Source organism: Artemia sp. Qi Xiang Cuo, chromosome 10 (assembly GCF_049724085.1).
Source record: "Artemia sp. Qi Xiang Cuo chromosome 10, ASM4972408v1, whole genome shotgun sequence".
Lineage (NCBI taxonomy): Eukaryota > Metazoa > Arthropoda > Branchiopoda > Anostraca > Artemiidae > Artemia > Artemia sp. Qi Xiang Cuo.
In genome coordinates this window covers 41296405-41426170 of record NC_142803.1, presented here as the reverse complement: position 1 = coordinate 41426170, position 129766 = coordinate 41296405, and the positions used below count along the sequence as shown (strand labels likewise).

The 129766-nt window shown below is 35.7% G+C and overlaps 2 protein-coding genes across 2 annotated transcripts in view; both read left to right on the top strand.

Annotated features, from left to right (window-relative positions):
• The window catches only part of LOC148947773 (uncharacterized), a 307493-nt gene extending 304000 nt beyond the window's left edge, over positions 1-3493 (top strand). The window contains exon 8 of the mRNA XM_089096004.1: positions 3164-3493. Coding sequence (XP_088952130.1) covers positions 3164-3493 — 330 coding nt within the window. The remainder of the gene's footprint in view (positions 1-3163) is intronic.
• A 70352-nt stretch (positions 3494-73845) lies between these two features.
• emb (exportin-1 emb) lies at positions 73846-129415 on the top strand. Its single transcript, XM_089095429.1, has 4 exons — positions 73846-73911; positions 107966-110786; positions 116739-116988; positions 127641-129415. Exons 2-4 carry the CDS (start codon positions 107975-107977, stop codon positions 127819-127821), a joined length of 3243 nt encoding a protein of 1080 aa, XP_088951555.1. The 5' UTR covers positions 73846-73911; positions 107966-107974; the 3' UTR covers positions 127822-129415.
• Positions 129416-129766: the final 351 nt, after the last annotated feature.

The following is a 129766-nucleotide window of genomic DNA, read 5'->3' as shown; positions in this document are numbered from 1 at the left end:
AATGCTTAAATTGGAATATGCAAAGCAAGCTTAAAAAGAAAAAAAAAAAAAATTTGCTATGGAAGTATAAGTGAGACTCAAAACGAACAGAAATTAAATAAGTAACCAATGCAAACAAACATACAATAGATACTAATGTAAATGAATAAATAAATCTTAAAACGAGCGATACTTAAATTGAATATGCAAATCCAGCTTGAAAAGAACAAAAATCTCTACAAAGAAGAATTTGGGTTTGGCTCCTTCTTTCACTCTAAAAGTTCAAAACCTACTGCGTCATTGGTGCTGTACTGAAAACTATATGTGTCTTGAACAGTTTTGAAAAGTACAAATAAAATCAAAATAAAATCACTAAATAAAATCACTGTAATTGTATTGAAACGAAAACGAGCTTGAAATGAAAAAAATCACTAGAAACAAGAGTTTGGGTACGGTATCGCCTCGTTCTCTCACTGTAAAAGTCTAAAACCTACTGCGTCATGGCGCTTTACTGAAAACGAATTGTATTCTAAACATTTTCTTTTGTAGTTAATATTGAAAATAAACATTAAAATTACAGTAAAATTTTGAAATGCTGAGCTTTCAGCAATTAATATCATTATGCATCAAATATTCAGTTTAGTTTATTAGTTCTTTTTAAAATTGTTCAAGACCCCTAAAATTGTCCCCTACGTTAACTGTAAAAACCTAAAGACTACTGCGTCATTGGCGCTTCACTGAAAACAAATTGTATTCCAAATATTTTCTTGTCCAGTTTTAACAGCATTGAAAATAAAAATAAAATTACAGTGCAATAAAATCTTGAACTGATGGATCTTTAAACAATTTATATCATTATATATCAAATATTCATTTGCTTTTGTTTATACTTTCCAAGACTGTTCAAGACGCATAAGGTTTCAGTAAAGCGTCATGACGCAGTAGGTTTTAGACTTTTACAGTGAGAGAAGGAGGCGGGGTATTAGTTGCCTTCCAATCACTTTCGACTAATAAAAAGGGCACTAGCCATTTAAATTTCCAATTGAATCAGTCCTTTTTTGAAGTTTCTACGACAATGCTTTCTATAAGAATCTTATTCGCTCCCAGGGCATAACTTACAACCCTTGCTCTGAGGGCTGTGAGCGGGGGTTGTCATCCTCAAACACCTAACTTCCAGAATTTTCAACTAAGTTGAGCAAAAGGGCTATCTCAAAATTTTGATTGGATGTGTATGGGGAAAAGGTATGCGTGAAAGGGGGGTTAGTTGCCCTCCAATAACTTTCGACTATTAAAAAGGGCACTGGCCCCTTGAATTTTCAATCGAATGAGCCCTTTTTGAAGTTTCTACAATAAAGCTTTCGATAAAATCCTTATATGCCTCCAGGGCATAACTTACAACTCTTGCCCTGAGGGCTGTAGGGGGAGTGTCCTCCTCAAAAACATAATTTTCATCTAGAAATCAACTACGTAGAACAAAATGGCTATCTCAAAATTTTGATTAGAAGTGTTTGGAGAAATGGTGTGCGTAAAAGGGATGTTAGTTGCCTTCTAATCCCGTTTCATACTGTAAACACCTCTTTTGGATATAGTCTGGATATAATCTCATTATACAGTAAGGCATAATTGTGATTCCCTACGGACTTATCATAATCAACATTTTTGACCTTGAACTTTTGAACTTGGATTATTTATTATTTAGTTTTTTGATTTCCCTACGGACTTGTATTGAAAATAGTTTCAGAATCGGAACTTGAATTATTTGACAGCCAATTATTTTGGGAGGATATTGACTTTGGACTCATTAACTTGTTGTATTGACAGTAAAATTCAATAGGAATATGACACGAACCAGAGCTTCTTATATTTGCCCATGATGTGAGAGACCGTGTGGGAAAGGTGTGACGATTCAGTGCTCGAAATGCCTTCTGTGGTTTCATCCCCCCTGTGCTGGAACCACACCTCAAAATTGTCCCGATAGTTGTGAGAGTTGCCTTTCAAAGACAATTTAATCCTATAATTTGAAAAAAAGACTCACAGCATGGAAGAAAAAAAATGAATATCAAGCCCGATCCCTGTCGATAAAACAGACCGAAATTGATGCTCTATTCATGAAAGCAAAAACGTTATAGATAAGAATAAACAACCAAATCAACGAGAAAATTCTCGTGTAAATAAAGTGTACAAGTATTTCAAAGGAGGTTCCTGCAACAAAAAAAAGAATTTTAAATATCTACATGTATGCCAAAAATACAGACTGAAAAAGTGCAAAGCAACAAATTGGAATATCGATCATGTCGATCTTTGCCCTATGATGGTTTGTGCCAACATGTTATGCAGTTGTGCTCATAGTCTTAGTAATTTAAAATGTCGCATTAATCGTTCAGTGCCTTTTAAGTATTTTGACAGTTTGCCTCGTTTCAATCGTTTTAACTGTGATCCAGTACCCGATTATAGTATGCCAAGCCTTAGCCAGATTGTTTATGGGAGCAAAGCTTCAAGCAACAATCTTAGACCCAAGCCGGTGTAAAAAAAATCTTGTCGAGACGAGGGAGCCAACAGCTGAGCCAAAGAAATCCGCCTTTTCGGTTCCGCTCCACGCAATCGTGCCCACGACAACCTTTTTCAATACCGACATTGCGTTACTGGATTCCTTCTTTGCGGTCACCACGGGTCAGACGGGCTTAACATATCTCTCCGGTTCCTCTTGGAGCTTTCTCCCTTCCTCCCTCCCCACCTACCATCCCCCAATCCCTAGATCTATCCTTCCTAAAATTTCAGCCTCCCGCGTTTCGACTATAAGCCACGCCGTCCCACTTAGTAACAGGTTTTCGCCATTAGGATAAATTGATCTTGCAGAATCGTTAGAACACCAGGAAACTGTCTGCACAAGGACTAAGGTGAAAACAAAGATAAAAGAATACTCTTCTAACGTTTTTGCTCTGCCTAGTTTTTTGTATAGTAAAGCGGAAAGTTTAAATACGGATAAGATTATTGAGCTGGAGAATCTAGCTCAAGTAACTGGAGCCTCAATAATAGTACTAACGGAGGTTCATAGGCAAAATCCGGATCTACTCAGTGTATCCGGTTATAATAAAATGATAAAGTTACGCCCAGATGACCACTGGCTTGAAAAAAGGGAGGAGGTCTTGCAATTTATATTAATAAGAAAATTCCTGCTTTTCAGATAGAGGTACCTGTGCTTGATGATTATGATGAGATTCTTTGGGTATTTGCAAAGCCCAAACGCCTGCCCTCCCATTATAATGGTATAGCTGTTTGTGTTTTTTATTATTCGCCAGGACAAGATGTCAGTGTCAGTTCTCAAAAAACTTTCCGGGAAAAGCTTCAATTAAGTGCTGACTACGTACAGGGTAAATACCCCACGGGTGGTATGTTCCTGCTAGATGACACTAACGAACTACGACTTGAGTCTTTGCATGCAGGATTAGGTCTAAAACAGGTAGTTAATTGCCCAACAACAAAACTTGATACGGTTCTGGACCGCATAGCTTAACATGTCTCAATTCTACAGGAAACCCTCTCAAGGCCCCCCAATAGGAGGAAGCTACCACTTCACCCTTGAGCTACACCCCATAAGCAAGTCTGGGTCACGTACACTACAGAAACAACTACAAGTCGGCCAATCACGAACAGCGGATTGTTTGGTTTCAGTAATTGGCTCACGACTGAAAAATGGGACGGTATAATTTCTACGGCTAATGCTGATGAAATGGCCACTACTTTTCAAGAAAAACTTCTCGGCAAGTACCATTTCTATTTTCCTGAAAAAGTTAACAAACATTTTTCAGCAGATCGTCCATACGTTACAAAAGAAATCAAAGCACTAAGCAGGAAAATGAGACAACTTTTCAGGAAACAAAAAACATAAAGAAGCTACTAACCTGAAGAATAAAGTCAGAGGAATGACCCGCCAGGCAGCGGCACTGTCCTACCAAAAGGAAGTATATCATTTATTTGACTCTGCGCCTGGACAGTGGTACAAAAGGATAAAGCAAATGACAGGTAAAACGCAAAGCGGATTGGATTTTGGCTATGATGAGCTGGACAAAGAAACTGCAGATCGCCTAAACACTCACCTGGGAGCGATTGTTCAGTCACTTCCACCACTAAACTCAGAGAATTTTCTGCATGCATCTCCAGATCTTATGGATATCAAAATCATCACAGAATCTCAAGTTCGCCTCAAATTGATGAAACTGAAGAGGACAAGTATTACACCACTCGATATTCCTGTTGACCTCATTAAGGCTTTTCCTGAATTTTTGAGTGCTCCGTTAACTTTAATATTAAAAAAGATTACAATATCTGGCCAGTATCCGCGAAATTGGAAAAGTAGATTCATAACCCCTATCTCCAAAACAGGAGTCCCCTGTGATTTTACTGCTGTACGATGATGTCGATTTTTAGCAAGATTTATGAATGTTTCACTGCTGGTTGGCTGAAAACTGCATAAAATTGACCCTCAGCAATTCGGTAATATTCCCAAGAGTTCAACAAGCCACTACTTAGTTAGTTTGCTTGATAAGATTTTAAACCATCTATATGAACCAGAACGCTGGGTCAACCTCATCGCGATTGACCTAAAGAAAGCATTTAACCTGAACTGCCATAGAAACCTTATCCACAAGCTATTGACAAATTTTAATGGTGATGTATATTTGATAAGAATAGTTGCAAATTTTCTTTCAGGTAGAAGTAAAAAAAGTAAGCATAAAACAGCCTATTCTGATCCCCAGCCAATTTACTGTGGATTTCCCCAGGAAACAATTTCAGGCCCTCACTTTTTTTGGCTATGGTTAATGAGTTGACAAATGATGAGTTGGATCGCTTTAAATGCTTTGATGATCTGTCCGTACTGGAGCTGGGTGAAAAGAGTGTTTCAAGTGAGGCAGAAAGAATAAAGGTGAGTTTATCACGCCAAGCTGAGGAGGGCAAAATGATCGTCAATCGTGAAGAATCGCCCTGAGGGACACTTCATCCCTTGCCTTACAGAATGTTTCAGGCATCTTGGAAATCAAACTCTTGGGAATATATCTCACACATTATCTGAAGTGCGAAAAACAGACACAGGAGATTATCAAACGGGCAAACCTGGGTATCCTTTCCTTAAAACTCCTTGCTTGTCATGGTGTTCCAACCCCCCACCTATTGCATATATTTCTTACATTTGTCAGACCACTGGTGGAATATACATGTCTCGTTTGGCATTACGGCCTGACTTCAGACCAGAGGGACCGCCTGGAAAGGACCCAGCACCGAGCTCTTCTGGTAGTGTCAAAATCTTCCAAGGTCACTTATTGCACCCTTTTGAAACAGTTTTCACTTATAACACGCCGTGATGAATTGTGTTTTAAATTTGGTGTCGGTATTTTGGAAAATCCACGGCTTCTTGAAATCTTCTCCCCTGAGCATCTCCCTTCGCGCCAAAGGCTCCCGCGAAATTTAGCTCAACCGGTACCAAAAAGTCAACTGGTACCAGCACGGCATATGCGGTACGCAAGTAGTTTTGTTCCCTCGTTGGTCAAGATTTTTAATTCTGCATCCACTCATCAATAATTGTATATTTTTATTTTCTTTAGTTCATTATTCTTTTTATTCGCTTGACTCTGTTTCACTCTGTTTAGTTTGAATCTGTGATATTTCGAATCAATGAGTTATTTTGCATGACAATGGCTATGGCTGTGATTTTCACATGTTTTATGTGTTTAGTGTCTTATTATGACAAAAACTGCCGCTGATCAGCATGACTATTTTTATGGCGTTTGAAAATAAAATCGTTATTTATTTATTTATTTGTTTATTTTTGACCCTTAAAAAGGGCACTAGAACTCTCGATTTCCAATTGAATGAGCCCCCTTTGAAGTTGATTCGATGATCCCTTCCATATGAAGTGCCTCTGGGAAAATAATAACAATAAATAATAATAATAAAACATCGGAAATTCTGCTCCATTTGCGCTTTCAATTTACACTTCCTAATGCTATAAGTTTCCCTAAAACTAAACGTATCTCTCTCCGAGCACAAAACAAGAGAAGTTACAAAGTTTTTCTCTGATTAATTAAAAAAAACTTTCTGAAAAATAAGTTTTTCAAAGAAAAGTAAAGGCTCAAGCTCAGCAGATACAAATAGCTGTTAAAATTCAAACGCAAAACGATCAGAAATCATAGGCAGCGCAATAGCGCTGCCCAAGTAAAGAAGGATGTGGGCACAATGTAGTATTATTATTTTGTTTTTTTCATTTTCTTTTTCCATACCAGGGCCCTTCGTATCGAAGGAGTTGTCTTAGAAACTTTGAAAAGGGCTCTTTGATTGGAAATTGGAGTGGATACATAATTTGCACTTTACTGAAAAAAATACAAATGAATGTGCATTGTCAGTTTAATATACATATACTGATATTTAGTAATCAAAATGTTAATATTATTTGATTTATTACAATTATAAAAGTAAAAAAAATTGTATTTTTTTCAGTGAAGTGCAAATTATGTTCTGCCCTTAGGAATGTATAGGAGTTTTGTGCCCAATTCTTGTTAATTCCAGCTCGTTTTGAGATTGACTCGGTTATTTATTGTCAATTTTGCTCGTTTTGGGTTTCATTTATTTATAGATGCTGATTTATGGGAGTTTCACGCTTGGTAGCTTATTTGATTATATTTGTGCTTATTTTTTGTTTAATAGAGTTCTTTACTTTTCTCTGAAAAAATTATTTTGTGGATTTTTTTTTTTATTAATCAAACAGTTCGTGGTAGCGAACGAACTGTAAGTAAGGAGCGACCCGGCTCAATGGTAACCGAACCTCTAGAAAACGGGTTTTTGATGCCAATAGATACAACAATAGAATCAGATTTCAATGTTGATTTCAAATATATAACTTTCGTCAAGTTTAGTGCTACCCATCAAAAGTTACGCGCCTGAAAAAATTTGGCTTATTTTCGAAAAAACGGAGAAAGACCCCCTAAAAGTTATAGAACCTTAATGAAAATCACACCATCATATTCAGCGTATCAGAGAACCCTACTGTAGAGGTTTCAAGCTCCTATCTACAAAAACGTGGAATTTTGCATTTTTTGCCAGAAGAAAGATCACGGATGCTTGTTTATTTGTTTTTTTGTTTTATTTTCCCCCAGGGGTGATCGTATCGACCCCGTGGTCCTAGAATATCGTAGAAGGGCTCATTGGAACGGAAATTAAAAGTTCTAGTGCCCTTTTTAAGTGACCAAAAAAAATGGAGGGCAACTAGGCCCCCTCCCACACTTATTTTTTTCCCAAAGCCACCCGATCAAAATTTTGAGGTAGCCATTTTGTTCAGCATGGTCGAAAATATGATAAATATGTCTTTTCGGATGACTTAATCTCCCGAAGTCCCCACGGGGAGGGCTAAAAGTTATGAACTTTACCCAATGTTAACATATAGTATTGGTTATTGGGAAGTATACAGAAGTTTTCAGGAGGTTTTTTTCTGATAGTGGGGGGGGGGGGGTCGGGGGTTATGTTGGAGAATCTGTCCGTGAAGGAAGTTTTCATGGGGGAAGGGAAATTGCCATGAAGGGGGCGCCGGACTTGCCAGCATTATTTATTGGTTATTTGGAAGTATACAGACATTTTCAGGAAGGATTTTTTTCTGGAGGAGGGGGCTAGAGGAGGAATTACTCTGGAGAATCTTTTCGTGGAAGATGTTTCTTTGGGGTAAGGGACATTTCTATGAAGGGGGCGCCGGATTTCCAAGCATCGATTCAGAAATTAAATATAAAAAAAACAAGTTTTTCAACTGAAAGTAAGAAGCAACATTAGAACTTAAAACGAACAGAAATTATAACGTTTTTGAGGGGGTTCTCCCCCAAGTCAATAACTCGCTCTTTACGCTACAGTTTTTTTTAGTGCTTTCGAAAGAGCTATCTTTTCTAATTAAACGGCCTTTGTGATTCAGGGGTTTGTGAATCAAATTTTTTTTAAACTTTTAACGTAAAGAGCGTGGTATTGACTAAGGGGAGAACCCCCTCATATACGTAATAACATAAACGTAATAAAAAAAAACCAAGCAATACGGCTCAATAGTAATCGAAACTTTTAAAAACGGAATTTTGATGTCAATAAATTTATCAAAAGAATGTGTTTATAATGCTGATTCTAAATATATAAATTTTATTAAGTTTAGTATTACTCATCAAAGGCTACGAGCCTGAGAAAATTTACCCGATTTTGTAAAGAGGGGGGAAACATCCCCTACAAGTGAAAGAATTTTAATGAAATTCACACCGTCAGATTCAGCGTATCAGTAAACCCTATTACATAGGTATCAAGCTCATATCTGCAAAAATCTGCAACTTTGTATTTTTTGCCAGAAGAAAAATATACGAATATAGAAGTTAGTTACGTAAGTTAATTTGTAAATTACGTCATAACGAAATTTAGAGATATCCATTTAGAAAAAGAAAAGTAAAATTTTTATGCAAATTTTGTTTACTTATTCAATGACGGCTAGCAAAAATAAAAGCTGCATTAACTAAGAAACTTTCAGAAATTAAATAAAAAAAAACAAGTTTTTTTAAACTGAAAGTAAAGCGTGAAATTAACACTTAAAATATCTATAAATTATTCCGTATATGAATAGGACTGCCCCTCCTCAACGCCTCGCTATTTACGCTAAAGTTTGACTCTGTCTCACAACTTTATTTTTTAAAATAATAAAAAACTTTAGCGTAAAGAGCGAAGCGTTGAGGAGGGGACAGCCCCTTTCATATACGGAATAATTGCTGTTCGTTTTAAGTTTTAATGTCGCTCCTTTCATTCAGTTTAAAAAACTTGTTTTTTTTTATTTAATTACCAATAAAAACGTTCGTAAATAAAATTAAACAAGTTTCGAGAAAGCCATTTAACCAAATAAAAGTAAAATTAATATGCAAATTTTGTTTTGATTATTTATGCACGGTGAGCCAATATCAAAACCTACATTAATTCAAAAACGTTCAAAAATTAAATAAAAAAAACAAGTTTTTTTTAACTGAAAGTAGGGAACGACGTTAAAACTTAAAACCAACAGAAATTATTCTGTATATGGAATGGGCTGTCCCCTCCTCAACGCCTCGCTGTTTACGCTAAAGTTTGACTTTCTCACAACTCTATTTTTTTAAACAATAAAAAACTTTAGTGTAAAGAGCGAGGTGTTGAGGAGGGGACTTTTTCTTTCATATACGGAATGATTTCTGTTCGTTTTAAGTTTTAACGTCGTTCCTTACTTTCAGTTAAAAAAAACTAGTTTTTTTTTTATTTAATATGGTCTATAGCCCAAGATGTTATATTGTGGGTTACTTTGTCCCTTTATTGGGTTGATTTTATATAAAAAATCCCTGGAGTATTGCGTTTTACTGGATTATCAACATTCCGAACTAGAATATCAAGTATTTCATTTTTTAGACAATGCGGCTTCGACTCCCAATTTGGCTTATGGGTCGCTTCACCTGCTCTCTTATTCAACGAAGTCGATTTATTTTCGTCTTGGAATTCAGTGTTTGATACATATCATTTTCTCACAACTGATCCTTGGAAAAAGTAATTATGACCATCCGATGGCCTATACGCCGCTTGTGATAAAACATCACGCTTCGGAATTCCCCAGCGAGCTTTTTTTTAACCTTTTATAGTTTGTCTAAACTATTGGCGATCTCTCTGTTCATCTGCTTCCCTACGGTCCCTTTTTTTCTATCTGCTTCCGAGCGGACTTATATTTCCTGTACAAGCTTTTCTAAGGTAGATTTCAGTTCACTACGGCATGAGTGGGAGCTACCCCTTTAGAGCTAGTTGGTCTGTGAGTGTCCAGAATTTGGAAATTTTCATGAGTATAATTTTCTCTTCGATAATATGATCAAAGTCTCAACTGAATACGAATATAAGCACGGTCTTCGTCAGTAACATCCCTTGATCAACTAAACAATCGTGGTAATTTTAGAAATTGCCACACAGCAAAATTGACGATGCATATAATTGTAGGCTTTGACAACATGGTAATATGTGGTTGTAACGTAGAAATTGTATGGGAAAAAGTACCATTTAGTTCTCCATTCAGCACTCTTTTTCAAGTATGAGAGTTACTACCATCACAGATTCCTCTGACAAAGCTAAATTGCTTATTCAAAATACATTGTTTTTCCTATACAAGTCTATGTTTTCATATACTTTTATCTTTTCGTCCTTGCTTTTTGAAGTAATGTCTTGCCTTAGAAGTAATGCTACATGCAGAAAAACTATTAAGTATTAAATAAAAATCTGTGTATTTGAAAAACACAAAAAAATCGTATTTTTCAAATAAAAATCCTTGTTTTCATGTGCTTTAGTCTTTTCAGCTTGCATTTGAAAATTCCAGCTTTCACCTTATTAAGTATTGCTACAAGCCGAAAAATTATGAAGTATAAAATAAAATTTCTGCATTTAAAAAATGCATAGAATTGTGTTTTTCAAACAAAAATCCTCATTCTAATATGCTTTTGTGATTATTTCCTGGCATTTAAAACTTCTATCTAATACCTTATTGTTGGAACCCTTGGTCCCAGTTTTGCCAGATAAATGTCCCTCCCAGATTCATTTCTTTGGGCCCCTTCATTATTTTCCTTCTTTAAGTAATAAATGTTAATTTTCCTATTATTTTTCGACGCCATTTTGGGTCTTCTTAACTGCGTACGTGTTTAATTGACCACGAGGGAAAACGTGCGCAGTTAGGGAGATTGGCCAGTATATTAGGATCCCTGGGATTGGTTGGAATAGATTCCTTTGCCACCCCTAGTAACCCCACCGCGTGCTGCGGTTAGCGGGCTGGGAGAATTTGTCTTTTTCAGTTCAGTTCTTTTTATACAGCGTGATTGTTAATACAGTAAGCCTTTTCTATGTACTATTTTAACTTTTCAGCTTAGGTCGAAACTAAAGGGTTAATTAAAAAATCTTATCGGTAAACTTTGGCTTTAAATGTGGCCATAGACCATCCGATCACGTTAGTATAAAGGAACCGTTGGGGTACGAGCGGGAATCTCACTAACATTTGGGCCGACAAGGGGTTCTCCCCTTCGAGTAAGTGGCATAGCAACTCTTTGCGCCATCTTTGCCTTTAATAAGTGGTGACCCCGCACTTACACCCCAATAAGTGGTGCCAGCGGTAGCTAGCACTACGAACATTGGCGGCAGCGGCATAAGTAAACACGAACATTGGCGGCAGCGGCATAAGTAAACACGAACATTGGTGGCAGCAAGAACAGGAATTATTAACAGCGTTGATAATAAAAGAATTCCGGGCTTTCGAAGAGACGATTAATTTGGCCTAGACAGTAGCCTATTGTGGTGACATATAAAAAGACAAAATTACGCATTTAATTAATAAAATTATGAAAGTCTATAATGGGCTGTGTGCCTTGTTAGACAAATATAAAAAGAATAACGTGAAATTAATGAATTGAGTTCACAGTAGGGAAATTTTCGTATTGAAAAGTATTGCGGGGTTTAAGGACAGATAAGAAAACGTTGAAAGTTGGGTTATTATTTGAGTGCATTGGCAGACTTAGATATAATCTCCAGTGACGAAGCTTATAAGAATATTGAGGACGGCAAATTAGGAGAATTTGTCAGTTTGAGCGCATATTGGGCAAGGAAGGTGGGAGGCACCTGTCCTATTGAATAATCTGCCCAGGAGGAGATTATATTTGAAATACGAGTATCCAGGAGGGATACGTGATTTGTTTTACAGGGTAGTTCCCCTGTTTGAGTTTAGTCCAGCTAATTCACTAGTGGAATATTCGCGCGGTTTTTCTGATTATTTTCTCGTCCAACCCCTGTTCATTCGTTTTTCGGAGATATAATTCACTCGCGTAAAACTTCTTTTTGTGAAAGAAGTTGTTATTCCCTAATGAAGTCTAGACATTCCGGTTAGTGGAAAAATTGTTCAATCTCATTACACGGAGCTGATAATTCACAATAGTAATTGCGTACCATTATTTTTGCGTGACAGTTTTTGAATTTAGCAAGATTGACTAATTGAATAAGAGATAATATAATCAAAGAGAAGTAGACGTGGTAAAATGAGGGGGTACGAAAAAAACTTAAGAAGCATATATGAAAAAACAAAACAAACTAACCCCTCAGAGGCTGTGCCAAATGAAGGGGATTTACAAATAAAAGAAAATACAGATAGAGATAGGACAGATATAGAACAAATGACTTCAGAAAAGGAATTGAAAAGAAATAATGACAAATGGAATTTTGAAATAATGTTGGACAGAGATAAGATGAACTCAAGACCGAGAAGGGAGAGTGAAGCCGATAGAATAAAAAGAAAGAGAGATAGAAAAGAAAGGGAGAAAGATATGAGACACCGTATATTAAATTTGGAGCAAGAGAGAGAGAAAATCATGGAGAAAGAGAGGATAGCCAGAGAGGTAGCAGAAAGAAAGCACCTAGAGTATATGAAAAAATTACAGGATGAGATAGATCAAATTGAAAAAGATGGGCAAGCCAAAGAAATACTTCATCAGGCCCGTATGGACAAAATTGAAAAAGATAGGCAAGCCAATGAAATACTTCATCAGGCCCGTATGGACAAAATTGAAAAAGATAAACGAGAAAGAGAGAAAGATAGACAAGAAAGAGAGAAAGATAGACAAGAAAGAGAGGGTAGACATAGAACGAAAGGAAGAGGCTGATAGAATAGCCAGAGAACGAAAGGTAGAGGCTGACAGAATAGCCAGAGAACGAAAAAAGGAAAATGATAAAATAGCTAGAAAGAAAGAAGAAACACATCACCAAGAGTTTAAAAGAACCATGACAGATCTAATTCCAGAAAGTGAGATTTTATCATAACTAACTTCTAGGCTGTCAGATACCCATAATAATGTGTCTAAGAATCAATTGGGAGAAAACGAAAATTACCAAATATTAAACACTTTTACGAGAAAATATAATGCTTCGCTAACTACGGGAGGGAAACCAGAAAACAGCAATTCATGGTTCGCTCAGATTTTTACTTCATTTTCCTGAACCCTTATCGTTTTCACAGGCCTGTGTATTTTCGGCCTTAGATTATTTGAAATTATGCCAAGGGGCAATTTACTTTTTTATCGATATTTGGGTTTGTTTACAAAGATGGACATTAAGAGGCTAGTGCAGCCAACTTTTCACAATTGCTGGCATCATCGAAAGTGCCAGAAAATGATTCTCTGCTCCTCATAAATGTAAAATCGTGAGAGCGAAAAAATTTGTTGTTTTTGATTTGTGCTGTGCACAATGACTTCCTACGAATCTTGGGGACTTGGATTTTCAAAACCGAATGCGCATGTTAGACGATCTAGACCATGGTGGTCCTACAATGGAGACGTGTCGAGGACGACGGATCCAGAGCCAAGCAGAGGAAGCACAGGCATTGGTAGAAGAGAAGATACAAGTCTAATGATTTTGAGTTTAGTGTTATGATATTGTGTTTGAATTTCCAGCCAATCCAATGGGGATGTGGGCCATTTATCTTAGGGGGGAGGTGTTGGAACCCTTGGTCTCAGTTTTGTCAGATAAATGTCCCTAACAGATTCATTTCTTTGGGCCCCTTCATTATTTTCCTTCTTTAAGTAATAAATGTTAATTTTCCTATTATTTTTCGACGCCATTTTGGCTCCTCTTAACTGCGTACGTGTTTAATTGACCACGAGGGAAAAAGTGCGCAGTTAGGGAGATTGGCCAGTATATTAGGAGCCCTGGGATTGGTTGGAAAGATTCCTTTACCACCCCTAGTAACCCCACCGCGTGCTGCGGTTAGCGGGCTGGGAGAATTTGTCTTTTTCAGTTCAGTTCTTTTTATACAGCGTGATTGTTAATACAGTAAGCCTTTTCTATGTACTCTTTTAACTTTTCAGCTTAGGTCGAATATAAAAGAGTTAATTAGAAATCTTATCGGTAAACTTTGGCTTTAAATGTGTCCATAGACCATCCGACCACGTTAGTATAAAGGAACCGTTGCGGTAAGAGTGGGAATCTCACTAACATTTGGGCCGACAAGGGGTTCTCCCCTTCGAGTAAGTGGCATAGCAACCTTTTGCGCCATTTTTGCCTTTAATAAGTGGTGACCCCGCACATACACCCCAATAAGTGGTTCCAGCGGTAATTAGCACTACGAACATTATTAAATGTTGCTACAAGCTGAAAGAACTATCAAGTATCAGATAAAAATTTGTATATATAAAATTCAAATATTTAGCTTTACATGTATTAAGGCCTTTTCCCTGACAAACTAGATTGCAGAATTATAATGTAGATTTAAAGATGCCATTGCCCTGACATCCTTACCTTAGACCTTAGTTGCACTCATGCCGCCAGGGGCACCTAGAGCATTAGGGAAGAGCCTCCAGTCATCCCATTTGTGTATTGCAGCTACTGCACCCTCCCACTTGGGTTTGAGAAAAGTGTTAAGGCTTAATAAATTAGTCTGGGACTTGTAATGCAGTCTGATGTAGTAAAATTGATATTTATTCATTATTTATTAGAACTGTCAGCTTTTATAATCTTGGAATCACGCCAAAAATAGTTCCTTGGGATTTTTTTCTTGTTAGCGAAGAGCCATGCCGGATTATCGGGTATTAAGCTTAGCTCGGACAGAAGATGGTACGAGCTGTCATGACAAAAAGACCGAGTGGTGTTACTATTTGGGTTCCGGCTGGTAAATCTTCTGTTTTCTTCTGCAACAGGTTCTACAAAAAAAAATGAAAGTCTCTATTGAATACCTATCTAATAGAATACAAACAACGCGTTTATACCATTGCATAAATAGCTCAAAATTTATTTTGAACACAATTTTGCCGACTGAAGAATTTTGTTTCCAAATCTGATCCGAACAAAATTGAACCTAATACTCGAACAAACGAAGAAATTCTACATCGAGCGACGAAAACAGCGAATACCAAAGTGACCTTAGTTTCGACTCCAACTCCTGCCAAACCTTGGCTTTAATCGAACATGGAAGCGATAACATTGCCATCAGATCATGGAAGTGACATTGCTGACAGCATTGACAGCGGATTATGGAAGGTAGCTTTGCCTATAGTAAAGGCCATACGGCTCCAAGGTTTTATTATTATTAATTTGAAAAAACATAGTTTTCCCGAGGGAAGTAAAGAGCGAAGCTGAAAGTTAAAACGGACAAAAATTATTACTTCACAGTCTATTTAATACATATCAATAAAACTAGTACAAATAAACCAACTAAATATGTTTCACTATGCTTTTAGGATTATACAAAACTAGGACTTTACTGAAAATACAAAAGTCAAGTATAAAAAAACAGAATTATTGATTTAAGAGTCAAAATGAGTATGCAACCTGACAACACTAAACGAATCTATAAAGCTTTTCATACTGTTACACCAGTTGTAACATCATTAACTTTCAGTATACACTTAAATTATCTTAAAAATATAGGCGAAAAACTAAATATTTATTTAATAACCGCGAAGTAATTGAATAGCATGCAGAAATATTGAATTGATTAATCAAGCAGTATTTTGGTCTCGCCAGCTATCATACCAATAGCGGGTAACTTACAGTCTAAAATTGTAAGAAATATGCTTTAGTATTACTTGAAATGAAGATCCAATAAGACATAATATGTACTCTGGAAATCAGATTATTTCTCTCTAAACAACAGTGAATTTCTAGCTATGATACAAATTCTAAAGCTAGCCTATAGTCCTAATACAGTCAAGATGGCTTTACTACGAAGTTGTGTACAAACTAATCATGAAATATTCTTTTCAGAACAAAAACGAAAGCCAGTCATTGATCTGAGTCATTATGCAGAAGTGATAGCAAATTAAACATAAAAAAAAGAAAATCCTAAAATAGATTTGTTGCTTTCTCTAAAAAGGGATTAATCCTCAAAGGGATTGATAATATTTTATTCTGTAAAAAGTGTCCTTAATTGGTTTGTTTTTACTGTACCAAAACTCCTATATTATTTTGTGTTTTCAGTAAAGCACTAGTTTTAGAATCCTAAAAGCATAGGGAAACATAATTAGTTGGTTTAGTTGTACTAGTTTTATTGATATGTATTAAATAGGCTGTGAAGTAATAATTTTTGTACGTTTTAAGTTTCAACTTTGCTCTTCACTTCCCTTGGGAAAGCTTTGTTTTTTTAAAATTAATCTTTGTTCGCTTTTGTTTAAAATTTATTGTAGAAACAACGCTGCCATAATCTTTTTTATGTATACGGAATAATGTATGTTTGTTTTAAGTTTTAATGTCACTTCTTAGTTTCAGTTGAAAACTTATTTTTAATATAATTTCTGATTATCACCTATCTTGGAGAGATAAGACACCTCTAGAAAGTACTGCAAACAACCTTGAAAGCTAAGAAAAGCTTTCAGTCCTTAACATAAAGCTCATTATCCATACTTCACAAAACAGTACATGTTTTTTAGGAACGTTTGTTATTCGATGAGCAAAAAGCTGTTTTTACTCGGCCGACATCGCCTGAAAAAGCCATAATGAAGACAGGGCCTTATAAATCACCTACTGAGTAGCAGAAACTATTTAAGGACTTATTTAAAAACTTATTCTTATGCCTAATCGCTTTTTATCAATTTGACTTGATAGCACATTCCCACAAAGTGCACTTTCGGTTGTTTCCCCCAATTTTTTTAAATGAAACAAGTGCCTTTTCCAATGAAATGACTAAAGAAATCTGTTTTTCAAAACATAGGCAAGAGCAAGTACTAAGAGGGCAAGGACGTTCCTTCCCCTCTATTACTGCCATTAGAACTAGCACACAGGTTTTATCGCAGAGTGAAGTTTGAAGGTTCAATTCAGAACTGTTGATCAATCGAGCTTAATTTTGGTAGATTTTTAGTTGAAAGTTTCATTTTTAGTTTATTTTGTTTTGGCAATAATATTTTACTTTTAAGATGAGTAGACGATTTTTGGAACTTACTAAAAGGGGCCGGAGGGGGAGTATATGTGAGGGGTTCTTATAAAACTCCAGTTAAATGCTTTGGACCATAATTATTGCAATGGTACCGTTATATGCTCTCAAACTCTTCCAATTAAGAAGTGGTACCGAAAGTGTCGTTTTTAGTGCTATATGGCACTTTTGGATGGTAAAACTGATAAAAACGACGTAGATAGGAGTAATAGATTTAAAATCAGCCTTCCCGGGATATGCCTTAAAAAATGAGTGCGTCACGATTTCAAAAATAGTGGATCATCTGAAAAGTAATAATAACAAGGGACAAACCGTGATCGAAAAAAAAAATCCAAGCCGGAATCGAATGCATGATAATCTAATTTGAAGTCCATCGCTGTACTGGCAGAACCACGCCTCTAATAATGTAATTTAACATATTGGTGTTTGTAGGACTTTAATTGCGTAGCTCATTAAGGGAGACTGGAGGTGGAATTTGCGGGAGGTGTTCTTGCAAACCTCCAGTTAAGGGTTTTGGACCATAATTATTACAAAGATACCGTTTTATGCTTCCAAGATTTTCCACTTAAGAAGCTGTACCAAAAACGTTGTTTTCAGTGCTATATCTCACTTACGAATGGTAGAATTGATAAAAAGCACGAAGATATGAGCAAAAGTTTTCAAATGAGCCATTAGACATCACTCTAAAAACCTCTGGTAGCCCACTAGCCCTAGCTTTTCCACTTGAGACATTGCACCAAAAGTGCCGTTTCTAGTAGTATTTGAAACTTGCAGATGGTGGAATTTATAGGAAAAACGTAAATATGAGCAATATTTTTTATATGAGCTATGAAAAATCTATCCAAGATGTTCTGGTAGCCCGTTAGCCCCATCCCTCGAGAAATGGCATACATAAGTGCCTTTTTTTTCGTGCTATGACACTTGCACACGGCGGAATTTATATAAACCATATAGATATAAGAAATAGCTTTTGATTGAACTCTTAAGCATCTCTCTATGTTGCTCCAGTAACCCGCTAGGCCTGGAAAAAAGAACAAAAAACGACTGTTTTAAATTTTTCAACTTTTAGTTACTATGCGCTGTGATTCGCTCTTTACTAGGTTGCAGCTAATGCTTCAACCATGACAAAGAGGTCATTGCAAATTCTTCTCAGAAACTAGTTAACATTAAAATCTGTGAAATCTAATAGATGGTAGAATTTTAAAATTTTTTTAAAAACCTAGTAAATATAAGCAATAGCTTTTAATTGATACATTAAACATCTTTCTACGACGGGGTGGTAGCCTGCTAATGATTCAGTAGCTTATTGATGAGCAGACGATTTATGAACCTTACTAAGAGGGCTGGGAGGGGAGTGTACGGGAGGGGTTCTTGTGAACCTCCAGTTAAAGGCTCTGGAACGTAACTATTACAATAATAGCTGTTTCGAACTTCAGAGCTTTTCTACTTCAGAAGTGACAAAAAAGTGTTGTTTTCAGTGCTATATCGAATTTACGAATGGTAAAATTTAAAAAAAAAAAAAATAATAACAAAAAACACGTATATAAGAGCAATAGCTTTCAAATGAGTCATTAAACATCACTCTTATAAGTTCTGCTAGCCCCAAAGCCCCAGCTTTTCCACTTGAGACACGACACCAAAAGCCTCCTTTTTAGTGCCATTTGAAACTTGCTGATAGTGGAATTTATATGAAAGACGTAGATATGAGCAATATATTTTATATGAATTATAAAAGATCTGTCTACGATGTTTTGGTAGCGTGCTAGTGCCGGCCCTTGAGAAATGGCACAAAAAGTTCCATTTTAGTGCCATATGGCACTTGCAGATGGCGGAATTTATAAAAAGCACGTAGATATGAGAAATGGCTTTTGAATGAGTCATTAAGCATCTCTCAATGGTGTTCTGGTAGCCCACTAGGCCTGTTGAAAAAAAAAAGAAAAAAAAAGGAAGACAGATGAGTGCTACCGATGCAAAAAAGTGATTTTCCTTGTTGTTCAGGGAAGGGGACTGTAATTTCCCTTTACAAGGTTTTCGACCATGCTGATTCCAATGGTACATTTTTATTTTGATCTACCGCCATTTTCGAGGGGATTGAGGCTTTTTTCGAAATCACCACAAATTACTTTTCGCAATAAACTTTTACTTTTAAAACGAACCAAAATAATAGTTAACATTCCTAACTCAGTGTCGGATAGCAATTTCTTTTTCACTAGGCAGTTCTTTTCACATCTCGTTTTCTAACTTTGGTTACTTTGGGCTGTGGTTCGCTCTTTACTAGGTTTCAGCTACCGCTGCAACCATGATACCTTGCCAGGACATGCTTTTAAAAATGATCCTAGAAAATGACTGATAAAAAACGGATACCGATACCTATAATCCCGACACGATACATGCGATACCAATGCGCCCGATACTGATACGCGTGATATCGATACGCCCGATACCACCTACAGCCCTTCCTCAGGGACTATGGAGGGCCATATCATCATTAAAACCATATATATTGGACCTTTGACCTATGTTAAACAAAATGGCTATCTCAAAATTTTCATAAGACTATTTTGGGGGAGGGAGGCCATTAGGGAGGGGGGCTATTTGTCCTCCTATTTTTTTGGTCACTTAAAAAAGGGACTAGCAAATTTAATTTCCTTTCGAATGAGCCATTAAACATCTCTCTATGGTGTTCTAGTTATTCGGCAAACCGAGTGAAAAAAAAGAAAAAAAAGGAGACACATGAGTGCTACCCATGCAAAAAAGTCATTTTCCTTGATGTTCAAGGAGGGGGGACTGTAATTATCCTTCATAAGGTTTTGGACTATGCTGATTCCAATGGTGGACTTTTTTTTCAATCTGACGCTATTTTCAAGGGGTTTCAGGCTCTTTTTCGAAATCACCGTAAATTTCTTTTATTACTATGCGCTGTGGTTCGCTCTTTACTAGGTTTGAAGCTGCCACTGCAACCATGTTTTTTTCCCAGAGGCACCTCATATGGAAGGGATGCTCGTAAAAACTTCAGAGAGGGCTCATTTGATTGGACATTAGAAGTTCTAGTTCACTTTTTTATAGTCAAAAGAGATCGGAGGGCAATTAGCTCCCCCCCCGCCCTCACGCCCTTTTCCGCCAATTGCATCAGATAAAAAAATTTTAGAAAGCCAATTTGTTAAAAATAATCCAAAGGTCAGATAACAAAACCTCGATGTCAACACAACCCCCCAGGGCCTGGGGGTAGGTGCTGTAAATCATGCCCTGGGGACATATAAGGTTGTTATGGAAGAGATGCTAGTATAAACTTCAAAGAGGGCTCTTTTGATTGGAAATTGAAAGTTGTAATTCACTTTTTAAGTGTCAAAAGTGATCAGAGGGCAGCTACCCTCTCCCACGCCATTTTCCCCCAAATCCATCAGATAAGAATTTTGAGATTGCCATTTTGTTAAAAATAGTTCAAAAGTCCGATAACAAAATTTCCTGTGTCAGCATAACCCCCCAGGGCCCGGGGGCAGGTTTTGTAAGTTATACCCTGGGGGTATATATGGTTCTTATGGAAGGGATGCTCGTATAAACCTCAGAGAGGGCTCATTTGTTTGGAAAGTGAAAGTTCTAGTTCACTTTTTAGGAGTCATAATAGATCGAAGGGCAACTAGCCCCCCTCCCTCCCCTCACGCCCTTTTTTCCGGAATAAATCAGGTACAAATTTTGAGATAGCTATTTTGTTAAAAATAGTTAAAAGGTCAGATCACGAAAACTCTGGTGTCGATACAGCTCCCCAAGGGCCGGGGTAAGTCGTTGTAAGTTGTGCCCTGGGGGCATATATGGCTCTTACGAAAGGGATGTTCGTAAGTTTTCGTCATAGAAGTTCATAGAAAGGAGACAAGATAAACGTTTCTCCAGCCCCTGAAAAATCGCACCAACTAGTAGAGGGACGTGCTTTGGAGCCGTACTGCCCTTCATATAAATGACCTCGCTTCCCAGCTCTATATGGGCTGGCAAGACTGATTCTAGGTAGCAGTTTTTTTCCCCTGTAGGATATCTAATACTTTCGTGAGTTGAGCGGTAATCTTCATATATTTACTCGGAAGATCCATATCTGCGTTACTTAATCTAGAAAGTTTGGGTCCATCACATGCTTTTGGTACCTTTTCGGTTTCTTGAATCTCAAGAATCCATTTGACAGTGTCGGTGGTCAAGTTCCAACGTTTTGTACTTGTCGATTTGTTTTTCTGTCACTTCCTTAAATTTATTAAATTAAGAAAATATTTCTTTCAACTGAATTTTCAACTGAAAGAAGAAATTTCTTTCAACTGAAAGAAAGGAGCAACATTAAAACTTAAAAAAACAGAAACTGTTACGTTTATAAAGAGGATAGCCTCCTCCTCCTAAACACCTGACACTTTCCGTAATTTTTTTAGTACTTTTGAAAAAGCTTCTTATTGTTCTATTTAAACGACTCTTGTGTTTCAAGAGTAGCTCTTAAAGAATTGGGGCAAAATCCAAACTTTAGCGTAAAGAGCGAGGTGTTGAGGAGGGGGAAATCCACTTCATACGCGTAATAATCACTGTTCCTTTTAAGTTTTAATGTTGCTCCTTACTTTCAGTTGAAAAAACTTGTTTTTTTTCCTTAACAACTCTACGTGTAACATTGAGACGGAAAAGAGAAAGCATGATTTTTAAGAAATATTTTGTATAGGAATTCTGGCAAATTCCCCAAGTGTGTAACTTCCCGTGACAAGTTCACCCCCTGGAAACCTCCCTCGCCATAAATTCCTCCGCGAAAAAAAGACCCCCCCCCCTTGAAAATGTATATATACTTCAGAATAACAAATACTATGTGTTACAAATGGCCAAAATTTTACAACTTAAAGATCTTTCCCCTGGGGCTGTAGGGTGGTCATATTATATCCAAAGGCATAGGCCTTTCAACTATGATTGGGCCTTTATTGGGTCTTTCAACTATGATGAGCAAAATAGCTATCTCAAAATTTTGATCAGACGTTTTTGGGAAAAGGGGGCGGGCGAGGGGGCCAGGTTGCCCTCCAGTCTTTCTATTCACTTATACAGGGTACTGAAAATTTTTAGTTTTATTCAAATGAGCCCTCTCACGATATTCTAAGACCACTGGGTCGATACGATCACCAAGGTGAAAGGTATGAAAAATTTTGGAGTTTATGTGAGTTATATAATTTAGCTAGTAGCTGGCGATAAAAACGAAGTTTTTTTGGATACTATGCCACCGTAGGCGCTGGAAGTCCGGCGCTGGAAATGGCGAATGAGAAGCTTTTTAGTTGCTTTAAGGGAGTTACCGATTGGGAGGCCAAGATAATTCATTTCAAATTTAAGAGACACATCTCTTATTGCTTATGATCGGGTACGATCAGGTATGGTCGAGTACCCGATACTTCGATCGGGGTATTTAAAACTAAGAAAGTGTATTGATAATAATATTCATGGATGTAATTAATTTGTAACATTGTTGCTTTTCTACTCTAGTGCTATCATTTCTTTTTTTCTTTCTACTTCTCTTTCTCATTTCTATTTCTCTTTCTACTTCTTATACTGCTTATGCTTTTCCTGCTGCATTTCCTGCTTATGCCTCTCTTCTTGTTGTGATCGATGATTGGATTTCTCAGAATAAAAAAAAGAGGGGGGGGGAAGAAACATGGATTTTTTTGTACGTGAGGGCTACCCGTTTTCGGCGATATAAGTCATCATCAGCACACATCATAATGAAACACTACAAACACCGGAAAACTCCTATTATTATTTTCCTCCATTGTCATTATTTAGTCTAATTGATGAAAATAAAAAACATCGGTGATCTCGACGAAGAATGATTTTCCATTCTTAACTGAACAGTCCCTACTAAAAACCGCATTTCCCAATCTGCCAGGATGCGATATCGAGTCAACTACTGATCCCGTGATAGAGAGGGTGAATGCCTCGTCCTGCTCATATGCAGGACTCCTGCTCCAAGAATATCTTAATGAAATACTTCCTGCAATTTCTACTAATGATAAGTTTATTCTTTTCTGCCATAATTTTCAAGGAATTAAACAAAAATGTGATGATATTCTTACATTTAATACTGAAAAGAAAAATCCTTTTAGTTAGGTTGGTTTAACTGAAACTTGGCTGTCCTCACGATGACATGTCGCCATACTGTTTGCCCAGTTTTGAAGCCATACATCTTCCACGGTGCGTAACAAAGTGCTCCGGTGGCAATACATTATTTGTAAATGACTCTATCTCTTACAAGCGGCGCGATGACTTGGAATCAATTTTTAATGGTGTGGTCGAACGTAGTCGATCTGTCTACTCAATAGTCATTGAAATCCTTGGAAAGTCATCTCCAGTAGATTTCGTATGCCTTTTTTATAAGCCACCGCCATTTCCAAGTGACATTTTCTGTTCGCGAGTTGAGCAGCTTATGTCGGAGATTAATGAATGTGATCGAGGTAAAAATACTTGTCTTATGGGTGACTTTAACATCAACTTGCTGACGACTGACGGTGACGCCAACTCGCGTTCGTTCCTTGATACAACCGTATTATCTGGTATTTTCTCCACTGTATTCTTTCCCACGCGGTATTGCACAACTAGAAATACTGCAACACTGATTGACAATATATTCCTTTCCTTTAACCCTCACACATCTTTTAGCTCGCATATTGTAACATCTGGTGTTTCTGATCACTACCCAGTCATCACAATGGTCCCGACAAGGGCAGGCCGGTACACTAAGTCAGCGTTTAATCGTGTTTTCACGTATCGAAGTTTCTCCTAAAAAACATGGATTACTTCACTGAAACCCGGAAAACGAATAATCGGTCTGCTGTAACTCATGCGTCTTTGGCAGATATGGCAGCAAATGCGCTCACGAGCTGGCTTAAACAGTTGACAGAACAGTGTTTTCCTCTACGGACAAGTCAGATCAAAAGTGTTCCCAAAACTCCTTGGATGACGAAAGGTCTCGTTCAGTCTACCGAACACAGAAATAGACTGTACCTGAAAGCTTGTACATCTACAGCTCCTGAAGCGAGAGAGACATACAAAAGGTACAGAAATACATTAAACGGATTAGTACGTAATGCAAAAAGACGGTATTATGTGGAGAGAATAAATGAGTGTAAGAGTAACTTGAGAAAAGTATGGGAGGTTGTTAATGAAATAATATGTCAAAAAAGGAAGAAGGTGGATATACCTAAAGAAATAATAATATCTGTGCGTGGTAAGACAGTAGCAAGTGAATCTCGTGCTGATGCTTTTAATCAATTTTACGTTAATCAGACATCTCTACATGCTTCTGGCCAATCTCCTGAACAAACCCACAGTAGAACAATATCATGTCTTTTTCTAGCACCATGTACGAAAGAGGAATTACTAGTGCTTATCAGTAATTTGCATAATGGCAAAATCCAAGACACCTTTGGGCTGTGCAACTATATCTTTAAGAAGGCATCTGCAGGTCTTGTAGCTCCACTTACACACTTGGTCAACCTTTCACTAGCAACCGGAGTTTATCCTAATGTGTTTAAAACTGCCCAAGTCCTTCCTCTCTACAAAAAGGAGACAAGAGTCTTGTCTCTAATTATCGACCCATATCAGTTCTACCGGTTATATCAAAAGTCCTCGAGCGAGTGGCTTATAACAGAGTGTACAGATTCCTCGATGACAAGCAGCTACTCTCTCCCCATCAATACGAGTTTCGGTGTTATCACTCAACTTCGAAAACGTACTAGGGATTGGTACTAGGGATTAGTACTAGGGGGTTTTAAAAGGTACTAGGGTGCTGGAGAAAAGGTACTAGGGATTTTTCTGGATATCACTAAAGCTTTCAACACGATATGCCATTCAATTATCCTCACAAAATTACATTCATTTGGAATATAAGGTGTTGCTCACGAGAGGTTTTCATCGTACCTGACTGATCGTAAGCAGCGTGTAATTGTGGATGGTAGTGTGTCGCCAGAATTACCGGTAAAATCTGGCGTACCTCAGGGGTCGGTACCTGGACCGCTCTTGTTTAATTTGTATATCAATGACCTGACAACATGTCTTACTACAAATGCACACCAAGTACTATTCGCTGATGACTCTAATTTCTTGATTGCTACTGAATCATCCGAATCTGCTGCAAAAAAAGCCCAAAAAACTCTTGACGAAATATCCGACTGGTGTTTTCGTAACAAAATGCAGGTAAATGCTACAAAAATCTGTTTCATAGTCTTCCCATTTATTCCTTCAAATTCCTCATTGTCTGATGCTGTCCGACTGTCATTCAATGGAAACCTCTTCCCTCAGACCACAGTCACAAAGCTCGTTGGCGTATTTGTAGATTCCTCTCTTTCGTTCAAACATAACATATCCCAGCTGTCTTCAACAGTCTCACGGAAAACATCAATGTTACATAGACCTAGCGTGCTTCTACGTGCTGACATGATGGAAATGCTTTATAATTCTTTTGTCTTCCCCTGCTTGAACTACTGCTGTTCTGTCTGGGGCAATACATTCAAATATCTTCCAAAATCATTAAAAAGATCACAAAACCGTACAGTCAAAGCCATGTATTGCCTCCCCAGACTATACCCCTTAACAGACCTATACAGAGACACTGACGTTTCCTCTCATTTTGTTTGTGTATTGTTGGAAAACTATGATTTGGTATTTTTAATTATGCTGGTTCATGATTTTACATGTATGAAACTCTGTTGTTTCTTGCTTCCGGTGCTAGGTTTCTTCTCGTGTCGTGTGTGTGTGTTTTTGGAAACTTATGATTTGGTATTTTTATTTATGATGGTTCAAGATTTTATTTGAATGAAAGTCTACTGTTTCTTGCTTCCAGTGCTGATTAGATGTGTTTTGGGAAAAGGTGGGCGTGAGAGGCGGGTTAGTTGCCCTCTAGCAATGCTGGTTCATGATTTTACTTGTGTGAATGTCTGTTGTTTCTTGCTTCCTTTGCTAGGTTTCTTCTCATGTCGTGTGTTTGCTGTTGGACACTTTGTATTTAGTTTTTTTAGTTACGCCGTCTAATTGTTTTACTTATTTGAATTTATTGTGTTTCTCGCCTTCTTTGATAAGTTTCTTCTCATGTCGTGTGTGTGTTGCTTATGATTTGGTTAATTATGCTAGATAATGATTTTACTTGTGTGAAAGTCTGTTATTTCTTGCTTCCTGTGCTAGGTTTCTTCTCATGTCGTGTGTGAGTTTTTTGAAACTTATGATTTGGTATTTTTATTTATGATGGTTCAAGATTTTATTTGTGTGAAAGTCTACTTTTTCTTGCTTCCTTTGCTTTGTTTCTTCTCATGTCATGTATGTGTTGTTGGAAACTTATGATTTGGTATTTTTACTTATGCTGGCTCATGATTTTGCTTGTGTGAAAGTCTGTTGTTTCTTGTTTCCTTTACTATATTTCTTCTCATGTCGTGTGTGTGTTGTTGGAAACTTATGATTTGGTATTTTTACTTTTGCTGGTTCATGATTTTACTTGTGTGAATGTCTGTTGTTTCTTGCTTTCTTTGCTAGGTTTCTTCTCATGTAGTGTGTGTGTTGTTGGAAACTTATGATTTAGTATTTTTACTTATGCTGGTTCGTGATTTTACTTGTTTGAAAGGCTGTTGTTTCTTGCTTCCTTTGCTATATTTCTTCTCATGTCGTGTGTGTGTTGTTGAAAACTTATGATTTGGTATTTTTACTTATGCTGGTTCATGATTTTAATTGAGTGAAAGTCTGCTGTTTCTTGCTTTCTATGCTAGGTTTCTTTTCATGTCGTCTGTGTTCTGTTGGAAACTCATGTTTTGGTATTTTTAAATATGCTGGTTCATGATTTTACTAGTGTGAAAGTCTTCGTTTCTTGCTTCCTGTGATATGTTTCTTCTCATGTCGTGTGTGTGTTGTTTGGAAACTTATGAAGTGGTATTTTTACTTGTGTTGGTTCACGATTTTACTTGTGTGAAAGTCTGTTGTTTCTTGCTTTTTTTGCTGTTGTTTCTTGCTTACTTTGCTTGGTTTCTAGGTTTCTTCTTATGTCTTCTGTGTGTTGTTGGAAACTTTTGATTTGCTATTTTAAAATATGCTGGTTCATGATTTTACTTGTGTGAAAGTCTGCTAATTCTTGCTTCCTGTGCTAAGTTTCTTCTCATGTCGTGTGTGTATTGTTGGAAACTTATGATTTGATATTTTTACTTATGCTGGTTCATGATTTTACTTGTTTGAAATTCTGTTGTTTCTTGCTTACATTACTAGGTTTCTTCTCGTGTCATGTGTGTGTTGTCAAAAACTTAAGATTTGGTATTTTTACTTGTGATGGTTCATGATTTTACTTGTGTGAATGTCTGCTATTTCTTGCTTCTTTTGCTAGGTTTCTTCTCATGTCGTCTGTGTGTTGTTTGGATACTTATGATGTGGTCTCATGTCGTGTGTGTGTTGTTGGAAAAATATGATTTGTTATTTTTACTTATACTGACATTTGATTTTTCATTTGTGAAACTCTGTCGTTTCTTGCTTCCTGTGCTAGGTTTTTTCTCATGTTGTGTGTGTGTTTTTGGAAACTTATGATTTGGTATTTTTATATATTCCGGTTCAAGATTTTATTCGGGTGAAAGTCTGCTGTTCATTGCTTTCTGTGCTAGGTTTCTTCTCATGTCGTCTGTGTGTTGTTGGAAACTTATGATTTGGTATTTTTAAATTTGCTGGTTCAAGATTTTACTTGTGTGAAAGTCTCCGTCTCTTCCTTCCTTTGCTATGTTACTTTTCATTTAGAGTTTACGTTGTTTTGAAACCGGGGACTTGGTATATTTATTTTTGCTGTTTCTTGATGATTGTTGTGTGAAAGTTTTCTATTTCTTTCGTTCTTTACTAGGTTTCCTTTCTTGTCGTCTATTTCTTGTTGGAAACTTATGATTTGGTATTTTTGCATATGCTGGTTCATGATTTTACTTGAGTGAAATTTTGTTTTTTCTTGCCTCCTTTGCTAGGTTTCTTCTCATGTCGTATGTGTGTTGTTGGAAACTTATGATTTGGTATTTTTAATTATGCTGGTTCATGATTTTACTTGTGTGAATGTCTGTTGTTTCTTACTCCCTTTGCTAGGTTTCTTCTTATGTCGTGTGTGTGTCTTTGGAAACTTATGATTTTGTATTTTTATTTATCCTGGTTCAAGATTTTATTTGTGTGAAAATCTGCTGTTTCTTGTTTCCTGCGCTAGGTTTCTTCTCATGTCGTCTGTGTGTTGTTGGAAACTTATGTTTTGGTATTTTTAAATATACTAGTTCATGATTTTACTTGTGTGAAAGTCTTCGTTTCTTGTTTTCTGTGCTAGGTTTCTTCTCATGTCGTGTGTTTGTTGTTGGAAACTCATGATTTGATATTTTAACTTATGCTGGTTTATGATTTTATTTTATCTTAATCTCTCAATCTCTCAATCTCTCTTAATTTTTTTCAATCCCTCTCAATCTTTTTCGCCAAAATAATCTCCTAAAATGTCTCAATCTGTTTCGTCCAAATAATCCCCTAAATGTAATTTCTGAATGTTCCTTTGTTTTGACATCCCTGTACTGTCACATTTAAAATTACCAGGAAACATCTCCCGTGTTAAATATATTCAATCTCTACTAATCTCCTTGTATCTCGTTTGAATTTCTGAAAATCATCTAAAGTTTCCTAGTTACACTATTAAGGCTTCGAAAGAATATTAATTCCAGAATTTATCGCTAAGCCTAAAGAAAATGAAGCCTTATTAAAATGTAATTTCTATCTCTTTAGAGTCCTGCATAATTCCCAGAAATATGGATTCCTCACAGTATTCAATACACTTAGAAACATCTCTGATTTGTCTAGAAAAAGTATGTGGTTTTTTACTCGTTGGAATCTAGCCCTCTGATTGGCTGAATCTGGTACTCGTTTCGCATGCACTCCCCTCCCTACTGTTACATGGGAGGATCTTTCCATGGAGGAAGTTTTAATGGGGTAAGGGACATCGCTATGAAGGGGGCACTGGATTTCCCAGCATTATTTTAAAAAAAAAGGATCAGAAATTGAATTAAAAAAAATAATTTTTTCAACTGAAAGTAAGGAGCAACATCAAAACTTGAAATAAATAAAATAATTATTATGTATATGACTCGGTTCGCCCCCTAGTCATTACCTCGCTCTTTACGCTAAAGTTTTTTTTCTACTTTCATCAGAACTATTTATTCTAGTTAACGGTCTTTGTGATTAAAGGGTAATTCTTAAAAAATTGGAACAAAATTTAAACTTTAGCGTAAAGAGCAAGGTATTGACTAAGGGGCAAATCCCCTAATATACATAATTAAAAAAATACGAATATAGAAGTTCGTTACGTAAGTTAATTCGTAAGTTACATCAGTACAAAATTTCGAAAAAGCCATTTAGCCAAAAAAAAATTTAATTAACATGCAAAATTTGTTTTAACTTTTCATGTACGGCGAGCCAAAATCAAAGCTGCATTAATTCAAAACTTTCAGAAATTAAATAAAAAAAATTGTTTTAACTGAAAGTAAGGAGCGACATTGAAAACGAACACAAACTTAAAACGAACAAAAATTATTCCGTATATAAAAGAGGCTGTCCCCTCTTCGACGCCTCGCTCTCTATGCTAAAGTTTGACTCCGTCTCACAACTCTATTTATTACAACAATAAAAAAACTTTAGCGTAAAGAGCGAGGCGTTGAGGAGGGGACAGCCCCTTACATATACGGAATAATTTCTGTTCGCTCTAAGTTTTAATGTAGCTCCTGACTTTCAGTTAAAAAAAACTTGTTTTTTTTATTTAATAGCACACATGGCCCACATGAGAAAATAAACGCAAGTATTTATAAATTCAAATTTGTAACTACGGGGAAGCCGATTGCTAAGCTAAAAGAATACAGAAAAGCTTAAAATAATGCCATTCTTTAGAAATAATGGATAAAAACAAGACATAAAATATGAAAGTCACTGATTATATCACCTTAGTAAGACAATGGAAACTAATTATGCATTGAATGTCAACCACTTTTGCAGAAAATCACCAAATAAAATGAAAATCACAAAAAAAATAACAGATTCAAGAAAATCACCAGGAGGATGAAAAATCACCAGATCTGGTGATAAATCACCAGTGGTAGCAATCCTGTACAGGAGGAGACCGCTTGAGACTGTGCGTCGATAACACAGTTGTTAAACGCAATTGGGGATGTAAGGGCGCCTTGCTTTACTCCGCTACGAACAGGTATGGTCAACTTTGTAATTGTTCCATCAGGCAGATTACCAATGACAGTTAAATGATTATACATACCATACAAAGCACGAATAATACAGGTACTGACCCCACGTTTATACAAATCAGTGAGGATATGCGCGTGAATTATCGAATCAAAAGCACGACTGACATCATGCTTCCCTAGAACAAGCGGCTCTCTAGATTTATCAGCATCAATCAAAACTGACGACAGTACTGTTAGTGCATGAGCGCACCCTATTCCTTTCTAGAACCCAAATTGGTGTGGGGGCATATGGCATTTATCAACCAACTCAGGCATTATCAACTTCTAAAAAATATTACAAAAAGTTGTAGCTACCATTTAGCACTCATTTAGGGGTTTATTCTTTTTAGTGACAGGAGTAAGACGGCCAGTTGAAAAAGAGGCAGGAACTATTCCTTTTGTAAACTCCATTTGGAAAAGTAGGGCAAGGTGGGAAAAAAGAGAAGGGGTTCCATATAATTGGTATTTGGCGAAACGTGATCTGTCTGTCCCTCTTCAAAAAGGTTTCTTAATTTTACGAATTATATTATAAACATCCAAAACTGATACAGTAAACATAGATTTGTCCTCTATCGAAAGTATCTTTTTGAGTGTGACTTTGGAGGGATTTTCTGTTAGTGGGTCTGGTTCTGAAAACTCTCTGGAGAAATGTTGTTTCCATAGTTCGGGAGGGATATTTAATGACTGGTTGAGCTTTTGTTTTTGTTTATGTGTTAAATTTTTCAACAAAAGTCGTGGGTTATTAAAAATCTTTTCAGAAAAATTGGAAGGAATAGTAGCTCTATTTTTCTCTAGCTCTTTTGAAAAACGGCGTTTGGTAGATAAAAGGATCTGGTTTACAACACCAGTTCTGGGATGGCCGCAACCTATCCAGATACTTTGCCAAAATTTGGCCCTATTACAAGCCTCAACAAGTAAAGAATTAGGGGACCAGTCCTTCACTTGAGATCCAACTCGTGCTTTAGTGCGAGGGACAAACTGCTTTTCTGCTTGTAGTAAAGCGTGTGAAATAAGTGACGCAAATATATTTAATTTAATACGAGTTTTATTAATTGAAGACGGAACCGAATTCTGGAGGAAGCTCAAACGGTGTTTTTATCTTTGCGAGCATATTATCAATACAATGGGGGTACTGGGGTATATTGATATTATTCCATTCTACCGCTGTACGCCACTTAGAATCTTCTATTACCCTTGCACGGTTAAATGGAGCCATAATACTAAAAGACAACGGCAAATGGTCAGATACTACAAACTCATTAAGTACACTTATACTTACTGCAGACTGGCAATACTATCGGAAACAAGCACGTTATCAAGGTTTGACACTGATCCTGAGGGATGTATACATGTGAAATCAGCAGATATTGGTAAGAGAGCACTGGAATCAGGCTAAGAAGCAGAGCCGTACGCAGATTATCACTTTTCAATGGGTCAGAATTAAAGTCCCCCAACAGAACCCAATGGAGATGCAAGGCTCTGATTTTACTCAAACATTTACCAAATTTTCTGGATGCTAGAGCAAAATTCGTTTCGTAATTTTCATCTCTATAGTCTGTCCGCATGTATACATTTACAATGACAGTATCACCAACTTTAACTGCAAGGAAATGGTCAGATTTTGCAAACAGTTCGGAGTTAGTATGTCTATCTATTATTGTAGCAAGTCCACCGAGGGGCGGCCTCATTTTCTTGGCCTTTTTGCGGCTACAAAGTGAGTAGTAACCTATATTGCTATATGAACCCTACAACCAACCCTACAAGCCTGAGGCATGGATGCGTGTGCTGTTTCACACCTACACATATTACCAGGGTGCAGTCACCTATTGATTCTACGAGTGATTGCATAATATGACTACTGGTATACGCCTTGGCAGACAGGTTTCTGACTCGGAAACCTACAAGCCTGAGGCATGAATATACAGTGCAGTTTAACCTGTAAATTGAGTTACCACGGTCATTCAACTATTATCATGACTGGTATATGCCTTAGCAGACAGGTTTCTGACTCGACAGTCAAGCCGCTCAGATTTCAGTCATAATTCAACTATTATCACAACCGGTATATGCCTTAGCAGACAGGTTTCTGGGCCAACACCCGTTTTCTGGGCCAATCAGAGAGAGGTGATACAGAAGGTATTCCATATACGGTAACTTGATTAGTAATCGGATTCAAATAAGGAGTGATTTTCACTATCGAGATTGTGTAACGCAACCAGACTGGTTTCTGAGGCAACACCTATTTTCTGGATAATTGCCTTTAGTCAAGACTGGTTTGCTTAGGAATGCGTCGCTGCTAATTAAAGAATTGGATACTACACTCAGAATTGTTTAAGTTGAAAGTTATAACATTTGCGTAAACTAACTCAATTTGCTTAGGAATGCATTACTGGTAATTAAAGAATGGGATGGTACACTGAGAATTGTTTAAGAACATTTACGTAAACTAACTTAATTTATGAAAAAAAAGGTATTCAATTGGCATAAACCTACGGAAATGATTAACGATGACAAAATGACATTTTGACTTGACCTAGCTTCACTTCTCGGATGTGTTCTGTATAATAAACAAGTACCATTTCAACAGTGTTGTCAATATAAAATATGCTCGAACATTGTAGTATACTAAAAAGTCGATACTAATAGAGATATAATGCCAAGAAAGGAATTTTAATTAAGAAATTCAGAACAATCCTTAGAAATCCTTAGAAATCAAGTAGTGAGGTGATTATAGGTTTGAAGCATCATGGATCGCAATCATCAATAACCATAACCACCAAGGACCTGAACCTCGAAAGGTCCCATACCCCCAACCTCCAAGGGGCCCCTCCCCCCAACATTTTGGACCCCTCCCCTCATTCTTTTATACTTTTTTTGAAGTTTTTTTCTACCTTTTTTTATCATTTTTTTTAAACATGGTATTTTTTCAACTTTTTTTTACGTCTCTAAGAATGACATGAAACATACTTAAAACATAAAAAATTCACATTTAATACTTTCGAAACTCAAAATGAGAATGATATAGATATGTTGGTCATGACTTTTACTATTAGAAAAATAATGTTTGTAGTAGCACTATTTTTTGAACTTTTTTTCATTTTTTTTAACATGGCATTTTTTTCATGTTTTTTTTACATCTCTTAGAATGACATGAAACATAATTAAAACATAAAAACTTCACATTTAATATTTTCGAAACTCAAAATGAGAATGCTATAGATATGTTAGTCATGACTTTTAATATTAGAAAAATAATGTTTGTAGTAGCACTTTTTTTTTTAATTGAAATTTTTTTTGGACTTCGAAATTATTCAATTTTTTTTATATATCTTAAAATGACAGTAAGTATGCTTACGGTTCTACCAATCGTACTCTATGATTGTTCAGAGACATAATGCGGCTTTCCCACTGGTACTCTATGGCCGGTTATCGACACTTCCCAGATTATTGCATGTATTATATCGGTATTTTTTAGATAGTGGAACGATAAACACATATCTCATATCTCTAAAAAGTGAAGATGAAGCATTTTGAGAAAATGTGTTCACATGATAGTGTTATTGTATAACTGAATGCTGACAAGGAGAAGTATTTAAACTACGAAATCAGTACAAGTGGTAGCACTATCGAAAATGTAGGCGTGCATTGTCATGACAGTAAGGAATTAAATTTTGGAGTACCAAAACAATTCAACTCTTATGATGGTGGATATGCGAGATCGAGATCTCCGGAGATGATTGCACTTAAAGAGAATGCCAACATAAAAATAAAAGTTGATAAAGAGGGCCATCTTCTTGCTAGTGCTTGTGGTAACATTTTACCCAGTGTTAAACCATATCGTCAGCTTTTGAGTATTAGCATTCAAATGAAAGCAAAGAGGAAAAGAAAGGCCTAATCTTCTACTAATATCATAAACCATATCTTGTCTACGTGCCGAAACTGTTACATGTGTAAAAATAATGTTGTCATAGACAGTGAGATTGCCGGAAAAATAAAAAGGGCATTTGTGGAAAATATCACTAAGGAATATAAAGATGAATCGATGAAAAACAAAGTGGCAGCAAACGTTACTACCATTGATCAAACAGTCAATTAACCAATAATACCAAAGACGAAACGCATATTGAACCTGTCGGTGACGCACCAGTAAAAATTGTGTATGACGCAAAATTGAATGATGATTATTCTACTGATTACGTGCTAAGAGAAGACAATAGCTACACCATCAAGAGAGAACATGGTGAACTATTTTATGGAACAGATTCAAAGTGTCCAAAGTTGATCATTGATATTAATAATGTATCATAATACATTTTTTGTATCAATATTCTACATAACATTATTTCATTAAAAATATATTATACATTAAATTGTTATGTGTTCATTATTTTTAGAGTATGCTAGCATATCAAACGTTTAGAATGTCTATTAAAACATCAGAGATATAATAAAAGGAATTTGCATACATCATATGTCGGATAGACAGGTTAACATAGAGAAAATATAAGTATAAGATTGAATAAATTCTCTATCAACATCTATTGTCAGATACATGGGATAACATTGACAAAATCTAAGTATCAGAGTGAATACATTCTTTCTATCAGCATCTTTATCGAATACAACGGATAAAATTTCGAAAATCTAAGCATCAGAATAAACAAATTCTTTATCAATATCATTTGACAGTGTCAGAATAAATAAATTCTTTATCATTGTCTTTTGTCAGATATTATTGATAAAATTGAGAAAATCTAAGCATCAGAGTGAATAAATTCTTTATCAATATCTTTTGACAGATACGTTTGATAACATTGACCAACAGATACGTTTGATAACACTAACCAAATCTAAGTATCATAGTTAATAAATTCTATATCAACTTCTTTTGTCGGATACATCAGATAACATTCACAAAATCTAAGTACCAGAGTGAATAAATTCTTTATCAACATGCTTTGTCAGATTTATTGTACCTTCCCACTTCATATCGTAATACACGTATTATTGAGAAGTTTGGTGCTACCGACATTATCCAGACTAAAGACATTATCCAGTTCTACCGACATTATCGACTAGTTATAGATGGCAGCACACCCACCCAGACACACACTCATAGTGAGAGAGACATGCAAAAAGTTAGATTAATTTGGGTTCACTTAGAGTTGTGTGTACCACTCTAAGTGAACCCAAATTAACCTAACTTTTTGCATGTCTCTCTCACTCTGAGTGTGTATCTGGGTGGGTGGGCTGCCATCTATAACTAGTTAAACCTAAATTCAAGGCAACTTGTGTCTGATTAAGTGTGCTGACATCTATAACAAAATGAAATATGCTTGCGGCTGTACCAATCGTACTCTATGCGTCACGATAAGTGAACCTAAATGAACCTAACTTTTTGCATGTTTCTCTCACTAGGCCCCTGAGGCGAATTCAAGAAAGAGTTTGTTACTTACTTACTTACAATTTTTTTTCATAGTTTCTTGAATGAAATTTCTGTATTGTGTATTCAAGAGGTGAATTCAAAAAGAGTTTGTTACTTACTTACAATTCTTTTCATAATTTTATAAATGAAATTTCTGGTAATGCGTATCCAAGAGGTGAATTCAAGAATAAGTTTGTTACTTACTTACAATTTTTTCACGATTTCATGATTGAAGTTTCTGTATTGTGTATCCAAGATGTGAATTCAAGAAAGAGTTTGTTACCTACTTACAATTTTTTCATAGTTTCTTGAATGAGATGTCTGTATTGTGTATCCAAGAGGTGAATTCAAGAAAGAGTTTATAACTTATTTATTTTTTTTCATAATTTCTTGAATGAAATGTCTGTAATGTGTATCCAAGAGGTGAATTCAAGAAGGAGTTTGTTACTTACTTACAATGTTTTCATAATTTCTTTAACAAAATTTCTGTATTGTGTATCCAAGAGGCGAATTCAGGAAAGACTTTGTCACTTACTTACAATTTTTTCATAATTTCTTGAACAAAATTTCTGTATTGTGTATCCATGAGGCGAATTCAAGAAAGAGTTTGTTACTTACTTACTTACAATTTTTTCATAATTTCTTGAATGAAATTTCCGTGTTGTATATCCAAGAGGTGCATTCAAAAAAGAGTTTGATACTTACTTACAATTTTTTTATAATTTCTTGAATGAAATGTCTGTATTGTGTATCCATGAGGAGAAATCAAGAAAGAGTTTATTACTTACTTACAATTTTTTTCATAATTTCTTGAGTGAAATTGCTGTATTGTCTGTCCAGGAAGCGAATTCAAGAAAGAGTTTGTTAACAATTTTTTTCATAATTTCCTGAATTAAATTTCTGTATTGTGAAATTAAACGGCGAATTCAAGAAAGAGTTTGTTACTTACTTAGAATTTTGTCATAATTTCTTGAATGAAATGTCTGTATTGTGTATCCAGGAGGTGAATTCAAGAAAGAATTTGTTACTTACTTAAAATTTTATCATAATTTCTTGAATGAAATTTCTGCATTGTGTATCCAAGAGGTGAATTCGAGAAAGAGATTGTTACTTACTAACCATTTTTTCATAATTTCTTGAATGAAATTTCCGCATTGTGTATCCAAGAGGTGAAAACAATAAAGAGTTTGTAACTTACTTGCGATTTTTTCATAAGTTTTTGGATGAAATTTCTGCATTGTGTATCCAAGAGGTGACTTCAAGAAAGAGTTTGTTACTTACTTACAATTTTTTTTATATATAATTTCTTGAATGAAATTTCCGTATTGTGTATCCAAGAGGTGAAAGCAATAAAGAGTTTATTACTTACATACAATTTTTTCAAGATTTCTTGAAAGAAATTTCCATATTGTGTATCCAAGAGGTGAATTCAATAAATAGATAGTTACCTACTTACAATTTGTTCATAATTTAATGAATGAATAGAACTATTCTAAAGAATAAAGACGGGTTAAACTTAAAGGTATATATAACATATTAAAAGATTTTTTGAAAAAAAACATATTTACATAAAAATAGTACTTAAAGTTCACTATTAAACATCCAGAAATGAGGATCCCATGATATAGAATAGTTTTTACCGTGTCTTGTACACTTATCGCGATCAGGGTCACACTTTTGAAATAAAACTTTACGTAGAGTGCTGCAACCCCGAAAAAGCTGCAAGTTTCACTGACTTCCTCCTGAACATTTCTCAGTTCCTAACCACTTTTATTAAGTGGTGTAATGACTCTATCGTAGAATCCCTGTTTGTTTATACGACGTAATGTAGTACTCCACAAGCTTTTATCATGCTCGAACATATTATAGTTCACTTTCCAATGATAACAGCCAATTTTTTCGAGTTCCATAGACAATAACAAAAATGCGCATTCAAATATAACACCACAAGATGATTTTTTCAAACCAATAAATTCTGTGTCATATAGTCCTATCATCTTGGAAGCTATTATATTAGTATTTAAGTAGAGAAGTACTTCATGAACCTTTTATACCTTTGCTCAAGGTTGAATGGAGCTATGGCAAGAGGGATGAGTCCTAAACCATCTGAATTCATTTTGGGGAGGAGTCATAAAACCCGTAAAATCCATTGCGGGGATGAGTCACAGAACTCTCGGTATTTATTGCATGCAAATGAAGCCTGGAAATTAAATTTTTTTCATAATTTCTTGAATGAAATTTCTGTAATGTGTATCCAAGAGGTGAATTCAAGAAAGAGTTTTGTTACTTACTTACAATTTTTTCATAATGACATATCCGACAACGGATGATGATGATAAAGAATTTATTCATTCTAGATTTTGTCAATGTTATGTGACGTATCCGACAAATGATATCGATAAAGAATGTTAATAAAGAATTTATTCAATTTGATACTTAAATTATGTCAGCTTTATCAAACGTATCTGTCAAAATACATTGATAAAGAATTTATTCACTCTGATACTTAGATTTTTTCAATTTTTTCAAGTATATCTGACAAAGCATGTTAATAAAGAATTTATTCACTCTGGTACTTAGATTTTGTGAATGTTATCTGATGTTTGCGACAAAAAGAGTTGATATAGAATTTATTCACTATGATACTTAGATTTGGTTAGTGTTATCAAACGTATCTCTTGGTCAGTGTTATCAAACGTATCTGTCAAAAGACATTGATAAAGAATTTATTCATTCTCATGCTTAGATTTTCTCAATTTTATCAATCATATCTGACAAAAGACAATGATAAAGAATTCATTCACTCTGACACTAACAAACGTATCTATCAAATGATATTTATAAAGAATTTATTTATTCTGATGCTTAGATTTTATCAATTTTATCCGTTGTATCCAACAAAGATGCTGATAGAAAAAATGTATTCACTCTGATACTTATATTTTTTCAATGTTATCCCATGTATCTAACAATAGATGTTGATAGAGAATTTATTCATTCTTATACTTAGATTTTCTCTCTGTTAACCTATCTATCCGTCATATGATGTATGCAAATTCTTTTTCTTATGTCTCAGATTTTTTAATAGACATTCTAAACGTTTGATATGCTATCATACTCTAAAAATAATGAACACATAACAATGTATTGCATAATATATTTTTAATGAAATATTGTCATGTAGGATATTGATACCAAAAATATAATATGATACATTATTAATATCAATGATCAACTTTGGACATTTTGAATCTGATCCATAGCTATTGTCTTCTCTTAGCTCGTAATCAGTAGAATAATCATTATTCCATTTTGCGTCACAATTTTTACTGGTGTGTCATCGACAGGTTCAATATGCGTTTCGTCTTTGGTATTATTTGGTTCATTGACTGTTTGATCAATGGTAGTAACGTGTGCTTGAACTTTGTTTTTCCTCGATTCATCGTTATATTCCTTAGTGATATTTTCCACCAATGCCCTTTTTATTTTTCCGGCAATCTCACTGTCTATTACAACATTATTTTTACACATGTAACAGTTTCGGCACGTAGACAAGATATGGTTTTTGATATTAGTAGAAGATTAGGCCTTTCTTTTCCTCTTTGTTTTCATTTGAATGCTAATACCCGAAAGCTGACTATATGGTTTAACACTGGGTAACATGTTACCACAAGCACTAGCAAGAAGATGACCCTCTTCATCAACTTTTATTTTTATGTTGGCATTCTCTTTGAGTGCAATCATCTCCGAAGATCTCAATCTCGCATATTCACCATCATAAGAGTTGAATTTTTTTGGTATTCCAAGGAAATTTAATTCCTTACTGTCATGACAATGCACGTATACGTTTCCGATAGTGCTACCACTTGTACTTATTTCGAAGTTTAAATACTTCTCCTTGTCAGCATTCAATGCTACAATAACAATATCATGTGAACATACTTTCTTAAAATGCTTCATCTTCACTTTTTAGAGATATGAGATATGTGTTTATCATTCCACTATGTAAAAAATACTAATTTCATACATGCAATAAACTAGGTTGTGTCGATAACCGGTCATAGAGTACCATTGGGAAAGCCAACTCGTGTCTGTGAGCAAGCATAGAGTAGGATTGGTAGAGCCGCAAGTATATTTCATGTCATTTTTAGATACGTAAAAAAAGTTAAATAATTTCAAAGTCCAAAAAATTCAATCCAAGAAAAAAAAGTGCTACCACAAACATTATTTTTCTAATAGTAAAAGTCATGACAAATATATCTATACCATTCTCATTTTGGGTTTCGAAAATATTAAATGTGAACTTTTATGCTTTAAGTATGTTTCAGGTCATTCTAAGAGATGTAAAAAAAGTTGAAAAAAAATACAATGTTAAAAAGAAAAGTTCAAAAAAAGTGCTACTACAAACATTATTTTTCTAATAGTAAAAGTCCTGACTAACATATATATCATTCTCAATTTGAGTTTCGAAAATATTAAATGTGAATTTCTTATGTTTTAAGTATGTTTCATGTCATTCTAAGAGATGTAAAAAAAGTTGAAAAAAGTACCATTTTTAAAAAAAATTATAAAAAAGGTTAAAAAAAAACTTCAAAAAAAGTACAAAAAATGGGGGGAGGGGTCCAGAAAGTTGGGGGGAGGGACCCCTTGGAGGTTGGGGGTATGGAACCTTGGGAGGTTCAGGTCCTTGGTGGTTAGGGTAATTGATGATTGCGATCCATGATGCTTCAAACCTATAATCGCCTTACTACTTGATTTCTAAGGATTTCTAAGGATTGCTCTGAATTTTCTTATTAAAATTCCTTTCTTGGCATTTACATCTCTATTAGTATCAACTTTTTAGTATACTACAATGTTAGAGCATATTTTATATTGACAACACTGTTCAAATGGTACTTGTGTATTATACAGAACACATACGAGAAGTGAAGCTAGGTCAAGTCACAATGTCATCTTGTCATCGTTAATCATTTCCATAGATTTATGCCAATTACCTTTATGCAGAATACCTTTTTTTCACAATTTCTGTTAGTTTACGCGAATGTTCTGAAACATTTCTGAGTGTACCATCCCATTCTTTAATTACCAGTAATGCATTCCTAAGCAAATTAAGTTAGTTTATGCAAATGTTATAACTTTCAACTGAAACAATTCTGAGTGTAGCATCCCCTTCTTTAATTAGCAGCGACGCATTCCTAAGCAAATCAGTCTTGACTAAAGGCAATTATCCAGAAAATAGGTGTTGCCTCAGAAACCAGTCTGGTTGCATTACACAATCTCGATAATGAAAATCACTCATTATATTTGAATCCGATTACTGATCAAGTTACCGTATGTGGAATACCCTCTGTATCACCTCTCTCTGATTGGCCCAGAAAATGGGCGTTGGCCCAGAAACCTGTCTGCTAAGGCATATACCGTTCGTGATAATAGTTGAATTATGACTGAAATCTTAGCGACTTGACTTTCGAGTCAGAAGCCTGTCTTCGAAGGCATATGTAAGTTATTATAGTAGTTGAATGACCGTGGTAAGTCAATGTACAGGTTATACAGCGCTGTATATTCATGCCTCAGGCTTGTAGGTTTCCGAGTCAGAAACCTGTCTGCCAAGGCGTATACCAGTAGTCATATTATGCAATCACTCGTAGAATCAATAGGTGACTGCACCCTGGTAATGTGTGTAGGTCTGAAACTGCACACGTATCCCTGCCTCAGGCTTGTAGAGTTGGTTGTAGGGTTCATATTACAATATAGGTTACTACTAAAGTGGAGCATATGTGATGGCACTATGTCGAGTAGTTTCATATTGTCAGCAGAGAGAAAATGTTCCTGTATACATGAGATTTCTTTGGTAAGGCAAAGTTGTTCCACCACGGAGATTTTTGCACTGAGACAACCATTTACGTTCCATGACACGACGCTCTTTTTAATATAGGGCTCAACCATTTCAAACAGATTGGCTTTTTGGCTTCAAAGTCTTGTTCAGGGCAGTTAGCATGGTAGCACGTGTGTTTGGTGCTTTGACAATTGAAACAGCAGATCGGGTTCTGGCACGGGCTTTCTTTCGTCGCATCGTGGTAATTTTGGGCGCAATGGCCACATTTCTTGGTATTTTTGCATTGTGTCGACATATGGCTTATTTCGTGACAATAAAAACAACGTCTTCATGGTTTTATTTTGTTTATCAAATATCAAAGAAGCTAATGAGGCACTAACTGTTCCTGAAATATTGTCATCACTGGTCTATTTTTGTTCTGATTTACCTAAAAGAATATTCTCTTTATCGGATTCTATATTGGCTTTAGGAATTACACTTTTAGCATCACAAGGAATGTATATTTTGTGAAGGCTGGGAAAATTACTGCCATCCCTAATCGTGTTTACTATTTGTGTTAAAGCCAGGCTATGTTCCTCATTTATCTTGTTCAGGTCAAAATATGTGAAATGGTGTTTCGTCTCTTCTGCTCCTTACAGAGGGGTTTTTCAGGAAAACTTTCGGTTCAGAAAGGTAGTAATTTAAGAAACTTGAATCCCTAACTGGTCTTAATAGTCTAGGAAAATTACTGTCATCCGTAATCGTCTTTACTATCATAGGAAGCGCGATAGCACTGCCTAAGTAAAGAACGATGTGGGCACAATGTGTTTTTGGTTTCTCCATACCCGGGCACTTCGTATCTAAGGAATCTTCGTAGAAGCTTCGAAAGGACTCATTCAATTGGAAATTGGAGTGGCTAGTGCCCTTTTTAATAGTCGAAAGTGATTGGAGGGCAACTAGCCCCCCCCCCACGCCCATCATTTCCCCAAACACATTCGATCATTTTTGATTGAATGATCAATTTTCAATTTTCAAAATCATTCAATTTTGAGATAGCCATTTTGTTCAGCGTAGTTGATTTCCCGATAGAAAATATGTTTTTTAGGAGGACACTCCCTCACTACCCTCAGGGCAAGGGTTTTAAGTTATGCCCTGGGGGCATATCAAGTTTTTATAGAAGGCGTTGTCGTAGAAACTTCAAAACAGGCTTATTCGATTCGAAATTCAAAGGGCTAGTGCCCTTTTTAATAGTCAAAAGTGATTAGAGGGCAACTACCCCCCCCACGTCCTTCATTCCCCCAAATACATCCAATCAAAATTTTGAGATAGCCATTTTGTTCAGCGTAGTTGATTTCCAGATAAAAAATTTGTTCTTGAGGAGGACACTTCCCCACAAACCTCAGGGCAAGGGTTTCAAGTTATGCCCAGGGGGGGTATAAGGTTTTTATAGAAGGCGTTGTCGTAAAAACTTCAAAACAGGCTCATTTGATTGGAAATTCAAAGGGCCAGTGCCCTTTTTAATAGTCGAAAGTGATTGGAGGGCAACTAGCCCACCCCCCCACGCCCATCATTCCCCCAAACACATCTACTCCAAATTTTGAGTTAGCCCTGTTGTTCAGCATCGTTGTTTTCCATATAGAATATATATGTTTAAGGAGGACACTCCCCCACAACCCTCAGGGCCAGGGTTTTAAGTTACGGCTTGAGGGCATATAAGGTGTTTATAGAAGGTGTTGTCGTAAAAACTTCAAAACAGGCTCATTCGATTGGAAATTCAAAGGGCTAGTACCCTTTTTAATAGTCGAAAGTAATTAGAGGGCAACTAGCCCCCCCCCACGCCCATGATTTACCCAAACAAATCCAATCAAAATTTTTAGATAGCCATTTTGTTCACCGTAGTTTTAAATTTTTGAAATTAGGTCTTTGAGGATGACAACCACCTCACAGCCCTCAGGACAAGGGTTGTAAGTTATGCCCTGGGGGTATATAAGTTTTGTTTATAGTAAGTGTTGTCGTAGAAACTTCAAAAAGGGCTCATTTGATTAGAAATTGAAATAACTATTGCCCTTTTTAATAGTCAAAAGTAATTGGAAGGCAACTAACACCCCTTCCACGCCCACCATTCCCCCAAACACATCCAATCATAATTTTGAGATAGCCATTATGTTCCACGCAGTTAAATTTCAGGGAAATATACCTTTGAGCAGGACACTCCCCCCACAGCCTTCAGAGCAAGGGTTATAAGTTATGCCTTGGGGGCATATAAGTTTTTATTGAAATCTTTGTCGTAGAAACTTGAAAAAGGGCTCATTCGATTGGAAATTCAAAGGTCTAGTGCCCTTTTTAATAGTCGAAAGTGATTTGAGGGCAACTAGCCCCCCTCTCTCGCCCATGTTTTCCCCAAACACATCCCATCAAAATTTGTAGATAGCCATTTTATTCAGTGTTTTGGATTTCCAGATAGAAATTATGTTTTTGAGGAGGACACTCCCCCACAGCCCTCAGGGCAAGGGTTTTAAGTTATTCCCTGGGGCATATAAGGCTTTTACTGAACGCGTCGTCGTAGAAACGTCAAAAATGACTCAATCGATTGGAAATTGAAATGGATAGTGCCCTTTTTAATAGTCAACTCAAACTCAAACTTATAACTCAAAACGAACAGAAATTAACATAAGTTGGGCTCAAAACCCCTATGCCTTCCCAAGGCCAGAACACAATTTCCACTTTACTGAAAAAAATACAACTGAATGTGCATTGTCAGTTTAATATACATTTACTGATATTTAGTAATCAAAATGTTAATATTATTTGATCTATTACGGATATAAGAGTAAAAACATTTAAATTTTTTCAGTAAAGTGCAAATCTTGCTCTGGCCTTGGGAAGACATGGGGATTTTGAGCCCTACTCATGTTAATTTCTGCTCGTTTCGAGTTTGACTCGGTTATTTATTGTAATTTCAGTTCGTTTTGGGTTTCATTTATTTATCGATGCTGATTTATAGAAGTTTCACGCTTCGTAGATTATTTGATTTTATTTTTGCTCAATTTTTGTTTAATGGAGTTCTTTACTTTTCTTTGAAAAACTTATTTTGCGGAAAACAGTTTTTTTAATTAATATGTGTTAAAGCCAGGCTATGTTCTTCATTTATATTGTACAGGTCAAAATACGTGAAATGGTGTTTCGTCACTTCTGCTCCTTACAGAGTGGTTTTTACAGATTTGAATCCCTAACTGGTCCTAATAGTCTAGGGATTTCAAGGGAACGACTAAAAAGAATCTTCGGCATCAAACGCTAGAGATGTTGAAAATAAAAATTAGTATTATAACTTCAAACTGAAAAGCCTACAGAGCCTGTACGCAGAGTTCATATGCTAAGTCTAATTTACCTTCAGTACAAGAAGAAGTTGGATATTTACTGAATGGCTCCATTGAGTGCATGGTTCGGCAGTTTTACCAAGTAGCTGTAACTTTTCCTTCCTCAACTATCTTAATTTTTAAATAATTTACACCGAGAATTGTTGGAACTGAAATTCCCGTCATGTTGTTTTACCGCAATTCAAACTTGCTTGTATTTCTCAGAAGTAGAATGTATGAAAACCTTACTGAAGCGGCCTGGAATGACGTGCCATATATTGGTCTAATTTCAGCACAAAATATACATAGAAACAACAAATAAACATGCATCTGTGATCTTAATTCTCAAAAAAGAGCAAAATTCCACATTTTTTAATATAGGAGCTTCAAAACCTCTAAAGCAGGGTTGTCTCATATGCTGAATTTAATAGTGTGGTTTTCATTAAGATCAGTTGAATCTTCGGGTTTTTTCTCCCCTTTTCGGAAATCGGGCAAATTTTGGCAGACTCATAGCTCTTTAAGAGCAATGCTAAATTATCGAAAATTATAAATTTGGAATCAGCATAAAAAGTCAATTCTTTTGATGCATTGTCATAAAAATTGTTAGAATTTACTTTTCTTTAAAACACTTTTTTTTCGGAAACCTGTTTTTCAATTAAATTTGGTTCGTTTTTTATTGCCAAAATTTCGAATTTTTTCAAATTTTTCAAAATATTTCAAAAAATTTTCAAAATATTTCAAAACAATTTTTATTCCAAAATAAACTGACAATCTTGGCAAGAACTAATAAAATTAAACTGAATATTTGATATAAAATGATATTAATTACTGAATGCTCATCAGCTCAAGATTTTATTTCACGCAGGACTAGATTTGAACCTTTGACGCTTCTAGGCCCAATTGTTTTTGTCGGTCCATTTTTGCAAGATTTTCGGGGAAATACCTAAAACTTCAGGGATAGTGAAAGCTGCATCATGTAAATACCACGTTAACTTATTGGCCATTTTATGACCAAACACCGTAATGGTTATAACTAGAGCGTCATACCTACAAAATTGCAGCAGTCTGTAGCGTTTTCCTTTCTTACATAAATTTACCTAGGTTAGGATATCATCTATCCCTGTTTCTACCGACCTGGGCGTTACATTTCCTAATAAAGACACCATACTTCTACCTCGAAACCTGTCTATTTCCCCCTGTAACTGTAAGTAAAATTCATTTAAGTCACTAGTATCTCCGTCAGTCAATTCTACGGGGGCATGTACTACTATAACTGATACCCGAACTTTTTAGTCATATATTGAGCGATTAGTATTCTATTTTTAGTACCTGCCCAACCTAAACAAGACTTAGCAGCTTCATTATTCATCATGAGCCCTTCTCCATGTTTATGTACCCCATCATCCCTTCCTGAGTAAATAAATTTCATATCACCTAATTTCATGCTTCCTACCCCTGGGATATCAGTTTCTGAAATTCCTTGTAAGTCCAATTCGAATCGTCTGAATTCTTCAGTCAAAATGCTGATAGGATAGTTATTTTTACGTCGTAACATTCGAAGCTTCAATTTTCATATTCTTTAAATCATTGAAAGCGTACACTGATAGAGACTCTAATTGCATCAACTCCAGAGTTGTATTAATACTCTGGCAGTTGGCGATGTTTAATAACATCCTCAATTTTATTTTGTACTATAAAAACAGCTTTACTAGAGTTCATACAATGGGCTTGTTATAATATTAGTTTCTGTAATGATGACGAGAAATGAACTGGTCTTAAATTACAAGGGAACACACATTAGCGTCCTCAAATAATCAAAACGTAATTCTTTTCATTACACATCATACAAAAGAAAAAAAAAATTGGGTTTTTCCTTGTTGCAATTTAGTAACAGTCTTCAATACACCTTCCTCTAGACACCAACCTCCTTGCTTCTCTCTAGCCATCCAAAATTTAGATCGGTCCTCACAAGTCGTTTCTAAAATATTCCAGATATGCCATTTTGATAGAATGGATTCATAGTTTCTTTCGATTTCCTCTACCCCTCCCACAAAGTCAAATTTGGAGGTCCTCTCCAGGGTCTTAATTTGCTATTGGGGGGCATCTGCCCCTCCAAAACCTCGTTTTGGCTCCCTCTCCCCTTCAGTTTAGTTTCTTCAAAAATATTGTCAAAACTAAGATAAGCCTGCACAATTCAAGCATCTACAGAAGAGAGTTAGTTTTCTTTAGTATATTTTTGTCTTTACGGTACTATATGGCTCATTTTTCAGTTTTCACTATCATTTTCACTTGATTTGGAAAAATTTGCTCCGACTTTACCCCCTCCCCTCCCCCAGGATTTTGACGAAATTTTGCTACTGGTCCTCTTAGTCCTCCAGTCCGTTTTGAAAAATTAGCTCAACTCCCAAAACTTTTCTGAGAAAATGCAGATGCACTATTTTGATAACTAAGGATCATACGGTCTCTTCCAGTCTGCATCTCAATCAATCGGATTAGAGAGTAAAAGCTTAAGACCCTTGCCCTCTAACCCCTTTCCCAGTCAAGGTTTGTGGTCCAATTATCCTTTCCCCAATGTTCACTGAAATCATGAACCTGACAACTCCAAGCCATTTGAGAAATAATAACGACACACTATTTTGATAGTATCGCATCACATAGTGTCCTTTTGTTGACCTCTCTACTAAGACATAAATAAATTTTCTCTCTCATATGGGTATGTAGAGAAAAATGCTTAGGTGAATCACTCATAAACTGTTTCAGTCTAACTCCTACTGCCCCTTCCCCCAAGTCAGAACTTGAACTCTATCTGCCTCCCAGCCTTAATATCTCTAAAATTTTAATATGACATCCCAAGCAATTCGAGAGGTGACGCAAAATACTCTGTTTGTATAGCCTTGTACCACGCAGCGTTCTTTGACTTACCTCTATACTAGGATGTTACTAAATTTGAACTCTCATTGGAGTGCATAATGTGAACCGTTCAGGTGGATCGTAGAAACAATATTTTTACCCATTCATCCCCGCTAATACAAGATTTGAAGTTCCAGGCTTCTTTCCTTCCTTCTCGGACACTGTCTGGAAGTTTGAACTCTGATCCCTGAGTCATTCCCAAGATATTGCAGGTTTAGTGTTTCAATAGCCTGGATGCATAACCTAAAATTCCTTTTTATTTAGCTCTACCCTCTCTCCCCATTGATAGTTCCTGCTTGCCTCCTCCAACACTCCCTATAAGTTCCAACTTGATAACCAAAGCTGTTCATGAGATACTGAAAATTTCCATTTTCATAACCAGGCATCACATAGTGTCTTTTGACTTTGCTTGCTACTTAACTATGCGTAGATTAGTCCATGTAAGCCTGCACCATAAGTCAATAAGAACTTAGATTGCAAAAAAATAAAAGCTATTTATTTAAACCTAGCAGGGACAAATATTGTTTACCCATTCCCCTTCCAATGCAAAATTTTACGTACCCTTGCCCATCGCCCTCCTTTCCTTTCCTCAATAGTACCTAAAAGTCTTGACGTCCCCAAGCTGTTCCTGAGATATTGTAGATAATTTGAAAACTTGGGTTCAAATTGCGTTTTTTGACTTGCTCTAATGCTCATGGATCAATAACGCTCTAAAACATGTATCCTCTTAGATGATCAGACAGCCAAGACCAAGATGGTAATTAAATAATTTAAAGCAATTGACCTGGGACTTTGGCTGTTATGCGGACACCTGAGGCATAGTAATTAGACCTTTCTACATTTCAAAATAAATGACTATTTCCAGAGTTTGATCCAGTATAATGGAGGCTGCAAGATAGGGGGTGGCAGAAAAGGGCAGTCGAGAAAGGTTGGTTGACCTCAAATCACTATCAGCCCTTCAAAGGGCATTAGAAATTCTAATTTTTAATCTAATGAGCTGTCTACCAAATTTTTACGACCACGCTTTGTTTAAGAAGTGTACAAGGAGAAAAATTTTTCTGATTATTTGTCAGGCCTTGTTTTGGGGGGATTCAATATTTTTTATTTTTTCTATTGGAATCCCCTTAGCCCAAGGACTTAAGGACATTAAGTTTTGAATCAACCAAAAAAAAAAAATCTCAGCTCATTTTGGATCCTATGTTTCTTGGGTGGGGAGAGGGCTTTGCCTTTGTACATTATCTGTTACATCAAATTACTCTCAGCCAAAGGACTTCCAGCTTTAAGTTTCAAACTGATCAAGGACTAGATTGTTTTTGGTCCATTTCTAAGGCGTCTATCCCCCTCCCAGAACAAAATTTTTATCTTTAAATCTCCCCTTTTCCATGGTAAAACCTATGCATAAACAAAGGGTAATTTGAAATATTTACGCCCTTGCCCTAGCGGCTGTGCGAGTTATTCCATCCCCAGAGGCATACTTATTCAACCCCTTCAACTATTTAGTGGCTATTTCACTGTTTTGGTCGGACACATATGGGTTACTAGTAGGCCGGGTAGCATATATGGTATAGCAGGGGTACTGAAAACCCTCAGGTCACTTTTGACTCTTAATAAGGGTTCTAAAACTGTCAATATCTTTTCGAAAGAGCCTCTTCCGAAGTTTATATGATCACCCTTTGCATGTAAATTTGCCGCGGAGAAGAACAAACAGATAAGTAAGAAATTGAAAGCATTTGGCTCTTGATCTAGGCAGTGTTAGAGCGCTGCCTCCAATAAGCTGTAATTCACCCGGAAATTAGACTATTTATATTGTCTTGCTCTTTGCCTAGTTATTTTTGCAATAAAGTTAAACTAGCATTTATTCAGTGAACACCTAGCTTGAAAAGGGATATTTTATAGTCTCTGAACCATAAAGAACTGGTTTCTTCAACTAAACGGATTAAAACACAGGTGAAATTTGTTACGCAATTGACTTTTCTTGAGTAAGCATACTGTGAGCGAATTGATCTGTGTTCACCTTTGGTGCCAAACTAATTGGTATTTAAATAGACTGATATTAGTGGATTATATAGAATATTTTGGATATATATCATAGAATCTTTGGAGCATTATTTCAACTAAATTTTTCATTAAGGTTCTTAACTTGGATAAAGATAAGTTGCTTTTACTTTTGTCCTCTCCTTATTAGGAAATGCCTGCATTTAAAGAGTTTGATATCGCGTTAGCTATCTTCAAAAATTATCCTCATTGGCCAGTAAAGATATTTAAAGTGTCCAAGGACAGCAAAGGTAAGCCATCATATTTGGTATTTTGCTATGGGACACATGATGAATACAGACTTGTTGAAGCCAACCTGTCAGAATATAATCCAAGCGTTAGCCGAACTTCAACAAAACATACTGCAGGTGTAAAGGCTGCATTTGAGGAACTGAAAAATTCGCCCGATATTTATAAATCCCTTTTCAAGGCATATAATGAATTAACAATTAAGGAATCTAATACAGGAGAATGTGCTTCGTTTATGGATAAAGTCACTTCTACGGAACTTGACCTGGAAAAAACTAAGCGAGAGTTAATGCAAAATATAACTAAGAAGGTTAATGAAAGGTTTTCGGATGCTGATTCTTTCCGCCAGTCATCCCACGACATTATCTGTCAAATATATGACGCTATTACTCTTGATTATCAACCAAAATTTGGAAAAACTGAACAATCACTGAAAACTCTTTGCAACCAAAAAATAAATCAAGAAGAGAAAGTCATGAACATTCAGATGAAACGAGATTCATTTGAACAAGAAGTGCTGCTTCATTCGCAAAATTTGCACGGTGTTGAGCAGCAGTCCGGTACTTACTTCAAATCAACAATCCAGCAAGCTTTCGTAACCAAAATGAACCTGACTGAAATTAATGTTACCCAAATTATGAATATCTACTGATTCAAAATATCTCCTGCTATAACCGATGCCTCCCTAAACGACAAACTCCCTCCTGTTTTAGTTAAATTTGTGAATAGTGATATAGCGAAGAAAGTCTTCAAAGCAAAAGCCAGGTTAGCTTCAAGTGGAATTTTCCTATCGGAAGCATTGACAAAGAGGCGACGTGAGATACTATATGCCGCTAAGGACAAATTTGGACATAGAGAATGTTTGGACTGATCGTGGGCAAATTTTGGCAAGGCCTAACAGTGAAAGTGTCACTAGAAAAATTCATACTCTAGCCGAGTGTGTTTAAAAAAAAGTTTTTTTTTTAAATGTTTAGTATCTTGCGGTATTGCAGTATGGGTGTGATTGTTGTGATTTTATTTATTTATTTATTTTTTGCTTTTATTTATAGCCTCTTAGTTATTTTTTTATTTATTTTATTTTGTTTGTGTTGCGGTGCAGGTTTGATACATAGTCTCCTTAAATTATATAAATTTTTGTAGTTACTTTGGGGATTATATATAAATTTTTATATAAATATATAAATATATATAATTATATAAATTTTTGTACAGGCTCTGGGGATTTTTACTTCCTTGATGGGCGTTTACTTCTGTTACAAAGAAACCCCTTAGATGTTTCGAGTATTATTAATAATTCTATTGGTCAAATTAAAAGAAATTCAAAGTGGGCTACTAGACGAGATGATCATTTTTCGGTCCTTCAACTCAATACTCAGGGTCTTTGCTCATCGATTGATCAGTTGAGGCAGATAGTTTTTGATGGGCGACCCGATGTTATCGGATTATGTGAGACCTTTCTTAATTCTAGCAATCAAATGCTTATGGATGTACATAGCTACAGAAGGGAGCAACTAAATCGCAGAGGGATGACAAATGGGGGTCTAGAAATTAAGGTATATGATACTTTTTCCTTGTGCTGTTTGAAGCGATCTGTCAAGGATTGCTAAGTAGACATCTTAACTTTAGTCTATTGAAATTAAATTAAAAAATAAGATTTTGATAATTGGTAATATTTATAGATCTCCCAGTGGATTTGTCCCTTCTTTTCTTCAGGTCCTTGATGAGGTCTTGGATTTAATAGGCAGACGTCCATGTGAACTTGTAATAATAGGAGACTTTAACTTAAATCTAATTGACATGGCTTCCTCTACTACGATGGGTTTTCTCTCAAATATGCTCACTGCTGGGGTTCTACCAACAACCTGTATTCCAACACGTGTAACTGATACGTCAGCGTCTTTAATTGATAACATGTTTTCGTCTCTTAATTTGGTTCGGAATTTTGTTGTAGTGAGTGATATTTCAGACCATTTTCCTGTATTTTACAGTTTTATTCTTGAAAAAACATTGAATAGGGACACTCCAGCATCTGCTTCAGCTTCTTTTAGGTTTGGTTTGAATGAATTGACCCGCCTTAGATCCCATTTAGCTGAGAAGACATGGAGTATTTTTGGTGACTATAATGATTTTTGTTCAAAGTTTGACTACTTTTATGAGTCAGTGAAGGAGTCTATTTTTGACGTATGTGCTCTGTTCTCCTCTACTTCAAGGTCAAAAAGATCTATTCCTCTTAACCAATGGATGACCCCTGGTCTTCTAAAGAGTTGGAGAAGAAAAAATAATCTCTGGAAAGCTTTTAAGTCAGCAAAGCCATCTTTGAATGCTGCACGTCTTCAGCAGTTCAAACTCAACAGGAATGTTTTCAATTCTTTATGCCGGAAGGCTAAATTCCTTTGTTAGTCCAATAAATTATGAAATTGTGGAGAAGATATCCGAAAAGACTTGCAAGTGATCAAATCTATCCTCAGACGGTTTTCTCCGGCTACTTCGATCCCTTCGAGGCTTTTTGTTGGCGATGTGGAAGTTGAGGGTATTCTATCTGTTCAAGAAGCATTTACATCATATTTTGCCAATATTGGGAAAACCACTGCTTCTTCAGTCAGGTCTTTACAGTCACAACCAGATTATAAACCTATCTTGGTCCGCCTTGTCTCAAATCGATGGCGTTATATCTGGCTTCTGATGTTGAAGTAGCCAGGATTGTAAATAGCTTTAAGGGTTCTTCGTCGTCTGGCCCTGACTGTATTCCAACTATGGTAGTTAAGTTCCTTCTTCCTTTAATTATTTCTCCATTGACGAAGCTTATATGTCTTTCTTTTGTAAATCGGATTTTCCCCAGATCTCTTAGGCAAACTAGAGCAATGTTGTTATATAAAGGTGGACCAAGAAGTTACCCAGCCAATTATCGTCCTATATCTTTGCTGTCTGTTTTTAGCACAATTTTTGAAAAGACCATGCTTTCCCGTCTACTTGCTTTTCTAGAGGCTAAAAGATTTTTTCATAATTTTCAGTTTGGCTTCCGTGCTAAACATTCTACGGAGCATGCGTGTGCAACTCTTTTAAATTTTCTCCACACCGCGCTTGACTCTGGTTTGATTTCTGCAGCTATATTCCTAGATGTCCGTAAGGCTTTTGACTCTTTAACTCATGAGATTCTGCTGTATAAGCTATCACACAATGGTTTAAGCGGACAGGCTCATGCTTGGTTTGATTCCTATTTTTCAGGTAGAACTATCTCCGTAGATTTACTTTCCCACTTTTCGTCTGAAGTTGAGTTTGGTGTTCCTCAAGGTTCTGTTACTGGACCGTTTCTTTTTTTGGTTTTTGTTAATGACCTTATAGTTGTGGTTATGAATAAAAAACCTACAGTTTGCTGTCGCCTATGTCATCCTGAATCTTTCAATGCTAAAAAAAATCCATCGTTTTCGCAGGATGTGGACACTCTCGTTGCTTTCGCGTATGACAGTACCATTGGTACTGTAGTAGGAACTGAGTCTGAGATACTTTCCAAATTAGTTGACCTTTTTGAGAGAGTCGTTCTTTGGTTTGATGCAAATTGCCTTGCACTAAATGTTGCTAAGTCAAGTTTTTTAATTTTTCCCCGTATTTCTCTGGCGTGCCCTGAGTTATCTAATATCCAGCTTTCAAGGGGCTCTCTTAGTAGACCTAAGGAACGATATGTCCGATTTCTCGGTATTCTTCTCGATGAAAACCTTTCATTCAAGCATCATATTGGACTAATTAATATGACGATCTCAAGGAGTCTTGGAATTTTGAGGAAGCTAAAACCCATTTTTCCCGGATCTGTTTTAAAAATTTTGTTCCATTGTTTAGTTCAGTCCTACGTCTCTTATTGCGCTACAATATGGATGTCAACTTTCTCTTCTTTTTTGAAACCGCTTTCTAAGTTATATGATAGGGCAAGAAGGTTTATACAGGAAACAAATTGTTCTACAACTAACCCAACTAGCCTATTACTTGATTTGCAGTCTCTCTACACTCTTTCGTGCGCGTCTTTCACTTTTCATCAAATTCATGGTGACGTTCCCACAACCCTTTAAACTACTCCTTCTTTCGTCACTGATTGGTCTTCGCATCATCTTCGCAATTCAAGGAATATTAATATTCTATTTACTCCATCGGTGAGGTCTGACTTTAGTCCATTAACTGCTTGTCATATCGTTTGGAATAGCCTACCTGAGTCAGCTCAAGAATGTCACTCGGTTGGTACTTTCAAAAGAATCTTAAGAAATTTTTTAATGTCTTGATTTTTCATGTTTAGATATATTTCTGTTAATTTTATTATTACTATTTGGGGGGGGGGGTGACACTAGCCGAGGTTGGAAACATTTGTTGTGAGGGGTACTGAGTTTGTCTAATATTTTTTGTGGTTTGGTTTCAAATATATATTTAGAATTTGGTTTAATTTATTGGATTGTCCTACATTTTTTTTGGGGAGGGGGGTCTCATAAAATCACTTTTTGTTTGGGTTTTTTAATTATTGTTTTTTTCTCTTCTTTGTTTTGTGTGTGTGTGTGTGTGTTGCGTCTTTGAAAGGGTGAAATGAAATGCATTATATTGAAAATACTTCTTTTTTTTTAGTATTTATGCCATTTCTGTTTTTCCCCTGTTTTTATCCTGGCCATAGAACCTTACGAGGGGTTCTATATTGATGTGTTTTTGTCGTAAATTTATTGGTTGAATAAAATGATTGATTGATTGATCATAGGGTGATCCACGCGGAACAAATTGATTGCTTGTTAGTTCCCTGTTTAGTTTTGGATTTTTGGATTTTTTTTTTTTGCTTCTTTATTTTTATGTCGATCATTGTATTTTATTATTTTTTTTTATTTATTGATTTTTTTTTTCTTTCTTGTGTTGAGTCTCTTAAAGGTGTGAATGTATGATGTTTAAAATGTTTTTGTTTTTTATGTATTTGTTTCATTTTTGTTTCTCCCCTGTTTTTTTCCTGGCCAATGAGCCTTACGGGGGATTTATATTGGAGTGAATTTTGTTGAGTTTATTGATTGAATAAATTGATTGATTGATTGATTAAATTGATTAAATTGATCCAAAGAGTTACTGAATTACAAAAATTCAATCTTACGTAATTATACTAGGCTATTATGCTTGAACATACCACTTAATGAAAGATTTAGGTAAGATATATCATTTTTTTTAATAAAAATAGTCCTAGTTCAAAAAGTATTAATATCTTAAATCTGAAAATACCTTATTATATTATGTAATATATATAATATTATGTAATATATATAATACTATATTATTTAATATATATAATATATATAATAATCCTTATTACAAAATGCTTGACTATTATGTCAAGCATTTTGAAAATTTTACGATTGACAATGTTATCTATGTTACGCTTTAATTATCAAAAAAGGGCCTAATGTCAAAATTCCTAATTCAGAAAGTCCAGATAGAAAACCTATTAATTCTAGCTTTATTACGTCACATTTAAATGAATTATCATGCTACTTACATCTTTTATTGTTTGGTGTAGTATTTTGTACCAGCTCGACGGTTAATCTTAAATCACCCCAAGGACACTAATGCAAAGGGCTTGTCCGGAGATCTTTTAGTTGTTTTCAAGCAAAATATGTGAGCAGCCAACCTTAAAGGATGTTTTGGATTTTATTCTAGAATCCTACGTGGAAAGACAATTTGGTACTGGTGCGTCATATGGACACTTCTAAAAAGTCAAATTTGGTTAATGCTAATGAAATAAAGTAAAATAGAATGAATGTATAATAGTTTATAAACAAATTTGGGCAATATATTTGCACATTAGGGGGGGGGGGGTAAAGTAAAGCATATATTAAATACATAACCAAATCTACCCTAGGTACCTTTTCCCCCCTTAAACCCCAAAAACAATTGTTTAAATATTGTGATTCATTGAGAAACCACGGCTTTGCAGTCATTTATGTATAGCGGTCTCTTGAGAATAACCTGTTTGACGGCTTTTTCGTGACTGGTTTCCTTGTACAATATATAAAAGTGTCCATATAACGCACCAGTACCGAAAATTCATTTGCTTTGTGGGCTATCCTAACAGTGCTATTATTCGTGGCACCAGAAGAGATGTTCTAAAGGTTGACGCAAAAGTATGGTGTCAATATCCACTGAGCACGAGCTGGCTCAAGACATTGGTCTTAATACTTTGGTTGCAACATTTGCCGAACATTAAGCCAGGAAACAAAATTTAAACTCTTTGTTTCAAAGAGCGGACCCCTTGATGGACTTCATGCGATGTCCATAAATGTGAGCAGGCCTTACAAAGAAAATCAGAGGAAAATTCAGCTTCGTCGGATTACAAAACTTTGGAAATTGATACAATAATGACCCTTGTTCGTCTTTGCAACAAGTTCTCCCCGTATTTTAAATTCCGAAAAAAAAAAATTCTCTTTCAAATCATGGGTTTATCCATGGGTACTGTTTGTCTCCTTATTTGGCAAATTTTTACATGGATTTCATAGAACAGTCTGCTTTGAATAGTTTCCACTTACAACACTCTCTGGTTTCGTTTCGTTGATAATATCCTTTCTGTTTGGGAACATGGACAAGACTCTCTAAGAGATTTTTTGGCACATTTGAACTCTTTTGATTTGAATTTCCAGTTCACAATGGAACTCGAAGATTCTAGTAAGCTGCCATTCTTGGATGTTTTGATTATAAAAACTACTCCTAGCCTTGAATTTTCTATACATAGAAAGCCCATCACCCTCCTTCTATGAAAAGAGGGATAATAATCTCTTTAGTCGACAGAGTTTTAAAAATTGGTTCCCGTGATCATATAAACTCTGAATTAAACTATGTCAAGGATATTATTTTCTGCGATGGTTACCCAGTCAAACTTATTGAAAATATCATAGATACACGATTAAAAAAGATAAAACAACAAAAGTGGGAGCTCGTCCCCTTGATTCAGTTACCCCGGCAATTGAGAAAAAAACTTTCATCGCTTTACCATACATCCCGAAACTTGGCGATAAACTTAAAAAAAAAATTTAAAAAAACATAATCTCTCTGAATCTTTCAAAACCGAACAAAAAATTAAACACTTTTTCAACTCAGGAAAGGATAAAACTGATCCTGTACTGGGTAGTGGTGTCTACAGAATCCCGTGTTCATGTGGGAAATTTTACATCGGTAGGACCCATCAACAACTAGGTGAACGTTTGCATGAGCACAAAATTTCAATAGATAAGTCCCTGATATTAAAAAACAACAATGATAACTTTGATTCGGCATTGGCTTCACATATTTTCGTAAATCCGACCCATCTGGTTCGTTTTGACGAGGCAACCTTAATATCAACTATAAATGGCGTACCACAAACTTTTAAAGAGGTAATTGAGATAAAAAAAATACATGAACCAAAATTTAGCAATAAATAGAGATACTGGAGATATTTCATTAAGCCAAATTTACGACAGTTTAATTTTGAAGGACTCAATCAATATTTTCACCCGGTATAACTTAAAAGAGCCTATTTGCATATCTAATGAAAACCGAAAATGTAGACCAGCTAAAACTATTGCAAGGCAAAAGATTCTTGCTCAATCATCTTGGTAAATTCTTTTTCATTGATTCCTGCCTGGTTTTTATTTAGTGTCTGTTCTGTCTTTGTCGGGTAATCTTTAAAAGGTTAGATTTTCCTTTTTTTTCTTTTTCTTTTTTGTTTAGCACTGAGGACGACTCGGCGGAGGTCCTTGTCGAAATATTTGCTTATTTCTTCTTCTTCATGGTTTTCAACTGGCTGACAAAATCCTCGTATTTTCATTTTTTTATTTTATTTTTCATTTTGTTATTTTCTTTCCTCTCTGAGTTTCATTTTTGTAATACACAAGTATCGATTGAGGAGTGCAGCCAATATAAAATATTCTTTGCTATGGGAGTATCCTTAAAGTTGAAACTAATAAAGTCGTAGGTACTGAGAAAATAATTTTAATATAGAAATCCAGAACAATCCTTAGAAATGCTTAGAAATAAACTAGTGAGGTGGTTATGGATTTGAACCACCAAGGACCCCAGCCATCAAGGACCCCAAGCACCAAGGACCCCAACCTCCATGGGCCCCAATACCCCCTTGCCCAATTTTTCGCTTTCAAATATGGGCTAAAAACGGATCAGTCATATGTTAGGACGGCGCACATCTAACGTAATGACAGTACACACATCACTGTCACATTATAATTTTTAGACATTTAATTTTTCGTCGAAATGTTCAAGGCATTTTTTCTATCTTTTAACTTAATGACGGCATACTTTTTATGTAAGGTCAGAACACTTTGCGTAGTTACGGCGCACATGCTGTGTAATGACAGCGCGCAAATTACTGTCACATCATATTTCTTTGACATTTTATTTTTTGCCGAAACGCTAAATGCGTTTCTTTTTCTTTCAAAGCGTTACTTTTTTATTCTTGCACTGTCCCATAGTGCTTTTTTAGACATTAAATTTTTCGTCAGAACGTTCAACACATTTATTCTTTCTTTTAGAGTGCAGCCAATATAAATATTGTTTAGTATTGTTCAGATATGATTATTCAATTTATGTTTCCATTCAACGACATTTTCTAGGCTCTCTTGAAAATGTTTAAAATTGCCGCAAATTTACTTCCACAGAAAACATCTATTAATAAGACCGTAACTAACGGATTTTTGCATATCCTACAATGTTATTCGTAACACTGATATACAGCAAAAAGTAGTTCACGGATAAACATGCTACTAACTGCTCATAGCAATATGACGACTTATCGTGTATATTAATTAGGTTGACACTCTAAGCTACTTCATAAAAACTCGTCTGTTTTCAATTGAATCTCCGCGACATGTAAACCTTCTTTGTTAAAATGACCCTTAAATATACTATCATGTTGAAACCGCTTGATTATTGAGTAAGATCTCCCAATAAAAAAAAGTAAAGAAAAAGGGAGTTATGTATTATTTTCGGAAGACTGTAACATAAGTCTACGTTTAAAACGGAAAGAAGATTGGAGTTTTAGAATCTGACCGTATTTTCACTTTGTTTTAATATTCAGTAAACTAGAAATTTATGCTCTGGCATAGACCTTTTGATCCCTACTCGTGTTAATTTCTGCTTGTTTTGAGTCTGACTCAATTATTTATTGTAGCTTCTGTTCGTTTTGGATTACATTTATTTATCAATGCTGATTTTTGGTAGTTTATGCTGTTATGTGGATGTTTATGGTAGTTTATGTGAATTTTTGGTTTAATGGAGTTCTTTGCTTTCTTTGAAAAACTGGGATTTCGTTTTAGGACACAGACCTTCTAGAGTTTTAGATTTTGACTGTATTTTCACATTGTTTTAATATTCATTAAACCACAAATTAATTCTCTGACCTTGGGAAGGCATAGAGCTTTTGAGCCCTATTTTTTTTTAATTTCCGCTTGTTTCGAGTTTTACTCAGTTATTTATTCTAATTTCTGTTCGTTTTGGGATTCCATTTATTTATCGATGTTGACTTGTGTTATTTTTACTCCAGATAGATTATTTAATTTTTGATCAGTTTGGTTTAATGGGACAACAACTCTGTGACAACAACTATAATTGTTACATTTTGATTTCTTAAATTCTTTCAACATTGGAAAGTGGTGAGGTGGTGAGCATTATTAATTTTCCATTGTGGTTCAAATAATAACAATTTCTTCTGAAATGCTCTGATCTGATTAAATGTATCGACTATCAGGTTATGTTTTCCTTGCAATGATATATTTAATTCATTGAGTTTGTTGACAGTATTCACTAAAAAGTATGAATCCAATAACCACTCATCATTTCTTACTTCTCTCACAGACCTTAGTTTGTCATTCATAAACAAATCAATTTCTTCTCGTAAATGGTAAAATTGCTGTAAACATCTTCCACGACTTAACGATCTGACTCGATTAAAGTACACATCGTCACTATATTCTGAATCTAATTCTTTCCGAAAAGTCTTAAATTGTCGATGCGCAAGCCCATGTGATTGAATGTAATTCGCTGTTTTTATAACCCTACTTGCATTACATGATAATTCGATAATATTTGGGCTATATAACATTATAAAATAATACTTGGGCTATATACGGTACGTCGATAGACAACATTGTTAAGAGTGAAACATCGAATCTGTGATGTTCCAAGATGTGCGCGCATCATGAGGGTGCAGAATATAACAGTATGATGAATCTTGCGGGCCACAAAAATGTTTACGGCGGGCCGCGGCTTGGCCACCCCTGATCTATAGCATCACCTTATCGTCTTTAAATTAGCCCTTGGCTTGATGCCTTTCAGTAACATTTTCAACAATGTATAGTTGATTAAAGGTGAACTGATCTTAAATGCTTCGATTTTTGGAAGGTGGTTTTGGAAGGAGAAGAGATATTGACCAGATTTGCACTCTTAGATTAGCATTTAAGACGTGTCTGAATCCCTTTATTCCTCAATTTATTGGTTCTGACCTGGCATTTGAACAAGCTGGTAGAAAAGCTGTAGTCAAAGTATCATCCTTGCACGATTTGCCAGATAAATAAATTAAAGTGATGAATGATGTGAACAAGAATAACATATATGCACTTAAAAAAGGAAGAGATACTTGTATTTTATTCGATGTGGAATAAGAAAAAAAAGAAGGATTTTTCCTGGTGAAGTTCGCCTTGAGGAGCAAGGTGAACACTATAGAAAACATTGTATTAAAAGGGGGGGTAAATATTTCTAATACTTGGGTTATCAAGATGATTTGACTGCCCGAGATAAAATTGCTAGTGACCTGAATGAGTTTTTGGAAGTTCCAAAATATCAGGGTACAAGAATAGTTGTAAAAAAAGATATTAAGAAGACTCCGTCACTTGACGACACAGTGTTTGGACTGAATTTTTGTTAATGGGGTTATTCTTTTTCTTTTGGTCTGTTTTGTTGGGCTGTTTTGGGCTGGAAAGCCTCTTTCTAGCTACTTTATCTTATATGGGTTGCCTCCCCGCTGTAGCATTATATGTGTAGGCATGAATATATAATGAGTAGTAGGTAATAGGCTTGAGATTGTCTGTGCAGTATTTCGAGTCTTGTTGATAGAAAATTATCTCTCGGTGCGGAAAACTGTGTTGTGACCAAGATGGGCACGGTCTTGCACACAGTTACTATTCAACTGGTGGTTCCAGGGACTTCTTGCTGTCCGGTTCTAAACTGACTTAAGCGCTTCATCTAGACTTGAGAATCTGGGCTAATCCCTGTAATGCATTGGTTCTGGGACTATTGATTTCCCTGTGGCCAAAATAATTTCAACGATTTAATGAGTATAGAAATTGTAATTTGGAATGTTGTAACGTTAGATAATAACTATTGTATCGACATTTGGATTAAAAAATTCGGACGCTTTGAACTGGACTTATAAGGAGTTTCAGAAACTCATATCACATGGGTAGGAAAAATTGAATCAGGTGATACAGAATTTATTTGATCAGAAAGCTAGGGTTGGAAACATGAACAGAGAGTAGGGGTCATGATGAGTAAGGAAGCTTCTAAGTCTATTTTGGGTAGGGAGGGTATTAGAAATGCTAGTCATAGATTTTCAGAGGCAACGCTATAAAGTTGCCTATAGTAAAGGCCATACGGCTCCAATGTTTTTTTGTTGTTTTTTCCAGAGGCACTTCATATGAAAGGGGTCGTGGTAGAAACTTCAAAGAGGCTCATTCAATTGGAAATCGAGAGTTATATTGTCGTTTTTAATAGTCGAAAGTGATTGGAGGGCAATAAGCCCCCCCCCCACGCCCATCATTCCCCAAACACATCCAATCAAATTTTTTAGATAGCTATTTTGTTCAACGTAGTTGATTTCCAGAAAGAAAATATGTTTTTGAGGAGGATTCTCCCCCACAATCCTTAAGGCAAGGGTTTTAAGTTATGCAAGGGGGGTACATAAGAATGATGTTGGTACAATGTATTATTTATTATTTTTTTTCCTTTAGAGCAGGACACTTCGTATCGAAGAAGTTGTCGTAGAAACTTCGAAAAGGGCTCATTCAACTGGAAATTAGAGTGGCTTATGCCCTTTTTAATAATCGAAAGTGATTGGAAGGAAACTAACACCCCTTCCACGCCCACTATTTCCCCAAACACATCCAATCAAAATTTTGAGATAGCCATTTTGTTCAGCGTAGTTGGTTTCCAGATAGAAATTATGTTTTTGATGAGGACACTCCCCCTCAACCTTCATGGCAAAGGGCTGTTAGTTATGCCCTTGGGCATATAAGGTTTTTATAGAAGGCGTTGTCGTAAAAACTTCAAAAAAACGCATTCGATTTGAAATTCAAAGGGCTAGTGCCCTTTTTAATAGTCTAAAGTGATTGGAGGGCAACTAACCCCACTCTCACGCCCACCTTTCCCCCTAAACGCATCCAATCAAAATTTCTAGATAGCCATTTTATTCACGGTAGTTTTAAATTCTGGAAATTAGGTCTTTGAGGATAACATCCCCCCCCCCACAGCTCTCAGGGCAAGGGTTGTAAGTTATACCCTGGGGGGAATATAAGGTTTTGTACAGACAGCGTTGGAGTAGAAACTTCAGAAAGGGCTAATTCGATTGGAAATTTAAATGGCTAGTTCGCTTTTTAATAGTCGAATGGGATTCTAAGGCAACTGATACCCCTTCCACGTCCACCATTTCCCCAAACACATCCAATCAAAATTTTGAAATAGCCATTTTGTTTAGGGTACTTGAAAGTTCTGGAAATTATATGTTTGAGCAGGACACTCCCCCCAGTCTTCAGGGGCAAGGGTTATAAGTTATGCCCTGGGGGCACATGGAAGGAATGTTCGTATAAACTTCAGAGAGGGCTCATTTGATTGGAAATTGAAAGTTCTGGTTCACTTTTTAAGCGTTTAAAGATATTGGAGGGTAACCAGCTTCCCCCCCCCCCAAAAAAAGAAAAACTTTTTTCCCAAATGCATCCAATAAAAATTTTAAGATAGCTATTTTGCTAAAAAGAGTTCAAAGATCATATAACAAAGATTCCGGTGTCAACACAACCCCCAAGGGCCTGAGGGCAGGCGTTGTAAGTTATGCCCTGGGGGTAGATATGGTTCTTATGGAAGGTATGCTTGTATAAACTTCAAAGAGGGCTCATTTGATAGGAAATTGAAAATTCTAGTTCCTTTTTAAGAGTAAAAAGAGATTGGAGGGTACCTAGCCCCCCCACCCCTCCACGGTAAGAATTTTGAGATATATTTTTTTTTATAAAATGGTTAAAAAACCATATAACGAAAACTCCGGGGTCGACATAGCCCCCACAGGGGGCTGAAATTCAAAGTTCTAGTTCATTTTTTAGAGTCAAAAGAGATGTGTGTGTAAGTGTGTGCACACACACACACACACACACACACACACACACACACACACACAGCGCGCGCGCACGCGCACACACACACACACACACACACACACACACACACACGCGCGCGCGCACGCACACACACACACACACGATCTTACAATTAAGCTTCTGGCCCCACAAATTGTATTATTGGAGGGCAGCTAGCCCCCACCCCGCACGCCTCTTTTTCCCCAAATGCATCCAATAGAAATTTTGAGATAGCCATTGAGTGAAAAATTGCTCAAAAGTCAGATAACAAAAACTCAGGTGTCGTCACAACCCCTCAGGGCCCGGGGGCAGGCGTTGTAAGTTATGCCCTGGGGCCATATATTGTTCGTATGAAAAGGATGCTCGTATAAACTTCAGAGAGGGCTCATTTGATTGGAAATTGAAAGTTAAAGCTCACTTTTTAATTGTCAAAAGAGATCCAAGGGCAGCTAGTCCCCCCCCCACGCCTTTTTTTTCTAAAACCATCGGATGAAAATTTTGAGATAGACATTTTGTTAAAAATAGTTCAAAGGTCAGGTAAGAAAATTCCTGTGTCAACACAATCCCCCAGAGCACAGAGGAAGGCGTTCTAAGTTATGCTCTAAGGGCATGTATGGTTCTTATGAAAGAGGTGCTCGTATAAACTTCATAGAGGGCTCATTTGATTGGAAATTGAAAGTTCTAATTCACTTTTTAAAATTCAAGAGAGTTCAGGGCAACAAGCCCCCCCCCCCACGCTCTTTTTCCCCAAACCCATCCGCTACAAATTTTGAGATAACCAGTTTTTTGGAAATTGTTAAAAAATTAGATAACAAATACTCCACCCAGGCCCCGGGGGATATGCGTTGTAAGTGTTGTCCTGCGGGCGTATATGGTTCTTATGAAAGGGATGCTTGTATAAACTTCAGAGGAGGCTCATTTGATTGGAAATTGAAATTTCTAGTTCAATTTTTAAGATTCAAAAGATATCCGAGGGCAACTAGCCACCCCCCCCTTCCACACCATTTTTTTCCCAAGCCCATCCGATAAAATTTTTGTAATAGCCCTTTCATTAAAAATAATTCAAAGGTCAGATAAGAAAAATTCCTGTGCTTCGACGGAACCCGCCAGGGCCCGGAGGCAGGCGTTCTGAGTAATGCTCTATGGGCATATATAGTTCTTATAGAAGGGATGCTCGTATAAACTTCGGAGAGGGCTCATTTGATTGGAAATTGGAAGCTCTTGTTCACTTTTTAAGAGTCAAAAGAGATCGAAGAGCAACAAGCCCCTGCCCCTCCTCCACGCCCAAAATGCATCAGATAAAAATTTTGAAATAGGCATTTTGTTAAAAATAGTTCTAAGTTCTGTTAACAAAAAACTCCGGTGTCGACACAGCTCCCCAGGGCCCGGGGGTAGGTGTTGTAAATTATGCCCGGGGGGCATTTATGGTTGCTTTGGAAGGGATGCTCGAATTAACTTCATAGAGGGCTCATTTGATTGGAAATTGAAAGTTGTAATTCAATTTTTCAAAAGAGTCAAAAGTGATTTTAGAGCAGCTAGCCTCCCCCCACATTCCATTTATTTTTTTCCCAGTGACACTTCATATAGCATTTTTTTTAAGTAAGTACCGTTTTGCGATTCCGTTACCGCAGCGCTACGGTCGGCGTTCTGCGCATGCGCGCTGGTTACCTACATCTCTTGTCTACGTACTGACGCCATCACAGTCTGATTCTTCATTGTGCAGCCTACGTTGTTTACTAAGTGTTTAAGATGCCTCCTATAATCGTGAGTCCCGCCGATTGTGAAGTATAAGCTGTTATACCGATTTTTAGTGCTAATGGCGTAAAACCGATCGATATTCATCGTGAGATCTGTGAAGTTTACGGACAAAACATTATGAGTGATGGAATGGTAAGCAAATTGGTGAGAGCATTTAAAGATGGCCGCACAAATGTGCATGATGAAAAACGGATTGGGCGTCCTTCGGTCTTTATGAAGATTTGGTGCAGAAAGTGGAAGAAAAGGTGAGAGAAAACAGACGCTTTACAATTTCATCAATGTGCGACTGGTTTCCTCAGTATTCTCGTAGTGTTTTGTATTGCATTGTGACTGAGAACTTGAATTACCGGAAATTGTGTTCATGTTGGGTTCCAAAAAAGTTGACGGATTTGCACAAAACCCAACGCTTAGGCAGTGCATTGACTTTCCTTGAGGGGTACCATAATGAAGGTGCAGATTTTTTAGACCAAATTGTTACTGGTGACGAAACATGGGTGGCCTACATCACACCAGAATCAAAACAACAATCCATGGATTGGCGTCATTCATCCTCACCCAAAAAAATGAAGTTTAAGATAAACAATTTCTGCCCGGAAAATCATGTACACAGTTTATTGGGACAAAAAAAGGAGTATCGCTAGTGGAGTTTCTGCCTCGTAATGAGACAATCAATGCAGCGTCTTATTGTGAGACATTGAACAATCTGCGTCCTGTAATCCAGAACAGAAGACGTGGCAAGTTGAGTAAGGGTACCGTTTTGCTGCATGACAATGCCCGTCCACATGTGGCTAATCGGACCAAAGATCTCATCAAATATTTTAAGTGGGAAACTCTAGATCATCCTCCATACAGCCCTGATCTGGCGCCTAGCGACTATCATTTTTTCCTGCACTTGAAGAAACACCTGGGTGGTCAGCATCTTCAAGACGATAACGAAGTCAAAACAGTTGTAATACAGTGGTTAACAAGTCAGGCGGCAGAATTTTATAAGGAGGGTATTCAAAAACTGGTTATGACAAGTGCCTCAATATTCACCGAAATTATGTTTTAAAGTAGACTAAGGTACAAGCTTTCACGTAAAAATAAAATTATTGCGATATCTTTGCATGTCTTTTTTTTATTTCCAAAACGTTAATTCCAAAAAAAAATGCCTCGTAGAAGGGGTCGGCCAATAAACTTCAACGGAGACTCATTCTATTCCAAATCAAGATTTATAGTGCCCTTTTTAAGAGTCAAATGGGATCGGTGGGCAAAGGCCCCCCCCCCCAAGCCCTTTTTCCCCCAATACATCGGATAAAAAATTTGAGGTAGCCATTTTATTAAAAATAGTTCAAAGATCATATAACAAAAACACCTTTACATGTGGCCATTTCGTTAAAAGAAAGTTCAAAGGTCAGATAAGAAAAACTCCTATGTCGACACAAGCCCCCTCCCTCCTCCCCCAGGGCCCGGGGCAGCCGTTGTAAGTATTTGTCTGGGGGCATATATGGTTCTTATGGAAGTTATGCTCGTATAAACTGCGGAGGGCTCATATGATTGGAAATTGAAAGTTCTTGTTCACTTTTTAAGAGTCCAAAGGGATCGGAGGGTAACTAGCCCCCTCTCCACACCCTATTTTCCTCAAACCCATCCGATAAGAGCTTTGAGAGAGCCATTTTTCAAAATAGTTTAAGGGTCAGATAACAAAAACTCCAGTGTCGGCACATCCCCCCAGGTCTCAGGGGGCAGGCATTGTAAGCTATGTCCTGGGGCCGTATGTGGTTCTTATGAATGGGATGCTCGTATAAACTTCAGAAAGGGTTCATTTGGACGGAAATTAAAAGTTGTAGTTCATTTTCTCAGGATGAAAAAAAGATCGGAGGGCAACTAGCCCTTCCCGCCCTCCATGCCTTGTGTGTATCGGATGGACAAACCCATCCGATAAAAATTTCGGGTGTCCATTTTGTTAAAAATAGTTCAACCATCATATATTAAAACTCCGGGGTCGACGAAATCCCCCAGGGCCCAGGGACAGGCGTTGTAAGTTATACTCTGGGGATATATATATGGTTCTTATAGAAGGGATACTCGTATAAACTTCAGAGAGGGCTCATTGGATTGAACATAGAAAGTTCTAGTTCACATTTAAAGATTCAAAAGAGACCGAAGCTTAATTAGTCCCCCCCCACGTCCTTTTTCCCCAAACTCCTCCGATAAAAATTTTGAGATAACAATTTTGCTAAAAATAGTTCAAACATCAGATAATAAAAACCCTAAGGTTGATACAAACTCAATTTTTTCTCTTTAGTATTGTTCCTTTGATACCAGTTTTGATACTTTGAGGAGTATTTAATTTTTTTTTAAGACTGATTTCGAAACAAGGAAGTTTTAAAAGCTTGAAACTTTTTGCAATAAAAAACAAAAAAAAATTAATCAAAAAAACTTTCGGAAAAATAAGTTTTTCAAAGAAAAGTAAAGGCCGTTTTAAACTTAAGCTCAGCAGATACAAATACCTATTAAAATTTATACTCAAAAGGACCAGTAATTACTATTAAAGAATAAAATAAACCCAAAACGAACAGAAATTGAATAAACAATCATAGCAAAAACATACAACAAGTAATAATATAAATAAATAAATAGATCTTAAAGCAATCAATGCTTAGATTGAATATGAAAATCAAGCTTAAAACAAGAAAAAAATAAAAATTTTGTTTGTATTGATTTTTTATTCAATTTTTGTTCGTTTTAAGTTTCATTTATACTTCAATAGCAAAAAATCTTTTTTGTTTTAAGCTTGATTTTCTTATCTTCGTTTTCTTGATTTTCTTGACTTCTGCCAGTCTACAGGGGCATGTACTACTATGACTGACAGCCTCCTTTCCTAACTGTAAATAAAAACCATAAGCCTACTGCGTCATTGGCGCTTAACTGAAAAGGGATTATATTACAAATATTTTCTTTTCCAGTTCTTACAGCATTGAAATTAAAATACAATTACAGTGAAATAAATTCTTGAACTGATGGATCTTTCAACAATTAATATCATTATACATCAAATATTCAATTTGATGTTGTTTATACTTTCCAAGACTGTTCAAGACGCATATAGTTTTTAGTAAAGCGCCAATTACGCAGTAGGTCTTAAACTTTTACTGTGAGAGAAGGAGGTGATACCCAGACTTTTGTTTGTGGTGATTTTAGTTCGTTTCAAGCTGGATTTCCATATTCAGTTTAAGTTTCACTCGTTTTAAGATTTATTTATAAATTTACATTAATGTCTATTGTATGTTTGTTTGCACTGATTGTTTGTTTAATTTCTGCTCGTCGTAAGTTCCACTCGTGCCTCAATAGGAAAATATTTTTTTTCGTTTTAAGCTTGATTTTCCTATTCATTTCAAGCCTTACTCGCTTTAAGATTTACTTATTTATCTAGATTATTACTTGTTGGAGTTTTTTGCTATGATTGCTTATCTAATTTCTGTTCGTTTTGGGTTTCATTTATTCTTTAATAGTAATTTCTGGTCGTTTTAAGTTTGAATTTTAAAAGGTATTTGTATCAGCTGAGCTTAAGTTTAAAATGGCCTTTACTTTTCTTTGAAAAACTTATTTTTCGGAAAAATTTTTTAATTAATTTTTGTTCGTTTTTATTGCAAAAAATTTCTAATTTTTAAAAATTCCTTATTTCAAAATCAAACTTTAAAATAAAAAAGTATTCATCAAAGTATCAAAACTGGCATTAAAGTAATAATATCAAATTGAAAAAATGAGTTTATGCCAGCCTCGGTTTTTTTTTATTTATCGGATGTTTGAACTATTTTTAACAAAATTGCTATCTCAAACTTTTATCGGATGGGTCTGGGGAAAAGGGCGTGGGGGGTCTAATTAAGCTTCAGTCTTTTTTGACTCTTTGAAACTGAATTAGAAATTTCTATTTCCAATCAAATGAGCCCTCTCTGAAGTTTATACGAGTATCCCTTGTGCAAGAACCATATATATCCCAAGAGTATAACTTACAACGTCTGTCCCTGCGTCCTGTGGGGCTGTGACGACCCTGGATTTTTAATATCTGATGGTTGAACTATTTTTAACAAAATGGTCACCTCGAATTTTTATCGGATGGGTTTATCCATCCGATACACACAAAGGCGTGATAGGCGAGAGGGGCTAGTTGCCCTCCGATCTTTTTTCACTCTGAGAAAATCAACTACAACTTTTAATTTCCATTCAAATCAACCCTCTCTGAAGTTTATGCGAGCATTCCTTTCATAAGAACCTTATACGGCCCTAGGAAATAGTTTACAATGCCTGTCCCGCGGGCCCTGGGGGGATGTGTTGACACCAGAGTTTTGTTATCTGACCTTTGAAACGTTTTGAATAAATGGCTCTCTCAAAGATCTTATTGGATGGGTTTCAAGAAAATAGGGCTTGGAGAGGCGGTCTAGTTGCCCTCCAATCTCTTTTGACACTTAAAAAGTGAACGAGAACTGTCAATTTCCAATCATATCAGCCCTCCGAACTTTATACGAGCATACTTTCCATAAGAACCATATATGCCCCCAGAGCAATACTTACAAGGTCTACCCCGGGCCCTGGGGGGGGGGTCAACACAGAAGCTTTTCTTATCTGACCTTTGAACTATTTTTAACGAAATGGCCATACGTAAAGAAGTTTTTGTTATATGATTTTTGAACTATTTTTAACAAAATGGCTACCTCAAATTTTTAATCAGATGTATTTGGGGAAAAAGAGCTTGGGGGCAGTTGCCCTAAGATCACTTTTGACTCTTAAAAGGGCACTAGAACTCTTAATTTCCAATCGAATGAGCCCCCTTTGAAGTTTATACGACGCCCCCATCTATATGAAGTGCCTCTGGGGAAAAAAGTAAAAGGAGTGTGGGGGGAGGCTAGCTGCCCTCCAATCACTTTGACTCTTAAAAAGTGAATTGCAATTTTTAATTTCCAATCAAATGATCCCTCTCTGAATTTTATACGAGCATCCCTTTCATATAAACCATATATGCCCCAGGGCATAGCTTATAACGCCTGCCCCCGGGCCCTGGGGGGTTGTGTCGACACCTGAGTTTTTGTTATCTGACTTTTGAACAATTTTTAACTTAATTGCAATCACAATTTATTTTATTGGATGTATTTGGGGGGAAAGGGGCGTGGGGGGGGGGGGGGGCTTGTTGCCGTCGAATCTATTTTGACTCTAAAAATCTGTACTAGAACTTTCAATTTCCAATTATGATTGGATGTGCTTGTGGAAAAGGTGGGCGTTAGAGTGGGGTTAGTTGCCATCCAATCACTTTTGCCTATTAAAAAGGGCACTAGCCCTTTGAATTTCCAACTGAATGCGCCTTTTTTGAAGTTTCTACGACAACGCATTTTATAAAATCCTTATATGCCCCCAGGGCATAATTTACAGCCCTTGCCCTGAAGGCTGTGGGGGAGTGTCCTCCTCAAAAACTGAATTTATATTTGGAAATCAACTACACTGAACAAAATGGCTATCTCAAAATTTTGATTGGATGTGTTTTGGCAAATGGTGGGCGTGGAAGGGGTGTTAGTTGCCTTCCAATCACTTTCGACTATTAAAAAGAGCATAAGCCACTCCAAGTCCCATTTGAATGAGCCCTTTTCGCAGTTTCTACGACAACTTCTTCGATACGAAGTGTTCTGCTCTAAAGGAAAAAATTAATAAATAAAACATTGTGCCAACATCGTTCTTATATGCCCCCAGGGCATAACTTAAAACCCTTGCCCTGAGGGTTGTGGGGGAGTATCCTCCTCAAAAACATATTTTCTATCTGGAAATCAACTACGCTGAACAAAAAGGCTATCTCAAAATTTCGATTTGATGTGTTTGGGGGAATGATTGGCGTGGGGGGGGCGCTAGTTGCCCTCCAATCACTTTCGAATATTAGAGATGGCTCTAGAACTCTCGATTCCAAATCGAATGAGCCCCCTTTAAAGTTTCTACGACGACCCATTCCATATGAAGTACCTCTGGGAAAAATAAAAATAAATAAATAAATAATAATAAAACATTGGAGCCGTATGGCCTTTACTATAGGCAACCCTACAGCGTTGCCTCTGAAAAGTAAAGATCACCATCTAGTAATGTCTAGGGTTAACTTAAAGTTGCAATTTAGGAAGATTAACTACCTTCTGGGAAGCTATGACGTTAGTAGACTCCAGGATGAGAGTTTGAGAGGAACTATCTAGGAACAGTTGAATACGAGACTGGGGAGTTTAAAATTTAACATTGTAGAAGATGAATGGAATAATTTTATTGGAATGTTTGTGAAGTCGCTGATGGTGTCTTAGGGAAGAAAGTAGGAACGCAGCTATGATTAATAGTACAAGAGAGGAGGAGGGGCTTGTACAAGAATTATTTGAGTGATAGATTGTATGAAAATAAGAGGAATGTAAAGAAAGTGGAGAAAGCATTAAAATACCAACTAAGGATGTGTAAATTGTAGGCGATGGATAAAAATGCCAAAGATCTTGAAGATGCAGCTAGAAAGCATAATTTACAATATTGTACGGGTATGTTAACAAATTGAGAGGGAATAGTCAATTCCCAGCTAAAGATGGGAACAAGGCTATAATTAATTATATTGAAAGAGTTAGATAGAGATGGGTAGAACATATTGAGAATATGCTAAACCCTGATAGTTACATAAGAAGATATAGAAAAGAATGAAAAATTTGGCGACGCTTTAGATATGAAGGAAGATTTATTTTGCTATAAATAATTAGCGATAGTGATAAAAGGATTGAAAAATAATAAGGCCCCAGGTTCGGATATTGTGGTAAGTAAGTTTCTTAAATATGGTTGTTATGAGGTTAGAAATAAGTAATTGGAGATATGAATGTGGTTTTTGAAAAGGGGGAAGTACCTAGTGATTGTAGAAAAACTTTAAGTAAACCCTTCTGTGAGCAAGATGATAAGAGTGAGTGTGGTAATTATAGAGGTAGTAGTCTAGATTCTGTAGAAAGCAAATTACTTCGTATGATGATAATTTTTAGACTTTGAGATACTGTAAATTAAGTTTTAAGAGATGAACAGTATGATTTTAGGAAGGGTATGGTCGAAGGCAAGGCCGTATCCAGGATTTTTTCGGAGGGGGTTTTACTAAAAAAAAATGTTTTGGGGGGGTTACACAAAAAAGGCATATAAATTTTGTTTATATTCATTTTTGTTACGTTTTTACGAGTGAGACAGACATTTTGGGTGGGGTTCAAATCCCCCTAACATCCCCTCTGGGTACGGCCTTGGTCGAAGTGTATGGAGGATGTGTCGACCAAATTTTCACTCTTAGGTCAATAAATTGAGAAATGCCTGAGTTATCAAAAACCTTTAGCTATAGGTTTTATAGATTATAAGCAAACGTTTGATTTAGCTGAAGAGCTTTAGTGAAGGTCTTATTCTTGTATGGTATACCAGACAAACAAATTAAAGTGATTAGTGCTACAAACGAGAACAACATTGCTGCGGTTAAGGCAGGAAATGAGGTTAGTAGCAGGTCTCGTGTCAAATCAGAATTAACAAGGGTTGCGTTCTATCGCCATACATATGGATCATTTTAATAGATTATGTTTTAAGGGAATCAAATATGGAATCGAATGCGGAACTGAAACTCTCCTGGACTTAGAATAGGCTGATAGATTTAAGCATCCTGGATGAAAGTGTGAGAAAAATGAATGAACTTTTAGATGTTTTGCAAGTTCATGGCGCTGAAATAGGTACATTTCATACAATAGGTATAACCTTCTTAAGACCATAGGCGGGTCTGCCTTGTTTGCCTCTTTTTTGAATTCTTGATCAGCATGCCTAAGACTCTAGGCAGGGGGCCTCTCAGACACCCCAGAACATCATAGGATTGCTTATTAGTGCTTATAAAGGTATTCCAAGCATATACCTACACCTTAGCTAACGCTTTTTTACATTAGAGACATATCTCTAATTTCGTGACATATCTCTAATTTAGAGACATATCTCTAATTTAGAGATATGTCACGTCAACCTAGCGTGCCGGAACATGTTCCCCCTCAACAGGGTCTTCTAGGCTCAAGGCTCTAGGCAGGCATGCCTTTCCAAAAACTAACCTGACAAGTATGTGTCCAATAAGAGAGTCATTCATACTGCTGCCATTTACCCGTGCCCCAGCCATTTAAACATTTGCCTCTCAATTACTTGGACTATCTGTCTTGGCTTTTCTCTGTCTACAATTACCCAGCCCAGTCTTGATGCAACCGATTGCCCAAAATACTTGATAAATTCAATTCAAGTACAATTTATACAAAATTGTGTTTTTATCGCACTGTCTATGGCTATAGTTAAAATAATGTTATGATGATTAGACATGTTTTATCGATAATAGATTATCGAAGATTTTGCTTTTCGCCTATCAATCTGAGTCAAAATAAAATGGTGGTCGATTTCAAAAGGATTTGAAAAGGTCATAAGAAAGGACTTAAAGAAAATTGGAACACCTTGGGAGGGGGTAAAGAATGAAATTTTGTTTAGGTTGGGAAGGAGGAGAAGCTTCTACAACTGTGTTTGCATCAGACAGCATCGTTTTACAATGAATTGTTTGTAGTTGTAGTAATAGATTAGATTTCCATTATGTCGGTAAAACGCTAAAAGGATTATCCCGCATGTGTGACATCTAGATATTTATAAATGAATATTTTGAAAACGCGCAATTTTTGTGTCGCGCAGCATCCTGAGAAAGAAAAGAAGAAAAATTTGATTTATTTAATTGTTCAACTAAACCTACAAAAAATAAAGGTAAAATAAACAGAAAAATAATTAATATTCAAATCAACCTCTAGGTGTGTCTGCTATGCCATCGTAAGAAAGAGATTATCAGAAGCTACATTTCAGCTTGATGGAAAATTTTACCTTTTCTCCTAGAGCTAGCCTGTTTAAGCCATTCTAATTTAGTCTATAATGGAGATGTGGGCTGATACTTTTTTGTTTCTCAATTCATTCCAGATGTGGTACGATTTTTCCCAAAAATTGTCAGTTTTGTCAGATGCACCCTGTCAAGTTCCTCTTCAAACAAGTAGTAGGCTATCAAAAATTTACAATCTTGGGTAAAATTCCACTTTAGGAACTTTTGGCTATATTAGAAAGGGGTTAGGTTAGGAAAATGAAACTTTCAGGAATAAGTCTACAGGCTAAAGTATGTCCTGGGAAGGTGTTTTGAAGTACCCACCTCCACTCCTTCTCCCTCTAGATGGCCCAGACCTTTGATGACCTTTAAAGATCTGTGTTATAAAAGTGAAACCTTGCAAAATAGATCTTCTGCTTAACTGAAGTGCAACAAAACTGTTTTCATCTTCACAACTTTGCTCAATCCCAATTTATAAGGTTTTACAAATATGTTTCCTAAATTTTGAAAAAAAAATCATTGATATGGCTTAAAATTCTACTCAAATAACAGGAATTGCATTTTCAGAACTAAAGCCAAAGAAAAAGAAACCAATAACTGATAATTAAAGTAATAGCCTATGTTGTTTTGTCAAAATTCAATAGGTAGAGACATGTTATGTAGGCAAATTTCAGACCCTCTAGAGGGAGAAGTATTGGAGGTAGATACTTCAAAATACCTTCCCAGGATATACTTTGGTACAGTTCTATGAAATCATATTATTGAGTTAGGACAAAAGTGAATACACCATTCAATGCCTTTTTTTATGCTGATTAAGAATATAATAAGCATTTCTATTGCAAATGAATTACAGCCCCCCCCCCCCTATATCTGCGCAGTCCGGGGTAGGGTAGGTGTTTCCGCACGACGGAGGGGGAGTGTAATTAAATTGTGATAGAAATTGTTATTTTATTAATAATAAGCATAAAAAAAGGCATCAAATGGTGACTTTATTCCTAACTCAATAATATAATTTTGTAGAACTTTACCTATACTTTAGCCTTTAGACACATCCCTGAAAGTTTCATTTTCAAACCTAACCCCTTTCCAAGATAGCCAAGAGTAGCTAAAGTAGAATTTTACTAGAAAATATATACTAAAGACAACTGATCTGGGATAATGTTCATATTAATGGATTGTTCAGATAGCTAAGAAACAAACTTACTTCTACAGTCAGAATTGCATGATGAATATAGATTTAACATTCTTTTGCATTGGAAACAAGCTTTTCCCCCCCCCCCCCTCCTAGTGTGCAAATATATACCATGAATTAGTAAATATAGAGGTGGGGTTAAGTTCATTTCTGATGCAAATGAATGTTAAATTTGGATTCAGGATGCAATCTTTACTGAAGAGACAAGTTTCTTTCTTAGCTATGTGAATAATCCATTAAGATAAACAATAGCCTACCCCTGATCTGCTTCTGTGGATGCTTGAATTATACAGGTTTATTTTAGTTTTGACAAGATTTTTGAAGAAAAGCTACTAAAGTAAAAACACTAAAGATACTATATTTAAATGCTGATTCACTACCAAACAAATTATCAGAATTAAAAGTAGAAATTGCAGCAAAGAACCCAGACATAGCAGCAGTGGTCGAAGCTAAGCCTAAACACTGTCAATATATCCCAACTTTACAAGAGTTGCCCATCAATGGCTACAAAAGCCACGCCTTGAACATAGATCAAGAAGAAGGTTGGGGAATTATTTGCTACGTCTTAGACAATTTATCAGTCCAGAAAGTATCATCAATGACAAATGGACAGGAAATTATTTGGCTTCAGATATCAAACCAAGCAACTCTAAATTTGGCTGTAGTATATAGAAGTCCAAATAGCAGAGCCGGGAATGATCAAGTACTCTTTAAAGATATTCACGCCATATGTCAAAGATTAACAGAGCCAACTCTTATCATTGGAGATTTCAATTACCCTAACATAGATGGGGACCTTTCACATTTCCTAGAGCATAGCGGGTCACCCTCATAGAGGGAATTTCTGAAGATAGTGAACAATAATTACCTAGAACAGCTTATTGAAAAACCAACAAGAATCCAAGGAAGCGACAAGCCAACACTACTGGACCTAGTCCTATGCAGTAATACAGAACTAATAAAAGAACTTACTATAGGTCCTCCTGTTGGAAAATCAGACCATGCTACAATTTACTTAGAGGTGATTATAAGTTGCAAAATTATGAGAAAAAAAGAGAGGTGGATGTATTCAAAAGGTGATTACAATACCATGCAAACAGAGCTAGAAGTTTTTAACTGGACTGAAATACTAAATAACACAGATCTAGTAGATGGCATGTACAGAAAGTTTGCATCCGTAATCATAGACCTCACAAAGAAGTATGTACCAATAGTCAAAATATTTAAACAACCGCCTCTAAAACAAGAGATCCTTGACCTAATAAAAACCAAGCAGCAAGCCTGGGAGACGCTCGAGCAGAGTGATACCAAAAGTAATCATAGAAATTATCGCAGAATTGCCAACCATGTCAGGAAAGCCACTAGACAAGAAGCAAGCGAAAAGGAGAGGAAAGTAGCCGAAAACTCAAAGATCAACCCCAAGGCATTTTGGAACTTTGTGAACTTAAAAAGAAAAGAACAGCCGGTTATTCCCAATCTTAGAAACTCAGCAACAAATATAACAATCAGTGACCCAATAGCTAAAGCCAACCTACTAAATCAGCAGTTTTCACAACAGAGAGGGACAAAGATGAAAGTCAAGAGGAATGTCAGCCCCTAGTCGTAGGCAAATTTTAAGAAATAGAACTGACAATACAAATGGTCTAGAAAAAACTAAAAAATCTAAACCCTTACAAATCAGAAGGTCCTGATGGCCTACATCCTAGAGTGCTCAAAGACCTGGCACAAGAGATTGCAGCACCATTGCACTACATTTTTGTCAAGTCGCTACAAACAGGGAACCTGTCTGATACATGGAAGCAAGCAACAGTGATACCCCTCTTCAAAAAAGAAAGCAAATCAGATCCAAGTAATTACAGACCTATCAGTTTAACCTGTATCACATGCAAAATGCTAGAATCTTTACTCCATGATAATATATTACAGTACCTACTCAAAAGAAGCCTCATTTCACCCGCACAGTTTGGATTTCTCGAGAAAAGATCAGCAGAAAGCCAGCTACTTGTCACTACAAATGCCTGGAGAAAATATATGGATAGTGGGATGCAGGTAGATATTTTATACTTAGATCTCAGAATTGATAATGTCTCACAAAGTCAACTTCTTCAAAAACTACAGTCTATCGGTGTTGGCGATACTATCCTAAAGTGGGTTCTCAACTTTCTGAAAGGAAGATCTCAGCAAATGAGACTGAAGGGATATCTTAGCAGCAATGAGACAAAAGTAACAAGTGGAGTAGATCAAGGTAGTGTTCTGGGGCCTTTACTATTCAATATTTACATAAATGATCTCCCAAATAACATAGATTCAGATATACTGCTTTATGCAAATGACACAAAAATCTTTTGCGCAATAACAAGCCTTGAAGATACAGAAATACTGCAGCAAGACTTGAACAAAATAGCAGAATGGATGAAAAAATGGAGCATGGAAGTGAATACAGAAAAAAGTTGTCACATTCAGCTAGGCCCAAAACATATTTCTCAGCACTACTGCTTTGAAGGACAACAGATACCTATACAAGAAGAAGCGCAAGACTTGGGAGTGACATGACTTTCACCAAGCACTACGAGTCAATCATCTCTAAGTCATCACAAGTCTTCGGAATTATTCAAAGAAATTTCTCTCTTACTGACTCAACACTGTTTTCTATACTCTTCAAATCATTAGTGAGACCAATAATTGAATACGGTCATACAACAACCAGACCATTTTTTGAAAAAGACAGCAATGCAATAGAAAATATCCAAAGGAGGGCTACTAAATTTGTTCTGTCACTTAGAGACTTATCATACCAAGACCATTTGAAAAAACTGTCGCTCCCAAGCCTCTCATACCAATTTTTAAGAGGAGATCTTATTGAAGTATACAAAATATGCAACGGATACTACGACAACATCCCTCCAGAAGAGATAATAACATTCAAGAATAATAACCAGAGAGGTCACGAGTTTAAGCTAACTGAAGAACGTTTCAGAAGAGATGTTGATAGATAGGCATTCAGCAACCACATTGTCTCCAAGGGGAATGCACTACCATCAGACATTGTCAACTCAGATTCAGTCAATGCATTTAAGAACAAGATTGACAATCATTATAGTGATAAAGCATTTGATTATTTAAATTTTTGTAGATAGAGGCGCAAGCCTGTTTTCACAATATATTATTATTAATTCAAAAATATTCAAAAATTAAATAAAAAAAACTAGTTTTTTTAACTGAAAGTAAGGAACAACATTAAAACTTAAAACAAACAGAAATTATTCTGTATATGAAAGGGGCTGCCCCCTCCTCAACACCTTGCTCTTTACACTAAAGTTTGTCGTCCTCTTTCCAATAATGTTTCTGTGTCCTTATCAGTGCCCGACTTGTTAATACTGGCAATACAGTAGTGTCGTTATATGCATGCGTCTCCAAAGATGGTATACAAACAAGGTCTAGGTGGATCACATACGTTCAATAGGCAAGAATGCAGAAAGGGATTTTAATTTTCATCAGCAAAGAATCAAGTGTGTACTTAAAGGAAGCTATATCTATGTGATCTGATGATACTTTTGTAAACCAACAGGGTCTGGTTTTATTTTGCAAAGGGGATATGTAAATGTTGAACTGGAGGTGTAGATGGCTGCTTGATGGGAAGTCATCTGAAATGTTAAGAATGGTAGATTGAAGTTCTGGATTATCATACAGGACAAAATCAAGGTTTGAGGCTGATCCAAAGTTATGAACATAAGTAGATTTAGGTAGGACAGACATGCCAAGCAAAAGTGACGGCAGAAACATTGTGTAATATTTGCAGTGAAGGGTCATTCAGATTCGTCTCGAAATCACTGCAGATGACAAGCCATCTGTTGGTAGCTTGAATTTTATGGAGAATTTTTTATAGTGACACAAAAGCTGATCCAAACTTCTTATCAGAAGTATGGGTACGGTAATTAGTCGGAATATAAATACACAATAAAACAAAACATCATAGCTCAACAGCAATATAAATGTCACTTGAATCAAACAGTTTGTGGTAACGAACTGTAAGTAAGGAGTGACCCAGCTCAATGGTAACTGAAACTCTAGAAAATGGGTTTTTGATACCAATAGATACATCAAAAGAATCAAATTTCAATGCTGATTTCAAATATATAACTTTCATCAAGTTTAGTTCAACCCATCAAAAGTTACGCGCCTGAGAAAATTTGGCTGATTTTCAAAAAAAGGGGGAAAGACCCCCTAAAATTTATAGAACCTTAATGAAAATCACACCATCATATTCAGCGTATCAGAGAACCCTACTGTAGAGGTTTCAAGCTCCTATCTACAAAATGTGGAATTTTGTATTTTTTGCCAGAAGAAAGATCACGGATGCGTGTTTATTTGTTTTTTTTCCCCAGGGGTGATTGTATTAACCCAGTGGTCCTAGAATATTGTGGGAGGACTCATTGGAGCGGAAATTAAAAGTTCTAGTGCCCTTTTTAAGTGACAAAAAAATGGAGGGCAACTAGGCCCCTTCCCATGCTCATTTTTTTCCCAAAGTCACCTGATCAAAATTTTGAGATAGCCATTTTGTTCAGTATGGTTGAAAATATGAGAACTATGTCCTTTAGGATGACTTAATCCCCCGAAGTCCCCAGGGGGAGGGCTGAAAGTTATGAACTTTACCCAATGTTAACATATAGTATTGGTTATTAGGAAGTATACATACATTTTCAGGGCGGATTTTTTTCTGGTAGTAGGGGAGTGGGTGGGTCAGGGGTTATGTTGGAGGATCTTTCCATGAAGGAAGTTTTCATGGGGAAAGGGACATTGCTATGAAGGGGGCGCCGGATTTCCCAGCATTATTTAAAAAAAGATAAGAAATTAAATATAAAAAAAAACAAGTTTTCCAACTGAAAATAGGGAGTAACATCAAAACTAAAAATGAACAGAAAATATTACGTGTATGATTGGGTTAACCCCCTAGTCAATACCTCGCTCTTTACGCTAAAGATTTTTTAGTACTTATAAGAACTATGTATTCTAAGTAACGGCCTTTGTTATTAAGGGTTATTTTTAAAGAATTGGAAAAAAATTCTAATTTTAGCTTAAAGAGTGTGGTATTGACTAGGGGGAAAGCCCCCTAATATACGTAATAAAAATATATGAACATAGAAGTTCGTTATGTAAGTTAATTTGTAAGTTACATATATTTATTACTAATAAAAACGTTCATAAATAAAATTAAACAAGTTTTGAGAAAGCCATTTAACTAAATAAAAGTAAAATTAATATGCAAATTTTGTTTTAATTATTTGGCCTTTGTGATTAAGGGGTCGTTTTTAAAGAATTGGAACAAAATTCAAACTTTAGCTTAAAGAGCAAGGTATTGACTAGGGGGCGAACCCCCTAATATACGTATTAAAAATATATGAATATAGATGTTCGATACGTAAGTTAATTCGTAAGTTACGTATATTTATTACTAATAAAAACGTTCGTAAATAAAATTAAAAAGTTTCGAGAAAGCCATTTAACCAAATAAAAGTAAAAATAATATGCAAATTTTGTTTAAAAAACAATCAGAATTTAAATAAAAAAAAACAAGTTTTTTAAACTGAAAGTAAGGAGCAACATTAAAACTTAAAACGAACAGAAATTATTCCTTATATGAAAGGGGCTGTCCCCTCCTCAAGGCCTCGCTCTTTACGCTAAAGTTTGACTTTCTCACGACTCTATTTTTTTTAAACAATGAAAAACTTTAGCGTAAATAGCGAGGCGCTGAGGAGGGGAAAGTCCCTTTCATATACGGAATAATTTCTGTTCGTTTTAAGTTTTAATGTCGCTCCTTACTTTCAGTTTAACAAACTTTTTATTTGTTGTAATAGCTAAACCACCTGAAGGTCTGCCAGTTGTAATGTTTACTGGCCTAAAAAGAACTGAGAATTAGGTGAATGCTCTATTTATGACACATTATTTTCACTCAAAAGGTGCTCAGCAAGAGATACAATATCATAAGTATTATACTAATTTTCAATAATTTCTAGTTTTTCATGGGCACCATTTGTATTCTGATAAAATACTGACACCCTATGTGGACATACCAGTAGTGTGTTTTGATTTAGCTCAGTACAGTGTATTTGACAACCTATGTGGACATTCCTGTAGTGTGTTTGAGATGAGATGAGATATTTATTTTAAAAAAAATCGCTATCACAAGCCCACAAAGGGCCGAATTCGGACTTTGGAGTCGACAATATAAATGGTTACACTAAAAATGCAAAGAACAACAACGAAATAGAGAAAACCATAATGAACATAATTTAAAAGTCAATAATTAAAACTGTAAAAAGTCAATTACAAAATAAAAAAAAAAAAAATTGGTCAAACTAAACTTAGAGCGAGACATAAATGCATTAAAAACTGGTCAAACTAAACTTAAAGCGAGGCATAAATGCATTTAAATTAAAAGGGATACTAAGAAAGTGTCAACAATTAAACTACAGTAAATCAATAAAAGAGTTAAAAACAATAAAAACTGGTCAAGAAAGGGGGGGGGGGCAAGCCAAAGAGTGCAAGAACCTGGGCAGTACCATCAGCTAATAAACAAAAAAGAGGGGGAAAAAAAGAAACTATTGAGACATTTTATTCATTTTTACTGTAATGAAGCAGATAAAAGTTCTTTCGTATCTGGAAGTAACGCAGCAAATGGGGAACAAAGCAGGGATGGGCTCAGAAACAGCTCGAGGCGGCCGTAATCTGGATGGGGAGTGACGTTTGGGGAAAATACTTGCTGCCCGAGGGTTTGTTATGGCATTTTTTTGCAAAACGGAGGCACAATGAAGCCCTCCATTGCTCCAAGGTTTTCAGAGTAGCCTTTTTTAGGAGCAGAGAGTATGGCACCTTGCCTTCGTTGAAAATTATTCACAAGGCCCTTTTTTGAATTGATTCGATTTTTTCCGATTCTTCGCGAGAGATACCAGGGTGCCAAACTGGACAAGCATATTCTAGATGCGGGCGGACAAAAGACGTGTCAATTCTTAGGGAGTGGGAAGGGGGGACGCTGAATTTATTTAGGAGCTTAAGGAGGGCGATGGACACATTAGCTCTATGGATGATGTCATTAACATGGGTATCCCAATTAAATTTGAAGAAATTGTGACGCCAAGTAGTTTAAATGAGGAAACAGAAATTTCAGGAGGGATAGGATTAAGAAAGTATGGCGAGGATTTGAGGAAACAAATGGACATTATCATGGACTTAGAGGGGTTTACTGTCATGTCTAAGGCCTCGTCTCCAATTTCATTGAGGATACTCATAGGGTCACTTATTAAATTTCTGAAGCAAGTTTCAACAACCGTTAGGTCATCAACAAATTTCCATTGGTCAGGAAATTCCTTTGCGAGGCTGTTGATCATAACTGAAAAAAGGAGGAGATCTAGGAGAGTACCTTGGGGTATGCCGTTGTGGACAGGGAGAGGATTTGAATAATGGTTTTGGTATTTGACAACTTGCGATCTATTTGTTAAGAAGGAGGCAACTAATTTCACCAGTAAAGGATCAATATTGAACTCGTTGACAAGTTTCTCATTGAAAATATTGTGGTTAACAAGGTCGAATGCTTTCTGAAGGTTGATGGAAATTAAATTTAGCCAGGAATTAGGCTTTTCAAGGATTTTTCCAATGTGATCAATAAGAGAAATGAGGTAATGGGAAGTAGAGGTGGATTTTAGGCTCCCAAATTGTTTCAAGTCAGTAAGAGGTAGGATTTTTTCCTTTAGCCAATCTGCAAGTAATCCTTCGTAAAGTTTCGAGAAAATAGGAGTAAGAGTAATAGGACAGATGCCTTCAAAACCAGGCTTTCCATTTTTCTTTTTCAAAGTGGTTATGAAACCCTGTTTCCAAATTGTAGGAATTTGCCCAGACTTGGTAATCTTGTTAAATAGGAAAGACAAGGGCTTAGACAAGAAATCACTGAAGGCACTAATAAGAGGAAAGGGGATATCCAAAGGACAAATACTTGTCTTTCTTAGTTTTTGAATTCTTCTTTCTATCTCAGATGGAGAAACAGTGGGTAAAGAAGGGGAAAGGGCTCCTGATGGTAATTGGTCGGACAGTGGTGGAAGACTCTTGACAATGGAAGCAAGGAATTTATTGAGATTATTGGCAGTAATATCAGGGGACTCGGGTAGATTGAAGTTAAGCTGTTCAAGCCTCCTGCCACACAGCTTTTTAACCTCAGAATACCAGTTTTTTAGTTTATTAGTAAACAATACTTTGACCTTATTTTTGTAGTAGGATAGTGCCAATTTGCGAATTTCTCTTTTAATTGATTTTCTTAGTTTATTGGCTTCATCTGGTTTACCATTTTTGAAAAGCTTCAATTTTGTTCCAATTAGTGTTTTTATAGTTAGGTTAATGAAGGGTTTGTCACTGGAGCAATTTTTAATTTTTTTTTATGGGAAGCAAATTTGATATTTGTCAATTAGCTTTTTGTGGAACAAAGCCATTTTCTCATCAGTATTTTTTAAACTATAAACATCGGACCAATCTTCAGTATTCAGCCACATACCAAAAGAAAGAAGAACATAATTTTGAAGAGGGTAATAACTGCCATAAGTTATTGAGAAAGAATGCTTAAAATTTGAGGAGGGGGATAAAAGAATCGAAAGATGATAACTCCCACCTAATGGAGGCAGAGGTGAGGGAGGGTTGTAAAAATTATACATATTAGTTAAAATAACATCAAGAGAGGTATTTCCCCGAGTCGTTGGTATTTTAACAATCTTCTTAAATTTAATTGGGGAGCAAAAAGAATACATTTTAAGGTTGTTTGCATCACCAACTAAAAATAGACCAGCAGTGGGGTATTTAGAATTAACAAAATCAGCACTGGTCTGCAATTGCTGTATGAATTTACGTTTCGACTCGATATTTTGATTTGGGGAGTAATAGAAAACAGCTATTTCAATAATATTTAATGGACCAGGGAGAACTTTTGGTCTAATACATAGTCAGAGGATTTCATCGTACTCGGATAAACTAGGGACTCGAATAACCTTTGGGTAAAGGTTACTCTTAGTAAAGAACAAAACACCGCCACCTTTTTTTCCAAGTGGGTGGTCTAAAGAACGGAGTTTAATAAAGTCTGAATAATTTGTCAGGCGTAGGGACCCTGGGTCGTTGGACTGTACTTCCGTAATAGCTATAATATCGATTAGATTTGATTCTGAAAGCACCTCGACTTCAGTAAGCTTTTCAAAATTAAGGCTTTCAGCATTAGTAACTAAAAGTTTGGGAAAAACAAACCGATTGGGGAATTTCGACAGGGATACTTTGTGTGTTTGAGAATTACCTGGGTGGGGTTTCAATTTAATATTATGATGCAGCGGAGAAGTAGTGTACGAGAAGGATTTATCTTGGGGATTTGGAGGTGAAGGGGAGGGCGAGGATACAGACGAAGCATGATGAGGAAGGTGCGACTTGTTTTCAGTTGTCGGGAAGTGCGAACAATTAGGATTTAATACAAGACAATTATTCAATGCAAAAGGTCTCAGACCTGAGTCACCCTGGTAGGGTGGGCATGAGGGATTAAACGCATGGGTCGGAGGCGGGAAAATGTGGGAGGGAAATTAGACGGTGGTATTTTCTGGGGGTTCAACTTGGGAGGGGTTAACTGGAGTGTTAAGAGGGAAGGGATTTTGCTGGGAATATGGAGTTGTTTTTCTGGGTGGTAAAGGTGGAAGTTTTTTCAGTGAGCAGGGTGGATTTGGGATAAAAAAGGAAGAGTATGCGCTGGTGAGCTAATTTTACTAATTGAATGAAGGGGGCTCCACTTTTGGGTTGATTGAGTACTTGTAACTATCTTACTATTAAAAATTTTACTGCACCTGGCTATAGCACAGTAATCCCTGTTTTTCAAATGTAATAACATGCACATAGTCTCGAAACAAAGGCCACTTTGAAATTTATGGCAGGGTTTAGAATGGGAGCAATAATTGTCGTTACAGTGACCAGTAGTTAAAAAAGACATACAGGGGTGAACAAAGGTAAAATCACTCTTTTTTATACACTTGTTGGCCAAGTGAAAACGGCAGGCAATAGAATTCTTCCCTGATTTGGCTTCAGGAACCAATTTACTAATAAATCTCAAGTTGTCACTGACCCCTGGAACTGGAATATTGGCTGAGTTCACACTTAAATTGTCACTGACCTCTGGATCTGGAATATTGATTGAGTTCTCATTTAAGTTGTCACTGACCTCTGGAACTAGGTGACCTATTAAATTCATATTTAAGTTGACAGTTGCTTCATTAATATTCATGTGTTGCTTGTGGATTGAATTGCAGTTGGTTTCAAATTGGCGTTTTTTTTTTATTTGTATTCACAGGCTTAAGTGTGTTCTTAATTATATTCCCCCTAAGATCAATGAAAGTAGAAATTTCGTTGGTAATGAACTCGAGTTTTTTTTTTCAGCACTAAGAGCAAGGGGAGGGAAGGGTCACATTGGGGGCTGGAATCACAATTGCCACAAAGAAAATTTTCAGTCTGGCAGGAGGCATCAGTAGAAGGTTCACAATTAGATTCAAAATCCGTCTGGGTACTGGCATCTTTAGTTTCTAGCAGAAAATCAGTCTGGCAACTGGCAAAACTGGTTAATACTGGTAGGGGAGTAGTCTGACACTCACTTTAGGCTGCAATGAAAGCTTTACCATCCCTTTGGCAAGTCGGGGCAAGGGGGGACGACCTGATATCATCTAAAATTTCTTTTAAGGAAGAATTTATTTCTGACAATCGGCGTCGTGGGGTATCGCAAGCTTTTGAAGAATTTATTCCTGACAATCGGCGTCGTGGGGTATCATTAGCTTTCAAAGAATTAGGGGTGGCAAATTCTAGATTTTTGGTGATGTTTTGTTTCGAGGAACAATCCAAACATAACCAGTTCTTATTCCACTGGGAACGTTCTATCCCCGCACATTGCTCATGAATGGAAGAGTTGCGTGTACTACATACCAGGCAATTGATTGTTGCCCTTAATCTACACTCAGGACACACTCTCTTGAAGTCCTTTAGTCATTTGGTTGATTAATATAAAGGGTTAAAAAGTTCAATTCACCTGATGGCTGGCGACAAAATCCGGAAGTTAGGTCACAGTTAATCAACTTTGTCACTGAATTGGTTGTTCTTTAGTCATTTGGTTGGTTAATATAAAGGGTTATAAAGTTCAATTCACCTGATGGCTGGTGGCAAAATCCGGAAGTAAGGTTACAGTTAATCAACTATGTCACTGAATTAACTGAGTCTAATGCAGAAAGGCATAAACCAAATAGGTGTTAACAGGTTGAACTCTGGTTGAAGACTCTGTTTCGATTTACTTCAGTACAGTTTCAATATTGCCCGAAATTTCTTCCTTATTACCCTCAGCTTTGGTAGCAGTAGTAGTTGCACCAGGAGTTATAGTAGCAGTAGAATTGATAGTTGTAGGAGTAGAAGCGGTAATATTATGATGCAAATATTGTCTTTTGGTTAGTTGAACATCCCCCACATCAAGCCTTGAAAGTTTTAATTTCACAGGCTAAAATGTTCCTAAGATACTGCTGATTTGCCCTTTTAACAACTCAGTTATGGTCAGCACCCCAAAAAATTTTGTATCTTATTTGCATAATTTGCGTCACATGCCACCCTTGCATAGCTGATTAACGCTACATTGACAAAGGCGATGCAGAGGCAATCTAACTGCATATAGGTAACTAGCTCACGCATCCAAAGCGTGAAATCAGCGACATTTCAATGTTTTCCCTCTGAGAATTGTTTGTGCCCTTGAGTGATTAAACAAAAAAAGCAGGTTTTACCAACTGAAAGTAAGGATCAAAATTAAAACTTAAACGAACAGAAGTTATTACGAAATGGGGAGGATAATGCCTCCACAATACCTCGTTCTTTACGCGTTATTTAGAATGTTCAAAAAGCTCTCTTATTCTAATTTAACGAACCTTAAGTTTCACTTTTTGTTCGTTAAGGATTGGGATACAAAATCATTACTTTAGGTTTTTTTTACGTAGAAATTACTTTACTTTACGTAGAAATTTTGGAAGACTTATTCCTTATATGAAGGGTTGCCCCCTCCTCATTACCTTACTCTTTACGCTAAAGCTGTTAGCACTTTTAAAAAAGCTTCCTATTTTAATTAAAAAGACCCCGTTTTTCAGTAAATGTTCTTAAAAAATTGTGACCAACCGTCAAACCTTAGCGTAAAGAGCAATGTATTAAAGAGGGGGACACCCTTCATATACGGAGGGGGCAATCCTCCCCCACACGGAAATCTACTTTGGTAAAATTTCATCCAACGTAAAGTAAACGTTTCCCCAGTCAAATTTCATCCAGACAATTCTATCCTTGCTGAGAATCCCTCCTCCGTGTAAAATTGCTTGCAGACGATTCAGCCTGAAAAATTCTCCTTGGTATTCTTTCATTTGAATAAGGCTTTAATCTCTAAATGGTTTCTTGATCACTCCAGAAATGCCCCCTTCCGTGGAAATTATTTCCCAGAAATCAAAACACGTGGAAAATAGCCCCCAATAATTCCGCCGGAATGTTTCCACATGAAAAATTGGCAGAAACTGCAATACTTCCGGGCCAGCACTGATGTTTTCAATAATTTAGTATTTGTATTAAAATATTTATAATATTCAACGCTACTACTACTACTGCTAACAACTCATTGCAGCACCAAACAGTCTGAAGCCAACACAGCTAGGCAGGCTCCTCCTCCATTCCAATCTATTCAAAGCCTCCCTCTGTATACCATCCCAGAAAGCTTGCATTTCCTTTAAATTTTCTTTATGAAATACTCTCACCCCAACCCCAACCGGACCACCGGCTTTCCGTTTAGCCCGAGACGGCTGGCCAAAAGGGACCATCCTCAGCAATCTGTCATCCTTCATCCGCAGAACTTGCCCTAGCCATCTCAACCTTTCTCTCATTATAGCCCTAGAAAGCAGGATTGAGCCACACTTTGCGTACAGCCTATTGTTTGAAATACGATCAGTCAGCTGGGTACCCAAAACAATCCATAGGCAATTTCTCTGGAAAACGTCTAGCAAATCTTCATTCGCTTTACGGAGCGTCCATGCGTCCGAGCCATAAATGACCACTGTCATCACTGTAGCTTCCAATATTCTATCTCGGTTTGCATATTTATCTTCCTATTCTTACAAAAAATTTTAACTGTGAAAAAACACCCTGAGCCATGGCTATTCTACTTTTTACATCTTCACTGCTCCCACCGTCTTTACTAATAATGCTACCAAGGTTAGTGAAGCTGTCCATCTGATGAATCTTTTCGTTACCCAGCGTCACCTTTTCACCTTCACTTATTCCTAGTCTTAGTCTTCTTAACGTTAATTTTCAAACCTGTTCTAGCACCCTGAACTCGCAATACCTCAAGTTCATTCATATTGCTCACATTTTGACTTAGGATCCTTAAATCATCAGCATAATCTAAATCGAGGATTTTTTATCCTCCCCATTTGATTCCTTGGTCTCCCATTGCCTTTCCTTTTCTTTTTAAGACATGTCCATCGAAATAATCCATACAAAGGGGGATACCATGCAAGGATAAAACCTCTAATTAGTTTCTTCCAACAACATAATCGAATACTTGCTCATAATCTATAAAACTGAGGACTAAAGGTGTTTGATAACTCAGGCACTTCTCAATTATTAACCTAAGAGAGAAAATTTTGGTCGACACTTCTTCTACCTTTTCTAAAACCGCACTTTTCTTCTCTTAAAACTTCGTCTGCAGCATCTCTCAGTCTAAAAGTATCTTATTTCTAAGTAATTTGCCACCTACAGAGACCAGACTATTTCCTCGATAATTACCACACTCACTCTTATCTCCTTCCTTATACAGTTGTTTAATTAAGATTTTCCTAAAATCGCTAGGTACTTCCCCTTTTTCAAAAATCGTATACATAATTTTCAGTAACTTATTTCTAACCTCAGAGCCGACATATTTAAGAAACTCATTTATCACAATATCAGCCCCTGGAGCCTTATTATTGTTTAATCCTTTTAGTACTGTTGCTAATTCTTCTTCACAAAACGAATCTTCCTTTGTATCCAAGGTATCAAAAACTTTTTCTTTTTCCTCTATATCTTTTCCTGCAACTCTATCTCGGTTTAGCACGTTCTGAAAATGTTCTGCTCATCTCTCTTTAACTCTTTCCTCATCGCTAATTGTGCCCCCGTTCTTATCTTTAACTGGGACAGGTCCAGATGGACTACTCTCTCTCAATTTATTAACACGCCAGTAAAATACTTTACTAATATGCCATATAGCTGCATCTTTCAAATCCTTGGCAATTTTATCCATGGCCTTCACTTCACATCTCCTTAGTTCATATTTTAATGCTTTCTCCACTTTTTTTTACATTCCTTTTGTTTTCATATGATCTATCACTCAGATAATTCTTTTAAGTCCCTTCAAATGTTCCTGAAAAGTTTCTCTCCAATTCTTATCCTGGAGTCTGCTAACATCATAACTTCCCGGTTGGTAGTTTCTTTTCCGAAATTTCAACTTTAAATTAACAATAGACACTACCGGATGGTGATATTTACTTTTAACATCAATAACAGCACTCCTATATGACCTAGTATCTTGTATTGATCCTGCCAGTCTTCGGTTTACAATAACACAATTAATAAGGTTTGCTGTCTTACCATCACGTGAATACCAACTTAACTTATGGGCCATTTTAGAACCAAACACTGTATTTATTATAACTAGATTGTTATACCTACAAAATTGCAACAGTCTGTCACCATTGCTGTTTTCTTTTCCTATATTAAATTCACCTAGGCTAGGATACCATCTATCCCTATTTCTACCAACCTAATTGTTAAAATCTCCTAATAAAAACACCACATTTCTACTTGGGATCCTGTCTATTTGCTTCTGTAACTGTAATTAAAATTCATCTGAGTCACTAGTATCTCCGTCAGTTGGCTGTACAGGGGCATGTACTACTATAACTGATACCCTGAACTTTTTAGTCATAAATGAGCGATTAGTATTCATATTATTAATACCTTCCCAGCCTAAACAAGACTTAACAGCTTCCTTATTCATCATGAGCCCTACTCCCTGTGTACCCCATCCTTCCTGTCTGAGTAAACAAATTCTGTATCACATAATGTCATGCTTCCTACCCCTGGGCTATGAGTTTCTGAATCTCCTAATAAATCCAGTTGGAGTCATCTCAATTCGTCAGTCAAAATGTCGATACGAGTTATTTTTTAACGTCAAAGCATTCCAAGTTCCTATTTTCATGTTATTTAAATCATTGAAATTATTTTGGCTTCAGGAAAAGCAATGATTCCTGATACCAATGCAGGGCAGGGACCAACAAATCTGCACCGAAGCGCTTAAGCCGGCTTAGAACAGGACAGCAAGAAGTTCCTGGGACTTCAAGTGTGAATGGAGGCTCTGCGCAATCGTGGGCGTATTCTTTGTCACAAAATGGTTTTAATCGCTTTGCGATGCTCTTCTATCAACAAGGTCTCAAGTCTATTACCTCCGACTCATTATATATTCATGCCTACAAATATTATTCTACTACGGGGAGGCAAACCATAGTAGATAAATTAGCTAGGAAGAAATTTTTCAGTCAGAAAATGCCCACCAAAACAGACCAAGCCTAGAAGAATTGTCCACTGATCAGAATTCAGTGTTGATGATGTGTCATTTATTTCAATACAATAACCCTGTGAAATTAAATAGAAAAAAAAGGTTTTTCAACTAAAATTAAGGACCTACATTAAAACTTTAAATAAACAAAAATTTTCAACTTATGAGGGGGCTTCTCCCTCTTAAGCCCCTCTGTCTTGGCGCGAATGTTTGGCTTTTTCCCCAATTCTTTAAGAAAGACTTCGTAAACATTAGGGCCGTTTGCTCAGGATAAAAAGCTTTGTCAAAGCAATAGAGACGTTAGTTTATTGAGCAAGGTATTTAAGAGGGTTTAGCCTCACTCATATATGGACTAATTTTTGCCTTATTTCAATGTTGTTCAGTACTTTAAGTTTAAAAAAACTTGTTAATTTTTTTTATTTTTATTTCTGATAGTTAATTAGATTATGCCGGAAAATCCGGCTCCGTCTAGGTGGTTTCAGGCACCATCCCCTCTCCCGACTCTGTACCCTCCAACACTCTTTCATAGCAGGTAATGGGAAATTTTAAAAAAAGCTTATTATTCTTATTAAACGGCCATTGTGTTTCAGGAGTTGCTCTTAAGGAATTAGGACAAAAAGTCAAAACTTTAGCGAAGAGAGCAAGGTCTTGAGGAGGGGACAACCCCTTTCATATACGTAATAATTTCTGTCCGTTTACATTTTGATGTTGCTCCTTACTTTCAATTGAAATCCTCCACGACAATTCCATTCTAGCTGAAAATTCCACCCAGAAAATTTCTTGTGGATGATCTATGGTCAAAATTTTTCTTAGCGCACTTTTATTTGAACAAAAAAATTATTTTCTGATTGTTTTTAAAATCATGCCGGTTATTCCCTTCTCGGTGGAAAGGTTTCCCAGCAAAAAGGCAGCAAAGGGGTGTTTTCCAGAAAAGGTTTTTAGGGGGTGGGCCAAAAGAAACTTTAAAAGACGTATAAAAAAGTGAAATTGACATCTACTCCCTTACGATTCTGAGAATATTTCTTGTCTACGCTGTTGTTATGAAAGTAAAGAATAACACTCAACCCCAAAATGAGCAGAATTTATTCCGTAGAGGAGGAGGACTCTCCTCCTCCTCTACGGATCAGAAATTGAGAGTTCCAGTTCTTTGCATGAGGGTGGAATTTTCTGTGGGAGATCCGTGGTGGGCTATTTTCTGTGGGGTATTTTCCAGGGGATTAACGCCAGCCATCGAAAAAGGACAAGCAAAGAAAAAAAGCGCTAATTTTTTTTATAAAAAAAATACGCGCCAAACGTGGCATGTTCAATGCCGATAAAAAAAAACGAAAAGAATAAACGTCTAACAATAAGAAAAAAGGGATTACGACTAGTCAAGTAAAGAGGAGAAGGTGAAAATCGGAATTGTTCGTCATTAAAACTAAAAGTAATAAAAATCTAACCTATATTAGGCTGGACTCTTAATACCTGGATTTGGTTGGAGTAGCTTAAATACATTTGGTTTGCTTTTTTTGTGCGGGAGGGGGGGGGTAATTGTTTTTGGTTTTCTTTTCTAAAAATGTTGTTTCTGGTTTTATTATCTCTTCTTGCATTATTCTTGTTGTTCCATTCTTCTGGTTTCGTATTGCTTTTGTTTTTATTATTTTGTTGTATTAATATAAATAAATAAGTAAACCTTAAAACGAGAGTAGCTTAAATTGAATATGCAAATCAAGCTGAAAATGAACAAAAATCAATTCAAAGAAGAGTATGGTTACTGCCTCCTTTCCTAACTGTAAAAGTCTAAAACCTATTTTACTTATTCAGTTAGAATTAAACCTTCAGTCTTCTCATAACATACTTAATGCATATTAAATGTGTTCAGAACTTTATGGTAATTAAGCATTTCTCTTTGGACCATAAAAATATTACATTCAGATGCCTACTGGTACAAAAATTTTTAGCCACTACGCCACTGCTCGTGTGGGCGGTTCTAGTAGACAACAAACTGAACGTAATCGATTAAATCAGGCTCCAATCTGAGTTTTTAGCCCGTTGGTAAAATACGTTCTGACTAACTGAACTTGCATACGGATGGCGTGTAGTGATTCAGTTTACCTTCCTCCCTAAAAATCCCCTGGAAATTTCACCTTAATAACCTTAGGCATAGTTGTAATAGTAGTCACAGTAGTAGTATTAATACTCAACTTAATACAATTGGCCATTGCTATGACATTGTCGATATATCTTTTCGATAACCTGTCATATACTTCATATACTTCTTGAAATTTTCATCTTAATACGCTTAGCCTTATAAGTAGTTGCAATAGAAGTAGTAGTTGAAGCAATAGTAGTAGTAGATCTTGTAAATGTAACAGTGGTAGTAATATTAGTAGCAATGTGCACATATTGCCTTTTGGTCAATTGATCTTTCTCTTTTAGCATTCTCTGAGATTCATTCTCTGAGTTAGTGTTGTATTAGTAGTAGTAGTAGAAATAGCAGTATTAAGAGCAGTAGTAGTATGTACATCTTGCCTTTTGGTCAGTTGAACATCCCTGTTCTCTGGATTATTTCTATCAAAATGGTTATCTCACAGTTTTAATCAGATGCTTTTGGTGAAAAGCGGGGTAGTTGCGGGAGGGGGGGGGTAAGTTGGCCTTCATCACTTTTGACGCTTAAAAGGGAACTAGAACTTCAAATTTTCTACCAAATGAGTCACCTCTAAAGTTTATACAACCGTCCCTTCCATAAAAACTGTAAATGCCCCTGGGGCATAACTTACAACCCTTGCCCCCTGTCTCTGGTGGTTTGTATCAACCCCAAAAGCCTTGTTGTATGATTTTTGACTATTTATAATAAAATTGCTGTCTCAAAATTTCTATTGTATGCATTTCGGGAAATGTGACCTGTGGGGGGGGGGGGTACCTGCTCTCTGATCACTTTGACTCTTAAAAAGGGCACTAGAACTTCTGATTACAATCCAATGAGCCCCCTTTTGAAGTTTAAATGACCAACATTTCAAATAAAACCTTATATGCCCCCAGGGCATAACTTAAACCCTTGCCCTGAGGGCACTGGGGGATTGCCATCCTCAAAGACATAATTTTCGGACTTTTCAACTAAGTTGTTGAACAAAATGACTATTTCAAAATTATGATTGGATGTGTTTGGGTTAATCATGGGTGTCGGGGGGGGGGCTACCTGCCCTCCAATCCCTTTCGATTATTAAAGAGGGCACTAGCCCTTTCAATTTCTAATTGAATGAGCCCTTTTTGAAGTTTTTATGACAACTCTTTCTATACAAAGGGCCCTGGTCTAAAAAATAAAAATGATACATTTTGACTGACATCACTGACATCAGCAAGCTTTGCATGAATCTCTGGAGTTTTACCAGACACTAAGTAGTGAAACAAGAAACCTTGTAGCCGTTCCTGTAATATTCAATCAATCTGGCATGGCTAAATATTATTGTCAGGGAAATTTTTGGGGCCTCTTTTACACTCATGATATTTTGCTTATAGTCACAAAATGTGCTCTTTGGTAGATTATACTTTTCAGCACCATCATAAATTGTTAAGCTTCTGCTGACCTCTTTAATTGTAGCCTTTACCTCCTACTTGGTCTTCTTTTGTTACAATTCCATTCACAGCAGCTAACAGTCTTTGAAAACATCTTCCACCAAGCAAACATCTTTGTCAGACAATAATGACTGCACTTGAAATGACAGTCACCTCAACTGGAATAAAGAAACTTTAGACTTTACTGGATAGCCTTAGTCAGTTTTTGAAAGTGACCTCACTGAATAGCCTGAGATCCTGCTATTTCCAATGAACAAGTAGGGTTAGTAGTTACTAGAGAGATAGAGAGGGAAACAGACAGATTGATGGTAGACAATGAGTATGCCCAGCTATTTATCAGACACTATTTCAGACAGAGGGTATGTACTGTCTTTTTGTAGTTACTACTAATCTTGTATGCCGGTTTTCCACGCCAAGTTCACAGAATTATAAGGATTTTAATGCTTCGTTTGTTTGGCATACTGATGGATTCTTTGTCTTTTTTTATTGCAATGGAATTATGGATGCTGTGAAACGTTGATTATGGTAAAAAGTCAATTATTTGACAAACATCTGTGCTCGTAGATGGTTTAGTTTCTGGGATAGTGAGGAAAAAATTAAGAGGTATGAAACATGGTATTTAATCTGTCTGGGATACTAGCAATGGCACTTTAATGAATATATTAAGCTTTGAAAAATATTGGATAGGGAACTGAATTATATTACTCCTTTGTTATTATTACAGTATCTAGTTTAGAAAAATAGTCTTGTCACTAAGATTACCTTATTAATGGGTGAAAGATTAGAAAAGAACAATTTATTTAAATCCTAGTGTTAGCCAATTGAACTTTCAGGGATGGATCTGCAGCCTAAATTTTGGTCATTGAAAGATACTTTCAAGTGTGTACCTTTACCCATTCCCTATTGAACACTGAATTTTCATGTATCTCGAAAATTTGTGCTAGGCAAATAGAGCTTTTGAGAATGAATGTAGGGCCTCAGTCCGAGCTAGAGTAAATTGCTGCTTTTTAAGACCAACAGCATACTACCACAAGTACGGCCATTGTGCAAACTGGGTTGGCTGCAGCACTAGTAAACAGTGCTAGCGCATTTCATCTAAATGCAAAAATGTGTTTCGGGCAAAATATCATAAGATGAAGCCTAGGCAAGGGTTAAAATGGTAGTATTTAATTCTCAAGTACATTTAAAGTAAATAATGCGTTTCCAGGTGTGACTGTTCTAATGCCTTTCCAGGTGGGACTAAGTATAACCACTTTGTAGGATGGTCAAATATATTTAATTAATTTCATAAAAAGTGGCTAATTAAGCAGTATTGCTGCCTATAAATTTGCTTAACTCAATTTTTGAAGTTTTAATCAATAACTTACTTGAAAAAGGGATGTAACTTTCTTTTTTTTTACGAAAAGATGAAGTACGCAATTTCGTGGAGGCTTTGGGAAGATAGAAATTAGGTTTTCGGGAAGCAGTGTAAGCATTGGATGAGTTGGTTAAATTTGGCAGGAGATCAGTGATGCAATTTTGGATTTAAAAAACTGATCAACACCAGCCCTATAGTTGGAATGGAATCAAGTTCTTGCAGCAAATGAAAGTGATCTTCTTTGTAGTTTTAAAGCAAAGATAGACTAAAGGTTTAGGAGATTCAGTGATGGAGAGTAAACATGAGTTTCTCTTGTAATATATATATATATATATATATATATATATATATATATATATATATATATATATATATATATATATATATATATATATATATATATATATATATATATATATATATATATATATATAAGTAGAGTAGTACATTATACTTTGTATAAAGCTATAGGAATTACCTTGCTATTTGCACAGACCTCTACACCTTTTCAAAGAGAGTGAGTATCCTCTCACACCTATGTTCCCTTGGTACCTTTCCTAGCAAAGTGATCAAACACGTCTTAGAAACTTCGTTCATCATAAGGTTTTTTTTTTTTTTTTTATTATTTTGTTTTTTTTTCCAAAAACTAGAAATTTTCAAATACGTTTTGAAACTATCGACGAGATAATGTAATGCAATAACTGGTTTCTGAGGCAACACCTATTTTTTGGAAAATTGCCTTACCTTGAGAGTAGTTTGTTAGGAATGCGTCGCTGCTAATTAAAAAATCGGATTCTAAACTCAGAATTAATTGATTGGCATATAGTTTTGTATCATTTTGTATAAAAACAAACTCTATTTGCAAAAAGGTAAGGGATTCGCGAATTGGACTGTATGACCGATATTAATTGAATAATAGGGGGGGACAACAGAGCTAGATATTTGCAAATTGGACCGTATGAAGATGGAGAAAAAGGGCTAAGCTGATTAGCAGTTAAGGTAACCCCGAAGGGCTTGTTAACTCAGGCAATTTGCTATAAATTTGAAACAACATTAATCTATGAAAATAGTTAACGATGATAGAATGACATTGTGAGTTGACCTAGCTTTACCTCTCCGATGTGTTCTGTATAATACACAAGTGGTGTTTGAACAGTGTTGTGAATTTAAAATAGGATCTAACGTTATAGTATACTAAAAAGTTGATACTAAGAGAGATGTAGATGACAAGAAAAGAATTTTAATGATGAAATTAAGAACAACCCTTAGAAATCCTTGCAAATCAAGTAGTAAGGTGTATGTGAGTATGAACCGTCAAGGATCATAAGCACCAGCGATCCTAAGCACAAGAGACCTCAACCCCCAAAGGTCCCTTATCCCCAAATTCCAAGGGGGCTCCCTCCCCCCAACTTTTTGCCCCTCCCCCATTTTTTTTTAGTTTTTTTTAACATGATATATATTTTCAACTTTTTTTACATCTCTTAGAATGACATGTAACATACTTAAAAATAAAAGAAATCACATTTAATATTTTCCAAATTCAAAATGAGAATGATATAGAAATGTTAGTCGCAACTTTTACTATAAGAAAAATATTGTTTGTTGTAGTACTTTTATTGGACTAAATTTTTTTTTTTTTGGACTGCAATATCATTGAACTTTTTTTCTTTCACGCATCTTTAAATTACATAGAATATTTCTACGGCTGGAGCAACTGTAGCTTATGGTTGTTTAGAGACCAGATACAACTTTTACAATGATATTTTATGTTCGGTTATCGGCACTAGCTTTTCAGCTGGATATATTAAATCAGTATTTTTTACACACTAGAACAATAAACACAACTCATATCTCTAAGAAGTGAAGATGAAGCATTTTAAGAAAGTATTTTCACATGATAGTATTACTGTACCACTGAACGCTGACAAGAAGAAGTATTTAAACTATGAAATAAGTACAAGTGGTAGCACCATAGGAAACGTATGCGTGCATTGTCATGACAGTAAGGAATTAAATTTCTTTAGAGTACACAAAAAATCAACTCTTATGATGGTGGATATGCGAGATTGAGATCTCCGGAGATGATTGCACTCAAAGAGAATGCCAACATAAAAATAATAGTTGATGAAGAAGGGCATCTTCTTGCTAGTACTTGTGGTAACATGTTACCCAGTGTTGAAACATATCGTCAGCTTTCGGGTATTAGCATTCAAATGAAAGCAAAGACGAAAAGAAAGGCCTACTCTTGTCCTAATATCATAAACCATATCTTGTCTAGGTGCCGGAACTGTTACCTGTGTAAAAATAGTGTGATAATAGACAGTGAAGTTGCCAGAAAAATAAAAAGGGTATTGGCAGAAAATACTAATATCATAAACCACATCTTATCTACGTACCGGAACTGTTACCTGTGTAAAAACAGTGTTATAATAGAGAGTGAAGTTGCCAGAAAAATAAAAAGGGTATTGACAGAAAATATCACTAAGGAATATAAAGATGAATCGATGAAAAACAAAGTACCAGCAAACGTTACAGCCATTGATCAAACAGTCAATGAACCAAATAATACCAAAGATGAAAAGCATATTGAGCCTGTCGATGACACCTTGTAAAAATTGTGTATGACTCAAAATGGAATATTGATTATTCTACTGATTACGAACTAAGAGAAGACAACAGTTACAATATCAAGAGAGAACATGGTGAACTATTTTATAGAACAGATTCAAAATGTCCAAAGGTCTTCATTGATGTTAATAATGTATAATAATATTTTTTGTGTATTAAAATTCTACATGACCTTATTTCATTATAAATATGTTATGCATTACATTGTTATGTGTTCATTATTTTTAGAGTAAGCTAGCATATCAAACATTTAGAATGTCTATTAAAACATCGGAGATGTAAGAAAAGGAATTAGCATACATCATATGTCGGATAGATAGGTTAACATAGAGAAAATCTAAGTATAAGAATGAATAAATTCTCTATCTACATCTATTGACAGATACTTGGGATAGCTTTGACAGAATCTCAGTATCAGAGTGAATAAACTCTTTATCAATTTCTTTTGACAGATACGTTTGATAACACTGACATAATTTAAGTATCAAATTGAACAAATTCTTTATTAAAATTCTTTACCGATATCATTTATCGGGTACGTCAGACAGCATTGACAAAATTTATCTATTAGAATGAATAAATTTTTTATCATCAGCCGTTGTCGGATTTGTCATTATGAAAAAATTGTAAGTAAGTAACAAACTCTTTCTTGAATTCACCTTTTGCATACACAATACAGAAATTATAAAAAAAATTGTAATTTCCAGACTTCATTTGCATTTGCATGCAATAGATACCGAGAGTTCTATGCCTCCTCCCCGCAATGAATTCTAAGGGTTTTATGACTCCTCACCACAATGAATTCAGATGGCTTTAGGACTCAACCCCCTAGCCATAACTACATTCAACCTTGAGCGAAGGTATAAAAGCTTGATGAAGTACTTCTCTACGTAACAGTTACATTAATAGCTTCCAAGATGATAGGACTGTATGACACAGAATTTATCGGTTTAAAAAAATCATCTTGTGGTGTCATTTTTGAATGTGCATTTTTATTATTGTCTATGGAACTCGCCATATTGGATAGTGAGCTATAATATGTTTGAGTATGATAAAAGCTTGTGGAGTACTACATTACGTTATATGAATAGACTGGGATTCTACTATAGAGTGATTACGCCACTTAACAATAGTGGTCAGGAACTGAGAAATTTTAAGGAAGAAGTCAGTGAAATTTGCAGCTTTTTCGGGGTTGAAGCACTACGTAAAGGGCAACTTACCGACAGATAAAGTCTTAATTCAAAAGTGTTACCCTAGGATTCCACTTTTCAGTTTAGAAGAATTTAAGTCTCCTAAATTTGAATGGACTTATCATCGTCATGAAGACGAGGTTGGGTTATTCGTGTAGTGGATACAGAAGGACATACCTGATCGCGATAAATGCATGAGACACGGTGAACTTTAAGTAATATTTTTATGTAAATATGTGTTTTTTTCTCAAATAATCTATTAATGTGTTTAAAAGAAATAAATATCTTTAAGCTTAACCCGTCTTTATTCTTTAGAATAGTTCTATTCATTTCATTAAATTATGAAGAAATTGTAAGTAACAATTTCTTTCTTGAACTCACCACTTGGATACACAATTCAGAAACTCTATTCAAGAAATTATGAAAAAATTGTAAGTAAGTAGCAAATTCTTTCTTGAATCCCACAGGCATACAAAAACACATATAAATATATGGATTCAGGCATACAAACCGAGAGAGACAGGCATTGAGATAGACAAACAAAAACAGGAGACAAAAACACATATAAATGTAAGGATTCTGACATACAAACTGACAAAGACAGGCATTGAGATAGGCAAACACCTGCCGAGACACATAAGCAGAGGAAGTCAGAGAGACAAAAACACGTATAAATGTAAGGAGTCAGGCATACTAACCGACAGAGACAGGCACTGAGATGATCAAACACCCACCCAGACACATAAGCAGAGGAAGTGGGAGATACAAAAACACATATAAATGTAAGGATTCTGACATTCAAAGCAACAATCACAGGCATTGAGATAAGCAAACATCCACCTAGACACATAGGCAAGGAGAGAGAGAGTTACAATAACACGTATAAATATATCGATTCAAACATACAAATGAACAATCACAGGCATTGAGATAGTCAAACACCCGCCCAGACACATAAGCAGAGGAAGTGAAAGAGACAAAACACATAAATGTAAGGATTCTGACATTCAAAGCAACAATCACAGGCATTGAGATAGACAAACATCCGCCCAGACACATAGGCAAGGAGAGCGAGGGTGACAAAAACACATATAAATATATAGATTCATACATACAAAGGAACAATCATAGGCATTGAGATAGGCGAACAACTGCCCCAGATACATAAACAGAGGAAGTGAAAGATACAAAAACACATATAAATACATAGATTTTGACATACAAATCCACAGACAGTCACTGAGATAAGCAAACATCCGCCCAGAACCATAGGCAAGGAGAGTGAGAGAGACGAAAACACCTATAAAAATATAGATTCTGACATACAAATCGACAAAGACAGGCATTGAGATAAGCAAACATCCGCCCAGACACATAGGCAAGGAGAGTGAGAGAGACAAAAACACATGCAAATATATTGATTCAGGCATACAAACCGACAGAGACTGGCATTGAGATAGGCAAACACCCGCCCAGACACATAAGCAGAGGAAGTGAGGGAGACAGAAACACATATAAATATATGGATTCTCACATACAAACTGACATTGAGATAGGCAAACATCCGCCCAATCACATAAGCAGAGGAAGTGGGAGAGATAAAAACTCATATAAATGTAAGAATTCTGACACACAAACCAACAAAGACAGGCATTGAGATAGGCAAACATCTGCCCAGACGCATAGGTCGAGGAAGTGAGGGAGACAAAAACACATATAAATTTATTGATTCTGGGATACAAACCGACTGAGATATGAAAACACTCACCCAGACACATAGGCATAGGAAGTGTGAGAGACAAAAACACATATAAATATAAGTATTCTGACATACAAAGCAACAATCACAGGCAGTGAGATAGGCAAACATGTGCCCAGACACATAAGCAGAGGAAGCGAGAGAGACGAAAACACTAATAAATAAATGGACTCTCACATACAAACCGACAAAGACAGACACTGAGATAAGCAAACATCCGCCCAGACACATAGGCCCAGAGAGTGAGAGAGACAAAAAACACATCCAAAGATAGAGATTCAGACATACAAAGCAACAATGACAGGCATTGAGATAGGCAAACATCCGCCCAGACACATAAGCGGAGGAAGTGAGGGAGACAAAAACTTAAGACACTTAGAGTGGCGCGCTACTCTAAGTGAACCTAGATGAACCCAACTTTTTGGATATCTCTCTCACTATGACTGTGTGTCTGAGCGAGAGTTTGCCTATCTCAATTCCTGTCATTGTTAGTTTGTATGTCAGAATCCATACATTTATATGTGTTTTTGTCTCTCTCACTTCCTCTCCTTATGTGTCTGGGCGGGTGTTTGCCTATCTCAATGCCTGTCATTGTTGCTTTGTATGTCTGAATCTATATATTTGCATGTGTTTTTGTCTCTCTCACTTTCTGGGCCTATGTGTCTGGGCGGATGTTTTCTTATCTCAGTATCTGTTTTTGTCGGTTTGTATGTGAGAAGCCATTTATTTATTAGTGTTTTTGTCTCTCTCACTTCCTCTGCTTATGTGTCTGGGTGGATGTTTGCCTATCTCAATGCCTGTGATTGTTGCTTTGTATGTCAGAATCCTTACATTTATATGTGTTTTTGTCTCTCTCACTTCCTCTGCTTATGTGTCTGGACGGGTGTTTGCTTATCTCAGTGCCTGTCTCTGTTGGTTTGTATGCCTGAATCCATATATTAATGTGTGTTTTTATCTCCCTCACTTCCTCTGCTTATGTGTCTGGGCGGGTGTTTGCCTATCTCAATTCCTGTCTTTGTTGGTTTGTGTGTCAGAATCCTTACATTTATATGTGTTTTTGTCTCTCTCACATTTATTATGTGTCTGGGCGGATGTTTGCCTATCTCAATGCCTGTCTTTGTCGGTTTGTATGTCAGAATCCATATATTTATATGTGTTTTTGTCTCCCTCACTTCCTCTGCTTATGTGTCTGGGTGGGTGTTTGCCTATCTCAATACCTGTCTCTGTCGGTTTGTATGCCTGAATCAATATATTTGCATGTGTTTTTGTCTCTGTCACTCTCCTTGCTTATGTGTCTGGGCGGATGTTTGCTTATCTCAGTGACTGTCTTTTGTCGATTTGTAGGTCAGAATCTATATATTTATATGTGTTTTTGTCTCTTTCACTTTCTCTGCTTATGTTTCTGGGCGGGTGGTTGCTTATCTCAGTACCTGTCTCTGTCGGTTTGTATGCCTGAATCTTTAAATTTATACGTGTTATTGTTTCTCTGACTCTCCTTGCCTATGTGTATGGGCGGATGTTTGCCTATCTCAATGCCTGTTTTTGTCGGTTTGTATGTCAGAATCCTACATTTGCATGTGTTTTTGTCTCCTGTTTTTGTTTGTCTATCTCAATACCAGTCTCTCTCGGTTTGTATGCCTGAATCCATATATTTATATGTGTTTTTGTATGCCTGTGGGATTCAAGAAAGAATTTGCTACTTACTTACAATTTTTTCTTAATTTCTTGAATGGAATTTCTGCATTGTGTATACAAGTGGTGAGTTCAAGAAAGAAATTGTTACTTACAATTTCTTCATAATTTAATGAAAGGAATAGAACTACTCTAAAGAATAAAGACGGGTTTAGCTTAAAGATATTTATTTCTTTTAAACATATTAGTAGATTTTTTTTAGAAAAATCGCATATTTACATAAAAATAGTCCTTAAAGTTCACCGTGTCTCATGCATTTATAACGATCAGGTATTTCCTTAGGTATCCACTGCGCGAAGAACCTAACCTCGTCTTCAGGACGGTGATAAGCCCTTTCAAATTTAGGACACTTAAATTCTTCTAGATTAAAAAGTGGAATCCTAGGGTCACACTTTTGAATTAAAACTTAATCTGTAGGTACATAACCCTTTACATAGAGAGCTTCAACCCCGAAAAAGCTGCAAATTTCACTGACTTCCTCCTGAACATTTCTCACTTCCTGCCAACTATTGTTAAGCGGTGTAATCACTATAGTAGAACCCCAGTCCATTTACATAATGTAATGTTGCACTCTACAAGCTTTTGTCCCGCTCAAACATATTATAGTCCACTATCTAATGATAACAGTCAATTTTTTCGAGTTTTATAGACAATAATAAAAATGCACATTCAAATATGACATCACAAGATGATTTTTTTAAACTGATAAATACTGTGTCATACAGTCCTATCATCTTGGAAGCTATTAATGTAGTTTTGACGTAAAGAAGACTTCGTCAAGCTTTTTTACCTTCCCTCAATGTTCAATGGAGTTTTGGCTAAGGGGATGAGTCCAAAAACCATTTAAATTCATTGTGGGGAGGAGTCATAAGACCCTTAGAATTCATTGTGGGGAGGAGTCATAGAACTCTTGGTATCTATTGCATGCAAATGAAGTCTGAAAATTACAATTATTTTTTTTATAATTTCTATATTGTGTATGCAAGAGTTGAATTCAAGAAAGAGTTTGTTACTTACTTACAATTTTTTCATAATGACAAATCCGACAACGGCTGATGATAAAGAATTTATTCATTCTAATAGATAGATTTTGTCAATGTTATCTGACGTACCCGACAAATGATATTGATAAAGAATTTTAATAAAGAATTTGTTCAATTTGATATTTAAATTATATCAGTGTTATCAAACGTATCTGTCAAAAGACATTGATAAAGAATTTATTCACTCTGATACTTAGATTCCGTCAAAGCTACCCCAAGTATCTGTCAATAGATGTTGATAGAGAATTTATTCATTCTTATACTTAGATTTTCTCTATGTTAACCTATCTATCCGACACATGACGTATGCAAATTCCTTTTCTTACATCTCTGATGTTTTAATAGACATTCTAAACGTTTAATATGATGGCTTACTCTAAAAATAATTAACACATAACATTGTAATGCATAACATATTTTAATGAAATAAAGTAATGTAGAATATTAATACAAAAAAATATACTATTATTATACATTATTAATATCAATGAACAACTTCGGACATTTTGAATCTGTTCCATAAAATGGTTGACCAAGTTCTCTCTTAATAGTTCTATAGCTATTGTCTTCTCTTTGTTTGTAATCAGTAGAATAATCATTATTCCATTTTGAGTCACACACAATTTTTACAGGTGTGTCATCGATAGGCTCAATATGCTTTTCGTCTTTGGTATTATTTGGTTCATTGACTGTTTGATCAATGGCAGTAACGTTTGCTGGTACTTTTTTTTTCATCGATTCATCTTTATATTCCTTAGTGATATTTTCTGCCAATACCCTTTTTATTTTTCTGGCAACTTCATTGTCTATTATCACACTATTTTTACACAGGTAGCAGTTTCGGCAAGTACACAAGATATTGTTTATGATATCAGTAGAAGAGTTGGCCTTTCTTTTCGTCTTTGCTTTCATTTGAATGCTAATACCCGAAAGCTGACGATATGGTTTAACACTGGGTAACATGTTACCACAAGCACTAGCAAGAAGATGCCCCTCTTCATCAACTATTTTTTTATGTTGGCATTCTCTTGGAGTGCAATCATCTCCGGAGATCTCAATCTCGCATAGCCGTCATCATAAGAGTTGAATTTTTTTGGTACTCCAAAGAAATTTATTTCCTTACTGTTATGACAATGCACGCATACGTTTCCTATTGTGCTACCACTTGTACTTATTTCATAGTTTAAATACTTCTCCTTGTCAGCATTCAATGCTACAATAACACTATCATGTGAACATATTTTCTTAAAATGCTTCATCTTTACTTCTTCGAGATATGAGTTGTGTTTATTGTTCCACTCTGTAAACAATGCTGATTTAATATAACCAATAAACTAGGTAATGTCGATAACTGGACATAGAGTATTATTGGGAAAGCTGCATTGTGTCCCTGAGCAAGCATTGAGTACATTTGTTAAAGCCATAAACTTATTTCATGTCATTTTATGATACGTGAAAAAAAGAGTTGAATGATTTCGAAGTCCAGAAAAAATTTAGTCCAGTAAAAAAAAAGTGCTATTACAAGCAATATTTCTCTAATAGTAAAAGTCGCGACTAACATTTCTATATCATTCTCATTTTGAATTTGGAAAATATTAAATGTGATTTCTTTTATTTTTAAGTGTGTTACATGTCATTCTAAGAGATGTAAAAAAAGTTGAAAAAATATATCATGTTAAAAAAAAATGGGGGGGGGGCAAAAAGTTGGGGGGAGGGAGCCCCATTGGAGTATGGGGATAGGGTACCTTTGGGGGTTGAGGTCTCTTGTGGTTAGGATCGTTGGTGCTTATTATCCTTGACGGTTCATACTCACATACACCTTACTACTTGATTTGCAAGGATTATTAAGGGTTGATCTGAATTTCATTATTAAAATTCTTTTCTTGTCATCTACATCTTTCTTAGTATCAACTTTTTAGTATACTATAACGTTAGATCCTATTTTAAATTGACAACACTGTTCAAACACCACTTGTGTATTATACAGAATACATCGGAGAGGTAAAGCTAGGTTAACTCACAATGTCATTCTATCATCGTTAACTATTTTCATAGATTAATGTTGTTTCAAATTTATAGCAAATTGCCTGAGTTAACAAGCCCTTCGGGGTTACCTTAACTGCTAATCAGTTTAACCCTTTTTCTCCACCTTCATACGATCCAATTCGCAAATGTTATCTAGCTCTGTTTCTTTTCCTCCTATTATTAAATTAATATCGGTCATACATTCCAATTCGCGAATCCCTTACCTTTTTTGCAAATAGAGTTAGCTTTTACACAAAATGATATAAAACCATATACCAATCAATTAATTCTGAGTTTAGAATCCGATTTTTAATTAGCAGCGATGCATTCCTAACAAATTACTCTCGAGCTAAGGCAATTGTCCAAAAAATAGGTGTTGCCTCACAAACGAGTCTGATTGCATTACATTATCTCGTCCATAGTTTCAAAACGTATTTGACAATTTCTAGTTTTTGGTTTAAAAAAACACGTTATGATGAACGAAGTTGCTAAAGACGTGTTTGATCACTTTGCTTGGAAAGGTACCAAGGGAACATAGGTGTGAGAGGATACTCACTCTTTGAAAAGGTGTATAGGTCTGTGCAATTAGCATGGTAATTCCTATAGCTTTATGCAAAGTATAATGTACTACTCTACTTATATATATATATATATATATATATATATATATATATATATATATATATATATATATATATATATATATATATTTATATATATTATATATATATATATATATATAACTTATATATACTCTACTTATATATATATATATCTACTTATATATATATATATATATATATATATATATATATATATATATATATATATATTCACGGGACAGTGCTAAAAGTTCTCCAGATTCTGATTCTAATTACAAGCTTACCTCTAATGTCTTGATTCTACTGCCATTCCGATTGCAAGAACAATTAATTATTTTTATGGTTTTAATAAAAATTATAGTACTTCAGGTAGCCGCATTACCTAATCAAGTTAATGTTCCTGGTGCATTCATTTCAAAGTTTTGCTCACTTCAGCAATAGAATTCATCTCAATAATTTGCTGTCTCTAAATTTCATGAATTTAAAGTTCCTTTTTGTTAGTGGTATAGCTAGGAAGATCACAAAGGAAAACATTTTTGGTGCACAAATTTCTAATTGGAAGTTGTATCTTATTTGTCAAGGAACAGAGCTTTAAATCGCAAAATCAACGCTTATTTTGACTTTACATGACTGTAATGATTTCCAATACCTATAATCTTTCTGTCTTGTTTGCCACTTCTTTTTCTTTCTCGTTAGCTCAGCAATACTTGGTGCTTTTTGCAAAAAGCCTTCAACTTATTCCTTTGATTTTATTAAGCACTAAAGCATTCAATGATTGCTTCAGCCATCTAAAAAGATAAACTGAAAATTAGTCAGAAGGCTCCCCTTGTAAAAAGAAAGAAGAATAAAAGCCTAAAAACGTTTTTCCTTGATTTAAAATCCTTTCATTGATGATTCCTTTTACATAGTTGTCCCATTTGATGGCACGCATATTTTTATGTTATGTAAAAAAATAGTTTGAACAACCCTTAAAAAAGAAGTCTAAATTGTTTCTTTGCTAGAGACATTGACTTTTTGGATGTATTCAGAGCTTCTTACTCTGCAGGAGCGAAATAATTCAAATAATGCTGACCATTTGGGGCTCATCAATTTTTATTATTGAGTATACTAAAAGACTGGATGTTTTAGCATCATTAACTATTTCATACTATCTCTTCTCCCTACAATACTAAAAAAGAAATTTTTGTGTTTTTGTCTCTTGTTGATTTGTCATAGTTCTAATATGCCGAACTTATTTCTTTTTTTAGCCCATTTCGATGGCAGTTTTTAATGCAGCTGAGGCGGCAAGGCTGCTTGACTTCTCCCAACCACTTGATATTAGTCTTCTTGATAATGTCATCAATGTCATGTACACCTCAACTGGCGAACCCCAAAAGCTGGCATCAGAGCTTTTGACAACACTACGAGAACATACCGAAGCTTGGACACGAGTAGACACTATTCTTCAGTATTCCAGCAATCAGCAAACAAAGTATTATGCTTTGCAAATTTTAGAACAAACTATCAAAATTCGTTGGAAGATCCTACCTCGAAACCAGTGTGAAGGAATAAAGAAGTTCATCGTCAGCCTCATTATCAAGACATCTTCTGATCCTGAAACTATGGAAAGAGAGAGAGTGTATCTTAGCAAGTTGAACATGATACTTGTCCAAATATTGAAAAGAGAATGGCCAAAACATTGGGAATCTTTTATTCCTGATATTGTTGGTGCATCTAAAACCAATGAGAGTCTTTGTCAAAATAACATGACCATTCTAAAGCTTTTAAGTGAAGAAGTGTTTGATTTTTCATCTGGGCAAATGACTCAAACCAAAGCAAAGCATTTAAAAGACACCATGTGCTCCGAATTTTCTCAGATTTTTCATTTATGTGCACAAGTATTAGAAGAATCCCAAAATGCACCGCTTGTTGCATCCACCCTGGAAACACTTCTCCGATTTTTAAACTGGATTCCATTGGGCTATATCTTTGAAACAACACTGATTCAGACTCTTGTTGGCAAATTTTTTAGTGTCCCATTGTTTCGAAATGTTACTCTTAAATGTTTAACAGAAATTGCAGGTGTTTCTTTTGATACAACAAGGGTTCCTTATGTTGAAACCATGATTAATATGTTTGTAGAAACAATGACTATGCTGGAAGCAATTTTACCACCTGATACAAATGTCAAAGAAGCTTATGCTGCTGGCCAAGATGCTGAACAGAATTTTATTCAGAATCTTGCGCTATTCCTGTGTACATTTTTGAAAAATAATGGAAAACTTTTGGAAGAAAGGATGTTAAATGGCCCTCTAACTAATGCATTAGGCTACCTCACAATTATCTCAGAAGTCGAAGATATTGAGATCTTTAAGATATGTTTGGAGTATTGGAATTCCTTAGCAGCTGAACTTTATAGGGAAAATCCATACTCTGTGCCAAATCAAGTAATTTTCACATCTCGGAACATAGAGCCATCAGGTAGAAGATTATTTTATAGTCCTATATTGAGCCGAGTGCGTTTTATTATGATAAGTAGAATGGCTCGACCAGAAGAAGTTTTGGTGGTTGAAAATGAACATGGAGAAGTTGTCCGTGAGTTTATGAAAGATACTGATTCAATAAATTTGTATAAGAATATGAGGGAAACACTAGTATATTTAACACATTTAGATTATGTTGACACAGAAAGAATTATGTCTGAGAAGCTCCAGAACCAGGTTAATGGCTCAGAATGGTCATGGAAGAATTTGAATACACTTTGTTGGGCTATTGGTAGTATTTCTGGGGCTATGCATGAAGAAGATGAAAAACGATTTTTAGTCACAGTTATAAAAGAGCTCCTTGGACTTTGTGAGCAAAAGAAAGGAAAAGATAATAAGGCTATTATTGCTTCGAATATTATGTATGTTGTGGGACAGTACCCTCGCTTCCTAAGAGCACATTGGAAGTTTCTAAAAACTGTTGTGAATAAACTGTTTGAGTTTATGCATGAGACACATGATGGTGTTCAAGATATGGCATGTGACACATTCATAAAAATTGCTCAAAAATGTCGGAAACATTTTGTAAATGTCCAAGTTGGAGAAGTGGTACCTTTCATTGAAGAAATTCTAGCTTCAATAAGTACAGTGATATGTGATTTACAGCCACAGCAAGTCCATACATTTTATGAAGCAGTTGGGTATATGATTGCTGCACAGACTGATCAAGACATTCAGGATCAATTGATTGAAAGATATATGCTTCTTCCAAATCAAGTATGGGATGATATTATACAACAAGCATCCCGAAATGTTGATGTGCTTAAAGACCCTGAAGCTGTAAAACAGATCGCAAATATTCTAAAAACGAATGTCAGAGCTTGCAAGGCAATTGGTCATCCATTTGTAACTCAGCTTGGTAGAATTTATCTGGACATGTTAAATGTCTACCGAGTCATGTCTGAAAATATAAGTCAAGCTATTGCCATGCGCAGTGAAATAGTTACTAGGCAACCAATTATAAAAAGCATGAGGCTGGTTAAAAAAGAAGTATTGAAGCTAATTTCTGATTGGGTGTCCAAGTCTCAGGATTCAAATCTTGTTCTTGAGAATTTCATTCCGCCACTTTTGGAAGCTGTCCTTGGAGATTACAGCCGGTGTCCTGTCGCAGCAGCTCGTGAACCCGGTGTCCTCAGCACAATGGCCACAATTGTAAAGGCTCTAAGTGAGCATCTCACTCCTTTTATCCCAAAAATATTTGATGCGGTGTTTGAGTGTACCTTAAATATGATTGATAAAGATTTTGAAGAATTTCCAGAACATAGAACAAACTTTTATCTGATGCTGCAATCTATCAATGAATATTGTTTTAGTGCTTTAATTGCCCTCACTCCACAACAATTTAAATTAGTGCTTGATAGTATAGTTTGGGCCTTTAAACACACAATGAGGAATGTAGCAGACACTGGCCTTGCAATATTACATCAAATGTTGTTGAACTTTGCCAATAGTCAAAACGATGTTGCACAGGCTTTCTATCAGTCCTATTTCTTAGAAATAATGGAACATGTATTCTCTGTAGCGTTTGATTCTACACATGCCTCAGGTATTTTTTTTTTTTTTTTAACTTTCTTATTTTTAACCAGTGGTATCAATTAAAGGGGTAGGCATGCTCCTTCTCCCTACATTTTTAAATGACATTTTTGTGGGTATTTTCATTGAAAATGCCTTTTTTGGTATTTTCATTTGAAAAAATGAAAAAACTACATACCTTCTCCTACATTTTCTTGAAATGATGCCACTACAGTGCTTATATCGAGAATTTAGGAAAGTTTAAGAGAGAAAAACGGGTTTAATTTAAATCAAGCAGTGGACAAAACGTATTAAGAACAAACACAACAATAAAATCTCGATTAATAAAAAAATTCCGAATATTTCCGGGATCCTTTATCAATGGTAAAAAAAAAGATGGGAAAACTAAATAATTTAAATCATTAAAAAAAAAAAGAAAAAAGAACAAAAGACAAACAAATAAATAAAACTCACATTTTAATAACACTTCCTCAATCCTGCTTAATGGTAACACAGAAAAGAAACACCAAAATCTCTAGATATTTTTCCTCTATATGATCAAATTGGCAGATGCAATCTGTCTAAAATAAAATACTATATTTATTTGACAGAAATTTTCAAAAATCAAAACCCAGGTCACCACCCCGGATCAAATTTACAGGTCAAAACCTTCGAACTATTTAGATATGGTAAAACAAATCAACGAAACTTATGCATTATAAGTTAAATGAATTTTTTTATTTGCAAGTTTAGCTGCGGTTCTATTTAGATATCCATATCTAAATAGTTCAAAGGTCTTAGCCTGTAAATTTAATCAGTGGTGGTGACCTGGGTTTTGTTTTTTTGTAAATTTCTTTCAAATAAATATAGTATTTTATTGTAGACAGTTTGCATTTGCCAATTTGATCCTATAGAGGAAAAATATCTAGAAAGTTTGGTGTTTCTGGTATGTGTTACTGTTAAGCAGTATTCAGGATGTTTCAATAAAATTCAAGTTTTATTTATTTGTTTGTCTTTTGTTCTTTTTTTTCTCTCTCTCTTGTTGTGTTGTTTTTTGTGTGTGTTTTAAATGATTTTTTTTTTTTTTTTTTTTTTTTTTTTTTTTTTTTTTTTTACTGTTGATAAAGGCTCCCGTATGTGGAGTTGAAATTCGGAATTTTTTATTAATTAAGGTTTTTGTTGTATTTAAATACATTCTAAGACGGCACTGGCTACACATGACGCATGAATCTAAGAGAGGAAGGAAATAATAAATGAAAAATAAAATCAAAAGGTGAGAAAACGAGGATTTTGTCATCCAGTGGCAAAATATTAAGACGAAGAACAAGTAAATATTTTGACAAGGACCTCCACCAAGTCGTCTTCAGTGCTAAAAACAAAAAACAAAAAAAAACAATCAAACAAAATGCAACCTTCCAAAGTGAATCTGACAAGAGCAGAATAGACACTGAATAAAAAAAAACAGCTAGAAATAAATGAAAGAAAAATGGCCAATTTGGTTAAATAAGTTTCCGTTGCCTGGGAATAGACTTTGCCATTCTGCAATTTGGATTTTCATTAGATATTCGAACAGGTTGTCTCAAATTAGACTGGGCGAAAATATTGATTGAGTGTTTTAATATTAAGTTGTTATAAATTGGGCTTAAAGAAATATCTCCGGTGTCTCTATTTGTAGCCAAATTTCTGTATATATATTTTTTTATCTGAATTACCTCTTTAAAATATTGCGGTAGGTGATTTACAGTAGATATTAAAGTTGCCTCCTCAAAAAGTACCAAATGTGTTGGATTTTCAAAGATATGCAGGACCAAGGCGGAATCAAAGTTGTCATTTTTATTTTCGAATCTCAGGGATTTATCTATTGACATTTTGTGTCCATGCAAACGTTCACCAAGTTGGTGATGGGTCCTACCTGTGTAAAATTTCCCTCATGAACACGGGACTCTGTGTTTACCACTACCCAGTATATGGTCAGTTTTAAACTTTCCTTAATTCTCGTAAATGGAAAAACAGTGGGGTCTAAGAAATTATCTGCAGTGCTTATAGCAATAGAACTTTTGATAATGCTGCCAAAATGTATAGGCAAAGACTACAAGGGTAATTCAATACCAAACAAGACAAATTGCTGTACTTCAGAAATGATATATTTAACCAATTCAAAATTCTGGCTGCTTCTTAACACAATTCCCAGGAAGATTTATGTATTTAACCTGTTATTGTTCTAAGTTGTGTATGCCTCTGGCATCAAGTTCTTTGGGTTGATCTCGAATCCACTATTGCACTTGATTTTTAACTTCTTTATATGATCGAAAATTTTCTTTTAAGTAGAGGCTCTTGAAAAGGTCAAAGTAAATGAAAGTCCGCTGGGCGATCTCCGGGCAGTAGGAGGGATTTTGGAAGGGTTTCCCATCCCACTTTTTGAATTTCTTCTGGATTTAAGAGCGTCACATTTCTGCGTGCATTGTCATGAAGGAAAGTCCCACCTTTAGTCATGAGTCCATGACCTTTTGTTCAAGTGGCAGGGCTTGTTTTCTGTAAGCATATCACTTTATTAATGCCTGTTGATGGCCAACTGATCTTCAAGATAGTTGCAATAGGTAGGCTCATGTAATTTCCCAATAAAAACTGTCAGTATGACCAAGGGCCTGCTATTTGGGCCAAGTGTTGTCGGTTCTTGACTTCAGGTGTGATTTATCTTCACGGCAATGCTTGCACAGATGTGGTACCACTAAATCAAGAAACATTTCAAAGACAGGGCTGGTAGATAATTCTAAATCACCCATAATGCCCATCAGAGATTTGTCACGTTACTTATTAAACGATCCTCGTGTATAGGGTAGGCTATGTTTGTTTCTTTTGTTTTTCTTCTCCTTTTTTCAAGTCTGCATCTGTTTGTTAGAACAAATACAATGCTCTTGTACCCTGAAATTCCTGTTCTCAAGTTGAAACTATAAACGCCATCTGTGAGATTTCAATTAAATTTCAAGCTAAAGCCAAATCCTTCTCGCAAAAAGGATAGTCTTTGTTCAAAAATTGTTTATTTCTAACACTGACCAAAAATGGCTTTTTCCACAAAAGAAGTTTTTTAAAGAAAAATAAAGAGCTACATTAAGCCCAAGACGAGCAGAAATAAATTCAAATAGTAATTCAAGCGTAAAACGAACATAAATCACTATCAATGAATAAATGATACTCAAAACGGAACAGAAATTACAATAAATAATCAAGTCAGACTTAAAACACATAAAGAAATTACCACAAACTGGAGCAGGGCTCACGCCCCCTTTACCTTCTAAAGACAAGACAAAAACATTTTTGCTTTACTGAAAACGATTTCTATTTCGAGCAGTGTTAGGTTTATTTGTCGTGACATTAACAAAAAAGAATTGTCACCAAAATTACCAAAATTCCTAAAAAGAACTAATGAGATATATATAAACAGTGTGATGTATATTGTAATCTATTCAAGAAAGTCTCAGCAATTTAGATTTATCAGTATTATAAAAGAGAATGTTTAAAATATATTGTTTTTTCAGTAAAATCCAAATGATGTTCTGGTCTTTAGAAGGTTAATCCGACTCCTGTTTTTGGTAGTTTCTCAAAGTTTTGATCGGATGTCTTTGGGGGAGGGTAGCTAAAAGTGGCGCGGGAGAGAGGTTAGTTGCTCTCTAGTCACTTTTGACTCTTAAAAGAAGCACTAGAACTTACAATTTCGAATTTAATGGGCGCCCTCCGTAGTTTCTGCGACAGTTCCTTTCATGCAAAGTGATCTGAAAAAAAGATAAATAATTCATAGAGCCCTCTTTACTCTTTTCTTAGGCAGCACTATTGTGTTGTCTATGAACACTAAAGAGTAAAATTTTGTAATTCCAGATTGAGCAAGGCAACTGTTTTTTTTTTTTTTTGTTTTTTTTTAATGTTCAACCATCAGAAACCTGATTGACAGAAGTATTTTCATAAGAAAATTCTATGAAAGTGAGAATTAATACCAAAAACCGACGAAAAGGTTTTGACAATAGAATATTAAAAAAAAATAGAAAGAATTAAGGAAATCTACTATACAAGATGATTAGCTGGTTAAAATCAAACCAGAAATTTATCTTGTTTATTAATTTTCTTTTTCTATTTAGATATCGTTTACGAACCCAATAAATTTCTTCCGAGCAGCTCTTATTTACCTAAAATTACTAATCTAGGCTCATCAGTTTTTTAAAACGATTTTTACAACAACAAAAAACATCTTGTTTAATATTCATTTCTTCATTCACCAAATCCAAGACAACAATATTATGATCCTTGGTCCAGTTGAGGTCTTGTGTATTTTTCCAAAAAAGAAAATGGTTGAGCAGCAGTGAAACGCAAATTAGATAGAGTTTACAACTTGTTGCACTACTAAAGAAAACAGATGGACTTCTACTCCAGGTACATGGAATTAAAGCATGGGCTATCTGAGTTTCTCTAGTATTTGTCTTTTATTGATAGTATGGAAAACTGGGAATCGTGTGAACATCTTATCATTGATTCAAACTACCTACCGCATCTAGACACAAATGATATTGTTCATGTTTTTTTACCCCCCCCCCTCTCTTTTGAAATTTTTTCCCAATACTTCCCTCTGTCAATTTCTTTCCTTGCATGTGCTTATGATTTATAAAATTCATATTTTGAACCTGTTCTTTATTAAACAACACTAAATTTAACATTCGACTAGTGCTGAACAGGGGGGGGGGCTTCCAAACGTTTCTTGAGTCTTAGCTACTTTTTGGCATTAAAGGAATATTCAAATTCGATTGAATTTGAAAAGAAAGGACTACAACAGAAAAAATTTTATTTCATAAGAAATGACGTATGTTCTTTATTTCAGCCAAAAAAAATTAGGTTTTTGTAAAGATAATTATCTTTACAAAAAATAAACCTGTTAAATGAAATTTTACATAAATATTTTGTAGAACGAATAATACCTTAAGTGGATTGCTAGCAATTTTCTATCTTTTCAGGTGTTCGTTTCGTTGGTAGAATCGACTATCTCTCTCCTTCTCTTTTTCCTTTTCTTTCTCTATTGATATAGATTTCCTGGTGTGAAATAGAAATATTTGGGTTTCAATATTTTATTTACCTTAATCTTAGTCCAAATTATTGTGTATGTCTACGTTTTTACTTATATTTTTTATATATTTATTAATGTATAATCGCATCAGATAGAATCATTTTGCGCTAATATGTGCTTGGGGCTTACCACGCCCCCTTCCTCAATTACCTCCAAGCCCCCTTCCAATCTCAATGAAAGGGCATTGTCGCAATGACGAGTTGGAGTCGTTGCTCCTTCTTGATATTGTGAGCATTATATAAGAGCATTTGAATTATATTTGATGATGCTTTTAAAATTGTAATAGTCATTTAAGTTTTTTGCTTGGAGAAAAACTTGTTTTTGGATTTTTTTTTTTTTTGGGGGGGGGGGGGCAAGTTCATAAAAAAAAATATTATACTCTAGCTTCTGAATTCGAGTTTAAACCATTACAGATACCATAGGATTAATATTAGTCAGTTCAAACTCAAAGTTTTTTTCCATAAAAGGACCCTTAATGGTACATTGATGTAGCCTCTGTTTAAACAAGGAATTTTGATTATAGAATATAGCTTAAACTATCACAAGTTCGATCCTTGGGGAAGGAGGAAGGGCGCAAACCTATCAGGGATTTTTCCGAGAGCTTTGGAATAAATATAATCACAGAAGGATGTTTTAGGTCGAAATGTCGTTTTTTTTTTTTTGGGGGGGGGGGGTCCTTTGATTAATCTTTGGGGTAAGATAATTATCTTGTGAAGGTAATCCTCCTGCCATAGCACATGCTCAATTTTCGAGTTAGCTGTATGTACTATAATTGGATGGTTTATTTACTGCATCCAATGACGCATTGAGTTTTCTTTTCATATTTTTTTCTTCTTTCTCTGTCGTCGTTTCTAATCCTATTGAATTAATTCCTTTTAGGTTTAACGTTGCATGCAACTGTGTTAGCCTATATGTTCAGCATAGTCGAACTTGGGCGAGTTACAGTACCATTATCACCAACAATTCCAACGAGTTTGACGGGAGATGAATTGGTACAGGCGAATGTAACTTTTCTTCACGAATTTGTGGCCGGAAGATTAAAATCTGTCTTTTCACATTTGACAGATCATCAAATTAAAGTAACTGTACAAGGAATGTTCAATTTGGACCAAGATATACCTGCTTTCAGGTATATTTTTTTGTTGATGTGTTTTATCACCTTTTCTTTCCATTTCCGGGTGGTGGTCTAAACATCCGAGGAAATTTGGACATGAATGAACTACTGAACCACGTAATTCTCTCTTCAGCTGTAATTGTGAAAGAGACAGTAACATTTCAGAATATATTTTTTTTGTATTTTGCATTCCAGGCTGATTTGAGTTTCAGTCTTGAATTCTCTGTTTTCTTTTCTTTTTTTCACATCTTAATGTCTAGTTCATGTTAATTTCTATTCTGTGTTTGCTCACGATTAAGAACAGCATAAAAAGATGACACTCTGCTACTAGTAACTAACATACCTAAAAAACAACAACAGAAAAATGTATTTTGAAAGTCACCCATTCCTTGGCAGGTGCGCTACTCATTTGCTAGGATATGGATGGGGTGGTTGTATAAACTTTGGAGGGGGCTCATTCGATTAGAAATAAGCAGTTCTAGTGCCCTTTTAAAGAGTCAATAGGGATTGAAGGGCAACTAGCCCCCCCCCTCAAGCCTTTTTTCCCAAAATACATCTTATAAAAATTTTGAGATACGGTCAAATAGCACAAAGCTCCAGGGTCAACACCATCCTACAGAGCCCGGGGGCAAGTGTTGTAAACTATGCCCCGGGGGCATATAAGGTTTTTATGGAAGGGTTGTTTGTATAAACTTCGGAGGGGGCTCACTTGATTAGAAATCGAAAGCTCTAGTTCCATTTCAAAAATGATCAGAGGGTAATTGCACCCCCCTCCCCCTTCACTGCCCTCTTCCCTCGAAATTTTGAGATAGTAATTTTGTTCAAAACAGTCCATGTATAATATAACAATGCCTCAGGGGTTGACACAGCCCAGCAAAGCCCGTGCCAGGAGTCGCAAGTTATTCTTCAGGGGTATATAAAGTTTTATGGAAGGGATGGTCGTATACACTTGGAGGAGACTCATTTGATCGTAAATTCAAAGCTTCAGTTCCCTTTTTTAAGAGCCAAAAGTGATCGGAGGGCAACAAACCCCTCCTCCTATGCCCTTTTATTCAAGTGCATCCGGTCTAACTTTTGAGATAGCTACTACGTTCAAAATAGTCTAAAGAGCATATAATAATGCCTTCGGGGTTGACATAATTCCCAGAGCCTGGGGCAAGGGTTGTAAGTTGTGCCTCAGGGGCATATCAGATTTTTTTTTGGAAATGGTAGTCATATAAACTTTGTAGTAGCCTAAGCTTATGAGTGGATAATCTGTATCCAATTTGCATTGTGCAAGGGTCATTGCCCTCCTCCTGGCACAAAGGTCGAAATATCTATAGAGCCAAGTATTGTTTTCTTTCTCTCCAAGTATTGTTTTTTTTTTTTTTTTTTTTTTTTTTTTTTTTTTTTTTTTTTTTTTTTTTTTTACTATTTATGATCAATTAGGATTATGTGTGTCATTGACATACATTTGTGTTAAGCGGTGAGAGAGTACTTAGCCTTCCTTCAATATTAAAGATGCGTATTTTTAAAATTGTTCGATAATTTCCGTTATTTGAAACTATTTGAAAGGCATTTTTTAGTTGTTTACTTGTTGCTAGAACAGATAGAGACATTTTTAGATTGTTAATTTTATGTTTGTTTTTATGGTTAAAGTCGCTTTTCAACCAAACATCCATTTATCCTGGAGCAACATAGTTATGTGGCAAGATTTGGCACTAGTGTTTGGCGGGATCTCTTTTTTTACTCCATATTTTTGCTTCTTCGACTTTAATATTTTAGGAGAACTAATCTTTAATATGACGTTTTTTGAAAATCCCATAAATGTGTTTTCGCTACGAAACGAATTCTTGCCAATAACTATTACTACTACTAGCAACTCATCGCAGCACCAAGCCGCCTGAGGCCAACACAGCTACGCACACTCCTCCTCCATCCCAATCTATTCAAAGCCTCCCTCTTTGCACCCTCCCAGGAAGTTCACATTTCCCTTAAATCTCTTTATGACGTCCTCCCAACCCAAACGAGGACGACCTGCTTTCCGTTTAGCCCAATACGGTTGGCCAAAAAGAACAATCTTCGGCAATCTGTCATCCTTCATCCGCACAACGTGGCCTAGCCGTCTCAACCTATCTTTCATTATAGCCTTAGAGAGCGGTATTGAACCACATTTTTGTACAGGCTACAGTTTGAAATACGGTCAGTCAGCCGGGTGCCCAGAACAAACATTAAGCAATTTCTCTGGAAGACATCCATCAAATCTTCATATGTTTTTCGAAGCGCCCATGCTTCAGAACCATATTTGACTACTGTCATCACTGTAGCTTCTAATATTCTAATCTTGGTTTGCAGACTTATCTTCCTATTCTTCCAAACTGTTTTTTAACTGAGAAAATACACCCTGAGCCTTGGCTATTCTACTTTTAACATCTTCACTGCTCCCACCATATCCACCAACAATACTACCAAGGTAAGTGAAGCTGCCCACTTGATCAATCTTTTCATTACCCAACGTCACTTTTTCATCTTCACTCATTCCTAGCCTTAGTGACTTTAATTAACCTTTTCTAGCACCCTGAACTCGCAAAACCTCTAAAAGTTCATTCATTTTGCTCACACTTTCCTCAATGATGCTTAAATAATCAGCATGATCTAAGTCCAGGAGACTTTTTCCTCAACATTTGATTCCGTGGTCTCCCATTGCCTTTCCTGTGCTCATTGTCAATAAGATTCATCAAAATAATAGTTGCCAATCATGTGCTAGAGTTCGTTTTTTACTAGGTTGTTCCTACATTAATTCTACTAAATTCTGCTAGATCTTGCTCTTTTATAACCATATTGACGCTAATAAGAAAAGAAAACAAAGTTCGTTTTGACAAAAATAAATATTTTATCTGATTTAACTTTGAAAATCGTAGCCTCGATTTCCTATCTTAAGAAGAAACAACAAGTTTTTAGTAATTATTAGGCTAAAACTTTTAGCCTATGTTTTAAATACGAGACATCGGGATATGCCAAAAATCAGATCATTCAGGTCTGAGGCATCAGTCAGATACGAGACACGAGTTTCATATGAGTGACTTAATGTTATCAAATGTGTTGTATCACATAAAATTATTTTCGACGTTAAATATGATGAAAATAAATTGTATAATCAAATTTAATTAAAATAATATAGATACAGTTTAAATAATTTAAATAAAATGTACTTCAGAGCTATTTTCACCGTTCATTTCAAGTTTTTTCGTGCGTAGAATACTATTTGTCTGTAATCATAATTTAGCAGTACTATGAAAAAATTTACTATTTGAAATCGTGTTGGGCAGTAGCATCGTTTTAGGAAAAATAGGGAGCATCAATGGGGGAAGGGAGGGAGATTCTACTCTTTTTTTTTCTGTCCTAGATTTTGAAAAATGCTTTTAGGAAATAATTTCATTGACAAATGTTTTGTTTTTGTATCTTCAGCAAAACAAATCAAAATATATATATATATATATATATATATATATATATATATATATATATATATATATATATATATATATATATATATATATATATATATATATATATATATATATATATATATATATATATATATACCAAAATACTTCGTGACGTAAAAAAAATTAGCAATATAAAGCTTATTCAGGAATTGTAACTTATTACTTCGACTAATCGTAACGCTAAAGGTTATAGCGAAAACAAATTGATGGGAATATCAAAAGTTATCCGAAAACCCTCTAAAAAGGAATTGAATAGAAATGAAAACTGCATCATTGGAATTGTCATTGTCAAAACCCCAAACAGAAAAGTTACAGCCCACCCACCTTAAACAACAAGGAAGATCACTTTTTTACAATTTTTAGAACAACAAAGAAAATCACTTTTCCATGGATAGCACTGAACTTTCTTTTTTTTTTCGCTAGTGGGGCACTGAAAAATCATAGTAAGCTGCTTAAGGGTTCATTTGAAACACAATTGCTATATGTACATGATTTTTGTAAGTAAAAAAATATATAATGCACCTACGAACGCGGGCTTTTTCTAATCAGGGCTCTTATCCCTTTAAAAAGCAGTTTTTAGCAATGACTAGTCAAGGATAACAAGCCTATCTTTGTATATGATTTTTTTTAGCCTTCTATGATTTTATCTTGCCGTGAGTACTCATATAGCTAGAACTAATGCAGTACTAGGTTAAGTATAACCTATTGTGTATAACTTTGCTCGATCCAATGCAGGGTTACCACCACAGTCAGTTCTTAAAGTGCTACAATTGGCCGATTTTCGGTGCTATAGTAAAAAAAATGACTGTAATAGTGCTAAAAATATCACTTTTGTGCTATTTTTAGCAACCCTGAGCACGTGCTACAGTGCTACAAATAATAAAATAGTGCTAAAATGGCACTTTCTTGCTACAGGTGGCAACCATGATCGGAGGTTGCATAACTGTTGGCGCTCACATGTTTTGAGAGCCAAAACTCATTTGTTTGAAAATTTTACCTACTTGGTCACATCACATTTAGAAGCAGTGTTAAAATTTTTGTCAGGTCTGAGATTTTTCATGTAAGCTATATGATTCTGAAAGTCCCCAGTGGGTAGCAAAATGAAGCGAAAAATTGACGGCGACCCAAAATAGTTTAAAGTTGATTTGAAAAGTTACTATAAAGTACCATTCTTGGACTAAAAAGGTACTACTTGCACGAAATAATTTTAAAAAATACTACTTTCACGAAAAGTATTCAAAAAGTACTTCTTCGATCAAAAATTACTTCTTCGTCAAAAATTACTAAAGGTAGTAATTTCGTTCTATCGTGGAAACCCTGATCCTACAATGCTACATTTCAAGGAGGCACACTTGTGCCTCTTTAAAGAGGCGACCCACCACAATGTTAGCGATTTCCGGTCCTAGCGGTCGCAGAGAGACGGCGGTGATCGCATTTTGTAGCCTAAGCTCAACCTAAGAAATATGCAAAATTTCACCCCCCCCCCCCCTCCGAATTTATCTTCATGGGGAAAGTGGGCCAGAAGTTTCGACCCTTCCACCACAGCCCCCCTTTAACGTTGTCTGATCGGGCTGAAATTTAGAGGATAAGCTTTCCTAGGGCCTGGGAGCTTATCCTCAAATTTTCAGGTCAATCCGATCACTCCTTCCCTGTTTTCCAAAAACCAAATACAGCCACTTTATGTTCATCAATTATTTTTTTTTCGGCCACGCCTACAGCCCACAGTTGGCAACGGATTCGGGTGAATGAGGACTCATTTGAACCCGAATTCGACCTATTAGGGTCTTCTGATATTTTCAGACCGAAAAAGTTATCCCCCAATTTACATTTACCAAAAACCTCGTTTTCCCATAAGAGCCCATGTTAATTTTTGAAATTCCTAAAAGCATAGTATTTCATTATTAAATTAGATCAAAATAGTCCTCTTAATGTGACAAGACCGACTGCAGGCTTCCAAAAATTCCAGTTCTTTCCCAGAAGTTTTTTTGTCGAAAAACGAAAATCTTAAAATCTTTAAAAGCCTTAACACAAGAATCTTCAAAAGCGGGGGTTTTGGGGACGGCAGCCCCCCAACTTTAACTCCTGACACGATCAACTAACAGTTAGTCAAGCAATAATAAGTAATAAACTATACAAAAACGTGCAGAAATTATTTGACAAAAATTACGTTTTCTAAAGAGTTAAAGAGGCTGAGTCACAAGTTCGAACCTTAAAACGTACAGGGATTATGAGGTAAAGTTGGGGGGCTGCCGCCCCCAAACCCCCCACTTTTGCAGCCTTTAAACAAAAAAAGTTTTTTTAAACTGAAAGTAAGGAGCGACATTAAAACTTAAAACGAACAGAAATTATTCCGTATATGAAAGGGGCTGTCCCATCCTCAACGCCTCGCTCTTTACGCTAAAGTTTTTTTATTGTTTAACAAAAATAGAATTGTGAGAAAGTCAAAATTTAACTCTTTAGAAAACATAGTTTTTTTTTTCAAATAATTAGTGAATGGGAATGACATCCACTTTTAATTTGTAATGCCATTTTTCAGTTTCTATTTTTTGCGGAATACTTAAAATTGCTCTATATCTGAAACTGAGCAAGGTAATTAATTGCTCTTTTCTGGCGGGAGGCAGGGGAGAATTTGACTTGTATTAATTAAATGACGCCCTCCATTTGAAAATGTGTGCCCAAGTTCGCGTGCCTTCAGTTGTAGTAGGTTTTGTCTTTTGCTTTATTAGATACAAACGAGAGGTAAATTTCCTGGATTCTAGAACCTAATGTTCGGACGCCAAGACCTACAGACCCCATGTACAGGCGAAGCAGCATTTACTGGGCAAACATAATTCACATCTTATCTTTCCATATCTTGTGCAATTAAATAAATTTTTAATTGCAGACAATAACGGGTCTATAAATGAATTAGTAACAAAGTGTAGATTAATGGGTTGGTAGTTTCACTTGACGGGCAATGTTTGTAACTTATGCAAGTTGCCCATTATTTACATGCAAGTTTTTTGTGGAAGGGATGGTCGTATTGACTTCGGAGTGGGTTCATTCGATTGGAAATTGAAATTTCTAGCTCTTTTTAAGAGGCAAAAGTGATCAAGAAGCAACCGTTACGGGGCAAGGACTGTAAGTTATGCAAGTTGTTTATTGTTACTTAGATACTTTGTTTACTTTGATACTGTGTTTGCCTTGATACTTTCTCTACTTTGATACTTTTTTACTTTGATGCTAGTTTTGATACTTGATGTTTAAAAAAATTATTCTGAAATAGGGAATTTTAAAAAACTTGAAACTTTGGCAGTCAAAAACAAACAGAATTTAGTTTTTTTTTTTTTTTTTAACTTTCCGAAAAAGACGTTTTTCAGAGAAAGGTAAAGGCCATTCTAAATCAGTAGAAATAAAAATCTACAGTAATTCAAACTCAAAACGATCAGAGCTTACTATTAAAGAATAAATGAAACCCAAAACGAACAGAAATTAAATAAACAATTATAGCAAACAAACATACAACAGGTACCGTGTAAATGAATAAATCTTAAAATGAGTAAAACTTACATTACATAGACAAATTAAGCTCAAAACGAATAAAAAATCTTTTGCTATTAAATTAATGAAAAGCAAAGGCCATGTTAAACTTAGGATCAGCAGAAAGAAAAATCTATTATAGTTCAAACTCAAAACGACCAGAAATTACTATTAACGAATAAAACATTGAAAATAAATGAAAATTGCAGTGAAATAAAATCTTGAGCTGATGAGCCTTCAGCAATTAATATCAATGTAGGCCTATATAAAATATTCAGGTTAATTTTATTAGTTCTTTCCAAGATTGTTCAAGGCATATAGTTTTCAGTGAAGCGCCAATGACGCAGAAGGCTTTATGCTTTTACAGTTAGGGAAGGGGGCAGCAGCCAAAATCTTATTTGTAGTTATTTTTGTTTGTTTTAAGCTTTGTTTGGATACACGATTAAGTTTTACTCGTTTTAACATTTATTTATTCACTTATATTAGTACCTGTTGTTTGTTTCTTTCCTATGTTTTTTTTATTTAATATCTGTCCGTTCTGGGTTTATTTATTTTTTAATAGTAAAAGATTTTTGTTCGTTTTAAGCTTGCTTTGTAGCCTATATTCAATTTAAATTTTACTCGTTTTGATATTTATTTATTCATTTATATGGTACCTGTTGTATGTCTGTTTGCTATGGTTATTTATTTAATTTCTGGTCGTTTTGATTTGGAATTATTACAGTTTTTTATTTCTGCTGATCTTAATATCATGGCCTTTACTTTTTTTGAAAAAAAAAGCTTCTTTTTTGGAAGTTTTTTTAAATTAATTTCTGTTCGTTTTTTATTGCCAAAGTTTCAAGTTTTTTAAAAGTCTCTATTTCAAAATCAGTTGGTTTTTTTAAACATCAAAGTTTTATCTAAGTATCAAAACTAGTTTCAAAGTATATGGTCTTTCCTTTTCTTTGAATTTTTTTTTCTCGAATGGATGGCCTGAAAAAAATTCACAATTTAAGAGTTTTTGTTTGAATGTGTTGTGAATGCTGTTTCATTAGTAAATACAAAAATAAATGTGTTCCTATTAGTCTAAGCGAATATCAAGAATTTTCCATAAAATTTGCTTGATTGGTCCCGGGGTGAGGGTCTTTGTTATGGAGAATGCCAAAGAGTGTGCTGTATTTATTTTTCGTTTGTTAAAAAAAAGGGAACTCTCTGGACGCGATCGAGTTTGCGAGATTCAATCCATTGCCTAAGTGCTTTATTGGATTGAAACTAGATATCAGCATTGGATATCAACAGTGTAAATTTAAATAAAGATAAAATTTATTATTTAGTTTCAGCGAGTGGATTTTCAAAAAAAATGGGTTATTATTTTTATAAAGTGAATAAAACTTTTAAGCTTAAAGTTATGGCATCTATGGGTAGATACTTATAAGTTCCAATCTTGAAACAAGATTAAGGCTGGGTTTTATTCTTCTTCCTGTTGACTGTGTGCTCTGATTAGCTGGTTCCAATGACTTCTAAAAGATTCTAACCTAAACGTGAATTTTTGTCTTCACAGTTTAACAGGTATAGAGGTCTGTCTATTTTGAAAACCATATAATTAGAGAAGGGTGGAGTGAGGAAATTGAAAGCAATTTTTTAAACCTCAATATGGGTTGCATATCCATTGCTGAAAGTTCTATTTTTATATCTAAAATTGTGCTCTTCATTGCTATTACAAGTTAATTCAAAGCAAATTATTGTGGTAGGGCCAGAACCAGCAGTATAATTTTGTTGCAAGCATTTCTTTTGTTGATCTTACTTACCAGCTGCTCGAATATCTCCCATTCTTCTTACCTTGACAGATATCAAATTGCCCCCAATGCTCATTCTGTGCCCAACCGTTATGGAGAGGATAGGTGGTCTGGATTTTTTTTTTTTTTCTGTACAGTCAATAGCGGAAATAGACTTATCAGACAAAAATGATCGTAGAAAAGAAGCAAATGGTCAAAAGCAATCCCCCCCACCCCCTCCAAAAAAAAATCTTCAATTTTTGTCCCATTTGATTTTGACCAAATTATAAATGGGTATTATTTTGGTTATTTGACTTAATCAGCATAATCAGGTGACACTGCCCATAAGGATACGAGAAAACTAGAATTTTTGACTGAATTTTTTATGTTTTTATGTGGTGAATTAAAGGTATTTCTTAGATTTTAACAGGAATCGGCTTATGTTTGGCGTGAGTTTTTTCTAACCAGTGTAGTCAGGAGGTATTTTTTCCAAGTCTGGTTCTTCAAAAAGTCCATTTTCTGGAGCAAAACTGAGATTTTTGGTTGTTTTTCCGTTCTGTGTTTTAGGAGAGGGCTTCTCATACCTGCTATATTAAACAAAACTTTTACAGCGTGTCAAAAATGTGTCTAGCTCTTTTCAAAGTCAAATCCTGAATAAGACACTATATTGGATTAATCAAAAGAAATGTTTTCTAAATGAAAGTAGTGTTTCAAAAGAAAGGAAAGAGCTATATTAAAACCTAAAACGAGAAGTAATAAGAGCCGTATAATAATTCAGACCTAAATCAAACAGAAAATTCTATCATTTGAATAAATGAAATCAAAAGTGAATAGAAACCAAAATGAATAATCACATCTAACCAAAAGAGGACAGAGACTGGTAAAGATGAATAAATGAATTCTAAAACAGACAGAAATTAAAATAAATAGTCAAGCAAACTTACAACGAACAGAAATTGCCAAAAAAGGAGAACGTCTCCTTGATGCCCCTTCATTAACGTCCTCTTGGTTCATTTTATTTAGTTTGAAATTTTCATGCCGATCGCAGAAAAACGATGCTTGGCCCTATTTGGGGGGTTATTCCTCTTAGGTTAGTTTACCCAGTAAGTTCTTAGCCAATCAGAGACAAAAAATCCAAAAATCCCCCAATCCAAATTGGGGGTCTATTTTGTTGGTCTTGAATATAATGTAACTTTCTTTTTCCTTAAGAGCTAGGCTCCCTTTTCTCTGTCTAAATGCTCTTTAAGTCTAAGCCAATCTGAGAAAACAAAAATTGTTAGCTCAGTTTCAGGCGTCATGTACTAAAATCGTAGAAACATTTTTATTCTCATTGAAGTCTACATGCCTTGTACGTTACAAACAAATGAGAGAGGGAGGCACAGGGAGGGTATTGTTGTCCTCCCAATCCCTTGTAATTCTTAAAATAGCCACTAGAACTTCCATTTTCCAGTCGAATTAGTTCCTCCCAAGTTTTTACGACTATTCCTTCCATACGAAGTGGTCGGAGGGAAACATAGTTGTAACACATTGAAGGCAAATGTCTCTTAACTTAGGTATTGCTAGGGCGCTTCCTCAGATAATAGCAAATCTACAATAGTCTTCTAATTGCGAAGTCATTGGAGGATATCACATGACTACAAAATAGGAAGGACCTGGATTTTACCTCATAAATCCTTCGATGTTTGCCTCTTCAAATGTTCAAAAACAATTCAGATGTCCTGTTGTGCAGGAATGTTTTTAGGCTGTGGAGGGTTAATTTTTTAGAGCAAAAGAAATAGCTTATAATTTGTAGAATTGTTGAAAATTACAGAGAAAATAATTTTCAATTGTTGTGTTTGGTATATTTGTTTTGTATCGTCTTAAATATCTAAGAAAAAAAAGTTTGATAACCACTTAACTTTTTCAGAGAGCATCTGAAGGATTTCTTGGTACAAATCAGAGAATTTTCAGGAGAGGATGACAGTGACCTGTTTTTAGAGGAAAGAGAATTGGCGCTAAAACAGGCCCAAGAGGAAAAGAAGAAACTGCATACAGCCATTCCTGGCATGTTAAATCCTCATGAGATCAGTGAGGATATGCAGGATTGATTTATGTGCTATCTCTTTACCGCATTGGTTTTGATGTCTCTAAGACCGTGGTTTTAAATGTAGTTTGCCTAGGTTCGTTTTTATTATTTCCAATTCCAGTTACATATTTTTTTATGTTTTTATCTCTTGTTCTTCTCAGAGTAAAAAAAAATAATATCTTTAATCAATATTTTATCTTTCTGAAATTCTGAATGCACTCTAACAACATTTTAAGATTAATAGTAGTAATGATAAAATTTATTTTGATGAAACCCACCTAGGTGTGCATGTTAGCATTTCGATAAAAAAAATTATTGGGTTTTAGTCAGTTTGTCTAGGAATTTGAGCTCCCCACCCCCCCATCCCACCTCCTCTTTCTCTAAAGAAATATGAACAATGTTAAGTAATAAACGTTTTGATAATCTACAATGGCTATTGAAATGTATTTACCGTAGTTGGACTCCTCCCCCACTGAGTTGCACTGCCCTATTTGATACTCTGGCTACTTCGCTTAAAAATACACTTTTTTCTCTGCCCCTCCCCCCATTCTTTGAAAAATCCTCAGACGTCCCTTCCTTTCCTGATTGGGTGTGTGTGCAACTATGACCAAGGGTTTCCTTATCTTTCTGTTTTGAGTTCAATTCATCACGTGACTCGTTAATGAAAGCCGTTAATGTGTGTCTAGCCACAGATTTTAAGATATGTTGGGTTTTAGGAGCCATAATCAATATTGAAGATTAATCGACTTATGATTTAGGAATAAAAAATTATTTATGATTTTGATTTGGTGGTAACGGTCTTATGGATTTTCAGACACTAGTTAATCTTTCTCTATGAGAATTTGTATGCCAATGTATGAATGAGTAATTTTGACTGAAAGGATAATGTTTCGTTTAATATCTTGGCTCCCGCGAATTAGGCCACTAACATTTGTGGGGGGGAGGGGCATTTTGATATTTTAAGAGGTCTAGTATAGAATTGTTTAGACCAAGCTAATGGCCTGTCGTCCTTTCTTCAAATCAATATGAGCGCATTTGAATAGGACAGTGGATTTTTTCACTTAAGTTCAAGATATGCTTCCTACCTTCTTAATTTCGCAAATGTGTAAAAGAAAAGCAAAAAACACGGCACAAATGGACACCATAGTCATCACGTGGTAGTATCTCTAAGCTATCCAGTTGAACACACATGTTTTAGTTTTGTTTACAAATTATAAAATAATTTAATTAATGAGTCTTGTTTCTCCTTGGGTAAGATGAACTAAACGGGATATTTTCAGAACAAATAATTAGACAATTCAAGTCTGGCAAAGACAAATGCCTATGCTGTCAAAAATACAATTTGGGCCTAATGTTGAAAATTAAAGAATTGTCCTATTTATGTATCAAGTGACGGGAACTTTAATGAGGAAATGCTTAGAAGAAGAAGATATAGGCATGGCGGAGCTAGTAGAGGACGAGATATGAATCCATGCAGTGCCAATATTCTTTAAATCAGTCTGGAACAGTAAGAAAGAGAAAATTTGTGTGCTATTAATGTGTTTGTTGATGACGCGTTTATACTGTAAAACACTTGTATATATTACTCTTTAATAAAAAACTGGCGTCTGCCTAAATTCTTGAATAGTTTATTTATTTAAGGGTTAGGATTTATTTCGATATTGATCTTTCCCAAGCAAGGTCGTATCCAAGGTTGGGAGGGTACTGGGTTTGAACCTCTCCCAAAAATTTTTCCGACTCGTAAACATGTAACAAAAATACATATAAACAAATTTTTATACGTTTTGTAAAGTTCTTTTTAATCTTAATCCCCCCCCCAAAAAAAAAAAATTGATAGGCCCTTGGTCTCCAGACCGTCATCTTTAGGAGTTCTTTTTCCTAATCTTTTTTATGATTTCGCAGAAGGATGTGACTGTGTTGATAAACACGGTTTCTAGCAAGAAAATTAGATTTTGCTTCTAATACTG

Bases quoted from the DNA above. Each gene is read 5' to 3' on its own strand.
- emb (XM_089095429.1), top strand. From the start codon at position 107,975: ATGGCAGTTTTTAATGCAGCTGAGGCGGCAAGGCTGCTTGACTTCTCC. The intron at 110,787-116,738 runs GTATTTTTTTTT...AATTCCTTTTAG, and splicing joins TGATTCTACACATGCCTCAG to GTTTAACGTTGCATGCAACT. The intron at 116,989-127,640 runs GTATATTTTTTT...TAACTTTTTCAG, and splicing joins CAAGATATACCTGCTTTCAG to AGAGCATCTGAAGGATTTCT.